The sequence below is a fragment of the Phyllostomus discolor genome, chromosome 15, assembly GCF_004126475.2.
Source record: "Phyllostomus discolor isolate MPI-MPIP mPhyDis1 chromosome 15, mPhyDis1.pri.v3, whole genome shotgun sequence".
Lineage (NCBI taxonomy): Eukaryota > Metazoa > Chordata > Mammalia > Chiroptera > Phyllostomidae > Phyllostomus > Phyllostomus discolor.
In genome coordinates, this window is record NC_040917.2 from 24,788,441 (window position 1) to 24,928,995 (window position 140,555).

Genomic DNA, 140,555 nt, shown 5'->3' on the forward strand with positions numbered 1-140,555 from the left:
TTCCCAGCCCTCCCCAGTGGTTCTCACGCAAACTAAATGTCGAGATCGACCGTGCTGTGAACTTGCTTCTCGTGAAGGAAAACTGCCCCACGGTGCAATTTAACAGCTTGGCAATCGCAGCCTCTAACCAGAATCTCCCGTCTTTCCAGAGAGTTCTCTCAATTACTCCAACTCCAACTGGTCTTTATAGAAGGAGGCCCCTGCTTTCGCTTCTTTCTCCTCGAGTGCAGTCTCCTGGCTTCATTTCCCTCTCTCTTTAGCCTAGATTTTTAGAATTATGATTAACAATAATGAACTTTCCCTGAGCTCCTGCTATGTGGCAGGTACTATTCTAAGTCTGGTGTTGTATTAATTTTTTTAACACCAAAAACTTCAGGTGGGGATTCATCTTACTCCTCATTGTTTCTTGCCCCAGTTTTCAACCACTTTCTTCCCGTGGGCTTGCTTTCCCTCCATCCAGCCGTACCCGGACCCAAGGTCCTCCCTCCAGGCTGCGCCCTGGCCCCGCTGTGCATGGCGGGAAGGGGTGGCGGTGTCAGTCCTGGGCCACCCGTCCTAGTGGGCCCTGGACCCCACGCCCCTGGAGCTGGCCCTCTCTTGCTCTTACCCGGGTTTGAGAATCCACTCGTTTCTCCCGGCCCCTTTATAAAAGGCCATCTGTGACCCACACCTTCTGACGCCACAGCAGGGACTAGGAACAGCTTTGTGGACTCTGGGGGAATCCGTTTGCTTTCTCTGTGCGGTGACAACCACATGACCGATCGCAGTAAAGATTTGCTTCGTCATCCTGGAAGCTTCCAGCCCAGTTCCAGCTCCGTGAGGCCCTGGTGGCTTGTGCATCTGCGGTCTTTTCCCTTTGACCTTAGCAGCCCCCCTACCCCCTTCCACCTTTTCCCTTGTCGGTCCAGATGCTTTAGCGTGTGAAACATTCTAAAATCTACACCAGTAAATGCGCAAACATAGGGAAGTACATAGGAGACTTTTAGTCTTTTCAGCCCCTGCCTTCCAGCCCAGCCCTGTGTCTCGGAGCCGGTGAGCTGAAGCTCTGGAGACCCAGACAGAGCCAGCGGCCTCCACCCGGACTTTGGGCAACACTCACACACAGGGGTTGCGGCTGAGCAATTTCAGAAGCATTGGGATCCCTCATTCTTCTAGGTATTTAGCGTGCTTGCTGTTTTTATAACTAATTTTTATCCAGGAGGGAGTTTATTCTGTGGGCCCCTCCCCGAATGGCCAGCCTCGTTGGAGCATCAGTGCACAGCGGGCATGCGGGAGGGGCCTCCCCTCTGTCCGGCTGGCTGCCCGTGACCGGGAGCAGGTCGAGCCCGGAGTTACATGCTCGCTTAAGGAAATGTTGCAGCCACACAGAAAGCTCCCCAAAGACAAAAGAAGTACACAATAATATTTCACAAAGAAGAAAAGTAAAGAGGCATTCAACTGACTCTCGAGATATCGAGCGCCCACTACGTACCAGGCCAGCTCTGGGCACTGAGGACCCAGGGATAAAAACCACAGGCAGCGTCTCTGCGACCTAGGAACCGGACTAAGGTTTTGCTCCACCCCAAATATCGTCCCGCTTTAGAAGGATGCAACCCATTAGAAAATTAGCTCACGGACGTAGACTTGCCTGTTTTAAAGACCGTATCCGGTGAGCACATCCGTGACAAGAAAATGCTGTCCCTAAATATGAATATTTGAGGGCACAACGCTTTTCGGGAAGCGTGACGTGCTTTGATGGCGCTCCCACGGAGCGGCTCCCTGCACTGGCCCATGCAGACATTTCAGAATGCCTTTGGTTATTTCGCATTTGCTCAGAGGCACACTGGGTAACTTACCGAAATAACTCTGTTTTAAAAAATAAATAAAGATTTAACTAGAGAGTACAGGACACTGTTTATTTTTCCCCCTCCCTTAAACTGAAGCTTTCTTTTCCAGTGATTTATGTAAGTAAAGGAATGTGTAGTTTTATAAACTCTTGAGAGCTGAGGGATCCGGCATGAGTATCAGTACCATCCCTGTGAACCAGCTGCAAAAAATGGGGAAGTGTCGTTCTAAAAATACATCAGATGGAAGATAAGGGGGAGGACGTGTTTCCTTTACTGGCAAGACGAAGAATGCTGAGCGTGATTCAGCCACTTTTATCTGGATCATAAGGTTCACTCCTTACAGCTCCGCTTCTCTGCCTCATTTTTCTAGTCTGACTTCCTCGTCTGCCCTCCTCGCCGTTGGCCGCGCGTATTCCCCAACAAAATAAATAATTAAACCATAGAGGAACTGTCAGAAGGGAACATTGTCTCAATGCAACATTCACATCTTGGTAATTAACATGGAAGTTAATGCATTTAGCAGATGTAACAACATTAGACTTGTAGATTTTAATTAAATCAACGGTTCGCGATAGCTGTAGGGAGCAGGCGTTCTCTCCAGGTGCCGGAGACACGTCGGAGGCGATTACAGATGCTGACTGAGGGGAAGGGACCCGGCTTCCCGTCTTACGGAGCCGGGACCTGGGGAGTCCTTTTGAGTGAGGAGTTGGCAGCAACTAGAAGCTGATAGAAGAGCTGATAGTAATGCTGAAGGGCCTGAATCTGCACATACTGACGGTTCCGGCATACTTCCCTTTCTGCGGAAGCCAGCTGAGATCATTCCAAGACAAGCCATGACAGTGCTGAGTGGTTTGAACCCGGGACTAAGGTGCCAGCTTTAATTCCGTCTGCAGGTTCCGGTGGAGAGCTGCCGTGCGACGTTACATGCAGGCGGCTCCGTCCAGATTTTATTTATTTATTTATTCATTTAATTTATTTTTTAAAAGATTTTATTTTATTTTATTTTTAGAGAGGGAAGGGAAGGAGAAAGAGAGAGAGAGAAACATCAATGTGTGGTTGCTGGAGGCCGTGGCCTGCAACCCAGGCATGTGCCCTGACTGGGAATCGAACCTGTGACCCTTTGGTTCGCAGCCCGTGCTCTATCCACTGAGCTACGCCAGCCAGGGCCTCAGTCTAGATTTCTTTTTTAAAAAAGAGTTTCTTTGAGTGGCAAACAGACAGACAGAACCCCTCAACAGCACAGTTTTGCTAAAATGATGAAAACGATGGTTGTTGATAGGTAGCCACATTTATTAGCCAACCAAAAGTGTACGTAATATTCAAATTCAGTGCCAATGATAGATACTTCACATGTGAAGACCAAGTTTGTCTAGTTCCAAATGGGGGTCATATTCCTTTAATATTTCCCGAAGTCTTTATGTCCACTAAGGCCCAATTAAGGCTACTAATTTTAACCAGTTCACTTAAGTTACTGAATATCTTCAATCCTAAGACATATGCTTTTTATTTACTAGAGTGTAAGTTTGTTGTCTGTCTTGCTAAAAGAGCACTTGGCAAAAATAGAAACTCAATAAGTATTAGTTGAATGAAAGACTAAATATAATACATTTAAAGATAAATTAGCATGCTAAAATTTGAATATCTTTAGAGCAATTTAAATTTGTAAACTAACATGAATTTACAATTAATATCTACATTTAATACTGATTCATAATTATATATTTTACATATTGTGTTCTCTATACCGTTAATATTGCTTTCTGGTTTTGTTCCCCAAAGCCATCTTCAAATCCATCATGCCTTACAAGGCGGTGGTGTGGACTCAAAATGTAGGAGGTTAAATGTCTCCATCAAATAATTATTCTCTTAAGAGTACACTGGACGCTGCAGGCGATAAATCACGCCCACATTCTAAGTAGCCCTGAGTGAAGAAATCCCCTGAATCTCCGGCGAGAGCTCACAGTGCAGAAGGCTCAGTCGGGATAAGCGTTACATACCAGGGACTTTAGCTGTTGGCCCCGCACCAGAGGAGCCACAGTCCCCAGACATCAGGGCTCCCTCGTCACTGTCAGATTCCTCGGGGTGGACGGCTCACAACGGGTCAGCCCGGCCCGGTCTGTCCATGCTTGGACAGCGGGCTGGGCCCCGCGGCAGAAAGTGGGGACAAAATAGAGACCATGTCGCCCTCTTTTCACACTCTCTTCTTGGCCTGGTTTCCAACCGCGAGGTAGACAGGCTGGTTTGCCGAGCTGGTGAAAGCTGGTAGCCCTGAGGTTTATGGGATATTATAAATCTGATGGAATGTCGAGAATTAAAACTCACCTTCCAATTGGCTACTCTAGGACTCTTTAAACGACTTTAAAACAAAAAAATGACTAGAACTACAACCCGGACAGAGTCTGTTGGCTAATGACCATTCAGCTTCTCACATTTCAACACATAAAACGTTGATTATGTAATATTTTCGTTATGAATTTTAAGCCTCTTTCCATAATAACGGTCACCCCCAGGTCAGGTATTTTCTGGTAATTAGTCACTAGCTGGGTGCGGAGTCCAAGTCTCGTAAAATATTGTTAAGATGATTTTATGTTTTTATAATTCGGAAAGGTCAGCCAGTCACGTTAGGTAGTCCTCTGTTTTGTTTTGGGTTTTTTTTTTTTTTTGAATGGTGAGTATGAACTCCCATCTCACTTGTCATTTTATGAAACATGGGCTCCTACTCTAATTAGAGGCAGAGAAACACGGTTATGAAAATATACATATTTGAGAACACGGTGAAGGTAATAAGACATCTCCTGGTCAGAGAATCAAATTCCAAGCAGAACCGTAGACCCATCGGGTGCAGACGCAGCAAAGCTCCCGGCCCCCCGCGTCCCGTCCGTCCCAAGTTTAAAAGAGCAAAAACAACAAACATATCAGCTGGGCAAAGAGTTTTCCACGACAGTTACCAGGTCTAGCAAATAAAAATATGAATGCGCAGTTACCCTGGAATTGTAGATGAACAAAGGACATTTTTTTTTAGTATAAGGATGACGTAAGACGTACCGAAATAGAAGGTCACTTCCGGCTCAGTGCTTGGCCTGAAACGACTTGGGGATTTTCAGGTTGAACCAGGGGGTCCTGTTCCCTGGTTCACAGGCCTCTCGGCGAGCGTGCGATGCAGCCAGCCTCGCCAGCTCTCGGCTTGCTTTCGTATTTACAGACTAGGACGGGGAGGGGGAGAGTTCATTTAACATTTTATCAGACGACTCTTCTGTGTCGGGCCATGTGACGCCTTTCACCAGACACGATGTCAAGGGCCATTCCTCACCTAGGAGGACCGAACTGCAGGCCAGGCATGCGCTGGAGACGGAGGGAGGGAGCACGGGGTCTCGGAGGCCCCTTCTCGTTACAGAGCCCGTGACCCTCCGCGCCGAGGCCACCACGCAACGCCGGGAGCGGACCCCAGCGCCTCACAGTTCCAAGGACTCCCACTGCTGATGCAGTCACATTGCTTCCCTTCAGAAGCTCACAGCTGCGTGTTTCAGTGGTTGGGAAGTTTCGGAAACCGTTCCTCCGTCCTTCGCAACTGTGTGATTTCACACGTCACGTCTGACACACTCACCCTGTCACACTTATCTTGTCAGCGGAGCTTGTTACCTTTTAGATGGGCAAGTCCAAGTCAGAAATAGCCATTTATCTGAGATTGAATTTATCTTTACGGGGGTGGGGGGTGCCCACACTCACGTGTATTTCCTCCTCGGTTCAAAGTTAATACCACGATGGGACCAGGTCATATATACTGTTCTACAGTCTTCTTTCCTCTAGCCTTTGACTGTGGGTGTTTTCATCACGGTGGTTCGATTACAGCATTTAAGAAAATCCCCCCACGTTGATCTGCCCATTCCCGCCCTCCCCTCCCTCTGTTCACGGTCCAGCCAGGCTGTTACCGGGGAGGCCGGGTGGGCAAGACCTTGCCCGACTTTTCGTAGCCACTCTCGGCCACTTTCAATGTATTTTCTCCCTAATTAGCCAAAGCCATGTTTTAAAAATACCAAATTTAGCTCTTCCAAGCGTTAGCTGCGTGATCTGAAGGCTCCATGGAAAGAAGCTTGAACTTTAGGGTAAATGAAAAGGAAAACCGGAGAAGGGTTTGGGGCTGGGAGAGTCCCCCCAGTGACCTGAAGATGTCACCAGTGTCTCTGACTGCTGCAGGGGCACGGTGGACGCAGAGGCTAACGAGGGGGCGCGGGCGGGGGGTTTGGACGGGAGGCGGCAGAGGCTGGGCCGAGGTGAGAGCAGCAGTAACAGCTGCGTGAATTCTCACGGTGTACGGTGGGGTTACTGGGCAAGACTGTCCGGTGGGTGGCGTGTGGGACGGGAGCGATGGAGAGTAACTGAGGATTGTGGACGGTGGGGGGATGCATTCAGGAGGCAGTTAGGAATTCCATCTTGTGTCTGGTAATTTGGGGATGCCTCCAGTCCGTTCCGCAGAGATTGAGGCAGGACTCGTGAGTGCCAGTGCGGAGCTCATCAGTATGAGGTGGCAGACGCCGCCATAAAAACAGAAGAGGGGAGGACACAGAGAATGGGCACAGGGGTGGCTCCAATGGGTGTCTCTGGAGGCCGAACAGCAGGGGGGCCTCATCTTCCCACACGGCGGTGGAGAGAGGACGCCGCTAGCTGCTGACGTCCATCCATCCGGGTGCTGGCCGCGAGCACTCGAATAGGCTTCCCGGGGCAAAGAGGAGCCATTGAAATGCACTATGAATGGAACAATGAGAGTTTCACTTCCGCTGTTTCCAAGGGAAATACTCAAAGCTTGTCACAGAACAGGTCTAATGACAAAAGTCCTTGGTGTTGCCCACTGGACATGAGAAGGACCTGCTTCTGCTTCCCGTCAGAGCACAATTTTGGGTGCACGACACTGGGAGACCGTTACCACACCCAACACACACAAACACACACACACACACACACAAAGGGACGCTCCAAAGGAGCCTGTTTCTCTTCCCGGCTGGGGAAGGTCATCAAGGAGATGTGCCCAGAGGGTGACCTGTGAGCTGGACCTGGGCCATCACAGGCTCCTCACCCCTCCCCTGCAGTCTGGAACCTGGCCGCCTGTTCCCGTCCCTGTCCCCAGCAGCCTCTCCGAGGACACAGCCTTGGGACAGAGACGTGGGGTTGGAACTGTCTGCACTGGGGACTTGACTGACCCCAGATAAGATGCCCTGGGGATGTGACTAAACCCACGTAAGTCCCCTATATAGAATTTTAAGATTCTGTCGGGCCAGCGTGGAGACCTGCTCATCTCGCAGCCACCCAAGATAAGCCTCATAAGTCCCCTTGCTCATTAGAGCTGCCACCTACCAATCTGCCAGCCAGCCACCTTCCTCTGGAGCCACTCCCTGCCCCTGGTGTGTGGGGGCCGACTTCAGGTCCCCTCTGGGAAGCGCCCCCAAGAGGTTGGGACCCAATATTTGCTTGTGTTGTTCGTGTACTAATTAGATTTTGAATAGATACAGCTGATTGGCAGAAACTAGGTCACGTGGTTCTGCTGTAGCTGCCGGGGACATGGGACTGGATTCGAATCTTCCAGGGGAGAGGAAGGCGTCACCACATCGCTGTTTTCCCAAACGCGACGGTCAAAACTGCGGCTAGGGCGAATGACGGCTGTCTCCTACATCGGTGGGACAACGCATGAGAGTACACGTGTATTATTTAAAGCTGCAAGAATGACTTGGAGAGTCTGCAATTATTGCTTTATCATTTATTTGTCCTGTTCTTACAACCCCATCCCTGCTCACGAGGACATTGTGTCTGCCCTGTTTTCAAAATACACACAGAGAACGGCTCCTTCTTAATGCCTATGCCCCGTCCGCGGCAGCCGGTGCCCCACGCCACCGAAATAGCTCCCCAGCTGGCCCCCCGGCTCCATTCTCTGTCCCTTCAGAGGGCTCCCAGCCCAGCAGCCAGAGAATTCCTTTCAGGGTGTAAGAACTGCCCTGGTATGTCCCTGCTCTCGACCGCGTGAGGACTTCACAAAGGGCTCTGCAGATGACTCAGAGCAGACATCCAGGGCTTCGGAGAGCTCGCCGGCCCTTCCAGACCTGCTGCTGTCCCCTCTGTGCTGGGGCCTCATCTCCGCGCGCCCCCGCCCTCACACTCTCCCCACTGTGGTCTGCTGTCACTCATCAGACACCAGTGACCGGCTCCTGGGCACCTGCCCCACCCGGAGCTTTGGCCGAGGCCTGTGCCCAGAGCTGTCCTCGCCGGGGCCCGCACAGCCGCCTCTCACACCCCGGAGGCCAGCCAGCCCCCCTGCGCCTTTCTGCGTGACCATGTGACTTTTCTGCCAGGGCTCCGACCACCTCCTAACGCACTACACATAATCTACTTAATTATGTTTATTTTCTGTCTCAGGAAAGGCAGTTTTGTCTCTTTTATTATCTAGGTGCCCGGATAAGCTCCTTGGAACAAGAAAGTAAGGAGCAATTAACTTGAATATCCCTTCGAACAAAGCACCTCGCTGAATTTTATTTTTATTATGACAAATTTCTTTCCTTTTTTTAAAAAGATTTTATTTATTTATTTTTAGAGAGGGAAGGGAGGGAGAGAGAGAGAGAGAGAGAGAAACATCAATGTGCGGTTGCTGGGAGTTATGGCCTGCAACCCAGGAATGTACCCTGGCTGAGAATTGAACCTGGGACACTTTGGTTCCCAGCCCGCGCTCAATCCACTGAGCTACGCCAGCCAGGGCTTATTATGACAAATTTCAAGTGAAGAACGAATATGCATGCACTCCCCTCTGAGCTCTCTCGGCTCTTCCTTCGCCTCACAGTTATTTTTAGGGTTCTGTGCTTTCATTTGCCTGATGTGAGCCCCAGGTCTGGGATCAGGTGCTGCGTGAGCTGATGGGTTCGCCGTTGAAATGCCGGCAGGTGACTCCGCAGATTCTTACCAGTCGAGGGGTAATGACCCGTGTTCTCCCGTGAAAGGAGTTTGACACATCGCCACTGGAAGGATGTTGTGGAGTTTTGATGGGCAAAATAATGGGTCGGAAGTGCGTTTCTAGGTGTTTCTATAACACATACTAGTTAAATCCTCAAGACAGCTTTTTTTTTTTTTTCCTGGCAACTCAAAAATAGGCCGAGCATCTGTAAGCCACGCACGTGTGTGTGTGGGAGAAATGCGCAAAACCGAAACTCAACCGATGACTCCGGAAATCTCCCTGTTGGGTGCCAATCCCTCCTTTCAATAGTAATAGCCATTAATGTCTGTCGTTTCCACTGAAATCTGCAATCCGATCTCCTACCTGTTCGGTGGAATGCCATCTTGATAAGACATGTGTGATAACGCTGTCCCCACTCCACCGCATCGCTTCCCACTGCTCTGGAGTGACTTTTGGGAGCATTTGTGTTGCCTGGTTATAACCCACCGCTCAGCGGAGATGGAGAGTAGCAGCTGAGTGGTTCGGGGGACGAGGAAGCCACATCACTCTTCAATCTGTCCTACTTGCCAAATTAATGAGCTGTGTTAGCTCCTGCCTCGGGGGAGACTGTCTGATGGGTTCTGATAAGGCTGTCACGGGGAAGAAGGGCTGAGGGATCGGGCTGCGGAAAAGACGCCAAGTTCTGTGAAGAAAGAAAAAGAGCCCAGCAGATTTTAATAAGGGCAAAATTAATTTAGCCCCTTGGACCATTTTGACTGACTGGAATTCTTGAAAATATTAAAAGGGAAATCTTCACACGCTGACCCTTTCAACGTGATTTACTCTCCCTCCTCAGGGAGGGTTCCGAGACGGCCTGGGTTTCGGCCACCTGCTCCCCGGGGAGCGGACTCCACGGGGAAGGGCGTTCCCAAGGGGAATGGTTCTCTAGACCCTCCGGTGACGGCTGAGTAGAAAAACTATTCACATAAAATCCCTGGGAATGATAACGTTTGACTCAAGGTTTTCCTAAACTCACATTAAGAACCAAAAATTTGGTGGGAGGCATGAGAAAGCACTGACTTCCTTCTCGTGGAATCCTTCATGCTTAATACTCATCCGGATGTGACCTGAACCTTTTGGAGGACTTCACGTCATTTCCATTTTTGTCCATGACAAAATGCCAACTTCATTATTTTAATTATTTTTATTGAGACAGATCTAAAATCTCCACAGAGCTCCAAAATGGCTTTTCTTTCTAAGTATTGAGTTTTCACAGATGAAACTACCCCAACCAGCCTGTTGTGCAAATAGAAATTCAGAGAAAGCTATGAAAATTGAAAAGAGCTATCGGAGTTCACGATAAAATTTTACTAGGTGTAGGTGAAAAACCAGCGAAGCTCAAATTTAATAGCTCACCTTCCCTGCAAATTCGGCATACCTCAGAAAACACTACAGCATTGAGGAGGGAAAGTCCCGTGCCCTGCAATTTCCAGAGCTTCGTGTCTCTCCTGGACTTTTGAGACTAAAGCAAGCTTAGATTCACGTTTATTCATTTTCCAAAACTCTACTCAGCGTCTTAATCAATGAGGATGAAAGATTTTTGTACTAATTCTTAAACTACCACATCCATTCTGGTTCCTTCAACAAAAAGGAGCTGAATCCGCTTATTTTTTAAAAAAGGCTTCTGTATAACAGGCCAAAAAATGGTTGAATAAGATTGTGGGAATCCCTATGTCCTCCAGCTGGAGTCTAAGATGCGAGTTAGTTTGCTCGGGCTGCTGTAACTCGATGCCCCAGGCTAGATGGACTCAGCCGCGGCGGTCCTGCAGGCTGGACCACCCGGGTCAAGCAGCCAGCAGGGCTGGCTTCCTCTGAGGGCCCTTTCCTCGGCTTGTGGGCGGCTGCCGCCATGCTGTGTCCTCACACAGCCCCTCCCTCCTCCGGTGTCTCTTTTTGTGGGTGCACATTTCCTCTGACAAGGACACCGTCGGGTTGGATTAGGGCCCATGCTCACAGACTTATTTGAGCGTAATCACCCTTGTACAGGCCCCATCTCCAAACAGTCACATTCTGAGGCCCTGGAGGTCAAAGCGTCAACATTTAAAAGGGGTGGACGGCGGTGGGGTCACAGTCCATCCCGTGACAGATGCCAAGTCAGCTCAGTGTCCCCGAAGGTAAGCAGTAGCTCTGCAAATACCTTTCTCTGTGCCCGCCCCTGTAAAACACCGACTCCCTCCCTGCTTGTGCCCCTTACACTGGAAAGCACACCAACGGAACTCAGGAAGTTGTGTGAGTAAATGTGTGCAAACATTGTAAACGGTCGTGTCAACATTTCCTGTGCAAACGAAGACCTTTCGTTGATCCTTGGACTGATGAAGTGGATGATGAGTGGGGGCGGGGGGCAGACGGAGAAACCCAGGGATGCCGACACGAGCATGGGCGCCCGGAGACGTGTGGGAAGCAGAGGATGCCCGAGATGGAGACTGCCCAATGCCCCCCCACCCTAGCGGTCAGGAGACTTCGTCCCGTGCAGCGAGTCCTCCGACGAGCCTCTTTAACGAGAGAGACTTCTGCTGGCGTTTTCTTTCTCCTACGCTGCGAAAGGATGAGCGTTTCCACTGACGGGAACCCTTGGGCGTGACAGCAGATTTTCCGGGGTTATCCTCACCTCCTTCCCGTTCTCCTCTTCCTCCCCCACCTCTTTCTGCTTCCTTTCCCCTCCCCTTCTCTTGCCATTTTCTTGGTGATTCCATAATTCAAAGCGTAGCCAGGGAACTGCAGAAGAAAACAGGACAGAGAGCTTGGAAAATTACGTCTTTTCCCCCAGTGTTTTGCTCTAAGCCCACATCTATGTCACTGAAACAAATCGATAAATTTGGGGATCGAGCAGAACTCTCGGCGAGGACTTTAAAGTGTGGGGGGCCCCCCTGACACACACTGGCAGTGGCCTGTGTGTCCAGCTGGTGACAACATAAAGTATAAAGTAGTTCTTTAACCACGTAAACCTTTGCTGGCATTTAAACTTTCATCACTCTACTACGGTATTTGGAGTCTCCCTGTTTAAAGTACTAGCAGTGTTATTCAGTTTTAAGAAAAAAAAAAGAAGAAAAGGAGGAGGAGAAGTTTCTGAAGAGTTTTTGCCCTGTGCGATCAGATCATTTCTGAAGCCGAAATTCCCCTTCCCTCTCTCCTGGCGTGCCCGGTGGGAGGGCTCCGAAAGGGGACTGTGTGAGCCTCCGCCCTGGAGAGAAGGATCGGGGGAGGACCGCGTTAGTAACACTGAGCCTGCCTGTCATTCCCCAGCCACAAATGTCATCTTGCTCCTTTGTCTAAAGCTAATGCCCTGCCGGCTTTGAATTTTCTGCTACACGGCCCGGGAAGTTTTCTTGAATTATTGATAAATCGGAATAATTCGGGGAAGCAGAAGGTGGAAGATGTGCTAGAATTAATCGTTGTTCTAATTCTTTCTTCAGGGATACAGCGTTTTAACATGTTCCGCAGAAGGAAGGCCTTATAATGAAACAGCACATCTGTGGAAGGTATATTTGTGTAGAAATATGCGGAGGATACTTAGAGGGGAAGGGTGGGCACATGGTTTAAAGTGCAATCTTCAACCTTGATTTAGAATTTGGAAAACTAATATTAGAACTCACTGTTGTAATAACTTTGATAGGATAATCGGATCGGATGCATTTAAGGGTAAAGCGTGACAACTCGAGGAACAAAGAGAAGGCGTTCATTGAAACCGGAGTGGAACGTTACCACACAGCCATCAGAGGGGCCAAAATTAAAACGACTGAAAATGTCCAATGCTGGCTTGGGTGTGCGGCACCTGGAACCCGTGCAGATTGCTGGGGAGAGACACAGAAGTATCGGCTTGCATTTAATGAGAAAATACAGCACACGCAACACAAACTTCGGGGGAGAGAAGTCAACTGGGGTAAGGGGACCGACTAAAAAGGGGTAATGAAAGGTGTATTTGGGTAACGCAGGCCAAAATTCATCAGTCTGTACAATGAATTTCATACATTTTACTGTACATAATCACATCTCCATATAGTACTATTAAATATTTCATGAATCTGTGCATAACTATTTTATAAAGTAAAAGTGCCACAACCCCCATGATTTAAAACTGGGGAAATCCAATATATCTATTTTCTTTTTCAGTATAATAACATGGGTCGTGTTTCATCTCACTCAGTACCCATAATGACGGCCCGGGTTAGGTATCATTAAGCCCATCGCAGCAGCGAGGAGTCTGAGATGAGGAGAGTGATCCAGATTCTGGCGAAGGAACGTGAGATGCACCTCAGCCTCACAGACGTTCAGTGTTTTTAAATAAAGTACCTGAGAGACAATGAAGCACCATACTTACAGAATGCCACAGAGTCTTAATGCGTGCGAGACCGTGCATGCATCTGGGGAAGGCAAGAAGAAAGGAAGGAGGGAGAAGGGAAGGAGGGAAGATTGTGGAAGGGGAGTGGGAAGGGAGAGAGGAATCAGATCAAGAAAGGCCGAAAAGAATAACTGCTATGCTTCCCGAAGCATTGGCATAATTCTAAGACTTTCTTGGTGGGAAACTTGCCTACTTTTTTCACACATGAAAACTTTATTCATTACCTCAACAGTAATTGGACTATTTCTAAGTTGATAACAATGCAGCCACTGGGTTGACATCTTTGTAAACCCAGATCTTCCAGCTCCTCCATGCATTCTTTTCTCCCAGGTGGAAGGGGGGGGACAGATGTAGCTGCACTAAGGTGGCTCCTTTTTATCCTTCAGATCCCACATTAAAAGTCACCTCCTCAGGGAAGCCTTCCAGGACTACCCAGTCTTAAGAGGGTCCCCTCCTCATATCCCCTCTCAGAGCATCTTGCCCCTTGCCCTCCGCAGACTGTCTCCCCACAGGGTGCTCGTTGAGTAGGCTTGATGTGAAACTCCTTTCAGAAGCACATGTACTTTGACAGAGGAATCAGAGAGCAAAAAACACGTAGGAACCGAAGGAGCGAAAGCCCACGTACTCATGACAGAATCCAGATTGGACAATGAATTCAGGGACGTGCTCTAACACTCTTAAACCTCAAACCTACAAAACCCATCAAACTAAAACTTTGGAGGTCACGCATGATGCTAACGCAGAGCGAGCCTGGGTCCCGAGGGAGACGAGGCGGAGCAAGAGTGCACTTGACCTCCACGCACTCCTGGACCTGGGCCGCTCGCTGGCCAGCGTGCAAGCTCGTTGTCGTTGATGCCAGCTGGGAGGTGAGCTTGCGTGATTCGGCTCCGCTGCTTGCTTTCGGGCAGGTCACGCTGAAACCAGGCCGGAGGGATGAGCTCAGTTCCCCTGAAACATTGTGCTGGGGGAGATCTGACAGATTAGGAAGGCTTTCCTGCTGTTAATTCTGGGCCTTATCGTCCTTCTGTGTCCCGAGTGCTACTGGAGGTCACCGTCTTCACGGGCCCGGGAGGTCACCCCAGGTGCGCACACCTCTTCCTACAGCAGCCAGTGATCTCCGTGAGTGTTCAACAGGTGGGGCTTGATTTTCGTCCCGTTTATGCGCACAGGACTGTAGAGGATCTGGAAGCAGGAAACCGCATAGAATATGAGAGGAAGAATGAAAATATTAGACCCTGAAAGGGGTGAAAGTAGGTTCCAGCCTTCAGGGGCTCAGCAATCCACAGCGAACACTCAGGTGATGGGATTGTTCTGACTTCCTGCGTATCCAGGTTTCCGGACAGAATGATCCCCGTAATATTGCCAGGGAGGCACTGGTGATAAAGGTTTGCTTTTGTAATGGTGACAGAAATGTATTTTAAAATTTTATACGGGAAATTAAAACTACCTAATGTTGACATGCCATGATTAATTTTCATGTTTATTTTTTCCCAATTACCTCTAATGTACCTTGTGATATTTCCACCAACGTCCTGTGTAAAACAGAAAACATGCTTAGATAGAAGTTAAGGATATAGACCTGATGAAGTGTTAATTTCACTTCGTTTACAACATAAACAAGTAATATTTAGTGATATTTTTATTATTTACTTGTCTTCAGAAAAAGGTGATAATTGTCTTTCCATTTGAGCAAGGAAAGGACAAATAAAAACAAGACAGAATTTTAAACAGCTGCAGACTTTGGTTGCCCCAAAAATACATTGTGTGTGTATATATTAATAACTTTAGAATAACTTCTGAGGTACTTACATTTATATAACTTTAAACATTACATCTCAAAAATAACAACTATTTAATGATAAAAATTATATAAAATAGTTATATTTTATATGAACAATTTGAAGATCCTACAGGTTAAATAAACCTACTAGGTACAGAGTGAGAAGTCCCACGATGACGCACACACAACCGTGACGATATTTGCCCAGTGAAGACAGTCTCTAGTCTCCGTGGGTGACATGCCACAGTGTGTCTCCCCCGTTCCTCCAGGGAGTGGGTCGTCCCATCCGTCGGTGGGGGAGCAGGGACTGGCCTTCCCCGGTCCTCGAACGGCCTATGAATCCACAGGATCCTGCCCTGGGGACGACTCTTCCGGACGGTGCCCTCATCGAGTGTCGGTCAGAGAGTGTCTTCTTCTTCTTGTTCTGCGTGGTTGTTTTCCGGTTCCTTGTGTCCCAAATCACTGACTTGATTCTCAGCTTCATCCGCTCTACTGTCGTTTCCCTGTAAATCGTTCTTTATTTCAATTAGTGAATCCTTTATCTCTGACTAGATCTTTCTTATGCTGTTGAGGTCCTCACTAAGTTCCTTGAGCATCCTTATACCCAGTGTTTTGAACTCTGCATCTGATAGATCGCTTATCTCCACCTCGTTTAGCTCTTTTTCTGGAGTTTCGGTCTGTTCTTTCATTTGGGCCACATTTCTTTGTCTTCTCGTTTTGGCAGCCTCCCTGTGTTTGTTTCTGTGTATTAGGTAGAGCTGCTTTGACTCCGTGTCTTGGTAGCGTGGCCTACTATAGTAGGTGTCCTGCAGGGACCAGTGGCGTAGCCACCCCTATCACCTAAGTGGGGTACTCGAGGTGCACCCTTTGTGAGGGCTGAGCACCCCCTCCTCTTGTAGTTGAGCCTTGGTTGCTGCTGGCAGGTCAGTGGGAGGGGTTTACCCAGGCCAGTCAGCTGCAAGGACTGGCTGTGACCACTGACCACCAACCTCCACCCTTGCAGAAGGATCAGCTGTGCAGGGGCAGTGTGGTGTGCTCTGATGTGGCCTGTAGCTGTTCCTGGGTGCTCTGGCCCTGAAGTCTTCTGGGTGGTGCAGGCCAGGGTCAGCCAAAACCCGTGTTTTGCCTGGGGCCACCCTGCCTGAGCTGTAATGCAAACTGAGATGGCTGCTACTTGTGCTGGGCTTGGAGATTCCCAGGTGAGGCCAAGCTGTGAGTCTAGGCTGCCAGTTCTGGGCCTGGGGCTCACTGAGGCCAGCTACTGCTGGTTTGAGAGGATTGAGGAGCCAAGACCAGCCACTTTTGCAGAAAAGCAGCTTGTGTGGGCCAATAAGTTGGGTGGGGTGGAGCCTCTGTGGATCTCTGGGTCGTTGGAGTCCCAGGTATGGCCCCAGCCTGCCGGCTCTATGGGGGGAGGGTTCAGCAAAGAGACAATGGCTTCTGCCTGCCCCGATGCCAGACACTTGGGTCTCTCCCTCTGCACCACCGGTGCCCTCCAAGCTGCCCTCCGGTGCTGGGGCTCAGAGGGAGCGAGTCTGAGTGGGTGAGTCCGTGTGTGGGTTCCCCAAGAGGAACCACTTAGCACTCCAGCAGCCTCCTCCCCCGACTCAATCCCTGCTGGTTCGGGAGTTGTGGGGACTTCTCTTCCTGGCACTGGGATCTGGGGCTGGGGCGTCTGGTGTGGGGCTGGGACTCCTTGCTCCTGAGACACCCCTCCCAGAGTTTTATCCGTGTGGGTGTGGGACCAGCCCGTCACATCTGCACCCCTCCTACCAGTCCAGATGGATGTGGTTTCTTTAATTCTATTCGACTCGATTTCTGATGTTCCTGAGTGATGGTTGTTCTATATTTTAGTTGTAATTTCCACGTGGTTGTGCGAAGAGGCAAGTCATGTCTGCCTATGTTGCCATCGTGACTGGAAGCCCTTTTATTTTTAAATCTCTTTGTTTAATCCTCATGAGAGGAAATGTTTGACTTTAGAGAGAAAGAAAAACATCGATGTGAGAGAGAAACAATGATAGGTTGCCTCCAAAACACCCCGCAACTGGGATCGAACCCACGACCTTTTGGCGTCCGGGATGACACTCTAACCAGCTGAGCCACCCAGCCAGGGCTGACCTGATTGTTTTCACTGAAAACTCCTCTGCCTGACCTGTTGATGCTGAAATGCATGGGGCCATTCAGGTGAAAACGCCGCTGTCGAATATTCTTCACGGGCGTTTTCAAAGCGTGAGAAAGATTTATCTCCTGGCAGGCGGCAGCGGCCACAGCCGGGGCCCAGCAGAGAGAGGTGGCCTCGCTTGGGTCGTCTGCCGTCCGCACTTTGACTTCCTCCTCTTGGCCGGGTTCCGTCCAGACATTTCAACAGCTTGACTAAGCCTCGTCACCGCGGAGCTGCCAGATTCGGTGGCTGCCAACATCCCCGGTAGCTTTTTAAACCCACGTGTTGCCAGCGCCGTGTTTGAGTCTGGTCTTCCCCTCCGTGGTTAGGATCTTTTTCAAAGGAGAATTATTTTTAATATTACCTCATCATCCTTCATCGGGAAAAAATGTTTCCAGCAAGCGTCTCTCCTTACAGAGAAGTTGCCTTCATGCGGAACCTGGGCTGGGTTGGCCTCTGGATAAAAAGTGGCTTTGACAATCAACACGACCGCTGACTCTTTAAATTTTTAATTGCGTGGGGCCCAGCACAGCTGTGTGAATTAACGCAATGTGACAACTCGGTGTAAACGGACAGGTTTTTAGCGCGATAATCAAGTAGCATTTACAGCGAAGCTGATCTGATGGTGAACGGCGTGTATCGCATTGCCTGGCAAGGAGGTAAAACACTAAATCGCTCCCGTGGAGAGAGCTGGAATGAATGCTGTTCTCAGATCCAGACGAGCTTTTTGGAGCGAGCGGGCGGGGAGATAAAACCAGGAAAGAGTGCGGGCCGGCCTCCACGGTCACGGTCCCTGGGGCCGGAGGAGTTTCCTTGGCCCGGCTTCTGTTTTTCCGTGAGCACTTGCCCCAGGCCGGGGGCCAGAGGCTGGGGACAGCATTCCCGTCTACCACGCCGGTGACAAAGACGTCACGGAGAGCAAGCTCAGCGGATTCAGCTCTGACAGTCTTCGCCGCTTTGAAAACACTGCCCTGCTACTTGGTTGGGACTTTGTGGTCTTTCAAGGTGAAGCACAGGACGTGTTCTAGATGCCGCTGTTAGGGTGCTTCCTGGACAAAGCCTGCGGCCACGAGGGCGCCGCGAGCTCCCTGGGAAATCCAGTCGCCTATCAGTTGGTGTTCAGCAAGTGGGTGTTCTCCTTGCACCAGGGAAATACCTGGTCCGGAGAGGAATCTGAAGGCTAGTGAACCTGGGCTGTTTTATTGATCATCTGTCTATCTGCGTTTGCCCAAAGAGAAATGCCGCATGGATCACCGTGAAATGTCTTCACCCTGGGAATACCTGGCTATCTTTCCTGCAGAGGTGCCTGCGAGCGACCCCAGGGGTGCTGCTCCTACGTGACCAGCTGATCTTGGTGTGGTGCCACCTCACAGACCATCTGGTGCAAATGCCAATGTCGCTGGCTCCTCCTCCCTGCCGCTCCCCCGTCCAGTCCCCTGGCCAAGTGTGTGGGCCGCGTCTGGAGTCCTTCTCCTCCCCTCTGCTGTCAGCACAGGGGTCCAGGTCATCAGCCTCTTGTACCCGCCCATCAGAATAGCCCACTGTTCCAGCCCTTTCTACCCTAGGCTACTCCCCACAGGACAGCTGTGCTCTCCCCAGCCCGAGTCCTACTCGGTCACTCCTGCTATGATTCACCGTTTCGTTAAGAATAACTTTTCAAAGCTACAAGGTCCTCCATTTGTTCCCTTTGTGTACCCCCCTCCCTCTTCTGAGGTCACCTGCTAGTGCTCACCCCTTGTTCCCTGGAGTTCAGCTACACTGACCTCTGTCCTCTGGGTCATTCCTCAAACAGGCCACACCTGCTCCCAGCAGGCTCCGTGCATTTGCCGTGAATGCTCCGCTGCTGGGCACACAGACAGCTCATTGTCTTCCTTCCTTTAGGTCTCTGCTCAGATGCAGGTGAACCTGCTCCAGATCACGTCCTGCCTCCCCACGTCTCCCTACCCTGCCTCGGGTTTGTGTGAATCACCACCTGACATAGCACCTATGTATAGGTTTCTTCTTCTTCTTCTTCTTATCTTCCTACTGCAGTGGGAGCCCCAGGAGAATAGGGCCTTTGTGCCTTGTCAATCCTCAGAACCGTGTCTAGCACCTTGGTTCATGCTTCTGGAGCGATTGGACTCAACCTCTCCTCTTGAGATCTTGAATCATTTTCCTTCTAAAAATAAACTTTCCATCTCTTCATTCCATAGCCTTAACATTTGAAGTATCTGAGCTATAATCTCGTCCGTGGCTCGAATCCCTTTGGTAGGCAAGTCAGACTAGTGACAAGACCTTGGGGCAGTGACAACGACCATATTTCGCCGGGTCTAACGAGCACCCACGTTTCTCTGCACATTATCCACAGGGTTATTATGCCCGCTATCATACGCATGGCACATTATCATTGTACCCATGTATGATGAGCATCCTTATTTTCCCTAGAAAACTTGGGCGAAAATGTGCGCCCTATGCACCACAAAATACTATGCGTACTATGTAATGCGTACTTCTTACAGGCGGGGCTCTTGGGCTCATTAAACACTTTGCGTTATCATCTCACGGAATCCTCGCCAGGGGCTCAGAGATAGGCGTCTGTTACTGTTGTGGTCTCCTCTCACGGCTGGAGGGACTGATACTTGAGACAGGTGAGATGACCTGCCACCGGGTCAGAGTTAAAGATCACTGAGCTGAGATTAGAAGTCCAGGTGTGGTTGCCTCCGGGCTGTTTCCCCTGCTAATGCCTGTCCAGTGGTAACTGAAGCCCGGAAGGGGCTGGAGGCAAAGCGTCGCCTTCGGCGGCTCCTGTGCTGGGCTTTGGGACACGAACGTGTGTGTATTATAGTGTATATTCTGCACAGCCCCCGCTAAGAGTGCAGGTACAAGCCGGGCCGTTCACCTCTCAGACCCGTCCCCAGAGCCATTGCCTACCCAGTTGGAACTTGAACTCAGGCTCTCTCAGCGCACAGGCGGTTGAAACCCCATAGTAAGAGAGGATGGATCCCCGCACTGTGACCCAGAAGAAAGGGGTCGTCACCCATTTGGTTCACCGCGTGCAAGTGGGGACATTTAAATATAGGTGGACAAAAAACTTGTCCAAAAGCAGGGAGACCCCCGCCCCTAGTGGGAGGCAAGCTGGCCCAAAGGCTGGGGCGGGGTGGGGAATAACGATGCTCCCCGCACCGCCAGGCCGGACGGCGGCGGCGGCAGCAGCAGCGACGTGCTGGGAGGAGGGCTGCTTGGCTCCAGGGTAAGACCGCTGGGCACCCTCTGCTCCGCAGGACGCCGTGGGGAAAGCTGCGGAGACCACCCTAGAGCCTGCCCTGGGGCTTGGGGGGGGGAGGGCGAGGGAGGAAGGGGGCGTGGCTTGCGGCGCGGTGGGCGTGCCCGGGGATGCCCCGCCCTCTCCTCGGGGATGCCGGGATGTTTACACTCCTGACAGCAGCGTCCACCCGAGCAGGAGCAGCAGTTGCGGGAGGATGGGCTGCTGCTAGGCTCGCGCTCGGGACGTGCGGGGCCGTGAGAGGGTGGGTGGCCGCGCCTGCGGCGTCTGCTGGGGCAGCGTGTCGCGAGGTGGCGTTCGGCTCAGGCCCCGCAGCCACAGTCCTCGGCCCTGCGGGCCTTTCCGCGGCGCTGCCTGGCCAGGTCGCCTGCCCGCCAGCCCCAGGCCCCTCGCGGGCAGCAGAACTGACGACTCCCGGCTTCCTGGTGAGTCGTTGTGGGTCGGGGGCGCGGGGCTGATGGGGACGCGAGTCCAGGCCGCGCTGGCGTCCTCAGCGCCTGCAGCCGGGAGGCCGGGCGGGGCGGGGCGCGCCGCGTTGAGCCGGGGGCTTGGTCCCGCTCGTGGACAGGCACCGGCGGAGGCTTTGCGCCTGGCACCAGTTCCGGCGCGGTGGCCGCGGTAACCAAGAAACTGCGCGCCCACGGTGGCGGCGGCGGCGGCGGCGGCAACAGGTCTTCAGTTTCAGGACCCGAGGAACTTGGGTGAAGTCCCGCCTCCCGCCGCTCGGCAGGTGCTGATTGGCTGCTCTGGTTATTTTCGCGTCGCTGATTGGTTAGGCCCAGCTGTCAGGATTCCGCCGCAGCCAGACTTGGCAGAGTGAAGTTCAGCGGCAGAGGGCAGCTGGTGGGATTCCCCAGCGGCTGGAGAAGCGCGGGATGACCGGCCTGTTGGACAGTGAGTTTCGTGGGACTCCGTTAGGGCGAGGAGTGCCAGAGACAGGGATGGCAAGGCCCTAGCCAGCGTGGGTGGTGACGGTGGCAGTGGGGGAGAAGGAAACTGAAAATAGAGGCCGAAGCCGGAGAGACGCAGGGGAGCCCGAAGGAGAGAGGAGAAAGCTGGGAGGATCTCGTTGCCCAGGACAGGGCCAGGAACAGAATGCAGCCCTGCGGATGCTGCAGCGAGGTCGCCCCTCTCCTGCGCTCTGTAGGCGTTGGGACACAAGGTATCCAACAAACCAATCGTGCCCTCACATTTCTGTCGTCCTTGTTGGGGACAAACACTAACGATGCACTATTTTACAGTAAGAGGTGCCCCCACCTTTGAGCAATGGTGGTCACGGAACCGAAAGTCAGAACGTGTTACAGAAATGATTTTCCCGCTCCTTTGAGACTAGTGATCCTCAGGGTGAAGTTGGGGGGGGGGGGTGGAAATCAGATGCCCCTCGTTTGTAGAGCATTTTGTACTCATCATGATTACAACCGCTGTTTCTAATTCCTCCTCCGAGGAATTCTGAGTTTCAAGAAATGTGCGCGCTCCGCGCAGGCGACAGAGGCGTGTCGTCGGGTTGTGCGGGACGTGCGTGGATCAATCCGTGCAGGTGCGGGTGGGTGGAAGAGCAGCACAGGGCTTTCACTCAGGATGCAGGACGCGGTGCGCTGGGGACGGACGCCCCGATAAACCTGGCAGCAGGGAATCGATAATGAGAGGCCAGTGGCCCTGTAATGCGTTGTTGTGGCAACTCCCAAAGAGTGGACGCTCGGCACTCATTCGTGGCCGCAGCAGTGGTGAAGGCCAGTGCACCGAAGACAGTTTACGTAAAACTTAGGTTCTTTCGTCTGCCGGGGAAGGCACCTTCTGCTGGCCTCGGGGAGATCCGGGCCACACTGGTTCACTGCCGAAACCGCAGCATCCTCTGGCCTGGCCCGGGAGCTGGCGGGGGTTGGGGAGAGGAGGTGGAGCTTAACAACTTTGCCTGCAGGAGGGATCCAAGTGCAGAAACGGTGGGGACGGTGGGAGACGGGCCTGCGATATGAAAGGGGAAGGACCCTGCTGTGTGCGTGCCGGAGGGTGGGGCTGGGGGCTGGCTGATTTCTCTCGCGGCTAGGGAAGCCCCGGCGGCCTGCCAGGTGCGGGCCAGAGATTTCGCCGCCGCAGCACTGACGGCCTCCGCAGCCAATGAGTGACGAGGACAGAGGGCTCCCGCTGGGGGGCGGTACTTCCGGCCCGGGCTGCGCCGGGACGGCGAGAGTTCCGCGGCAGGGGAGTCTGTGGGCGGCGGGGCGTTGTGCGGTGGGACGGGGGCCGCTGCAGGCCTGCAGAGTTTAACGTGCGCACCAGGGCGAGGACCTCTCGCGTCCTCTCGCCCCTGCAGCACGATCCGTCCCGCAGCTTGGCCGCCCCGCCCGGTGCTCGGGAAGCCAGGCTGGCCAGCCAATACACGTGGCCCAGGGGACCGGCCTAGTTTTCCCCTCGAGTCGTCCCGCAGGGTCAGACCCAGAATCGCTAGGCGCCTCCCCAGGGACCTGGGCGTCTTCCCACGGTTCAAGTGACCCGAGCGCAGACAGATGCGTTCTGTGATCGGAGTCCCTGTCCTGCTGACGCGGGTCCCTGGTGGACGCGGCGGGGAGCGGCCGGGCGGAGTCCTCCGCCTGCGCAGCGGAGGTCGGCGTCGCAGGCGCCGGGACCCGGGTGCGGTGCGCCTGGTGCTCCTGCTGCCCCCCCTCCGTAGGCAGATTGGGGCTCTGATTTATGCCAAACAGTGCACTCTTCTTAATTATCGTGTATTTAGTTTTCCCCACTTAAATATGTGGGTTGAGATAACATTAGAGATGTTTACAGTGTATCTAGAAGTAAACACCGTTTTCCTAGGAACCGGATCTGATGTTCAAAATATATCTATGTGGTATTAGTAATGTGACCACTGCCATTCAGCGCATCTGAAGAGTGACTATTTCATGCAGTTTCGGAAAAGAAGCTGCTTAACTAGATAATACGTTCCAAGATTCCTTTCAGGTATTGTTTCCTTTGATTTAAAAAAAAATAGGTTTTGGTATTTTAAAAATGTGCAGTGTTGCTGTGGTTGCAGGAAGAAGCACCCTGTCCACATTCCTGGTGTCTTAGAATTAAAATATTTGTCCCTTCCAGTATTTACTCAAGGTTAACACGGTAGGCATTTTAATGTGCTGTATATAAAACATGATAGCAAACTTATTCTGATGCTTGAGAGTGTCTTGGAAATGACATGTATGATTACTGTTTGCTCTGAATTACTTTATCAACAATTCCTCTGCATTTCTATAAATATATAACAGGAGTTTCAATGAATGTTTCTTCATACTTCTAAATGTTTCAGTTTAATTCCTTCTCCCTTATTTTTATAGGTCATGGGTAAATAACATCATATAATTGGAATCAAATATATTTATGTGCAGATAGTTGAGTTTTTAAACTTACACATACACATAGGACCATCCATTCAGAGTTATGAAACTTCTAAATTGCTGACTCCTTTTTTGGTGATTAATAGTTGGATTATTCTTATGTGTTATATATCTTCAAGTATTTTTTTTATTCCAAAGAGAATACTTAGAGGCTGTTTTTCATGGTTTTTAGTAGCAGTGGGAAGAGGAGGACAGGTGGTCATGAAGCATACCTAAATTTGGAGCAGGGTCACTACTTTTTGTAACCTTTGTCAGAACAGCTCTGTTATACTACACAGTTTTTATGATGAGCTTCTATAATAAGATATTTGTAATAGTTACATACAGAGACAGAGTAGTGTAATAAGGTATTTGTAATAGTTATATACAGAGACAATCAGAGTAGTGTAATAAGGTATTTGTGATAGTTATATACAGAGACAATCCGAGTAGTGTAATAAGGTATTTGTGATAGTTACATACAGAGACAATCCGAGTAGTGTATAAATGAACAGAACTTATTTAATTGGTCTATAAGATTTAGAAATGTATGTGCTTTCTGTTACTTGATGGAGATAGACCTTTCCACAATTCTTGCCATTGGGCTTCTGTCGATAATCAGAAGTCTCGTAGGGCGAGCTTTTCACTGCAGGTTGCTTTTGTGTGGGAGGAGGTTTCCACATTTCTCTCCCAAGGGTCGGGCGACAAATAATTCTGGCCTGTGAGCCGAGTGGTTTCTGTCCTGGCTGCTGCCTTGTGGCCTCGGGCAATAGGCAAACGGACTGGTGTCGCTGTGTTCGGGTGAGACTCTCCTTACACAGCGAAGCTGGAGGGCCGGCCCTGGTCTGGAGCACGGCACCGGAGATCTGAGCGCGGCTCCAGGTCTCGGCGCTGGGACTGGTGAGGGTCCCTCGCAGTGTGGTGCCGTGTGGCCTGTTCTGTCCCTTAGGCCCTCACGACCGTCTCTCCACCTTCTCCCGTCACCTCGGAAGAGCATGCAGTCACTCGTCCCCACGCTTTGTGTTTCATCTCAGAGACTTTGTCAGTGCAGGAACCTCCTCCAGCCTCCTCCACCTTGTGCGGGTTTCCCGCCGTTCTTTGCCGCTGGGGAGTCGACCGCACACTCGTCCTTCCACGCGGGATGCAGGTGCACCTCCCCGACTCCTGCCGCACCGCACCAGGGTGGAGTCCGGGGTCAGAGGTCTCTTTTCCCAGGGCCGACTGAGAGCGCCCGACACACGCGTGTGTCGTTAGTGGTCGTCACTGTCAGCCTTCTGCCACGACCATTTATTTCAGAGGGAATGTCTGGCCTGAGCAAGGGCTGGGTAGATTTTTTCTTTTTTCATAAAAGCGACTTAGCCTTTCTTGAAAGGCCCTTTTCCCACTGAAACAGAAAAAGAATACCGGGAAGGGCTGCTCTGGGTGGGGAGGGCCCTGGGTCGGGGTGCGCACCCCTCCTCTGGTGGCTCTCTGACCCCGTGGCCGCAGCCCCGCCCTCTCCACCTGTCCCGTGTTGGCCGCCTCCCTGCTCTGCTCAGACCGCGTTCCTCGGCTCAGGTGAGGTCGCTCTGAGGGCGAGACGGAAGCATCTCCGTGTGCGAGTGCGGCGGGAGGCTCCAGGAGTGTCGGTTTCCTGCCACCTGTTTCTCTATTCTTAGGCCCAGGGGACGCTTCTCGCCGTGACCCTCCCCACGGCCCTCGGCCAGGACCCGGCGCTGTCCGCAGGGGCTCCTTTCCCTTCCTCCGCTTCCCCTTTGCTCTGCGGGTCCCAAGTTCATGAGTTACTGGTTCCCACGGCTGAGTTAGTGTTTCCGTGATTTTTTCGGTGGGCTTACAGGGAGAGGCAGTCATCCTGGTTCCTCGGGCAGAAGAAAAACCACAGAGGTTTGGCGGGGCAGGGGGATATTTTAGACCACAAACAATGGGAGTTGCAAAAGGACCCTTCAGTACTGATGACAAAATGGCAAGATTAAAGCTATTCTTTCTAGTGTGCTTGTGATCCTGTTCATTGTTAAAATATTTTCCTCAGCCTCATATTTACCTGGAAAATTGCTCTTATGTTTGTTATGGTTGTAGCCATATGATATTTACTATATTATGATTGGGAGAAAGAAATAGACGTGCTTATTAAAAATTATTATACTTCTGAAATGTAAGGCGTTGCGAATCTTCCACCGCCCCTCCCTTTATTTTTGAGAGAGAGAGAGGGAAGGGAGGGCAGGAGAGGGGAGAGAAACGTCAGTGTGATGGAGGAACATGGGCCAGCTGCCTCTTGTGTGCACCTGGACCAGGACTGAACCCGCAGCCTCGGCACGTGCCCTGACTGGGAACCGGTGACCTTTCACTTTGTGGGGTGACGCCCAGCCGAGTCACACCGGTCAGGGCCTCCATCGCCTGCCACGCCCAACTGCTGGCCCCTGTTTTAGAGTGACGACGTGCTAGGTTTGCACACTGCCGCGGAGACACCCAGAGCCGGACGGCAGGTCGTCCGTCGGAGGCAGATAGCACGTCCCGGTTCCGAACGGTCGATTTCTGGGCGTGAACTGTCGTTCACCAAATACAGGCAGGTTGCAAGGTGTTTATTATACACGGAGAGCGCTCACTGATGGATGGGCCTCATGGGAAGGAATTCATGTTCTCGGTAGGAGGCCTTGAGTTCTCGTCCAGTCCCCCTGAATCAGCAGACCCTCGCCCCGTTCACCGTGCACGCTCACGGCAGCCCTGCTGACCGCGTGACGGCGCCGCACCCCCGACTGCGCACGTTAGGGCCGAGGGTCCAGCCAGCAGACCCTGGAGGGCCTGGTAGTCCAGCGTTGACGCATCTCCGGTGCTGACGCATCTCTGTCACCCCTGAAGTGAGTCACGGCGGTGTGCTGCCACACCCTCGCCATGAAATGGGACCGGAGCAGGGGCAGGAGGGACGGTGGTGGGGGCCGGTCCTGGGAAGGACCCCTCAGTAGAGGCGGTGGAGAGGACGGGAAAGGCCAGAACGGCCGTGGGTGGCCACGGGCTCGTCCGGTCAGTTCTTCATAAACGCACGCTTCGTGACGTCAGATACCTTGAAACGCAGGGGCCAGCTGTCGCGCCATTTCTCTCTTGGGTCCGTGGAGTGTGACTCACGTGCCCCGTGGCGTCTGGCACGTGAGCCTGAGTGTGTGGCACGCCCACTGCCCAGCTTCTCTAATTTCTCCTCCTCCTGGATTCAGAGAGGGCAGCTGGCTGTTTTCTGTGCCTCGGTAGCCACGCCTCCCTCTTGAAATTCAGAGTTGGTTCTCGTTTATGATCTGTGTTCCCTGCCTCAGTGAGGCTTTGAACTAATGAAGCAGAATGATCAGCACCTAATGAAATCCTGAACCATTTATTCCACGAGTCCCTGAAATAGTTTATTGCTTGTACAGTGAAAGTAATTTTTGCAAGATTCGTAGAGCTGCTCACGAACATGTGGGTGAGCTGTCTGCCTCTGTCAGGGTGGGCTGTGTCTGCAAAGCGAGTGTCTTGTTCTCGTGTCCCCCCCAGTACCGCCCGCAGAATACCGTGTCGGGGACTCCGGTCTGGTGGGTTCGGGCGCCGGGACCCTGCGCCAGGACGGTCTCCACCCGCAGACCTGGAGAGCCGCCGGTCTGCCACGGGACCCACACGCCCAATGAGGGGCGCAGGTGCTGCCCGGGCCCCTGAAAAGCGCCACGTGGCCTGTGAAACTGCGCGTGGTGTGACTTAGAGCATTCTGGGTTTATTTGTGGTGTCCATTCCTGCCCCCCAGCCTTTCTGGCCGGGTGTGCAGCGTTCCCACTCGCTCCGGCCCTGGGTCGGCCCCCTCGCCGCTTGTCAGCAGTGCCGCGTGCCGGCTGTGCGTCCTCCAGGGCGCTGCTGCGGGCCCGTTGAAATGCCTTTGATGGGGAAGCGTGAGTGGTTTGTGAGCAGAGCCCACTGCGAGCGTGTGAGGGCCAAGAGCACGGCTGACTGTTGGCTCAGTTGCCTCCTAACCAAACGCCCTGCAGCAGCCCCCTTACAGCGCGGGCTCTGCCGGGGCCCCCTTACAGTGCGGGCTCTCGCAGCCGCTGGGAAAGCTCACCGCTTCCCGCGCCCCAGGGGGCCGGCAGCCCATGTCCCCGAGGTGAGCCAGCAGCCCCCTGGCTCCGGGCCTGGGGGCACCCAGCTTTTCTGTCTCGTGTACCTGGCGGCGCGGACGGGGTTCAGTCACGTCGCAATGCGTGACTGGTTGCTCCTGTGTGACCTTCCTGTGTCCATCGATGACAAGCCGGCCCCCGAGGCCCTCCTAACTGCCCCCTCGCCGGCAGGCACGGGCCTGTGCGTGGGAGTTAGGCTCGTCTTCTGGGAGGCTTGCCTGGTGGTTTCAGAACTACTTTCTGCCAGTGGGTTGTTTTTTTTTTGTTTGTTTGTTTGTTTGTTTTATGTTTTCATTCATCTGGAGTTTTATGACTATATGCCCACCTGAAGAAGCACTTGGAAAAGAAGGTTGTACAGTCCTGGACGAATCTTAGGTTTATTTTGGTGTCTTTTCGAGTGTCAACCACAAGGTCTGTGACTTAGAGTGAACCCCGCGGAACTCAGCTCAGAGGGGCGTGTCTGGTTGGCTCGGGGGCTTTGCTGGCGGGCCGACAGGCATCGTGGGCCTGGGGGGTGCACTGGGAGGGTGGGCTGGGGGCGTGGAGTCAGGGAACTCGGGGGCCCCAGTCTCACAGGTGGGCCCCTGGCAAGGCCGGGTTCGTGCTCGCCTTGGGCTGTGGCCCCCCGAGGGGCAGTGTTCCCGCAGGAATAAGACACACAGGCCCGTTTTCTTCCATGTGAACTCGGTGGGGCGTTCGCGTGGGCCGCCCCGAAGATGGCTCAGGCAGCCGCTCGGCCTCGGAGGCAGGCCCGGTTGCTCGCTCTGGACCGGGAAGGCACGTGAGCCTGAGCACAGGGGCGTGGGGCACCGACCTCCGGGGATGCCCAGCAGCTGCGAGGAGAGCCATGCTGCCTGCGCCCCCTCCCCGCCCCCTCGCTCTCCCGTTGGGCCCTGCCCACCGCGGGTTGAAGAAAGAGGTTTGGGGGCCGCCGGTAGTAGCGGGAAGCGAGTGAGCAGTCTGAACAGAGACCTGGCCTTGTGCTTCTGGAGGCAGCTCTGTTCCGAGGGGCTGCGGAACTCGGGGTGACAGAAGTGGCCCCCACTGCCCCGTCCTGCCTGGCTCAGCCGTTTCCCGTGGCTCCGCTTTCGTCCCGACCCTGACCCGCCTGTCCAGATCCATTCCTCTGTCCTCCCCTGTGTTTCAGGGACGCCCGGCCAGTTGCCATGGTGTTTGATGAATGTTGTGCCCTTTCTGGTTCCCCGGGTTCGTCTTGGTGCTTTCCCCACCGCTTGTCATGCCTGTGGTTCCCGCACCTCCGCCGTTCAGTCTCAGCGCGTCACAGTCATCTTCGTCCTTCAAGGCCCTGCTCAGACACTGCCCAGCAAGTGTAAGGCAGTTTTTCTCCGGCTCCCCGGGGCCTCCCGGACGGCCCAGCCGCCCGCAGCTGCGCCTGCCTGAATCAGCCCCCCGTCCCGGGACGGGAGCCTCCGGAAGGTGTGAATCACGTCCCGCGCATCTCGGGTTTCCTCGGAGGCCGGTCCCGTCAGAACTGGCTATTCCAGGGCTGGCAGGTGACCGCCTCCCCGAGACGACAAGGGGGCAGGAGGCCGAGAGACAGTGTCTGGGACAGGGACAGTTGATGGAGCAGCTGGCCCGGGCAAGTCTGGGGTGAACGCCAGGCGCAGGCCCCTGCCCGGCCTGGGGATGGATGTGGTGTGAGCGAGGCCTCCCGTGGGACAGTGGTGAAGGTCTGGTCTGTAGGCGGCCACTGTTGGGACACTCCGGAACCTGGCGGCGGGGGGTGGGCATGGTGCCTGCACTGCAGGCTCTGAGAGATCTCAGAGTTCGGCAACAGGGGGACCAGGGCTGGGGAAGAAGGGGTGGCAGCCGGGGGCCCGGGGAGGAGGGCGGGGTCCGTGGAGAGGCGAGTGGGGTGATTAGTTCCAGGCTCGACCCGCAGGAACACGGAGCTGAGTTCTTGGAATTCCGACGGGAGGATGGCGGAGGCTGGGCCATCAGATAAGGCTGGTGTGAAGCCGACTGACTCAGCTCCCCCGTGAGCAGCCTCTCCGTCTCCTTCCCCGGTCAGGTCCGTGGCCTGGCTCCCCACGGGGGGGTGGGGGCGGCAGCCTCTCTGCCCCCCGAAGTGCTCGCTGTCCATGTTTGCCAGATGACCTCCACTCAGACACTCCAACGTCCCCCCCGTGAGAAAACACAGACTGAGCTTCGTGAGGAAATGACTAGCTTGGTGCTGAAATTACTCCCTTTCTTTAAGTACTTTTTATGGACTGTGCTACTACAGTTTCCCCAATTTCCCCCTCTGTATTCCCCCCAATTATCCCCTTCTGAACAAAAAGCACTTCGTCGTGAGTTGAGGGAAGACCGCCGTTTGGTCCGCGCCATTGGAGGCGGACTCGGAGTCCGGGGCTTCGCTCCCGGACGGAGGAACTTGACGTAGCTTCTTTTCCTAGTCCTGATGGCCGGGAGCTGGGGAGACAAGTCCCAGAGTCCGTCATGATCGTTAGAGACAAACTGCTCGCAAAGGGCCTGTGCCCGGCAGACCCTGGACGCGGCGTCTGCTCGCGGGCCGACGAGGAGGCTCCCGGGAGCCGCCCCTGGGCTCAGAGGGTCCTGGAACAACGTCGCAGCAGATTTCCGTGACCTGGCTCTGTTTCTGCGTCTGGGAGGCCGCAGTCGCTGTCCGCTAGGTCTCCGGTGTTTTCTGCGTCTCCACGATGCGGTGGCCTCCCCTGGTGAGCGTGCCTGGGCAAGGCCGTCGTTCCAGTGCACGCGCGCCTGTGTGTGCGAGGGGCAGGGTGTGTGGTCGGCCTGTGCTGGTGGGGCTCGGTCACCCGGGGCGAGCGACGCGGGTTCGGCGGGTGTGTGCTCGGCCGCGGCCTCGGCAAGCTGCGGGTCCTGCCCCCCGATGCTGGGTTGGCTCTGGGGCGTCAGGGGTGTGACGGCCGGTGACCTTAGTTTGTCCGGAGGCAGATTTCAAAACAGGAAATGTGTCCGTGATCTACCTGACAAGCAGGTGCATTGAAAACTCTTTTCTAAAAAAATACTTTATTTATTTATTTTTAGAGAGGGGGAGGGAGGGAGAAAGAGGGAGAGAAACATCCACGTGTGGCTGCCTGTTGAGCTCTCCCAGCTGGGGACCTGGCCCGCAACCCAGGCCTGTGCCCTGACCAGGAATCGAACTGTCGGTCTTTCGGTTTGCAGGAAGATGCTCCGTCCACTAACACTACACCATCCAGGGCGAAAGCTACTTTTACGAAAAGCTGGGACAGTTGTGGGTGACTAGGAGTCAGTCAGTGGCTTTTACATACTTGCTTTTCCCCTCCATTCTTAATTTTCTCATGATTTGAGTTTACACGGGAAATCTGCACAGCGAACAAGAGACCAGGCAGGCTCAGAGGTCAGTTACCACTGCCCTTCTTTGTTCGGGGGTTGGGGGGTGGAAGGAGGGAGAAGGCGGCGACTTCAGCAGAGTTCGGGTGCCCGCTGGAGTCGCCATGTTAGCCGTCACGTATGTCCTCCTCACCGAGTTACCCGCTAAGTAGACCGTCGGACGACCAGCCCAGATCCGAAGGCCACCGGGGCGGGGGCCCAGCCCAAGGGTCAGAGAAGGCTCACTGGCCGGGACGGCAGGGGGTGCGGTCGGGCGCTGCCCCACCCCGGAGCGCGGAGCCTCAGCTCCTGGTCCAGTTTGCAGCAGCGTCCGGAGGGGCCTTGGGTGGGCGGGAGGCCCTCTCCTGCTGCTGGTGCTTTGCTGTGCGGCGTGTACGGACGGACAGGACGTGGGCTGGGCTGGGAGGCTCAGCGGCGGTCAGCGCGGAGTGGCCCTGGCAGAGCAGGTGCGCACGGCACATGAACGGGCCGCTTCCCACACGGACGAAATGCTAAGTCGTGTGTCCGTTCAGCCCGTTAGATTTTTTTTCTTGATTTTATTTAAATGAGAGGTGTCTTTTTCTGATGATTTTTTTGGGGGGTTTGCAAGTACTTGTTACAGACCAGAGGCTGTTAAACAAATGACCTCACGGTAAATAATTCACGCTGATGAAAGCACCTCCGAGCACCAGCCCGTGCTCCGCAGGGCCTCGTCAGCGTCGCCGCGACAGAGCCCGCCGTGAATTATTCAGCACGTGGGGTCCAGGAGGATGTTTTTACAATCAGGTTCGGGAGACGGCCCCGGCTGTTTGTCTCAGGTCTTTGTCCACGGCCACCGTTGCCGTGGGCGGTTCCAGGTCGGCCGGTCGCCCCGATTCTCCCAGTTGGACGAGGGAACTCGTGGCCTGGCCTTTGGAGGAAGCGTGAATGGTTCACGCAGGCCGGAGCGTGCGGTGTGTGAGGGAGATGGAGAAAAGCGTGTTCCGTCCCTTACAGGGCCATTCGTTCGAGGGTGCTGTGACGCGATTCTCGTTGGCGGTAGGTGGTTTGGCGAGTGTGATAGGTGGTTTGGCGAGTGTGATAGGTGGTTTGGCGAGTGCGTGGAGGTGGAAGGAAATCCCGGGGGTCACGAAGAGCAGCTGCTGGGTCCCAGCAGCAGCGAGAACCCAGAGGGTCCGGGACAAGGACGTGGGATTAGCGGTCGGTGACTTCTGTGGCCGCGAGGGCGTGAAAGGGACCGTGACCGAGGAGTTGTCTGGGATGCCCGGGAGGCGCTGCCCTTCACTCACGAGGGGCCGCAGGGTCGCTAGGAGCAGACCCTCCCAGTTCTCACCCCCTTTTCTCCCCTTCCCACGACCTGGCTGAGAAGACGGCTGACGGGACCCGTTGTGGTGGCTGTGTCACCACACGCGCAGAGCAAACTGCCACACTGTGTGTCACACTGTGCGCCTTGACGGTGCCCCGCGGAGCGCGTCGGGTGTTCCTGAGTGAAATGGGGGAAGGCGGTTATCCTGCCCGAAGTCCGTCTGGGTGGGACGAGGCTCCTGGACGGATGGACTCTGGCGGTGGCCGGAGCGGCTCTGCAGGGAGTCCGGCCCGGGGCCTGGCCCTGTGTGTGTGGCCAGGCCTCGGGCTGTGGCTTCTCGGGGCGGGAGGGGGCATTGTTCTCGCGCGGATTTCTGCAGTCTTCTCACCTCCGGGAAGACGCTGCAGTTACACGGGCCGTGGCACACGCACGTGTGCGTGTGTGTGTGTGTGTATGTGTGTGTGGTGTCGCGTGGAGAGAGGCCGCACCTGATGCTGCTCCGGAGGCGTCAGAAAGCCCGGGCTTTGCTCTTTTCCCTGGTGCCGTCCTGGGGAAGTCCTGCGGCTTCTCGTCCGCGTCCTCTCTCCTGTGACGTGGGAGCGATTTCCCACTCACCCTGCCGCGGTGGTTTGGGCAGACACCTGGGGACACTTTCTAAGATGTTGGTGAAGCATACCCGTATCGTTTTCCTGGAAGCGCTCAGGCAAACATCAGCTTTGGAAACCCTAAGAGTCACAGCAGCAGGGACACCTGCAGGCCTCCCGCCTTTTCCTCTGGGGCCCACCGTGTGACGTTCAGCGCACGGTTGGAACGGACACAGCGCTGGGACGTCTTTGCGTCTCCGAGGCAAAGTGAGCCAGCGATGCGGCCGTTCGTAATCCATTCGTCATCAGCTTCCGTGTCGCTGTCCTTCCGTGGAAGTGGTGTGTTCAGGGGGTGCGCTGCGGCCCACGGCTGTAGCCACAGAGCCCGGTGAAAACACGAGGAGTGAGGCCGGCCGGGGTGAGGTTTCCTCATCGCCGTCCGCTGGAGGACACGGCTTCTCCCCCGGTGCCGGGAAGGCGGTGGGCTCCTGACTGCGCCGTGTGCTGGGCGGCGGGGAGTCCGGGCTGAGGTCGTCACTCTCACTGCTACTTAGCACAGCTCCTCCCTTTAGATATAGCTCACACACACACACACACACACACACACACATATGTATGTATATATATGTGCATGCTGATAGTTATGACCCTGTAACGACCTCTGATAATTATCATCTAGGAACATCGTCAAGTGGTGTGTGGCCTTTGCTCATTGAAGAGTCGCACGGGAACCCACCTAGAGTGTTTTTGATCAGAGGACATTAGTTTGTTTTCTTGAGAAAACAAATGTTCAGGCTTATTAAGTAAATTAATGCTTGCCTCGTCATTTACTAAAAATAAAAGTGTGAATAAGCGATGGGCGGAGACTCACACGTTTTCCAGGGCTGAGTTGCGGTGGGGAGGCTGAGAGACAGTCCAGGAGCCGGCGTGCCTCTGTCCCCGGCTGGCCCCCTCAGTGACGCCCCAGACACGTCTGTCTGGGAGGGCGGGCCGGGCAGCTGAGGGCGTCGCCCGGGCCATCGCCTCCTTTGTGGAGTGTCCCCGCCGCCCTGGAGCGCAGGGTAGCTCCCGTGCCACTGGGATGAGAGGAGTCACGTAAGCTGGAATCGCAGGGCACCGCGCCGTCTTTAACTAGTAAAGAAGACAGACCCAGGAGCGTGTACTTGGTTTTGGGGGAGGTCGGCCGTGTGCTTGGTGTGTCATGCCAGTCAGTGACGGAGCGTGTCCTTAGCCACGCGAGGAAGGCCGTCCGTGTCTCCAGAGTGTCCGTGTCACCACAGGCTCGGCGTCGGAGGGGGGCCGCTGTGGCAGGTGAAATTGGGATCCCCGAAGCCCGAAAATGGGCCAGTTTGGGGAAAATGGTAGGACACGAGGCTCTGACTCACCCTCTTTCTGCCGCCAAAGTGCTGCCTGGAAGAGGAGAAGCCGGCCCTGTCACCCCCATCCGAGAAGCGGCCGTCGGGGCGGCGCTGGCTGGCCTGAGCCCCGAGACGGTGCCGGTTTCCTGCGGCTGCTTCGCTGCAGCTGCGTCCAGAGGCCTCTTCAGTCGGTGGCGGTGGGTGGGCTCTCCCGTGGGAGGAGGGGTGGGGTGCACTGCTGCCCGTCTCTGTCCTCAGGCCTGGCCCACCTCAGAGGAGGACCTCGGTGCATCTTGGGGACGAGCAGGGGCCGCGCCTGCAGGCTGGGGCGCGTGGGCTTTGTCCTGCAGACGGGGAGAACGAGAGGAGCGGGTCCCACCGAGAGGAACGACGCGGCGGAAGGCACTGGAGGGCGGCGGGCTGGGTGGCAGCGACCCGACGGCTCTCTGGCCGGCCTTCCGGACGCCACACTCTGCCACGGTTCTGGGTCACGGCGCAGAGAGTGGACGGCGATGACCCGGACACCTGCGTGGTCACCCGGCGGAGCTGAGGCTCAGACACCTGCCGCGTGTCTTCGGTCTGGAGCGGCCCCCGGAGCTCCTTTCAGCCCCTGGTTTTAGGTCCGCAGCGGCAAAGCGGGGCTGGGGGGTGGGGGGGGCTTCACCTCCCCGTTCGCTCAGCCAAGTCCAAGCAGGACACGGCCGTCCGGCTGGCGTCAGGTCACCCTGTCCACCGTTCATCCTCCTTTGGGTGTTTATCACTTCTGGTTGACAGTTCTCTCCAGGGGACGACTGTGTACAGGTTTTCAGCCTGGGAACACACATCTCGTGGCCCATTTACAGGCCTCTCCAAACATCCAGATCAAGGTTAAGGGCTTTTGTGATGAAGGCACAGTCTACGTTTCAAAATGTGTATTCTTTTGGGTCCAACCAGTTACAACAATTTAATTCAGTTTAATACAGAGTGGGAATGGGCAAGAGAGGGTGTACAGGCCTGACCCGGGCCTGGAAACTGCTTCTCAGGTCCCAGGTCTCCCCTGGACCACGACGCGATGGACATGGCTGAGGTCAAGGCTGGCACACTCCGGCCTGGGGGCCACGTGCGGCCACGGCCTGTTGGTGGAAAGGAAGCTTTATGGGGACGCAGGCTCCACCTTTCCTATCCCGGGCGCGGCCGCCGAGCCGCTGCAGAGGCGTGTGGCCGTGATGGACCCAGTGGCCGTGATGGACCGCGTGGCCGTGGTGGACCGCGTGGCCGAGGAGCCCGAAATGCCTGCCGTGGGCCCCGGACAGAGGAGTCGCGGCTGCTGCCTCGCCCACGGAGCACGGGCCCCGTCAGCGTTCTGAGGTGCCAGCCGGCGCCCAGACCGCCGTCTCTCCTCTCCTGTTGTCCTTGCTCCACCTTTAAATAGCTTTCCACTCCTCTTTCTTCTTTCCGGAGCGCCGCCCTGTCGAGAGTCCCCTGGGGGGGTGGCACAGGCAACACCCGGGGCTCCTGAGCAGGGGCCTGTGGGTGCCCAGGGAGCAGTGGGGGCGGGGCACCAAGCCAGAAACACTGGAGGGCCCCACGCAAGCTCTGGTTCAAAGGTCGCACCTGTGAAGGTCGGTCGGAGGCGCCACCTCGGGGTCCGAGCCGTGGGAATGGGGAGCCCTCTGTTCAGCAGGCGTACCAGGGGGCCCCCCTAACGGAGAACGCTTCGGTCGAGGTTAGCAGCAGGCTGCCACTGCACATGTGAGGACAGGCTGTGACAGTCATTCACCCGGGGCCACCACCTGCTGACTCCTTTTGGCGGCACCTAAAAAGTCAGAGGTACTTTGGCCACGTCTGCGTCCAAGCCAGAAATAACCCAGACGCGGCCTCGGCAGCGCCCGAGCCCCCGGGTGTTGCCCTGGCTTAGGACTGAGCCGTCCACGCATCCATCAACGCGGCCGAGCGGCCGAGCCGCCGGAGGTGTTGTCAGGGCCTGGAAGGGGCCGCGGCCCAGGGGGCTGCCCGGATCCCACGCTGGGGACGCCTGCCAGTCAGGAGCCAGCACCTGGCCGCTGTCCGTCCCACGCAGAGATGCATTCCTGGGGGAGGTGTTATTTCTGGGCCCGGAGCAGGTGGCAGCGGGGCCCCGCCGGGCTCCGCCGGCTGCCACCGCGCCGGCCCCAGCGCCCCTGTCCTCAAGGACTCCGGGGTCAGGGGTGGGATGGCTGGGAAAAAGAAAGAAAGAAACACAAATTTGTGGGGAAAGGCCTTCCCGCCACTTCTCTTTTTAAGACTAGAATTGACATGCTTGAGTTACAAGTGCTTTTAGAGTAAAAAGAACTATTTAATATGAAGTTTTTTTAATCAGTTCTCACAGGACATTTATAACCATTAGTTCCCACTGCCAATACTTCCTAAAGTCAGTTGATGTTTGTGGTTGGAATTGTTTTATAAAATCAAAGGGCGTTGAAATAGAGCAGCCATTTTCAAGCTTTCTCGTCTCTTGGCACACATAAATTAATTTCTAAAATTCCGAGACACACCCAAGAATGTACCTTTTGCCGATCTGACAAGAGGAGTAGGTATCATTTTGGTTCATTCACACCAGATGGCTGTTGTTGTGCTGGCTGCTGGCACTTTTCGTCTGACCGCCTAAGGAGAAAGAAGACGGTGCCCCCGGCTCAGTAGTCAGGCGTTGCACGTCCTGAAAATTCCTGGGGCCCCCGGTGGAAAATCGCTGAGACGGGTGGGTGGTCCGTCTCATCCGCTCCGAGTCAGGAGCTGTGATGGGATGTGGGGTCGGAACGTCCAGTTCCTGCCCCCTCCCCCAGGGCTGCCGCTGCCAGGAGCCCGGGGCTTGGGTCTCCTGGAGCATCGGTTACCTGTGCAGCCGGTTGGTTTCTGGAAGAAGGTTTCGTAAAACGAAGAGGAGAAAAAAGAACTCCTCAGCCTTTAGAAGAAGGGGTGTACTTTGAGTGCATTTCCCACTCACCTGGATCTGCTCCCGGTGTCTGCCCCCGACCCCGGGAGGAGGCGGGTCCTCACACTCCCCGGAGCGGCCGAGCCACCGAGTGGCGGACCAGCAGGCGGCGACTCTGTTGCTTCAGTGTCCGGGAGGCGCACGAGTTTCTGTGTGAGGGGCCGCTGCGTCTCCCGTGCGGGTCTACAGTGTGGGTTTAGCAGAAAGGGGGGCGTGGGGTTTTGGGGACTCAGCCAGGGCCATATACCACTGTCTTAGTTTACAAGTACAGTATAGGCTTTTGCGTTTGCAAAAACAAACAAACAAAATTCCCTAGATAGTATTTTTAGAGATTTCCATTCTTTTGGCATCTTTTTTTTTTTTGGCTTTAATAACATGTCCTGCTGGCTTTCACAGTTTAAATTAAAATATGTAACTTTAGTCTCAGAATTAAAAAATAGGGCAGATGCAAAATATTTGGTAACAGAAAGTCTGCGTTAAGTAAACGCGCCGGGCACCGATTGCAGTAGGGACCGGTTTCAGCGGGTCCACAGGTATGGGGGCCCATTAGCCGGCTGATGTGTGCTCACGCGGGGTTCGGGTCTCTGCCCCCTCGATCCGCCTAAGGACCCTGTTTCACGTGCTGCAGACACAAAGCCGTTGCACCCAAGACTCTCAGCAGATGGATGTTCATGGCGGAGGAAGGGACATCGAAGCAACAGGTGTTAGCAAGGACCGTAATGGAACCATTAGCCTGATCACCCTTTTGTAGTTGCTCTGCAGAGAGGTGCGCACAACCGCGGGGATGCTGAGGGCTGGCGGGGGGCTCTGCTTTCCGTGCGGGGTCCTCCTTTCTCGGGGTTGCCTGAACGAGGGGGGGGGTCCCAGTTTCTGAGAACACGCCTGCAGTACAGCGGCAGCTCCCACAGGGGTTAGTCCAAAGGGTGTTGGGAGCTTTCCTGCATTTCGGTGTCTTGGAAAAAAGTTCCATGTACGTTATCCCAGGTCAGCGAAGCTTCTACTGAACAGTTTAAAGGTTCCTTTGGTTCTCCGTGCTGTGCTTCTCCCAACATTCCGTTCCTGTGACTAGTCGCCAGCCGTGCTCCTTCTGTGGGAACAGAGGTAGGAGCTCGTGAACGTTGGTCTAATACTGGGCTTGATTGCCCAGTGAAAGCGGCGCATTCCCATTCTTCCCGCACCCGACGAGCCATCTTTGTCAGACCCCAGTAGCCCACGGATCGCCAGGGGCAGGCGATGTCTGCGTCCATGCACCGTCGTCTCATCAGGAATGCTCTCCCTCCCTCCTCCTCCTCACGTGACGGCTTGACGAGGACACAGACCCGGGAGGCACACCGGGCGTTGGGTCTCGTGGGGACAATGAGTGCATGAGGGAGGAGGCCCCCGGAGACCTCAGGAGGGGGCGCGGCGTGCTGGCCTCCTTGCCACGCCGCCGGCACTGGCCCGTCTCCCGCGCACCTTGGCTTAGTGGACGCCAGTGCTCCTCAGCAACCCCACTCCCAGGCCTGAGCCCAGTGACGTGAGAACTCGCCACCGTGTGTGTGTGTGTGTGTGTGTGTGTGTGAGAATGTCAGGGGGGCCGGGTTCGTCCCTGCCCCACCTGGGAAACTGGTGCATCCACACTCCACACAGTGGGTGCGGGGATGCCCCAGGGCCGGGCTCCTCCATGTTCGCCGTGTGGGCAAGAACAGCCCACAGGTGTTTTCTTCCAAGGGGCTTCGTGTTGGGAGGCGAGAGACGCCTGTGCAGCTTGATGTTCTGGCTGGGGGGGGGGGTCTGTGGGGTTCTCTGCTGCGGGGTCGTCTCTTCCCTTGTCATTAATAAATAAGTTGTGTGTGTGGGGGGGGGAGATATTTTCAGGTGCTCTGAACAACTTGGTCCCCTAGTGAACATCCTTCCGTGAGTCTTACCCGGATCAGGTGTTTCCCCGGAGACTGGCAAAGAGCGGATGTTTAACTCCGTCACATTTTTTCTTTACAAGATGACACTGTCTTGTAAGGAAGAGTTTCTCCCTTTTCCTCTCCTTACTGATTTATATCTTTATGACTCACGGGTTTTATTTTATTCAGTGGATCACAGTGTTACTCTTAAATTGTTGCGCACGTGGCGGGTGGGACCCCGTTCCCGCCGGCTGCGGCCCTCGGACGCATGCGTACTGCGCCCCCCGCCCCCCGCCGCTGGGGGGCAGCTCGCGTCCTCGCCCAGCCCCCGCCCGAAGGGCCCGGCCCCGCCAGCGGGGCGCTCGGACGCCCCAGAAGCATGAGTCGCTCTCTCCGGAGACCTGATAGCGAGCTGCGCCGCCCTGAAACGTGACTCACGAGCACGGACGTGCGTGCACGGACTGCCGGTGCCAGCGCCTCCGCTCGCTCCCCTCGGCCCGTCTGATGTGGAAATCCTCCGCGCTCAGCGATGGGAAGGAAGCGCCGCGGGACTCAGTCCGTCCGTTAAAGGGAGGCCGGAGGGTGAGGCCAGAAGCAGTCCTGCTGAAGGGCGAGCTCGGGGCCAAGACAAACGCTTAGTTCTGGCCTTGGGTGTGGAGCCTGCCAAGTATCAGCCACCTTCAGGTTTCCGTGGTGGCCTTTGCAGCTTTCAGGGGCTGCACTTTCTTTCGGAGGAGAGCACCGTGCTGTTACGATGCGGTCAGCCCTCTCTATTGCTTTTCATACGGTGTCGCTGTCTTGATCAGTAAAATACAACAATTTTTTCCATGGACTTTAGATATTGTATATAACTCGAGATTTTGCAAGTAACCTTGATGATTGAAGGGCAACCCCATTTCGAGGAAAGGAAACTATTGAGTAAGTGTGAACCACTGGACTCCAACTCTTCAGAACTCTAAGAACACCACGAAAAGAACTCCTAAAACTGTTCGTCTGAAACCTCTCTCCAGACTGGTGTGTGCACAGCTTCGTATTTAAGATTCCGTGTGGGCCAAGAATCTGTAGAGAAACTGTGCAGCACGAGGGAAGCATTAGAGTACGTGTGTGCAAGCAGACGGTCCTTCCAGACGAAGAGAATCTCTGTATACCCTCCGTCCGTTAAGTCGGGCTTACTCTGAGCTGTCAGTGAGAAGCTGCATCCGAAAGGTTGTGAGATCGACCTTTATGTCTCCGGGCAAGAAATTTCTGTTGTAGCAGGAGGGAAAGAATGCTTTAGCGAAGCATTCTTTGATTTTAACTGTTCTTTTAACATGTTTTCTATCTAATAGTAATGTGTGTGTGTGTGCATATATGTGTACATACGTGTGTATATATATTCTACACTTTAAAAAAAATAGGGTCACATAAAATGCACCAAATAGTTTTCTTTCAAATATATATTTAAGCCTCATCTTTTTTACTCTATTATACGTTTTAGTACTCTTTTATAATTGATAAAGAATCAGATTAGTGTTTTGAAATGTATGTTGGTTTATTTTAAGTCAATTTCTGTAGAAATTTTAAAGTTTGGTATCACAGAGGATACTGGACAAAGTGAACAAATTTTCTTAATTTGATTAATATGTTGGCTATGGTGAATCCATTAGCTGGTGGTTCAAATAATTAGGAAAAAGTATGCAGCATGATTTAACTTGGTTATAATGATCTGAGCTTTAGAGATTTTATAAATAAAGTATGGGAACCAGGAAAGGTGACAGGTGTGTACAGGTGTGGCGGTGTAATGCTGCTTCAGTGCTCAGAGTAAGATGGTCATCTGCCACAGTGTCAGGGGACTGTAGTGTTTGTTATGTAATTTATAATATATACGGAATACTGTGTTTTAACTCATAAATCTTTACCAGGACCATATGAATATTAAAAATGTAGCCCACTGGTATAGTTTCTTAAAACTAACTTTTTCATTGAGTTAGCTTTTATGTCTGAAATTCAGATTCCTCATTACATAGTGTCTTTTTTTTTTTTTGCAAATTATGTGGCTGTACCCAAGAATAAGGGAAGATTATTTTATTTCACCGCGTGCTGAACTGGTGAATATACGTCAAAACATGGGGCGCTCTTGAATAGTTCGGGGGGTGCGCCTCAGAGCACCGTGCCAAACGCACCCAGAAGCTCCCGCTAAGGAGGAGCCGGCGGGCGGGGGGCACGAGGCCCCTCCCGCAGGGGTCCCGCGGCAGGTGTCGGCCGCCGCGTACACACGAGGGGCCGGGTCATTCTCCTCCTGCTGCTGGCCCCGCCTGACACCCGCCGGGTTCCACCCTTCACTCCCCCCAGTTCCGTCACCACTGCCCACACCTGCTCAGTCACCAGTGCTGGCAGACAGCCTGGCCAGCCAGAACCCGGGTGTCCGTCCCCTCGTCCCCGGCCCGGTCACGTTTCCCTCGCTCCGCAGGTGTGCGTGGGCACCGCTGCGTGCTGGGCGGACTTCGGGCCTGAACACGCAGGGTCGTGGGTCACGCACAGAAGCCCAGGGCGGGAGCCCGTGGACCTCAGGGTGGGGAGAGGGTTCTTCCGCGCCACGCAGAGGCGTCCGGACCACATTAAAATGATGAAGGTCTCGTCCTCGGTCAGTGGGAGCCACCGCTGAGAGGGTTGTAGAGGGACACGGGTGGAAGGAAACACGTGTGACACGGAGGACCCACGTCCGGGGTGGTTCTGTCACGCTGTGAGGAGAGTGACAGAGTGACAGTGCGTTCTCGCTTCCCCGTCAGCCAGTCCCATCGGAGCGGGGGCCAGTGTTGGCCCTCCGGGGCCCAGCTGTGCAGAGCTCAGACCCACCGGGCAGGAGGACGGCGTGGGAGCGGTGGGGGGGGGGGCGGGGCTGTGCTGCCTCTGCAGCCCAGTGTCTGCGTCCTGCGTGGGGCCTGTCGCTCGGCTGGCCTCCAGCCCGTGTTTGGGGAACAGACGGAGTGGAGTGGATGCTGCGTTACAGGCAGGGCGTGCACAGACGAGCAGACACCCTCCCGTGCGGCCTGGCCCGCCAAGTCCAGCCCTGGCCGTCACGGTGCGCGTCTGGCTCGGACACGCAGAGCCACAGGCCCCCGGCTGCGGCAGGCCGTGCTCCCCGCATCGTGGGCGGGGCGGGGAAGCCTCCCGGTCTGTCAGGCTGCCCTGGGCAGAGAGGAGCTCCCCTCGCCCCCCAGGACTGGGCTGAGCGGGCACCTTGCTCCGGAGGCCCGGTGCCAGGGTTAGCTGGGTGGAGCTCGGGGCCAGCCGGCAGCAGTCAGGACAGAGGGGCCGGCCCAGCGGGGGCTCTCTCTTCGAGGTATTACTGTGAGCTGGTGACGCTGCCGCCACCTAAATCTCCACGTTGTGTTTCTGCAGGTCTGTGAAGTGCCCGTGGCCTCGGACGATGGATGAGCAGCCGCAAGGCATGCCGGGGCCGCCCGTCCCGCAGTTCCAGCCGCAGGTGAGGTGTTCCCGCGGGGCCCACGCAAGCGCATGTCTCTGTGTTCGCCACGTGACGTCCCTGCTCCGTCAGGGGACACGGTGGCCTGTCTGCTTCTCGCGGGTGCCCAGGTTTCAGTGGGAGTGGTTACACCTTCAGAGAGTATTTCAGAGTGCGGTGTTCTGCACAGGAGTGGAAGCAAAGCTGCAGCTTTAGCTTTCAACCTCAGTGGCGTGACCTTGAAACATTTTGAGGGCTGGCATCAGCCTCAGGGAGAGGAACCGGCAGAGGCGGCGGGCCCAGGCTGTGGGGGTGCCCGTGGAATGTGTGCCCGTCTCCGCTTCGGCGGGGGACCCTGCATCGTCCCCAGATGCCTTCTGTCAGTGCCACCTCTCGCGCTCTGGCCGGTGCGGTGCTTCCCCTGCCGGGCCGCTGTGTGGTCTTCTGTGGCACAGAGGAGGTAAGAGCGTTTCAGTGAAAAATGTGCACGCGCTCTTGAAGCTCACGACGTGGGTGTGCGCCCTCCACCCGGCGCAGCTGGGGTTCAGTGGCGTCCCGAGTGGGCGCCCTGGTGCAGCAGTTCCCCCCACAAAGTCTGTGTTGCTCACCGGGTCATTCTGGGGTTGTGTGAGGGTTGCTAGGTCTTTCAAACGAGCTCTGTGCTCACACAGGTTTGGAGGACGTGGGAGAAGCCCCCGCCAGCCCTTCCTCGGATCCTCTGCCGCACCCACCCACGTGCTGGCCTCTCCCGCGAGAGGGAGAGGGGGAAGCGGGGGAGGCCGGGTGCAGAGTCCTCCACCCCGTCCCGACCAGGGGACCCCCTCTCTCTGCTCGTACAAGGCTATCTACTGACGTCTCCAGGACTCGTGTCTGTGGGGTGTGGACCGCCCGCCCACTCACCCGCTGACAGCGGCCTTGGCTCTGTAACTGGCCTCTGCGACAGCCCCACCCCTGCCTTCTCCGATTTCAGGAACCCTGCTGGTCCTCCAGAGGACACAGCCTCCGTCCTGAATGCCTTCTCTCCGTGAAGGCCCCCCCGCCCCCCGCCATTTTCACACGCACTATCTTTCTCGGAAGCCTGAGAGCATGGGCCTCACGTGTCTCTCCTGGCATTTCCAGGACCGTGGTGTCCTTTCCTGGGACTGCTCACCTGCCCTGCTGGCTGGGGAGGAGCCCTGTGCACTGAGGCGGGGGCCCTATGGAGTGCTGCGCCCACCACGTGGAGCAGGGCCCCGCCAGAACTCTCCCCGAGCCAGCTGCCCCCGGGCAGACGAGCAGGGCACGGCTCGCCCGCACGGACTGAGTCCCACCCAGCTTCCTGCGGTCCCCGCCCGGCCCTCAGCACTCACTCGGAGACGGGACCCTGCAGCAGCTCCGGGGAGGGCCAGCATCCGAGGTCAGGATGCTCCTTCGGGTTCTCGAGTCTGGGCTTTCTGTCCTGAGTTATGGTCATGAATTACCAAAATTGCAGGACGCAGCGCCTGCTAGACACAAACAGGGCTCAGGGCCAGTCTTACACACAGACACAAGCACTCTCATTTCCTGTTATAACATTGCTCCCAGCAAGGACAGCAAAAGAAACACCTCTGAAAACGAGGTCACTGGTGTTACAATTCTGAGATTCACAGTTTGGAGCAGCCGGAGCTGCCAAGGAAAAAAGCCAGGCCCTTTCATGTTCACCCCCCGCCAGCGAGCCGGTGGGGCCGTGGGGCGTGTCCACCTGGCTGGCCTCCCTTCTCACGCTGCCCCTCCTCCCGCCCCTGCTGCTGCTGCTCCTGTGCGTGGACCTGGCGCCGGCCACTGGGGGCGGTGTGGGGCGGGGGCAGCTCCCGGCCTCCACACTGGGGGTACGATCCACACGGGGGTGCGAGGTGGTGAGAGAGAGAGGCGGCCTGATGGGGTGCAGAGGCCCCCGAGCTCACAAAGTCTCCCCGACGAAAGTGGCTGCCTTCCGTGGCGCTGTTTTCACGGGCTGAGGGGGCAGCCCTGCCCTTCCTTTGTTTTGCTCCACGCCCCTGGCCGCTCACAGTGTGATGCGGCCACGCACGGCCAGCCGGTGACTCGGGCCACGCTGCGACGCTGGCGTCGGCGTGGCCACCCACCGAACACCAAGGGCGTCGCGGCCTGCGGGCCGCGGACCGACCAGGAGGGGCGATGCGCATGCTCGGCGCGTCCCCCTCTCCCTCGTTCTGGGACGAGTGCTCCGCCCCGTGGCGCCCGCCACGTGGTGCATCCTCAGCGCAGCGGGAGTTCGGGGTCCAGCGTGCGGGGCCGCGGGATGTGCGTGCCTTTATTATTGGCGATTATTATCGGCGTTATTTTTGCGTTGCTGCCGCTTCTTGGGCCGAGGGGTAATTTTTCCCCGTCGGCTTTTCTTCCCTCCCTCCCCTCCCCCTCCTGCTTTCCTTGGGGTCCTTCCCCTGAGGCCTCGAGGGCGACAGGACGTTTTGGATGTTTCTCCTGCGTGTCCTCATCGCTTTAGGACCCTCGTGTACGGGCTCGTGGGTTTAGTTCAGTTTTTTAAAACATGCAAACCGTAAAAAGATGGTGGCAGAGAAATAGTAAAAATATTTACTCCTGACTGAGGCCGATTCCGGGCAGTGGAAGTTTCCAGCAAACGTCACGTGGTGTTTGCTTTACAGTCGCTGAGTGGCCGGGGCTGTGGAGTGCTCGCGTTCTTCCCGTCGAGTGAAACGGGACGGGGGAGGGTTGTGGCCAGGGCGGTTCTGAGACTCCCTGGGAGGGCGCGATCGGAGGGAGGAGCCATGGCCGGGCTTGAGCTCTGATGGTTATTGGGATCTGAAGGTGTCGAGGGTAACACCTCGGCTGCCGGAGACAGAGGGAGGCAGCCGGACCCCGGGGCAGAAACAGGGCCACTCCTGCCCCTCCCCCCCTCCCCCCCACCCGAAGGTGCAAGGACCCCGCCGTCTCAGAGACCCCCAGCCCGGGAGTGAGGTGGGTGGCCGCTTCCTTCAGCCCCAGTGACAGCTGGCCGGTCCCACACCCCGGGGAGGGAGCCCGGAGGGACGGTGTGGGTGGCCCTGCAGCAAGGTCGGGCTGTCGCCTCCCAGGGGCCTGCGCTGAGGGGTGAGACTCTGGACGTGAGAACGCTGTGACCTCCCCCCTCGCTAGCTGGTTTTGCAGAACTGCTTTCTCCATGAAACGAGGCTCGCCCTTCGGCTCATTGCTTCTGATAAACTGAGTTTGCCCAGTGCTTGTCTCAGAGCATCGACGCAGGGCTTCCGTTCTGGGGTCTCCACGGACACTCGGACGTGACGCTCCCCTTTGAACAGTTCGCTTCGGCGAGTGAGCGGCGGCAGTTGTGGGGACGGAGGGTCCACGCTGTGGTTTAACTTGTGAGCACCACCGTTGCCCCGCCCTTCCCCCACCCTGCCCCGCCCCGCCCCGCCCACATGGTTTTCCCCCGAACCCCCAGACCTCTCTCCCCCTTCCCGACCCTTGCCGCTTCCTGTTTCACTCTAAGCCTGGAAGCAATCAGGAAAGGACTTCCCAGACGCCCCCCATGGGTGTGCAGCTCCCCTAATCTGTCCTTGTTTCTCACCCGATGAACGAGCCACACTATGGTCACGGGCCAGCCCTCTCCGCCCCTGCCCCTCTGCGCTCCCTCCACTGTGCGTGCCCGCCTGCCGCCAGAGGCGGTGCCGTCACTGCTGCCATGGTCAGGGCACACGCAAGCCAGTCAGCCGGCAGGCCTCCTGCCCCCTGCAGACCCGCCCCTCTGCCGCCTGCATTGCAGAGTGCCCGGAAGACGTGTCTGTCCTTCGTCCCCTCCCCCCCCCCCCGACTCCACCCTCACTGAGATGCACCCCAGTGGTGCCTCCTCCCACCCGCCCCACCCTGTCCAACCCCGGTGCGCCCAGCGCCCGGTCCCCGGGGTCAGTTCCGAGGCAGCTGCGTGGAGGGATGCTCAGAGCCTGCACTCCACGCTCAGACCGGGTCCGACGGCCCGGCGAGTATGGCCCCGCGCACACACGTGGGTGGGGTGCCTGGCTGAAGCCTGCGGGCCTCGCCCTCCTCTCTGACTCGGAGGAGAGCAGCGTCTCCACCCCCAGAGCCGACCGGGAGCTTTTAGCGGCTGCCGGGTGCAGCGTGCTCGCCCTGCGGAGGGTGGTGGCGACCGAGGTTGCCCGCCGGCAGGGTTGTGGCCACTGTCTCCCACCCACTGCCGGCTGCCGGCCCCACACCGGCCGCAGCCTCCGTGTCTACCCGGAGCCCCTTGTCCTGCGGCCTTGTCTCCCGGCGAGGGGCTGCGCTGACCGCCCAGCATGCCGGCCAGACCCTGCGGCTGGGCGCGCTGTCCCCTGCCCTCGCTCCTCACACCCCCTCCGCCCGCCGGCCTCCAGCACTGCCACACACAGGCCACGTGGTCCTGGCGCCTAGTCCAGCCCCGAGTCCACTCCCGTTCCACTCGTCCCCCGCACTCGTGCGAGCGTGGCCCAGGCGCCGATGTCGTACATGTGTGCGATCACGGCACACGGGATCCCACCCCCAGCCCCCCGCTGGCCTCCCTGTGCTGGTCCCCTGCCACACCGAACCACGCTTCCCTCCGGGCCGCCTTCTCCAGCTCCTCCTTCCCCTGGCCCTTCAGGGTCAGCGTGACTGTCGCCTGCTCAGCCGCCTCGCCCTTCAGTGCCCGGGAAATGGCCCTCCGCCCGCCTTCCTGCAGAGCTGGGAGATATGCAGAGTGAAGGACGGCGGCCACTGCGGTGTGTTCGCGTGTTGTCCGTGTTCATGTGATGTGTGTGTGTGTTTAACGCCCCCCCCACCCCTGTTAATGTTTGTGGACTGAAGGAATGCTCTCCGGAGAACTTTTGCCTCTATTTCTCCGTCTCACTCTGTTTCTCAGTAAGGGGCTTTTCTCCCGTATCTGATGCACCGGGTACAGCTGGGGGTGCTGGTGGGAGAGACGGCATCTTTGCCATTAATTGACAGCTCGCGACAAGCTGGGAAAGGTAATCAGTGTTTTCGGTCATGTGATCGGGATACAGTCGTTATGATGCTGAGCAGTACAACTAATGATGATTAAATGATACAAATACCAGGGACTCACACATGTTTAACTAGATAATTGGTTGTTCTTGGTCACTCGTTTTTCTTGTGCGACAGTGGGTTTCCTGTTCTGCTTGTTAAAAGTCAGTTAACAGTGATTAACGGCACGATGCTCAAGCTGGAGTAGATCTCCAACACTCCGTACCGTTAGGAGGAGGCTACTTCCGAGACGTCCCAAGCAGTTTTCGGGAGACAGTGTTCCACGTGGGAAGAAGCGTGAACCATTAGACCGTGTTAACACACATGGCGTTTTTGCGCGTGTTGCTTTGCTCGTGGTTTACCGTGAGGTTTTTAAAACGTACCAGACGACAGAGTTGTGTTTGATATTTTCAAAAGTACATTCTAGTTTGTGTAGTTTGGAGAGGAGCAGTGTCTTTTAAGATCATAGGATGAGCTTTCTGGACAGATAAACTCAAAGGATATGTTGAGATTTTATTACTTTTAAATTTCGGAGAGACTCAAAAACACTAATATAAAGTATAGAGTAATTTATTCGTTTGCATAATTGGCCACATGGAAGTCCTCAGGAAGGGAGGACTGCGGTAACGATGAAAACCCGGTTAATGACGGAGTATCACAATTAACACGGGCTTGCGTATCGGACCACTGATAACAATGCCTCTAGGAATTACCGGGACATAATTTCCTCTCTGAGGAGTCTGTGGAGTCCATGATGTGACTCTTTAATTTCCCCAGAGAGAGTCATCATCCTGATGTTATCCTGAATCATCTCACTGCCTAGTAAATGTCCTTGGATTCAGGTTTAGAGCAAATTAATTAATTTGGCCCAGCGAGTTGTTGTGTAAAGAGCCTGCCCCTGCGAGAAGAGCCGGTGGCGTGGAAGAATGAATTTTATTTTAGAGAGAAAGTTGTCCTTGCACAGGGCGTGTTGAACACGGCCCACAGGGAGAGGGGAGGCCGCCCCGGGCCCTTAGAGGGGCCCAGTGCGGGGGGACGTGGGCGCACTCGGAGCGCCAGGGGCTCCGCAGGGAAGAGCCCGGGGCACTCGGGTTGTGACGCAAAGCAGCGTCCGCGCTGGGGGTTGATTTCCCAGTCGTCCTGTGTGATTTCCTGCATTTATTTGGCTTCTGAGATTCCAGGATGCCTTCCTGGCATGACCTGTTAGTGTGTAGATTCAGATCTCCGCAGAGACTGAACATAGTAATTTACCACCAAATGGAGTGTGCACGCTCCCCAAACCGGATTGGATGCTACGCCCTTTGCGTACTTCACGAAGCAAAGCCGAACCGAACCCCAGCGCACAGGCGCATGGCGTCCCTGCTCATCAGTCGCGTTGGAGACCCCGCCCCCAGGCGGACGTGTCTGCAACGGCACCGCGGGCTGCGCCGGCCCCGCTCGGCGGCCACGGTGGACGCTGCGTGCTGCCCCAGCCGGCGTCCCGGGGAGCCGGCGCTCTCACACTCCCCGGGCTGCTGGGCGTCTGGGTGACGTCCTCTCGTCTGCCTGTGACCTTCAGCTCTGGGCGTGTGCCAGCTGGACACCCCAGCCGCCACTCAGCCTGGGTTTCCCTTCAGTGCCCCTCCTCCCCAGTGATTGCTCCCGGGACTTTGGGCAGAGTAGCGGTAGCTGGAGGCACTGCACCGCCACCCCAGGGGACCCTGCTTTAGGGACCCGGCTGTGTCTTCACTCCTGGGTCGGGGAGCCGCGCCCCCTGGAAACGGGGGTCCCAGTTGGAGGCGGAGCCCACTGGCCCGGGGGAAGTGGAGCAGTGGACGGAGGAGATCTCCAGCGTGGCCGGGGAAGGAGGCACCGGACGAGGAAGTTGAGGCCTCGACTCAAGAATTCTCGCCCGGACACTCGCGGACACCCAGCAGCCCGTGCACACAGGAGCCCGGTGGGAGAGCGAGCCGGGGGCCGGGCGGCGGTGTGGCCCGGGGAGACAGAGTCCAGCGGGTGCTCGCTGCAAACACGCCCGGGCCTGGCTCTGTGCTCGGTGCTCCGCCCGCCCACCTCGACTCCAGTCCCCAGGAGGCGTGTCCCAGGTCCGCAGACGGGACACAAGGCCGGGCTGCGCAGCCTGGGAGGGGCCTGGGCGTCAGACCTGGGCGGCAACTCCCGAGCTGTGCCTTCCCTGCTGGGCCGCACGGGGGCGCTGTGGATTCTTTCTCGGAGCCCGGCCTCGGGCGGGCCTGGCGGAGCCAGACCGACCGGAGCACATGCTCCACGTGTCCCGTGTCGCCGTGTCGTGCTCACAGGGACGGGGGCGTTAGTGCAGTCTCTATGGACACCGGGGCTTGAAGGGGGTTCTGTTCCGCCTGCTGGGCGCTGCTGGACGCAGAGGCAGTGGCCTTTCTTTGCAGGCCTGACGCTGTCCCCACCCCTCCGCCTGCTCCCCCCAGACTCCGGGGGGAGCCGCCAGCAGTCACGCTCTGCAGTCACGCTCTGCAGGGCCTGTCGTGTGTGAGGGCGCCCGTCTGCACTCGTGACCCCAGCGTGTGCGTCGTCCTCTTCTCGGCAGGCTGCCTGCCCTCAGGCTGCTCTGTGCAAAGACCGAGTCTCTGTTTCTGCCTCTGAGAGACTGTGGAGGGGGCGAAACACATGCGTGTAAACGGATGATGACACCCAGTGAGACCCGGGCCCGGCCTGGACCCGCGTCTGTGCAGCTGTGCGGAGAGCCACGTGGCGGCTGCCGGTCGCTGTGTGCGCAGGGCAGGAGCTGGGGGAGCTGCCCCTGGGGCTGCACGAGGTCCCTCAGCAGGGCCCGCAGTGGCTCTGGAAGGTGAGCGCAGGGTGGCCGGGCGTGAAGAGCCGGGCTGTTCGGGTCTGCAGGGACTTGGATAGCGCAGGGCGAGGCCACTGCGGTGCGTGGGGTCAATGGGGAGACAGAAGGAGTGGCTGGTGGGCGGGGCCCCGGGCCAGGTGCACAGGCGACTCAGAAGCCCCCCGTCACTGGGCGGTCATCCTTGTCTTCATTGTGTGAGGAACGGAGCCGCAGGCTTGCCTTTTGTAAACGCTGAGGATCCTTCAGACGACTCATAAACTCAGAAGCTGCCTTGTGCCGCTCGGAGCAGCAGCCGGTCACTGTGGGGCTGGGGTGGCTGAGGCCCGGCGTGCACACCGGATCGGGAAGACGGACAAGGCACTTCCAGGGTCTTTTTGGCTTGTGACTCGCTCTGATTTGAATCGCATCATTTGCTGAGTTATTTTATCCCCAGCATAACTAACTCCACTGTGAAACTAAGGATATGTGAGGGGGGTTGGACGTCATGCCACAAAGAGAGCGTGGCTCTCCCTACAAACAGTTCTGCACGTGGGTGGGCATTCGCGGACGGCCCCACCCTTCCGTCTGAGCACCTAACCCGGTGCTCCCTGCGGTGGCACGGAGCCCGCCAGGGTGCGGGCGTCACCGAGGCCGGCGCTGTGCCTGCCTGCCTGACGTCTGACGGAGTCCCCGCGGGGCCCGTCCCGCGCACGCTGGCTTCTGCAGAAACTGCCGCGCGGCAGGGAGACCGGGGGCGGCGGGGGACATGCAGCTAGGATCCTTCTCATGTCAGTGCTGTGCGTCCTCCCCGGGTGACAGGACACGGGAGCAGATGAGACGGGCTGTCAGTCAGCCGCCCCCCCTCCGGAGCGAGGCCGGGGGGGGGAGGTGCTGCAAATGGGCTGTGAAGTTCCCGTTCGCTGCCCACTGTTCAACAGATTGCGCCTAATGAAGTGTCTAGGCTCAGGCCACGTCGGCCTAATCCTCCGTGGCAGTTCGTCCCTCCGCCGCCAAAAATACCGCCCTCTGGCCCTGGCTCCCCACGCCGGCCGCCAGGCGCAGGGAGGTGCCCGGTCTCGACAAACCCAGACAGCGTGTGATCTGACATGCAAATGTAGGTCATTGCATATGTAAATGCGCGATTACAGGCCTGCATGCCAGAACACATTAGCGAGCCTCTGCTCCCAGCGTGTGGCTGTCACACGGCCTTAGCGGTGCGCGCCGATGTTTGTCAGTCACCGTGCCGACAGGAGATGGCATTCCCGGTCCCGTTTCCAGCGTGGGGACCTGGGGACGGGCTCCCGACGACGAAGCTGTATCTATCTCCCTGTTGAGACTGGTGACGCGTCGTCACCTGGAGAAACCGTGGTGGTCTGTGTTGATCGGGGGAGGAAGGAGGCCGACTTCTCAGGCGCTGGAGACTCTTTGGAACCAGGAAGGTTTCCCAGAGAGTCGGAGGGCGGCAGGAGCCCATCAGTGGCTGCCAGGGCCTGGTGGGCGCAGAGGGTCTTAGGCCATGAACACGTTCCGTGGAATGTACTGCAGTGGGCACATGTCACTCGCTCTGCCTTTGTCCAGAGCGCAAAGGTGCGGCACCAGGAGCAAACCGCGAGGTCGGCCGTGGACCCTGCGAGGGGGCAGCGGCCAGCGCAGGCTCTGAGCTGCGGCAAACGTACCCTCTGGTGGCGGACACTGGCGCTGGGGGCTGGGCGTGTGGGCGGAGCCCAGGGGCCCCTGGGGGACCTCTGTCCCTGCCTCTCAGCTGGGCTGCGGGCCCACGACTGCTTTGAAAACGTAAAGTATTTTCACAGAAACTGCCGCCGCTGTGGGGGTGAGCCCCTGCCCTGCCTCCGGGAGGGCCCTTCTCGCCCGAGTCCCAGGCCACCGGGAAGCTCCAGGCTTCCGTGTGCTCCTGGCAGGTCGGGCTGAGCGGGGACACGTGTTAGTTGACTCGGTTTCAGCTCAGAGATGCTTGGAGCAGGACGAGGGTCGTCGGGGAAGGGCTAGACCGCACGGGGCGTGTCTATGTTCTCTGAACGAAGGACCGCTGGTAGAGAGAGCTCCCGTCCAAGACGCCGGAATCTTCCTCCTCCTGCCTCTTCCTGTGCTCCTTCCTTGGGAGGCTTAGCCCTTTCTGTGTGACACAGTGTATATTTCTGTATTTGGCCTATCGGTTATTTTTGCTCTTCATCAGGACCGCGTGTGTGGCCCCGCCTGTGCCTTCGGGGTGGGGACAGAGGCTGGCTGGGGAGGGAGTCGGGGCTCCTGAGTCCCGCCACCGCAGGGCTCACCCGCTTGTGGGAAAGCTGCCCTCGATTGTGCACCCCGCGTGACTGAAAACTTCTCTGACTTTTCTAATTGCAGAAGGCCTTACGACCGGATATGGGCTATAATACACTAGCCAACTTTCGGATAGAAAAGAAAATTGGTCGCGGGCAATTTAGTGAAGTTTATAGAGCATCCTGTCTCTTGGATGGAGTACCAGTAGCTTTAAAAAAAGTGCAGGTAAGACGATTTCACTTTTACAAATCCTTGCAACCTCCTGCTGCGTGAACGGTTGACAGTCAACAGAGATCTCTGTCCTGGCTGACGGGGCCGTGACTGTCTTACCCTGGGAATCCTGGGGAAGAGCAACGAGTGTGCGCTGTACGGGCAGGCTGGCGTGGGGCTGGTGCACGGCCCACTGGACGTTCCCGTTCCGCTGCTGCCACTGCTGCCTTGGGGCTCCCAGACGCGGTGGTTCTGTGCCCCTGACTCGGCGGAGACCACGGTGATCCCCGGACGGCATCCGCAGCGCTGGGTTTCCCGGGGCGACTCGGGGCATCGGCACGCCCCTGGGGGGTGAGGCATGCAGCCTGGTGCCACGCGCTGGCTGGAGCTGGGCAGCTCTGGGCACCTCGATGGGCGAGGAGACCCCTGGAAGGGACCGCCTGCGTTGATGAAGGGACATCGAGGTCAGGGTGGGGCGGGAGCTGAATGCGAGGGCACGCCAGCCACGGACCGAAGAAACCCCAGTGGACAAAGTGGACGGAGGAGAAGCCTGCTGTCCCGCCTGGAACCCCTGTGCTGCGTGGCGGCCTTCTGGAACCAGCCCCGCTCCAGGCCGGACACTCTGGGCCGGAGGCTCTGGGCCAGACTGGGGTCTTCCCGGCTCCTCTCACCGCACCCCGCCCGGACCCGGACCCGCCCCACCCTGCCACCTGCCTGGGGCTCACTGGCTCTCATGGTCCCGGAGAGTCTGATGTCTCTCGCCCTCGTGTCTGCAGCACTGGTCTTTCTGCCTCCGAGGGCCCTCAGCCGCCCCTAGTGTCGCCCACCTCTCCCAGATGAGGTGCTGCTGCCCACACATACCCGTGGGCGCCCTGCTTTGCTCGGTGACCTGCTCTGTCTCCTCGGCAGGCACCTGTGGGACCTGCGTCCTTCTCTCAAAGCTGATGCTGGTGTCCCCGGTGGACGCTAAACGTTCCCAGGCCCCAGCCACTGCCCGAGTGCACCTGTGCCCGGTGACAATGCTCGCCGCTCCCCCTACTGCTGTGGTCTCCCCTTCCTGTGCCCTCCAGGGACTGCCCCTCATCCCACTGCCTTTGGGGTGTTCGTCCCTCGAGGTGGTCATTTCGGACCAGTTGTGTCTCCTGTGCCCCCGTGCCCTCTCCCAGCTCCTGCTGTCCCTAAGCAGGAGTCCCCGACCCGGTGCAAGGCCCGCCTGGGCCTCCCCGGGCTCCCAGCTCCCATAAATCCGGACCACGGAGAGATGTCCTGCAGTCCTTCCGAGAGGCTTTTCAGCACGGAGGGGCCCTCGGAGCAGAGCCCCCTGCCGCACTGGCCCGTGGGGTCAGAGGGCACCATGCACACGAGGGTTTTCTGTGTGTGTGGAGTCCCGAGGGAGGCCATGGCGCCCAGGTCCAGACCGCCACCGAGGAACCTGCCGTGTCCGCAGGGAGGAGCGGGGCCTGGCGGCCGGTGCGTGGTTCAGACGTGTGGGTGCGCCGCGGGAGCCCGGCCTTGGGGCAGTGTGGGGAGCGGGCGGGTGCAAGGCGGCAGCCCCAGGGGCAAGCACGTGGGGTGGGAGAGGCGCGGCCCAAGGCTGAGGTCAGAAGGGGGCGTCTGAGGACCGCCACTAGACTCCTCTGGGGACGGGCCGCCTGGCTGTGGTTCCCTTTGTGTGAGGTTCACGTGAAGCGAGACGCACGGGCGTCTTCGGACTCTCTGGGGGGTGTTCCCAAGTACTTTGCTGCAGGTCCCTCTTCCAGCCGACTGACACCGGCCTCCCGAGGCCCCCCCACGCCTCTCACAGCTGCCCGCTGTCGCCCTTTCAGCCCCGTCCTCGGCGGTTGGGGCCGAATCTGAGGTGACGACGGAAGAAGACTTGTACGTGGTTTGGAGCATGCTCGTCGGCCAGTGCTCGTCGGCCAGTGCTTGTGTAGAGACTGCTCTTCCTAAGGACAAAATGAACCTCAAAACCGAAAGAAGCTTTGGTAGAGCCGAGAGAGATGGCTTCTGAAGACGAGCTCGTAAATATTTTATGAAAAATATTTTTGCAAAATCCAGATTCTTTTTTCCCTGTATGTGTTGCCCTTTTTTTTTTTTTTGCTTATGAAATGAGACAGCTTTGACTTTATATCTAGGGACTATTTAATCTAAAGGTTCAGTTTTTATTTTGCCTCGACTTGCTGGCTAAGCAAAAAAGAAAGGTAGGGTACTTCCGAAGTTCCAGTTAAATGAACTCATACGTGTGTTTGGTTCAGAACTCAGTTTCGCCTTCAGTGTCCCAGCAGCGCTGGTTCCTCTCGGTGTCCGTGGCCCGACTTCTGGCCAAACGCTGACTTGCGATCCTAAAGCAGGCTCAGTTGAGCCCCAGAGCCGCGCAGTGTGGCCGGCCTGGGCGTTAGGGCCTCCGAGACCTCACACACATCTCACACACGCCCATGGGCTTTTGCTCCGGAGTATTTTTTCCAGCGGGAAGGCTTGATTCCTGGGAGGTTAGACCTGCCCACGTCTCCAGGCTTGTGACTTCTCAGTGTCATCACTGGGACCAGAACCACCCCTTCCGTGTGTGCTGGGAAACAGGAGGTTTCCAGGAATTCCTCCAAGGCCTACGACGAGGTTTAGAATTCTGTGCTTCCCCGCCCGCGGTGCTCGGAAGCCGCCTCCGCCCCGGGCGGCGCCTGGTTCCCGGGAACGGCGTCGCTGCCCCTGATTTGGCAAGATCAGCGACTCCTCTTGCCACCCGGATGTCGCTCGAGCGTAGGCAGTCTGGGCGTGTGTGCGTTTTCCCTGTGGCTCACACCCAGCCCACATGCTGTGTTTCCGTCAGTACTTGTTACTGTTGCCAGCGTGTTCTGTAGTGGCAGCGTTCCCTGGCCTCACCTGGAGAATTTAGGGAAACGAGCGGCTTGTCTCGGTGGAATGGCCGAATGCCGGGCTCACTGCTTCCGGCGGTGAGGTTCTGGCTTGACTTACCCCGTGAGAACGCGCTGCGAGGCGTCCCACACGCCGCTGCCTCGGGGAATCCCGTGGGAAGGCCCGCCCCCACCTGGCTGGGCTGCGCCTGCGTGGTCTCCGCGCACCTGTCCGCACCTGCCGCCACCGCGGGGCTGCGCGCTCGCTTCTTTGCCGGTTTCCCCGCCGCGTCTCGGCGCGAGCTGGGGGTCAGCCCGGTTCTGCGAAGGGTGCGAGTGCGAACACGGGCACGAGCAGGCGGCCCCTGTTGGGTTCATCACTCGCGGGCAGAGCGCAGCCCCGCCGACCCAGGGGGGCCGGGCGCGGAGGCGTGTCCTCCCGCGTCCTCCTCGCCGTCCCGGCTGCAGTGCGGGCGGCTGTCTGGGCTGCGCCTGCCGTGCGCGTCCGCGGCACCTCGGAGAGGGCCTCCTCCGCCCCACCGGTACTCGCGGGGGCTCGATGGCCGCAGAACGGTTTCTCACCGTTGTTCCACATGAGCTTCCCGACGGCGGCTCGCCGCTCACCGTCCTTTCGTTCCTCCTCTTCTCCTCGCCTTTTCGTTCCGTTCTGAAGTCACAGCGGCCAGCAAGGCCACGGCGGCCGGGGGTGAGCGTCGGCGCAGACGGAGGAAAGAGAAGCCCGGTCCCAGTCTGTGGACTTCAGCGGGGGAGACCTCCAGGCCGCCAGGTCTCCCGTCTCTCTGCGAGCCTCTCCTTCCCGAATCCTAACACTCGGCAGTGCTCTGCTGCCTCCCACCAGACGTGAAAAGCAGGCCTGATGTTTGACGTTCTCACTGGAAACAGCCCCGTAAAAGGCAGTGGGCGGTGGTGGAGACAGGAACAGTGTTTGCTGCGTGACGCCGGGGGAGGAAGCACGCACGGTTTCGCCAACAGCTGCTGTTCCCACCGCGTGGAAGACGCGAGTTTGGACGGGAAACGGAGGGAAGCGAGCCAACGCCAAAACCGCTCGGGAGGGAGCGTACGGGCTCCCTCGTGCTCCCATGTTCTGTGTATTTTCACCAGTGTTCGTGGAGTGAGGGAACAGGGGCACCGTGTGTGCGTGAGGACCTGAGGAAGGCGAGCGTGCAGACGCCGCCTCTCGCAGCCCTGCCTGGGCCCCGCCGTCTGCCGGGGCTTTCCCGGGGCTGCTGGCGGCTCAGCCTCGCGTCACCCCTCCCTCCGTGGGATCCCTTTCCTGGGTTCCGAACCTGCCTGGCGCACACGCATGTGCTCTGCAGAGCTCCGTGGCTGGCTGTGTGCGCAGGACTTTCTGCAACCGGGCGGGTGGAGAAAGCACCAGCCCTGGGCCGGACCGACCGCGGTTCGGTCCCGGTTCTGTGGCGGGCGGCGTTCTGGCCCCAAGGGTCTGTCCTCCTCTCTGAGCCCAGTCCTCACCGCGGCCCCCGGGTCGGACTCGGAGAGCCCAGCCGCGCACCATGCGGCTGTCGCCATGGGAGGACTGCATGGAGCTGATGACTACACATGTCACTCAAGTCGTTTTATTAGGTGCCTAGGGTTTTGATCAGCTTGTAGTGTTGACTCATTCAGACTTTAATGTTCAGGATGTTGCTTTGTGTTCATTGTGATTTTCTATTCTGAGAACATTGAGAGGTTTCTGTTGTTATCAGAGGCACTAACTCTGCCTTGATGGTGTCATCTATTGTGTTTTCACATTAGACCAGTGTGTCTCAGCCTTTTCTCCATCGTTACTCCCCAGGGGGTCTTTCCAGGCACTTGCTCCTGCTTGTCCCGCCCCATGAAGTGTCTGTCACCCCACAGACACGTCTGCTTAGGTGTCGTCCTGTGTCTGTCTGCCTCGTCCTCAGAAAGGGGAGGGCTGTGTCACCGTCGCCGCCGTCTCCAAAGGGCCCGCTTCTGCCCCCGCGGACAGGCGGTGCCCGGCAGGAACTCAGGCACGAGATGCGGCAGACAACGCACTTGAATCCCACGGGTCGATGGTGCAGAGCTGCGGCCGCAGCTGGGTGACCTGGAGAATGGGCTCTGGCCGCTCCGCTGGGTCGCTGTGAGACCTTCTCTCAGTTTCCTCACCTTTCCAAACCTACTTCTCTTCGTCTGTGAAGCAGGAACGCTAATATCCCCCCGGGGATTAAATGAGAATTAAACGGGGTAGTCCACTTAGCATGTGATAGTTGTTCGAGTGTCTATTAATTGTTGTTCTTCCCATTTGAACTTAAGACCTGAAACATGGAGCTGTTCTCTTTTCCCACGTTCACCACCGATTGCCCGCGGAGGGCGGACTGGAGGCCCTAGTTAGTGGCCACGTCAGATCCCAGGCCCACAGGCCGCCGCAGCTCCCGCAAGGCGATCGGAAGGGAAACTGTTTAGCGTGTACACAGGTGGATGTAAATGTCATGACGGGTGCGCACGGCAGCCGGAGCCGTAGGCCATCGCTCCGCCGGGTAACTCTTTGTTCTCTTTGCAGATATTCGATCTGATGGACGCCAAAGCCCGTGCCGACTGCATCAAGGAGATCGACCTCCTGAAGGTAGGCGCCAGCCCGCCGTCGGCTCTGTGGGACGTAGCTGCATGTGTGATGAGGGGCACTTGTTAAAGTGGTGCGCTCACAAGCAACAGGGCTTTTGATACGACTGTGCCACTCTGACCGCAAGTACCTGTCCAAGTTTGGACCTCAGCCTGTTGAGAGATACAGTCCCCTTTGGGGATCACTATAGAATAATGTAATCGGAACATTTGGTAGGATTGGCCCCCCCCCCACACACACACATTTCAAACTGGGAACAGATAGAATGGGCATGAAACATGCAGGAATTGTTCTCTTGACCATCCCAGGCAGATGCCAAAGGCTGAGTGGTAACACACGTGCACGTTGGTTTTAACTCAAGGTGTGAGGCACTGAGAAGGTGGGCTGGTCCCAGGGGCCCCGTGTTTTTCACGATGTTTCTGTGTCTCTCTCCGGGTTTAGAAAGGGGGAGGTAGGAGCGTGTCAGAACGAGCTTTTTGGTGTGTCACCCACTCACAGAACATGACCAAAGTGTCAGCCCCGTCCTGCCTTTGTTCTGGGGACATGCCTGTCGAGGGTGCTGTGACTTGCATTTTTAACTTTGGAGGTGACCTGGTGTTCTGTGTGCCACCCGTGTTTGTTTGGGCCTCGAATGAATGAGTCAGACCGGTCCAGAACGATACAAGTGAGATGGAGGCGACCTGTGCTTCCAGACTCTTCTGTCGGTTGGAGTCACTTCCTAGGACATGAGTAACTACCTAACAATACGTGTAAACCTCGTGGGGGGGCCTGCGAGTGGAAAGGGGAGCAGGAACTCAGGGGCACTCTCTTCTGGAATAACTTTCGAATCACTTTCTTTGAGAAACTGTTTGTCCTGTGTTAACTTGGTTAAAGATTGAAAAAAAAAGATCGTACAAAAAGATCCTAATTGCATATGAAGTGGTTCATATATTTCTATGTGGTGAAATTTTTCTTAGTGCGGTTTTGTGAACCAACCCCATGGATAAGTTCAGTATATTCACGTTCTCTGGTGTAAAAGCAGCATTTGGGTGCAATATCACAGGTGCTGGTTGTTACAGTTGTTATTTTGTTGGTTGTAACTTTTAACCACTGGATGCAGTTATACTCGGGTCAGCTCTGACACCGAAATGGAAGGGAAAAGGAAAACTGTGTCTACCGTTCAGTGACCCGGAAGGACAGCTCTCGCTTTGAAGGACATGCTGTGATTTTTAGCAATTGAGGACTTGGTTATGGCGTTCATTCATATGCATATACGGATATGTTTGTTGGGCATAGCAACACTTAAAAGATTTTAAGTGCATGAGTTACTATAGGCCTTCTAATAAAGGATATGAAAATAAAATTGATACCTAGTTTTACTTTCAGAACTTAGAAGAGTTGTTTTAAAACTCACAAGATGAAAGAAAAATGCACTGTCCTGTTGATTTCTATAGCTGAAAAGTGAAACCAGTAACTAAACTTATTCTTAAGTTATGAAACTCTTGAGAATTTACAATGAGAAAACTTTCTGATAGCCTTTTTTTTTCTCCGTAGCAACTCAACCATCCAAATGTAATTAAATATTATGCATCGTTCATCGAAGATAACGAGTTAAACATCGTGTTGGAGTTAGCAGATGCTGGCGATCTGTCCAGGATGATAAAGGTAAGGTCTAAAATGAAACGGAAAAACGAGCTGCGGGCGCACTGCTTCCAACAGGACTGTCCGCGGGGCACCCAGGCCGGCGGACTCTCTGAATGGACGCCCCGTCGCGGTTCCCCGCCCCGGCACCAGGCGGTCAGTGGCAGGCGGGGGCGGGAACCGCCGCGATGATGGCGCTGCCGTGCCTGGCGAAGTCCACGCCGCGCGCCCCGGATGCGCGGACGCTCCGAAACCGGCTTGGAAACCGACCGAGAGACTTGCCTTCTGCGCGCCGACGCCGGCCCTCGGCAGCCGGGCTTCTCCGGGCCACCGGCCTGTTCCTCTGTCCCCGGACTCGGGCAGGGCGGGGCCGGGAGAGACCGCCCAGCAGCCCCGCCGTTCCTGGGGGCGTGTCCTCGGAGACCAACGTGTTTGGGTCTTGCATATCAAACCCTGATGCGACCACTTCACAGTTACTTTTTTTTCCCCTCGACAATCATGTAAGTTGGGTTTCAGCTGAGCCCCAAGTCATAGAAACCCTCAGGTGACAGCAGCCGAAACACGGCTCGTCCTCCAGCAGCGTGCTCCTGGGCGCCTCGTTTTCCGGAAGTCGGAATAGTAATAGGAGCTGCTTTCTAACTGATTAATGACCTGAAGCTCATTGAGAGCTTGGACGGGGCCTCACAGGGAGATGTGTGTGAGTGGGAGTTACTGCTGTGCTGTTGCTCCTGCGTGTATTTCTTTGTGACACAAAGTTCTGGGGCCGATACGGCCCCTCTGATCTGTCGGATTCTCAGACACCGAGCCTGTTCACAGCGGAGCAAGCCACTGTCCCAGTGCAAAGGGACAGAGGGCCCCTGCTGGCTGTGTCTTCAGGCCCATGGCTGGAGGCTGCTGCTCAGGGCTGGTAGCTTTACCCCGCCGGCGAGAACTTGGTCCCGGGCATGTAGCTAGCTGCAAGGGAGGCTGAGATGCGTCACCTGCATTTGGCTGGAAGATGAGCTGAACAGTGGGGAAGTCACAGAAAACCAGCCAAGTGACTCAACGAAGGCATTGATTTGGAGCTTCCCGGAGCAAGGAAGGCAGCCACTGTCACTAGCACCTGGGCGGAGTCACGGGCAGGCAGAGGAGTGGGGCCCCTTGGCGGTGGAACAGAGGAGGCTGCGGGTGCACCCCAGTGTCTGCTGTCCCTCGGAGCGGAAGCTGGGCTTCTCCTGGGGTTGGATGTGCTGGAGACACACATTCCGCTTTCTCCGGTCGGCCCCGAGTTGGAAGCCGGGACGAAAATGAGAAGAACGGTCAGTTACTGAAAAAGTCCTGGCCACACGGGGCTGATTGTTGTCGAAGGTATTGGTTTGCTTCCCAGGCCGTCCCTGCAGCCCGCCGTCTGACTCCCCCCGGCTGGACGCAGCAGGCCGGCGTCCGGCTGTTTGCTGGGGGTGGCAGGCCGGCCCGCCCTGCTCAGGTTGCTGGTGGTGGCGGCTCAGAGCTGTTTTGTACGTGGTCTGGCCATTGTCTGCTGGCACGTTCGGTCTCTCGGCAGGACCCAGGGCACGAGGGACAGTCTCTGCCACGTGGAACCGTCCTGCGGGGCACTTAGAAACGGCGCTGAGCGCCGCCTGCGCACCAGCCGGTTAGCGGGGGGGCGGGTGGGGGGGGAGTTCCGGGGGGCGGATCCGACACTCACTGCGAGAACTCGAGTGCCGTCGCTGGTTGGCAAAGGAGCTGGCGCTGGAACCTGGGTCTGGCTCGTGCCAAACTCTCGTGTTTTCCTTTCGTGGCCCTGAAAGACTTGCATCACAGGACGCCTTTGAAGATCAGATGAGAACCTGCCACGTGCCTCCCGTTCCAAAGCCTCCCGGGGTTCCTGAGCCGGGTGCCGGCCGCCTCCCCAGCAGCGGCGGGGCCCTCCTCTCCCGGGGAGCTCGGAGCATGCCGCTCAGCACTCTGCCGTCGCATCCCTCGTGCCAGGCGCAGTGTCCTCGCCTGCAGGGCGGAGACGGCCTCGAGCTGCTTCGTGAACGGTGGCAGCGCCGCAGAGAAGGAAGCTAGTTTCTCGTTATCACAGAATGCCATCGGGCTGAGTGTGAGGTCCCACGGGGAGTGTGACTCACTTCTGCGACCGGTTGTCTGACTTTCCGTTCTAGGGACTTCCCACCACGGGCGCAGCCAGCCAGCCACCGACAAAATGTCTTTGCGGGTTAATGGCCATTTTAAAAAAACATCCACACACACACCAAACTACGGTCCTAATTTTTAAAAGAAATGCAAATACACAAAGGTGAGGTGTCAGCAAGCAGCTATGAGACACACAGGAGAGACGACTAAAACTAAACTGTGTGTGCCGAGCCCGTCAGAAACAAGAGCTAATCTCGGGGGAAGGAAGGGGGCACACCCTGCCGGACCCTCAGAGAAGCAGCAGACGGCCTTGGCTGCGCGCCTTGCCCCCCCGCCGACTGGTGACTGGGGGCTTACACTGTCGCGCAGCCCTGCTCTGGTCCAGACCGGTTTTCTTCCTTCGCTGCCCCTGCTCCACACGCACAGGTGAGACCTTGCTCCTGGGAACTGTGGGGGATGCACCTGTCCCTTTGCCACCCGAGCAAACGAGCACCTGGCTGGTTGCCTCGCGGGAACCTCGCCTCCGCCCTCAGCAGAGGCCCCGCTCAGGCCAGCGGGAGAGGAGAGGGCTGTGCCCGTGGTCTCCCATCCACAGTGGTGGCGAGCCCAGCTCCTTCTTTGAGCAGGTCTCGCCCTCCGTCGATGTCATGGGGGGGGGGAGTTTTCAGCAGCCGACCCCGACCCCGGGGGCGACAGTGAGACGGGCTCAGAACTGCAGGATTCTGGGCGTGGTGACAAGGAGGGCCCGGCCCACGTGGCATCGGTGACCACGCTCTTCAACGACCCCGGGGGCCTCTGACCAAGCTTTGAAGGGACCTACCGTGTAAAAGACTAGTTGGGAAACTTCTAAGATAAAAGACTTGATTCTCACGTTCCGAGCTTCCAGAGCACCCTGATGTGCGTCGGTGGAATTCCGAAGCGGCTCCCCCGGAGAGGATCGCAAGACCCTTCTTCCGGCTCCCTCGGGGGCCGTATGGTTCCATCCTGTGGAGGGTCCGAGTTTCATGCTGAATGCTGAGTCCGTGTTTCATGCTGAGTGCCATCTGTTTGCCGAGGCAGTGGCAAGGCCTCTGGGCAGGTGTCACGGTCCTCCCTCGTGAGAGCGCCTGGAGATAGCCCCTCGAGAGAGCCTCGGCCCCCCCCTGCCTCCTGCACGCCAGCACCCCCTCTCCCCCCAGGTTCTGGGGCGGCTGGGCCTCCTGCGTGCAGGGGTCTGCCCTGAGGCCCCCCCCACCCCCACCCTCGGGCTGCCTGTGGGTGACACAGTCTGGTCTGCGTCACTTAGTTCTCCACACGGACGTCACCCTCTCAGGCCAAGCCTCATGACCCCCAGGGTCACGCAGCCAGGCGGCAGGATCGTCGAGTCCCTGTCTGATGGTGCCTGGACGTCACTCCTGACTCGCAGCTCCGCCGAGGCCGGGGACCTCGTCCGCTCTGCTGGCCCGTTTCCAGGGCGGGGCCGGGCTGATGGCCTCCCGCGCGCCGAGGGGCTGGTGTGTGTGTGCGAGTGCACGGTTTTACGCCTGGCACACTTCTCGGCCCCAGGGCCCCACGGCGGTCCCCGCCCCGAGCTCGCGGGAGCCGCAGAGATGCGGAGAGAGCACCACCATCTGAGACGAGGGCCCTCCCCTCCCTGGGCAGCCCTGGGCACTTCCGTCCCTGCTCTCCGGTGTGAGTGCTGCGAGCTGGCCTCCGTAAAGTGGACGCCAGGAGGAGGCACTCACAGGAGCCTCTCCTCTGAAGGATCGTGCCGGGACCTGAGGCCGCGGCAGGGCAGCGGCAGGTGCCGGAGTCGTGAGGACGTGATCCGTTCGTTCCTCTGCAGCGAGGCGCGCTGTAGATCGTCACAGCGGCACGGCCCCGCCTCCCGTCTCCGGCCTGACTGGGGAGAAGACAGAAGCGCAGCCGCACGCAGCTCCTCGTCGGGTTTCCAGCAGCAGACCTGCGGACAGCCTCGCATCAGAGCTCTTTCCAGTGAATAATTAATCGGTTTAGAGCCGGCTGACAAACATAATTAAGCGATGTACGGTTGAAACGCTCGGTATTTCTCTAATTAGTGACGGGGAGAACCCGCGGCTGTGGTCGGAGGAAATCGCTCCCAGGTGGGCCTTGACAGGCAAGGAAGCCCGGGACCTGTCGTCGGGTGCTTCGTCATCACCGGCGGTCCGGGCTCTGCAGGGGGCAGCCTCGCGCCAGACGGGCTTCGGTGCGCCCGCGCAGTCGCGGTGTGCGTGCGCCCCGCTCTCCGCAGACGCCCCCTTTGGGTCGGGCCGGGCTGATGCCTGCCCCGCTCTGTGGGGTTCCTCCCCGGGGCCGTCGGCTCCGCCCTGGCCACGTGGAGGGGGCGTCTGGTGACGGGGACCTGGCGAGGAGGCAGGAAGAGGCCAGGCTCAGACACGCGTGAGCTGGGGTTGGCTTCGGCCTGCCCGCACCAGCCTCCCTCCTGGGAGACCCGGAATCGGCTGGTTCGGGACCTCATTCCGTCGGCGGCGGCGTCCTTTCTGGCCACGCACGGTGACGCAGTGCGAGGGCGCTCGTCCTCCCTGCTCACACCAGCGCACACCCCACGGGAGGGGGCTTCACACCCAGACGGGGGGGGGGGGGGGGGGCGGGTTTCGGGGTGAGGTGTGAGGATTCTCCTTTCCATAAGCTTTGATAAATTGGCTAAAAGAGCAACATGTTGTAACTTACACATCTCGTTCGTCTTCTTGGTGGGGGGTTTCTTACACCTGCAGACAGAGTTTTATTTGCGCTTACGCAGCCTTAGAGGCTGTGCTGGGAATCAAACGTCTCTTGCCCTCCTGACCCTCGGGCTCCGTAGAGCCCCGAGCTCTTCCCAGCAGAGCGCCACCTGTCCACTCTGTGACTGCAGCTCACCTGACACCCCGCTCCCCCTCCCAGCCCCTGGCGCGGAGCGTGGGAAGTTCCCGTGTCTGCTGGCTCCGCTCCGAAGCTGGAGGCGGCCGACCGGCGGCGCTCTCGCTCTCCGTAAGCCCCGCGCTGTGCATGTGGGGTCCCCGTATGTGACGCGCGCGCCCCCCTTGTGAGAGCCCACACGGACCGATGTCTGTGTGCAGGTGTGTCACAGGGAGCACGCAGTGTTGCTGACAGAGGTCGCACAGGGCTTCTCTGCTCCTAAAGCAGCTGGGCGGTGAATCGGCGGTGAAGCGGCGCGGAGCGTAAGGATTTCGGTGACTCGCGGCTGACACACTCTGGTGACCATGGTGACCGTGGTCGCTCCGCGAGCGTCACGGGAAGGCGGCACACAGGTTTGCGGCCGCGCTTACCTGGGGGAAGCGGGAGACAGTTCCCCGGGAGCTGTCGGCCCCGTGCGTTTGAGGCCGGTGCTGGCCCGCTGCGGGCCCAGACCGAGGGGCGCGCCCGGGCGGGGGGCTGGCGGCGGAGACGGTGAAGGTTGGGGCGCTCTGGCTTCCCTCCCGCGTGGGTCTCTGCCGACGTCTCGCTGCTCTTCTTCTCGGTGCTGCCCCGCCGCGGTCTCCTGGTCAGGGGTGTCGAAGTGTCTTCCCGGCGGCCCCTGCGGTCGGGTGTAACCGGACGAGAGGACACGAGGTCCCGGACTCCGTGCACACGGCTCCGGTGCTCGGATGCGGGAGGGGAAGGTCTTCGGCGTGTCCACGCGCCGGCTCTCCCGGTTTTAGGGACACGGAAGCTTTTCAGCACTATCGGTGCGGCAGCCGGCGGTGCCCCCCTTGCAGTAACGGATGGGCCCGATATGCTCTTCAACGACTTTAAAACATACTTTGTTTCCTTGGTAATAACGTCCCGGTGTTCAAAAGACAGCGTTTTTAGGGGGAGAACTTTGTGGCGTTATAGGAACTTATTCTCTTTGTTGGCTAAATAATTGAAGGTTCTGTTTTTCGAAGGCTTCATCGCCCAGAAAAGTCTTCACCTGTTCCACATTTTCTGTCGTAAGACGAAATATATTTTCAGTTTCTGGTAATAACCTGTACGATCAGAGAACAGAGAGATTCCGTTGATAAATCTATTATGAACTATAATGCGGAGGCAGCTGAGCGCTCAGCGGGTTTTCCGAACTTACAAGGCTCGGGTGGAAATATTTCATCGCAGCACCTGATAAAACCAGACGCCCGCGATGAGTGTGTTCCACAGCCTCACGGCTGCCAGCCCCGCTCTGCCTCGAACCTGCCAGAGCGAGCTGAGACGCACGAATCTCACCTGGAGTCCCGACAGGGAGAATTCTCACACGCTGCAAATTGGGATCGCTTACCAAAATTCTGATTGGGACGGAACTGCTTTACATGGTTATCTAATTCCCGAAATGGTGTGGAGCACATATTGGTGCCTTTTAGGGTGGTGAGAATGCGTGCTTCCGTAGAAAGAGGAGTATTCAATCAATATCGCACTAGGAGCTGTCAGTTTCGCTTCCAGAAACACCCTGTCTCCTCCGCCACCCAGCCTCTGCGCACTGAGTCCTTTGACGTGACCCCCGCAGACTGTCGTCTTCAAAATGCGCTGTGATGACAGAGGGGTGTTTGTCTGGGAAAGGAACACCCCTTCTGCTGGTGGGTGTCTGACCTGAGTCCAAATTTACGACAAAGACCTCTGACTCACCTGTCTTCTCACGAGGAGGCCATGTATCGTGTTAACCGGGCCTGTGGGGGTCTCGAAGGTCTAACCATCGTTGTCATTATTGCTTCCTTTGTTCCTGTTACCCGGAGATTTGAAGGATAGGGCATTCCTGTAAAACACCACAAGTTTTGAGTGAGACAATGTGCTTTAGTTGCAGCGGGGGCTGTGGAGCCTTAGAGCCTCGCTCAGAGGTGGCGACGGCGGCACCACCTTGGCGTCTCCAGAGTCTCCGCCTCAGGCCGCAGGGAGGCCGAGGCCCGGCCAGGGCACGGCGGGTTCAAGGCCAGTCCCGCAGCCCGCCCCCGCCCAGCCTCACAGTCGGCTCGGCCGTACCAGGTGGCCGTGGCTGGTGTCAGTGGCACGTCTAACACAGGTGTGACAGCACTCCCAAGCAGGAATCTTGCCTCACACCGCATGAAAGGCCCGTCGTCACATCTGTCCTCGGGCCCGACACAGGGAAGGGGTGGACACCGGCGGCCGCCTGGTCCCTGGTCTCGTGATGTCCCTGGTCTCACTGCCTCGTGATCACGTCTCTCATCTGCTTCGGCGCACCTGGCGCCCCAGGCGCACGCTCGCCGCCTTTGCGCTTCTGTTTGGACTGCAGCGGCACATTCCTGATGGGTGCGGCGCGATGGGCCAGGTGTGCTCCTCGGCTGGTGTGGGGTTCAGGACGCAAGAGCCGGGGGCCCGGGCCCGTCCAGGGGACGTATATTATGAGTAAATTCTAAACTGTAGAATTAGAGTAAATACAGAAAGTGGACTTTCTCGCACTGCTGGTTGGCAGTTCGCCCCCGGCGCGGCGGCCCCTCCCCCTCGCTGCCGAGGGCGCTCTGCGTGTGCACAGCCACCTGTGGCTTTTCCCACCCGTGAGGTCGGTCCCATTTCATCTGTTCGGAGCCGACTGCAAGTTTGACTCACCACGTGCAACAGAAATACGTACGAAGATTTTTTACCTAAATCCTTTAAACGCTTAATAAGTTAAGTGATATTTCAGGTCACCAAGGAGACTTTGCTATTGATTTAGAAGGAGTTCTGTAGTGAAACCTCTGTCAGCAGAAGAATTGTCTTTTAAGGAGCACACATACCTCCAGGTTTCTGGCGTGTTGTATTCTGGCGTTTCCCCCCGTGGAATTCGACGTCCTCCTTTTAGGAGAAGAGACCACCTTACGTAGATGGTAACGTTTTGCAGTAGTCGGACATGGCAGAGACAGTGATCTTTGGCCTGTGCTCACTTTCCGTACAAGTGGGAGTAGTTGAGGCTGTGAAGTCTGGTAAAAGTCCTGGGATCATTGTTCCCTGGAGGGCCAGTGACTCTTTGGTTGGTTTTAGGGAGATAAAGTAGGTGTTTTTCTGACTGACCCCTTTTTGCACGTCAGAGTCTGGTCCTAAGGAGTTGTAGTGCTTATACGTCTGTTTCCCGTTTTTCACCAGCACTTTAAGAAGCAGAAGCGGCTGATCCCGGAGAGGACCGTCTGGAAGTACTTCGTGCAGCTGTGCAGCGCGCTGGAGCACATGCACTCCCGCCGGGTCATGCACAGAGGTGAGCGCGGGCGCGCTCCCGCGCGGCGCGGCAGCGCGCCCCCTCCCGTGGCCTGCCTCCGCGTCACAGGTTTACTGGGATGATGCGCCCATGAGTCCAGCCCTCCTTGGTTTCCGATAAGAATGAGAACTGGTTATTTTTTTTTGCTCGACTCTTCTGAGCGTCTTAGGGATTTGGGAGGTAAAGAAAGAAAAACAGATGCAGGAAAACATAAGGAAGTTTGGGGTTTTTTTTAAGCTAAATAAACTGTATATTATGGCTGCTTAGATCTTTAATTCTCAGCATCAGCCTTCAATATACTCGTGGTTATTGTCGAATTGTTGGGCATAATGTGAAGGTTACCTCACTGAGAAACTGACTTTGATTTGGGGGCACGGAAAATGTTATCTAATTTACTTACTATTTATTTGAGCATTTAAGATTTCTAAGGCTGTCTACATAAATTATATGTCTATAGAGTTATGATTTTTCTGTTTCATGCAAATATATAAAACATTAATACTTAGTAAGATATTTTATTTGAAATTGATGTGAAAAAGACACAAATTTATTTTGTTCTTTGAGTTCCCCCAGAGTTTCCCTGGAAACGGGAAACAAAAATGTGAAAGGAACTAAGTCGTGGTGTTCACTGCGCTGCGTTAATGATTGTTGGTCTCTCAGAGGACGGAGAGCGCAGAAATACCGAGAGAGATAAAAATCACGCGAAGTAACGTAATTGCTTCGAAATTCAATCAGACTTATTTTCAGGGTGTGCTTTATTTTAAATTCCACCGTGAAAAGTGGTTTTCAGTCCTTGAGAACAGCCACACTGACCTCCCCTTTCCCCGACGGCTCCCCCGCGCGCGCAGACATCAAGCCGGCGAACGTGTTCATCACGGCCACGGGCGTGGTGAAGCTCGGGGACCTGGGCCTGGGCCGCTTCTTCAGCTCCAAGACCACCGCGGCGCACTCTTTGGGTAAGGGGGCCGGTGCGGTGGGGGCTCCTCGGGGGCAGGAGGGAGCGGGAGGGAGCTACCCCCTCCCGCGGGCACAGTGCGCGCGTCCCACCAATCACGTGCCAGTGTGCACACTCCGGGTCCCTGCGCGAATCCCTGCGCGAATCCCTGCATGGAAAGCCGCTGGAGCATCGGGCGTCAGGGGGCACTGTGACTCCACCGGCACGTGTCCGGGAAAATGCTGGCGAGCAGAGCTGGTCCTCACTCTCACCGCAGGTCTGCCTTGCCTTTGCGCGGGGTGACGCTAGAGAAAGGTCAGGCAGGGCCCTCTGCGAGCAAGGGCTGTGGGTCAAGTAAGGGTAGAGACCCACACATGACTCAGGTTTGCTGACGGCTGACTCCGGTTTGAACTTCCAAAGCATCGCAACCCTCATCTGTTACTGGCGTGTGTTTGTGAGAGTGAGTGTGGAAGACTGCTTTTAAGAGCTGGTTCCAAAACGTAACGGAAGCCGTGACCACCTACACTAATTAACTTACATTTGTAAGCAAATAATCTTGCTTACAGAAAATATGGTAGGACAGTAGATGGTATTGCATGTTTTTTTTACATTTTATTTTACTGAGGATAACCTCTTTAGGGCATGATTTATCCGTAGAGCAGGTCTAAATTTTAGTGAAACTACAAATAAACCAAATCCGTATGTAGTTTATAAAAAAGTTATGAATAAGTTTGCTTTAAATGAAGTTTATCCTGGAACCAAATTTTATTTAACTTTGTAAAGATATTTTTAGGAATTTGGTTCCAAAAGGTAAGGAGCGTCTTGTAATAATTATGCATTTGTACTCTGTTTAAAAAATGACAGTTAGTTCAAACACCAAATAAAGGGTACTGTTTTCACTGATCTTGATTCATTAATAGGAACACACGCTTCCAAAATGTTTTATATGTATCAGTCCTTAGGAGACTGGCGAGTCTTTGAGGCTTTGAATTGTCTGTGTACTTTGCATCTGTTATGTCTGTTATTTGATTCCATGGCCACAAATCAACACACAGTAAAACCTGTTCTCTCATGTTCTCTGTGGTGAGTAAAATTCAGCACAGAATGTCATTCTGTGTAGGTGGCCATGTTCCCAGTTTTCAACAGCGATTTTTTTAAAAGTGTGTCAACATAGAATAGAATAATTTCCGAATGTGTCCCTCGGCTCCCCCCTCCCCCACCCAGATTCGCTGAGTCACCCTCTCTCCACTTCCCGGCCCCTCCCCCTCAGTCCACAGTTGCGTCATGTGTGGGGCGGGGGAACAGCCCTGTGGGTTCCAGGACTCTGTGCTTCAGTCAATGGGGCAGCACGAGAGTCCTGCAAACGCTCAGCGATGTTTCCCGTGCGGGTTGTAGCCCGCTGACCAGTTGTGAAATCCATTTTGCACGCTGCCGCCGGCATTAGTTTCAGGGAAATAAAATATGACGGAGCAGACGCTCTCAGAAGACACTGCAGGTGCGACAGCAAACGCGGTCCCTGAAACCTTTGCTCAGGGGCGGCCTGTCTTCCCATGGGGTCTCAGTGTTTCTGGGGGTCATGGTCGAGGAATCTGAGAGCCACCTACCGAGACAAGAAGCCTGATGCAAGGGACAGGTGTGTTCTCATCATAGAATTTGAAGACGGAGACACACACATAGCACCTGTTACATTTAGAAGGTTGACCGACGACATGAGAGAAAGGGCAAAGTTCAGTACGGCAGGTACCACCCTTCGATGAGCCTCCCCAGCCACAGCCGTTCCGGCAGGGCAGGGGTGTCGCAGGTGGTTTTGGTGGTCGTCTCCCTGGGAACCGGTGATGCTGGGCTTCTCCTCGGGGCCTGTTGGCGTCTGCACATCCTCTGGAAAAATGTCTGTTCCCGTCCCCTGCCCCTTTTTTTAATGTGATTGTTTTTTCCTAAATTTATTTTTATGAGTTCTTTGTCTGTTTTGGATAATAACCCTTTATCAGATAAAGCATTTGTAAATATCTTTTCCCTTTCAGTAGATTACCTTTTCTTTTTGTTGACAGTTTCCTTTCCTGTGCAAAATCTTTTCTGTTTGACATAGTCCCATTTGTTTATTTTTGCTTTTGTTGCCCTTGCTGGAGGAAACAGATCCATAAAATATTGCTAAGACCAATGTCAAAAAGCTTATGGCCTATGTTTTTGTCTAGGAGTTTTTCGGTTTCAGGTCTTGCAGTCAAGTCTTTCATCCATCTATTTTAAATCTGATATTTAGTTATTAGTATATAGAAGTACAATAAATGTCTGTATATTAACTTCATACCCTGCAAATTTAATGAATTTGTGCATTAGTTCCAGTAACTTTTTGGTGGAATCATTGCAGTTTTCTATATACAGTATTATGTCTTCTGCAATAAGTAACAGTCTTCCTTCTTCCTTTCCAATTTGGACGTCTTTTATTATATATTTTTTTCTTGTCTGATTGCTGTGGCTAGGACTTCTAATACTATGAATAAAAGTGGCACACGTGGGCATCCTTGTCTTGTCTCTGATCTCAGAGGGAGAGCCGCAGCTTCTTACGGTTGTCATCTTAGCTGTGGGATTGTGACACATGACGGCCTCTGTTGTGCTGAGGTGTTTTCCCTTATGCCCACTTTGTTGAGAGTTTTTGCCATAAATCGGTATTGTTTTTTCAAATGATTTTTTTTGCATATCACAATGATTACTTGATTTTTATCTTTTGTTTTGCTTATGTGGTATATCAAGTTGATTAATTTGTGGCTATTAAGACATCCTTGCAGCCCTGGAATAAATCCCACTTTGTCATAGTTATGATTTTTTAAGTGTATTTTTGAATTTGATGAATTTAACATCTTGTTGAAGATTTGTGCAGCTGTGTTTCTTCCAGGATTGGGGTCTGTGTGGATGGATGGATGCCTTTTCATGCCTTTGGTTTTGGTGTCTGGGTAACGCTGGCCCAATAGAGTGAGTTTGGAAGTACACATTTATCTTTAATCTTTTAGGATAATTTGGAGGACACCAAAACCCTCTTTAAATGTGCAGTAGAATTCACCTGTGAAGCCACCTGGACTTGCTCTCTTGGTTGCTGGGAGGTTTTTGATTGCCGACTCGATTTTGTTACTGGTGGTCGGTCTGTTCAGATTTGCTGCTCCTTCGTGAGCTGGTCTTGAAAGATTGTGTGTTTCTAGGAATTGGGTTATTTCTGTTCCATTGTCCTGTTTGTTGGTGATAATTGTTCACAGTCTTTCCCTCATGACTTCATGTTTCTGCGGTATCGGTTGTAACTTCCCCTGTTTCGTTTCTGGTTTTACTCATTTTGGCCTTTTCTGTTTCTCTCTCACACGTCCGGCTCAAGGTTCATCCGTTTTGCTTTTCTTTCCAAAGAACCAGCTTCTGTCTTCGTTGGTGATTTCTGCTTTTTGTCTCAATTTACTTTCTCTAGATCTTTATAATTTCCTTTCTTCTCCTAACTTGGGCTTCTTTACTCTTCTCTTCGCAGTTGCTCTAGATGTGAAGTTAGAGTGTTTATTTGAGATTACTCTTCTGTCTTGGGCTAGGCCGTAGCACCCCAAACCCCCTCTCACTGCTTTTGCTGCTTACTACAGATTTTGGGATGTTGAGCTTTTATTTGCATTTGTCTCAAGGTGTATTTTGATTTCCTCTTTGATATCTTTGTTGATTGATCTATTGGTTGTTAATAGCATATTGCCGAGTCTCCGATTGTTATTCCCAGGTTTCTCCTTGTCATTCTAGTTTTAATCATTTTGTTCAGTAAAGATGCTTGCTATGATTTCTGTCCTTGGAAAGTCATTGAGAATTGGTGTGTGTCCTAGCACGCGGTCTGTCCTGGAGAACGTTCTACGTGCACTTGAAAGGAATGTGTGCTCCGATGCTTTTGGATGGAATGTTCCATGTGTATCGGTCATGTCCGTCTGGCCTGCTGTGTTGTGTAAGGCCGCCGTTTCCTTATTGATCTTCTGTCTGAGTGATCCGTCCGCTGGTGTAAGTGGGTGTTCAAGTCCCCACTGCTCCTGTACTGCTGTCCGTTTTCTCCTTTCCTTCTGTTAATATTTGCTTTCTGTCTGTGTATCTGTGGGGTTCAGCAATACTTACCAATGCTACACCCTCTTGTTGGGTTAACCCCTTTAGTGCATTGTAAAGTACATTTATTTGTTAAGGAAGAAAATACCACACTTAGCAAAATATAAATTTTATAAACCGCTCCTTTTCTATCATTCCTGTTAGTTTATTATTAGTTTGTTTTTTTTTTATTAAATAAGAAAGTTTATTTAATTCTTAAGGGGCTTGTCCTCTTAGTACCAATCCTGCTTCTGAGAGGCCTACTCCATCACGGACTGAAGTAGAGAAGGAGAAAAAAGTGAATTAAAAAAACCTCATTAGAAAAATTAGTCTGCTACACGGTCTGACCCCGTACCCTCCGGCGTGGCCTGCAGACGCCCACGGTGGGTCTGAGTAGCTGGGGGCGGGGCGGGGCGGGGCGTCACCCGCTGTTACTGCGGATCTGCTTTCCCCGATGCCACACTCGCCACCAACAACGATGCGCTTGCTGTCGGGCCGCCGCCTCCGGTGCAAGGGGAAGCCGGGCGGGAGCGGGAGAGTGGGGGCGTTCCAGCGTGGTGGGCGTTCTGCCGGCCCCCGCAGTGCCCCCGGGAGCGGAGACGTGGAGCGTTTTCTCTGCGCACGCACCTTTGGGATCGCAGTTATCGTCTGTGCTTCCACGCGCTGAAAACAGAACTGACTTTTAAAGGCAACGACAATGCCCTGGGCCGGCCCCTGTGCTCACGAATGCCGGAACCCCCTCGGAGGCGGGGGGGGGCGGGGGGGCGGGTTCTGTGGTCCTTGTCATTGCCGCGGTCCGCGAAGGGGTAACCGCTCTCCGCCGTTCCCGGCGCGGCACGCTGTCCCCTGGCTCGGTGACGGGACAGCCGAGGGAGCGCACGGCCCCCTCCGACCGGTGTCAGGGTTCTCCCACTGGAGCCTCCCGAGGGTGCAGCTCACGCTGCCCACACGTGTCCCAGTGCGAGCCGTCCTCTGATGTCACCTCGGAAAGTGAGTGCGCTTGAGCAGGCGTCCTTGCGGCTGCACTTGGCGTGCCCGCTGCCACCTGTGCCCACGCGGCGGCTTCCCCACGCCCGCCCACGTCTCTGTGTGGCGCATCCTTCGGCCTGCAGCGAGGTCTGGAGCCGCCGAGGACGCGCGTGCTCAGTCCGCACTGCGGGCCGCTCTCCACAGTGTCTCCAAGTCTCACCCTCTCGGGAATTGCACAGTTGCTCTGGGAAGAAGCTGGTCTCCGATGGTGACCTCTCGGCCGTCACAGTGTTTGTCTAAGGCGCAGGAACTGCAGCGGCCAGCCACCTGCGCCCTGTCCTGAACCCGGGAGCCTGGCAATGGCCTTTCCTAGTCCAGCTCCCCGCGGCCCTGTGGGCGCGCAGAGGGGCGTCCCTGTGCACACCGAGTGTCCCTGTCCACAGCCCTCGCTGCCCACGCAGACCCCGGGGGAAGGTGCTGGAACCCCAGAGCCAGAGAGCCCCCCTCGGTTTCACCCAGGAACGGGGCAGACTCTCCATGCCCAGCAGTTTCGCAGTTTCTTGACGTTTCTGACCCAGACGGGAAGTGCCGAATGTATGTGTCTGTCCTCAAAGCACGTGCTGCCATTCGGGAACTTACTGCTTCAAGGTCGTCTCGTTTGTGCCGCTCCCGAAGAGCCCGCATTCGGTGTAAGCTTCCGCTGCCCCCGTTCGCCTGCTCCCTTCCCTCGCCGTCCTCGCCCGACATCCGACCGCGACGCGGGGCTTTAGGGGAAGTGGATTCCTGCCCAGATCACATTCCCTGTGAATAGCGGTTCGTGACACTGTCGCCTTGAACATGGTGTCGTTTCCACACTCAGTCATGAGGCTGTCACTTCATTCTAAATTTGGAAAACTGACTCCCGCCTCTGCATTGGGGGCTTGGCTCGTGAGGGGAGCCGGGTCTGTCCTGGCTGCCTCTCCCCAGACGCCACAGCCCCGCCTGGTGAGCCACGGTCTTCCCAGGGTCTGCAGGAAATGCCTGGGTGTTGCTGGAAAGGAACAGAAAGAGGGGAATCTCCTTCCCTCCATGGTAGCCGTGTGTTTGGGTAGCTCCTGCTTCAGGCGACTTAGATCCTCGAATACTGTTCTCAAACCTTGATTTTCTATTTGGCAAAAAAAACCACCTTGGGCTCATAATAATGGTGCAATAGGCCTCTGAGGTTGAAATTTAATATATTCACGTTGAAAGCCATAAATAGTTTTACCCTTCAAAATAGAATGTATATGCCTTTGTTTATTTTTAAGTGTTTAGTAAATATTTATTAACATTTACTGTTAGCTTTATCTTGGATGCGCATAGGGAAAAGGTAATGACACATCAAAACAAACAAACAAACCCCCAAATTATCTAGAGTATCCTGTCTCTAAAAAGGTCTCAGTGGTGGCAACCACTGACATTTTTTCAGAGATTTCAGTAACCTCTCACGTGTATTATTTTGGAACCCTTGGCTGTCCGAACCTCTGTTACATTCTGTCTAAAGCAGGAGTGAGTGAAGCAGGGAAGGTTAATGGTTACACAGTTTCTCATATGAGAGCGGCCACGTGTTCTGAGAGATGTTTCTGTAAAAGTTAACGAGTGTGACTCATTTGTGCATACTGTACCTGTACGCACACCGTTGTTATATGCCAATATTTAAATGAAGGATTACATTATCGAGCTTGGTTGGGGCATGCAAGCCTGTACTTTTTTAAAGGAGGGAAATGAAGTCCCTGTGAACCACGCACCCAGGTTTTCTTGTTGGAATCCCTCCTCCCCGCTCACTCCTGTTCCCTGGATCCTCCTCGGACAGGTGATGAGGCGGAGACCATCGAAACCGAGCGCGCCCCGCCCCTGTTGGTGCCGAGCGGGGGTCCGGGTGCGGTGTGAGGGTCAGGGCGTGGAGAGGAAACGCAAAACTTTCGCGTGTTCTCAGAAACAGGGTTCTGGGTGTAATGAATGACCTCGCTGACATTTTTAGCCCAGAATTTTGAGTGTACTGTCCCGCCCCGACCGCGCCTTCACGCCTGTGCCTCTCCTGTCTCCTCGGCAGTGGGAACGCCGTACTACATGTCTCCCGAGAGAATCCACGAGAACGGCTACAACTTCAAGTCGGACATCTGGTCCCTCGGCTGTCTCCTGTACGAGGTAGGTCCTGCCCGCCGCAGAGCGCCCGCGCCAGAGCGGTTCTCCGGACCATGCCGCGCCGCCCCTGTTCTTACAGTGGGTGTGTGGGCTGATTTTCCTGGGCGTGGCCGGTCGCTAGTGTTTTAATCATCCTGAAGAGTTAATGCTCTCCCTCAGTCACTGCTTTTATGGTAGAATTTAATAAACTACATGTTCTTGCGTATTTACTTTCTCTAATGTATTTTTCATTGTTTCTCTTTTGATGAGAATTTTATTTGTAAATTTTTTTAATGTTCACATGCTGTTTTCCAGCACATCTTACCTATGAAAACATGCACCTGAACATCTGTGAACAAACGTGCTGACCCCCGTGCACTGCAAGAGGTGCAGTGGACCGGGTTTAAACCGTGAAGTTCGGGAAAGGTCTCTGTTGCCACCTTTTCTTCCTCTCAGGTGGAGCAGTTGGGCTTTAAGCGTAGCCGGTTGTCACTTTGCCGCTTCTAGGTTGTCACTTTGTTTCACTTCCCGGAGTAACAGTTTGTGCGGCTCCTGCTCGGCGGAGTACTCCCTCCGGCTCTGCTGCCGCGGAGGTGGCGGAGGGGCGCGGGGTCACGGGGGCGGGTCCTGCGGCAGACACTGCGGCGCGGTGCCCGGGTGGCCCCGCCCTTGCGCAGACTGTCCGCATCTGGGGGCTTCTTAAGCCGGTGACTCTGTCGTCTCATTGAAGGGCGACTCTCCTAGGGTTATAGGCTTTGAGTTAAAGGCGTTCATTTAAAACTAGCCTGCATTCGAGGAGCCCTTTTAGTAAAGTGAAGTGAAGGGAAATAATCCGTGGAGTCATCTTCCTGCTTTAATGCGCACAAAGGAAGTGCAAGTGGATACATGGAAGCCAGTGCATTTCCCGCTCTGGGCCGTGTTGCTGGGTCTCCTGAAGGGAACACACCGTGAGGTCCCCTTTCCCCAGGGCTCACATGAGCTTGGGGGTGGACCCTGAGAAAGCGTTGTGTTTAGTTTTTTTTAATGCGTGCCATGGTCTTTAATTATTAGTTTACTGATTGCAGTTCCATGTTTCCAAATCTTAAGAGACTATTTATTTTGAGGCTGTTTATTTTGTTCTTCCTGCTACAGTGACTAATGATTATTTAAAAAGAAAGGATTTTTAAACGTGCTTAAATTATACCTGTAGGATCATTTTTACTATGAAAAATCATGAGTTGGTGATATAACAAATACGTTTGTGTGTGCACGTGAGATTATAAGAGATTCACGCTCACTATATTCTGTCAGTAATTTTGCACAGTGTTGAAAAGGGCTGAATTGATCGTGTTAAGTTACTAGAATGTTTAAAAGGCACTATACATTTTAAAACACTTTATTCCTGTTCAGTCATCTCAGATGCCTTTGGGCCGTAGTCCGGTATCACCAAAGCGACGTTTTCTTTCCAAACACCTACAGCCGCATGAATTCCTCTCGCGGGATTAACTTTAGCCATGGAGCGGTTTGGTGGACGCTGTAAGTGTCTTTGGAGAAGTTTGCATAATGCTTTGAGGGCCAGCGGGCTCCCACGTCAAAACTGCAGTGACCCTTCGTGTCCGGATGTGCCTGCCCGCGGCCGGCCGGGCTCCCCCCCACCCCCGCACTGAAGGTGGCCACCAGAGCGGGCACTGCCTCTTTGGACCCTCCCGCGGCCACGAGTTTCTGCATTATGTGTGGTTCTGAATCCAGGAATTTATCACGTTAGCATTAGAGTTCATTTTGGTGCATTTTTCTCAGTTCCCGCATGCAGGTCTTTGGAAGAACTAGAATTTTTCCAAAGGTTTAATTTGCGTTTACGTTGTGTCTGCGTCCATTTGGGCTTTAATGATACCGTGTTACTAGAAACGCCCGGTCGCTGAGCTTTAAAACACCGGCCCTGAGAGCACCCGGGTGCTCCCCACCGTCCCGCTGAGAATTTACAATGAAGGCGTCGGAAGCCTGTTTTTGAAAATGTATTGGAAACTCGGAAAATTAGACTTTCAAATGTTCCTGAAACCTCAAAAAAAAAAAAAAAAAACAACCCCAGCAGTGCCGTTGTAATTGATATGCAACAAAGTAGACTTTACTAATTAAACGGAGACGCGGTGCCTTCGCGACACGGCCCTTTACACGGGAAAGCCGGTTCTACACGCCCTCATTGCTCGGCTCGGCGGCCGCACCCGTGCAGGGCTGCAGGTTGGTGGCTTGCAGCTCAAAGAGAGAGAGAGCTGCCACCAGCCCCGCAGACAGACAGCGGCCCCCGTCCCTCCGACGCCCCCGGAATACTAATCAGCGCCGCCGGACCCTGGAGGTCAGGGAGCAAGTCAATCATCCCGCGGTCCTCTCCGCGCGGAGGATCAAATTAGCCTGAAAAATTCAGCTGCCGGGCGCGCGGCCGAGCAGCTGTCAGGGCAGCGCCGAGCTGCACTAATGAACCAGATGAATAGTGCAAAAGCTGGAAAATAAAAACAGGACAGTTGACATTTTTCATCTGTCAAAGCAGGAGATGCATGAAAATAGACCGTTCCCGTTTAACTCCTTAGGGGACAGGCTGGGTTTCGGTGTGGGTTTTTTTTTTTTTTTTTTAGCACTGCAGGATTGAGACAGGAGTCCTGTGATGGGCCCCGGGCCCCGGGCCGCGGGCGGTGAGCCGGGGGCAGGCACTCGGGGTGCTCGGCCTCGGGGACAGGGCAGTTGACACCCCGCCCCCCCCATTCCAGCGAAGTCTAGTTTGTCACTACGTGTCCTTGCATTTTGGACAGAAAACCCAAAATGTGATTATGATCGGAGGTCCTCCCTGAGGAATGTCCTCTCCGAGGGAGTGTCTTCCGCGTTTGGGGACACTCGGGTGTCCGCTCTCTCCTCTTCCCATGGGGCAGCTCCTCCCGAGGCGGCTTTCCGTGGGGCCGTGGGCGGCCGGGGCAGGCGGGCCCGCCTGCCCGGCTGCGGCTCCAAAGGGGTTAAGCCGCGGGCCGCCCGCGGACAGATGAGAGCCATTTTCAGCTGTCCTGTCCCCGCTGACGCCCACTGAGTAGCGCAGCATGGGCCGGCGTGTTTCACACACTCGCTGCCTGTCTGGGGAGTGTACACACCGCCCTCCCCCAATCAAACTTATTAGCACGCGTGGAGAAGGGTGACTGGCTGCGGGGCGCCCGCCGCTCCGCGGACACCCCGCGCCGCGGCTCGGGGGGTGGGCAGGTGGGGGGAGGGGGCTGCGAGCGGGGCGCGCACATATCCGATCGATTCTTAGTTTGTAGCCCTGCTCGCCGCGGCCCTTGCTTGCACTCCAAGTGTCAGGTTGGAACCCTGTCTGGAATCACATTGAAATTCCATGTCTTTTTTAAAGTTGTTCATTCTTCGAGCCATTTTTTTTTTCCCTGCATCAGAAGTCTCATTTGGATGCCTTGAGGTAGCGTCTGACTCGCGGCGCTTTTGAGCACGTTTAGTGCGTGTTGGAGACGTTATCAAAAGAGGGAAAAAGCTCGAAGTCATTGTAACCTGCTTGAGATCAGCTACTAGTTCCGACGGGGAGGGTTTGTCTTCCTGCCGCAGCTGTTAGGCGGGAGGAAAAAACCCTGTGTGTGCTCTTCCCCGGACCCCTGCTAGATGATACTTCCGCTTTCACCTCGGTTTGGGTTTTGTTATTCCTTGGCCATCACCTGTTCGGTGTAAACCACCCGTGTCTGTTTGGTCATGAGATAACACTCGTGGCTTTCGTGGCGTTGCAGGTGCAGAGGATTTTAAATTACTTTACGCTGTTTTTCCTCAATACTGTTTTATGTTGCATGTGTTTATACATAAAGACTGCTCATCACTTCTCCCTTTTAGGGAATTTTAAATGTTGAAAAAAAGCCACCAAACACTGAAGTGAGATTTTTAGAAGTTATTAAAGAATGACCAGAAAGGGGGGTGTTCGTAAAAATCGAGAGTTGATGGTGTCAAAAATCAAGAGCGGCCGGCTCACTTGCTGGGAGGCGTTTGTGGTTCTTTGCTGCGCGCGTGACCTCTCGATGCGGCCGCCTCCGGAGCCACCCTCTCACCGCGCCGTGTCGTTGGGGTGTCTTGCAGATGGCGGCGCTGCAGAGCCCCTTCTACGGCGACAAGATGAACCTGTACTCGCTGTGCAAGAAGATCGAGCAGTGCGACTACCCCCCGCTCCCGTCGGACCACTACTCGGAGGAGGTGAGTCGTGCCGGTCCGCGCGCCCCCGGCGGCCCCGGCCTGCAGTGCGCCGTGTGGAGAAGTACCGTGCCCCGGAATGCACGTGGCTGCGAGGCCAGGCGGCGGGCGTGGCCGTCTTCTCTGTCGCCGCTCCCTGGGAGACGCGTGGTTCCAGTCCACTCTGCGGTGAGTGTACGGAGTGGACACCGCCCTGCCATGGAGCGGACTCGGCGCCTCCTGGGGCGACCGGACACGCCCGGGCGGAGTCGGGCCCGGGCGGCTCAGGCCCAGGCTGTGCCGTGCAGGGCCGGCGGGCCCCGCCAGGGGCAGCTCCTCCCGCTCCCCGCTCCCCGTCTCGGGACGGCAGGCAGGGCGGCCAGGACTTTCTCTTCTGGCAGAGCTCTCCGGTTCGTGTTTTTCAGAAATCTGAACGGGCGTCTTGGCCGCCTGTCCCCAGCCTTGCGCTCTCAGCCCGACCCTCCCTCCCCTGGCCATGCCCATCGTGTCTCCGCCGTGCGCATGGGTTCCCCGGGACCCGTGCGGAGGTCCTCACTGCAGACGTGCTGAGCAGCGGCTGGGGCGGGGGGGACATTTCAGAAGACTCCCCGTCCTAAGGTCTGAGTCTGCATCCTCGCTTGCTTTGGAGACCCCTTGAGACAAACTGTTTTGGCTCCACCCAGAACCCCCCATTTTAGCCTAATACTTCCTGACGTCACCAGTTCCGTCCTGACTCTACCAGTTCCGTCCTGACGTCACCAGTTCCGTCCTGACTCTACCAGTTCCGCCCTGACGTCACCAGTTCCGTCCTGACTCTACCAGTTCCGTCCTGACTTCACCAGTTCCGTCCTGACTTCACCAGTTCCGTCCTGACTTCACCAGTTCTGTCCTGACTCTACCAGTTCCGTCCCGGCGTCACCAGTTCCGTCCTGACTCTACCAGTTCCGTCCCGGCGTCACCAGTTCCGTCCTGACTCTACCAGTTCCGTCCCGGCGTCACCAGTTCCGTCCTAACTCCACTGGTTCCGTCCTGACTTCACCAGTTCTGTCCTGACGTCACCAGTTAGGTCCTCATTTTACCAGTTCCGCCCTGACGTCACCAGTTGGGAGGAGCGAGCGAGCAGCACGTCCCTGGCCAGCTCGGGCTCACAGAACCCCTTTCGGGAAGCCTGCCGGTGTCCCCCGGAGAAGTCACCGCAGGGGGTCAGTGGGCCTCACCTTCTCACGCCACAGGGTTCGGTGTTGCCGGCGGAGAATGGGGAGGGGCGGAGGGAAAACGTAGAGCAGCTACCACGCTCCCTTACTGGGCAGCCCGGCGTCCCTCTTTCTGTTTTGAAAGGAGTAGCCCTCGGTTTTAGTCGTCCGTGAGGAAAACGGAGTCGGCGTAACTTGGACAGTAAATATCTCTGAAGACTTTTTACCACGGACAGCGTTTGGGGCCCTGGAATGTTACACGTGCCCGCCTTTCTGGTGGTCTTGCGGCTGCTGATCAGTGATGCCTGCTTCTCATTTCACGGGGGCGCTGTGTGCGGGGAGTCAGGGTGCACCCTCGCCGGGCAGGGGCGACCATTTGGAAAGGCCGTCTGTATCTGATGCTCGGGCCATTCCGCTAGCCATTTAATTACTATTTCGGGCATGGCATATAAATACGGCGTTTCACAAAAGCAGCCTCCGAGCCCTCGGCCTGGAACGCAGGAGGGCATGCACGGGCCCGCGGAGCGATCGCAGGGTGTCAGGGCCCCCGCTTTGTTGTGTCACTCATGCCGTCTTCCCCCTTCCACGGGGCGCATGAATATTTCACAGAGCCGCGGCGTCGGCCCCTATTCTTCCTGACTAATTTTCAGACTGTCTGCATTTGCATTTCACATGGTGGCTGATTAGGAGATGCCGAGCGCGCGGCGAGGCCTCAGCAGGCGGTTTCCATGGTGACCTTCGGCGGGATTTTAATGACGCCGCGCTCGCGGCCGGTGGAGGCGCGCCTGCCCGCGGGGTCCCTCCCCCGCAGCAGCTGGTGTGAAGTCGGTGCTGTGGCCCGCAGCCCAGGGGCAGGTATCAAAGCCGGGCCCGGGCGGAAGGTCTCGGGGTTGGGAAAGCAAAACAGCTTCCACTTTCATTCCAGCCCGTGGCGTGGCCGGTTCGAAGAGGAGATACCAAGCAAAACGTGCTGTCTGGTGTCCTTTCCAAAAACCCAGAAAGAGCAAGATTCCTCCCGTGGGTAGAGTCTGTTGTGCTGGGTGAGACGGGAAGCCGCGGCGTCCGTCCGGGTGACGCTGGAAACGAGTCTCACCGGAGCGAGGAGGGGCGGGCGGGCGTGCGGCCCGGCGCTGCTTCAGCCTGCTCGGTTACGGTTACGCGGAGCGTTCTCAGATCGAGAGCTTTGAAGTGCAGATGTACTAATAAATATTTTCTCTCCCTAAGTAGGGACGCTGCGAAGTAATTACACAGAATTCATGAAACAGAAAAAACTCAGACAGACTCGGTGCTGCCGTTCCCCGCTGCGGTCTTCGGCATTCCTTTGTAGAGCAGGCTTTTAGCTCGGCTCGTTGCAGACTCCACACTGAATTTAATTTTTTAGCGTGGCAAAGTATAGGAAACAGTGAAGAGGGGAGTATAAAGTTTTTAAACCGAACTTCTGATCAGAGGACTGGGTCACTGGGTGTCAGCGTTGCAGCCGGACCGGGGCCAGGCCCTGTGACCCTCCACCCCCAGCCCGCCCCTGCAGACCCGCGGGGACCGCCAGCGGGTTGTGTCGCCCTGTCTTCACGGATGCGGCTCCCTCTCCCGAAGTCCCCCTCCCGGTGCCTTAACCTCCACTGCCGGCACTTTTCCCTCCCTGAGACGATGCCACTGCCTGTGCTTTCCATCCGGCGGCTGCAGGAGGGGAGCAGGAGCGGAGGGTCCCCTCCGCCGCCCCGGGCCCCGGGAGGTGCCCCCGCGCCGGAGAGCCCCGGCTCACTCTGGTCCCCACGGGTGGAGAAGTACCGCGCTGTCTCTGTCCCGGGCTCCGTGTGAACACCAGAGAAATAATCTGACTTTTCATTGAACTAAACCGATTTCGGGTGTCTGCAGGTCGATTCACAGTATAAATCCGCGAGCGTTCGGAGAAAACCGGAATGCTGAATTGTCGTCAGCTCCGGAACGCACCGTTTCCTTTAGTCCAGGAGGGGGCGCTCCTGTTGGAGAGACGGGGTAGGGCCTCACGCCCACCTTCCCGGGGGCAAATAGGGACCTGGGGCTGCGGAGCGGTCCGGACCCGGCCTCTGCGTGCTGTAATCGGGGCTGGGGGGACCGTGACGGGGCAGGACGGGGCACGGAAGGGCGGGTGGGGGCTGGTCTTACCTCTCAGGCTGCGCGCGCACATCTGCCAGCGAGACAGAGCAACGAGAATGTTCGAGTTTGCCGGGAAGGGAAAGATCGGGACATCCCGATCCTTTCCTTTAAGGAAAGGAAAACACTACATGAAAGCTTTGCAAATGATGACCGACTTTCCACCGGACATGTGTGAGTCATTTCTATTGGAATTCAGAATATGCCCGAAGAAGCCTTTTAACAAAGCTAAAAGGTCAGCAAGAACACGCAACCCTCATGTTAGCTCATTAAAGAGTAACTTTGGGTAAATAAAAAAAAACAAGAGGAGAAGTATCAAGTATGACTTCGTTTGCATATTTTGAAGTTAGACTCAATTCATAAAGCTTTTTATTCGTCTGAGCAGTCTAAATGGCTCTGCCTTACAGTTGCCGGAGTCTCTGATTTTAGTAAAACTGGAGCAATCCCGGGGGTTGCTGCCACCGACCGGCGTTATATCTGAGTTGCTGCTGGAAGGCCGCTCCTCTTCCCCCGTCCCGGGACCACTTACAGGGGCGACCCCCGCACCGGGCACGGCCTGTGCTGGGAGGGGATGTCGCTCACCGATGTTTCGAGGTGCTGGCCGCTCGGTGACCAGTGCTCAGGGTGGGAGAACACTCGACTTAGAGACGTGGAAGGGGATGTACACTAATGCAGCAGGCAGCACATAACCGTGCCGCTTCTAGAATCATCTCAGGGTCGTGTGTTTCCTCAGACACGTGGGCAGCGTTCGGCTCTCCCCTAAAACGGTTTAGCAAGTGTCCTGTTCTCACTGTCTGTGATGCCGGTCGGCCCCGCACTTCAAGTTGCCACATAAGATTTGGTGTTCCGGCTTCGAGTGTCCCGTCTGTTGAAAAAGGACAGTCCAGCAGGCCCTTGGTCCAGTTGTGCTTCTGTGGTGACACTGGGGACTTGCTCCTTGAAGACAGGAGACCGGCGCCAGGCACTGCGCCCCGTGTCCCGTGGGGCCCTGTGGAACCACGTGACTCCCGTGGGCTTGCCCCCGGTTTCCGAGGGACGCGGGCGGGTCCTCGGCGGTGACACAGACATTACGTCCCTCACATCCCCGTGAGGTTGCTTCCCTCCCCTCCCCCCTCCCCCTTGTCCCCCAGCCCATCACCGGGACACTGTGGTGTACAGGCTGGAGACGCGAGTCACTCTGTGTAAATAAACACCCACAGCGCCAGAATACGGTGTGCCTGCGTGCCCTAGACCCCCTGTGGGTGCCAACACGTGTCCTTGGCTGGGTGGAGACGGGGCAGGTCTGGGGGGCCGGCGCAGTAATTGGTCTTGGAGGGAGGAAGACGGGGGTGAGGAAGACCAGCACCCACGCCGCGGTCTTCGTTGTCCCGTGGGGAGCCGTGTCAGTGACCTGCAGCTGTAATGCACAAGGAGCCCGCCGTCATCGCCTGCACGTGATTGGGTTACCGCCCCGACAGTGACTGTCAACACGCTCTTGTTTGTCACGTTTTTGGGGCCCACCTCTGTGCTTTGATATTTCTTTAAAAATACACAGGTCACAATATATTAGTGTTTTCCACTTTATTGACAACAAATAGTCGTTAATTTCCACATGCCTCGTGATTTTGTAATGCTTTGGACATGTTATAAATAATTCATCTTATTTTTACTTTGTATGCTCTTATTTAAGTGTTTCTGTGTCACCTTTTAAATTTCCTTCCAGCATCTGAATTAGGCAGCTTTTTCTTCTCTGGTTTTGTAAAGGCCTTTTGCCTATTCAGACCCTCAGCAGCCTGGTCTCCGCCTCCTTGTCCTGGCTCAGGGCCAGACCCTGCTCCCCACCACACTCACGGCGAGGGGGAGGGGGTGCACCTCGCCATTCCACTGGGCGGTGCGCAGACCACCCCACAGGTTTGTCCGCACTCCAGTTTCCTCCAGAGGGTGGAAGTTCATGACTGTGAAGAGACCATAGTGATTCGATAATGTAGAGCATGCTACTGTACTGGCCAGAAAGAGTTAATGCAAATTTGCAAAAGATCTAAATTATTCCTAAAGACGTACTTATAAGGTGAAAAAAAAAATCTGGCTCCTGATTGTGGAAAATACCTCTTGTGAAACAATGAAATTTGCTGCGGTGACCCTAGTTAATTAGATTGTGCGGGTTTCACAGTCCCTCGAGCCAGGGCTGTGTGGGCGCTGGGTGCCCGCCACCCGGAGTCAGGCCGCCTGCCGCCGCCGTGCATTTGGCCCCCTGCAGCTGTGCCTCCCCGGCCCCCTGCCCTCTGGTGACTGCCTCGCTGTGGTCTGTGTCTGTGAGGTTGTGTCTGTTCTCGCTTTTTGTTCGTCTGGCCGTTTCGGTTGTACAGCCCACCCGTGAGTGAAGTCAGGTGGTTCTCGTGAGTGAAGTCAGGTGGTTCTCGACTCTCCCTGTCTGACTGACTTCGCTTAGCACGATGCCCTCCAGGCGCGTCCGCGTTGTCGGAATGGGTGCATTTCCTCTGGCCACGCATGCTCGCCAACGAATACGCCCCTTACAACGTTCCAGCGACTGCGTGGTCTCCGGCAGCAGTCGCGCGTACTTCTGGGCGCGTGACTATTCGGCCAGGGCATGCCCTTCCCCCGGGGGTGGGAGCCCCCCCTGGGAGTGGGAGCCGCCCCGGGCCGTGCACGCCCAGTAAGCGCCGGCGCTCTGTGTCCGCAGCTCCGGCAGCTGGTGAACATGTGCATCAACCCGGACCCGGAGAAGCGGCCGGACGTCACCTACGTGTACGACGTCGCCAAGAGGATGCACGCCTGCACCTCGAGCAGCTGAGCGCCGCGGGGAGCGACGCCGAGACCACCGAAGTGTTTCCGTGCAGGCCGCGCCCCCGCCTCTGTCCGGGTGCCGGCGCCGATGCGCCGGAGCTCGCGTGCTTCGAATCCTTAACCAGTTTTCATCCAAGCTTCATTCTGTACCCGTGTAAGTCGCCTTCCTGCAAACCCCAAGTGACTTTGGAGAGAGCGGATTGCATGCTGGGAGAGCGAGAGGAGCGCGGTGGCTCTCGGGGTATCCAGGTCCGGGCGCCGACATGGGGTGCGCGCTGGTGGATTGTGTTTGGATATACTCTGGGGCCGGCCGCTGGCGGCGCTCGGCGGGAGAGACCCCGGGGGAGACCCACCTGCACGGCCTCCCGGCTGGGAACCGCGGGCCTCCCAGCCCCCCTCGGGCAGTTGACAGGAACACGGTTGTGAACTTGGGTGACTATTTTATTTTTGAAAGTTGAAGTATGTGTTTTAGTTCTTAGCATCGTAGCATTTAAATAATTCTTAAGGTAAACGTCAACATGAACTGTTTGAGGAACATTTAAAATCCTTAGCTTATACATTGAAAATGCAACTCTTAAATGTGAAAACGTTGGGGGACAAAATGTGAGTCAGACACTGAAGAGTTTTTCACGTTTCATTTCGTCTTCGTATCTTTGATGCGCTCTCTGCATGGACACGGTATAAGTGAATCCGCATAAAAAGTGGTTAAGGATTTGTTTGGCTGTCGTGGCGGTAATTTTGAAAGTTGCACATTGCCCAAGGCTTTTCTGTGTTTTTATTATTGTTTGTACATTTGGAAAATATCCTTTAAATGATCTTGCAGTACTATATTTCCATTTCTTTACAAATTTAAGTGCCCCACTCAGAGTTGTACACTATAGTTTAAGCATATGTTTTCATTCGTAGGTTTTAGTGAAGTTCTGATTGGTCCCCTTCAGAAAATTATTTTTTCTATTCCGCAAGCTACTCTCTTATTTATATTGTATGTGCATTTTATCCGTGGATATTTCAGATTCTCTGACAACATAATACCCTTAAAACGTCTTTGGTATTTGAACACTCTTCCTGGATTGGAAACATTTTTTCTAAACTTTTGAGAACGGGGACCGCCCGGTGGTGCGCCTGCGCGTTGTCCGGTTGGAGAGGGAGGGAGGGAGGGAGGGAGGGTGTGCGTGGCGCGGCCTGCGCCGGCGAGCGCTGGATCGGCTTCAGTCCTGCCGTCAAGGTTGCGATTCTGGATTTTGTGTGAAGAAATGGAACTGGCCGTTCCCACAGGCAGAGTTTTGGGGAGACTGACGGTTCTGCTGGGAAGCGTTGGAGCAGAGTGCTGAGTTCAGGCATGAAGGTGACACAGGTGGTGACCGTGTGCTGAGGACATGGAAGTGGGCGGAGCCCCATGAATGGGGGGCGGAGTTGTCTTTTCTCCGCGTGCCCTCAGGTGCGGGGGTCCCCAGTTCCTTCCAGCGCTGTGAGGCCAGGGGCCAGGTGGCCCGCCCGATGAAGGACGCCGTGCCACCTGGGGAGGATGAGCCGGCCAGCGTGGGGACCTCGCCTTCCGACGACACCCGCCTCTGGCCCGCATCACCACCGGGCTCGTTTCTTCCGTGTAAGTATTTTTCTTGCAATAATTTGAATACATTCAAGTCATTTATAAACTTTGCAAATGTATAGAGGGCAAAAAAAGTATAAACTCTCCCTTTCCCCAAATGTAATCAGTCTTGGTATTTCTATTGGTCATGTGCCTCGAGGGCGATTTATCCCGGGAGGACCCCCTGCTGGCTCCCTCAGCCTGCAGGGTGCTGTCCCAGGCCCTGGGGGCTGACACAAGTCACACGCACACGGACCACCCGTAGCTTTGTTTCCAGAGCCAGGGCGACAGTCATTTCTCTGGGGCCCACCGTGCCTTGTGCGTTTTCACGTCGCGTGGTTGACGGAGACAAATGCCCTTCACTCGGGACAGATGTCCCCTCTTTCCTGCGATGCCTACAGATGCTGTGGGTCTGCATCACGGGTGAGGGCCCCGCCCCTCGAGGCGCCGTGGGAGCGAAGGCTCCGGCCCTCCGTGTCAGTGACCCTGCCGGCAGGGAGGGGGGCCGCGCTGCGTGGTCAGGGGAACCGGTCCTGTCCGCCGCGTGGGCAGACTTCTCGTTTCAGCCCTTCTCCCTTCTTTTCAATCTAAGTGCTCTTATTCTTTCCTGAAGGAACCACTGTGTAAGAAACTAACTTTAATTTTGAATGGGATCATTTCAAAGAATTATGGAGATGATTAGACGTGCTAATTTTTATAATCACATGTAAAATGTTGCCTTTATATATTTCTGTTTATAAGTGAATTTTTGTGTGGATTAAGTGAGACGTCTGGATTGATTTGAGAAATAGTGGAATGAAAGGTACACTTGATTCTACACCTTATCTGGGCACCGGTACCAGTCCCCCAGGGGTGGATGCAGGGGGGGGGACGTTGTCCTGTAAGCTAAGGTCCGGGGTGGTGCGGGGAGGGCGCCCCGAATGAGTCCGGTGCCCCGTGGTGCTCAGTGGCCGTGAGCTCCGAGAGACCCCGCAGCAGCGTCCGGAAGGCCTCCCCGCTCCGCCCGGCGGCCTGGCACAGGACGCCTCCCCCGCGTCAGTGCGCTTCAGGCGTTGCTGTTCACATTGACACGATATTTATTTTAACCGGAACTTACTCCTACTAAATGTTTCTCCCCTCGAGATGAATGTATTACGTCTGTAACCCGCACATGCATACCTGTCCCACGCCTCAGATTTCAATAGTACTGTAACGTGGTCTTTTGTGAGATTCTTTTATTTTGTTATGCTTTAGATACACATGCTAAGCAAACTCTGATGTTAGCTTTGAAACTTGTATAATATCCTAATAAAATACAAAGTTAAAAAATAAGCACAATAAAATGTTGATGTGTCTGTGATTTTTTTCCCCTGAAGTCCACCGTTCTTCATTCACTGGACACCCCGCTCTCAGAAACAGTTCTTGTTTGTGACCGCGACTCCGTTATCCGGGAGGCGCCGGAGAGCCGGAGCTGCCCAGGCCGGCAGTGAGTCCTGCCTCGCCCCAGCGTGGGTCCTCCGGTCCGCATCAACAACCCAGGGGACCGGGCGCTGGCCCACGGCCCCTGCGCTCTCCCACGCGGTGCTCTCCGTCTCTGGCTGTGAAGCGTTCTCTGGAGTTTTAAAAAGTCCAAGACTTAGGCAACATGTGAATCCCCATCACTGCAGTGTGCTGCTAACCTCCTTGCAGACCTGCCGGAAGTGCTTTTCACAGATCCCACGAGGGTTCTCATCACGCCCACACACACTCGCTGGGGCAGAAAGAGCTCCATGGACTCCGCCCCCTGGGTGGGCGGGGCTGGCCGGGCTGCGGGGCGTGCCCTGCTCCGTGGCGGGGGAGGGGGGGCCCTTCCCCAAGGATCTGGTGGCAAAGGGCTAGTCTCAGCCACAAGATGACGCTGGGATAGTTATAAACCTTATTTCAAAAGTATGTGAGTTAGGAAAGTCCGCACGGCATATATGCTGACGTGCATTAGTAATGGGCGCGGCTGCAGGTCCCACCAACCTGAGGCAACGACTTTAAAATCCAGCGATGACCTCACTGAGGAAGAACGCCGTGACACAGAAATCCCAAACCTTCGCCGAGTTGTTGCAGCATCTGTTTTCCAAGACGTGAATTCTGGCCCCGGCTGGTGTAGCGCAGTGGCTTGAGTGCAGGCCCGCGAATCAAATGGTCACGGGTTCGATTCCCAGTCGGGGCACGTGCCTGGGTTGCAGGCCAGGTCCCCAGTAGGGGGCGCATGAGAGGCAACCACGCATGGATGTCTCCCTCTCTGCATCCCTTCCCCTCTCTGAAAATAAATAAATAAAATCTTTTTTTTTTTTAAAGAGAAAGATAAAGTCTCTTTCCTGCCATCACTTTGCATTTCTGGATTCATGTGTGTATAGATGTGCTTGTTCCTGATGTGGTTTTCAATCCACGCACACGGACGTTTTGCCCAAGACTGTGCGTCCCGGCCCTGCGCAGGGGGACGCTCAGCAAACACTGTGCGCTGGTGGGCGGGTTGCTCCCGGGAGCCCCTCCCACCTGCCGCCGCCGGGACCCCTCCCCCGGGACCCCTCCCCCGGGACCCCTCCCTGCTCGCTTCAGTTTCTCCCCCACTCGCTGCTTCTCGCCACCCGCAGGTCATCGGAAGCCCACTTTTCCTGCGGAACTGGAGCCCCTACCTCTTCTGGTTACCACCTGAGTCTCCCCACCGGCCGCCAGTCCTGTCTGGGCCCCAGTTTGCCACCTGCTCCCGTCTCCCGCAGAAATGGCCACTCGGGGCACCCACCGCTTTCCTTCCAGGGCAGGTGCCGGGGACCTCCCCTGCACGAAGCCGGCCGTCTCAGCAAGGGCCGGAGTGAGGAAAGAAAGCGTTGAGAGCCCGGGCTCGGGGGGCACGGGGTCCCCACCGCAGGAGTCTGCCCTGCGTGCCCGCTCTGCCCCTCACGTGCAGTCCGCTGTCCGCCGGGAGGCCGTGGCTTGGCTGCTCAGGGGCAGGTAGTTCCGAGTTGATGCAGTTCTCCACGGAGAGGCCGCTGTGGGGGGGGGGGTGCGGGTATGGGGGGGCCGTGCCCAGGACATGGGAGGGCCTGGGCGCTGCTCGGAACCCACGTTGCCAGGGTTGCCTGCCTGAGGCGGGCTGCAGGTCCCCTGGGCCCCACAGAAGCACGTGACGCTTTTTCGTAAACGAATGGATGGACGAGTGAAGCCCTGGAAGCTTCTGACAGCCGGTCTGGCTGGTTAATGACACCTCGGGAATGTCCGTGGTGGGTTAACGTTTATGGTGTTCTCTATCGAGTACGCATGCTCTTACACCCTGGCCAGCCTGAGGTGGAAGCTCGGACACCTCAGTCATCAGCAGGACGACCTGCTCCCTTTCCTAGACCTGTGTGTGTGTGTGTGTGTGTGTGTGTGCATGTGTGTGTGTGTGTGTGAAGCCACAGGCTGTGTCCACAAAGCGTTTTTGAATGACAGCGAAGTCAGCTGAGTGCTCGGGAGACAGTTCTCCGTTTCAGTGGTCGTGGGAGTGCTAGGTCCAGAAGAAACAAAACTCATTTTCTAGCGTGAACCTAACAGGAAGCCGACGCTAGCCTTGGGCAGCTGCTCCTGACACGGCTGCTCGGGCACGCTCGCCCGGGGCACTCTGTCTCTCCCCACCCGAGTCGCTGTTGTCCTTCCGTGTCTGTCCTGCCCATAGTTAGTGTCCGCTCACCGTGCACAGTTCTCAGCCCCCCGAGAGCAGGGCCGCTGTCGTGACCCCGTTGCACCCTCAGTGCTCGGCGGGGCACCCGGGGCGTGGTGACAGGAAGTGCCCCTGGGTAAGCGCTCGCTGCACGAACGCGCTGCCTGCGTGAGTTTGTCCCCGTGGGTGTGCGCTCAGTGTCCCCGGGAGGGTGAGGGCGCCGCCCCCACGGAGCAGGAGACAGGGTCCCCCCAGGGTCCCCGGGAGTCGGGTTTCTTTCCAGTTCTGCTCCAAGTCTCACGCTGTCACCTGTCAGCTCCAGGGACTCATCCGAGGAGACCCAGACACGCGCTAAGGAGCTGAGACCCAGGTGAGTGCAGACCGCTGCTCCATCCGTCCCTGTCCCCCGCTCGGCTGGCTGTGGTTCGCTGGCGAGGGCCCTCTGCAGGAGCAGGGGGGCGGGCGGGCTGCCCCGGGGGTGTGCTGGGGCTCGATGGAGGAGTGGCCCAGAGGTGCCCGGGGGGCGGGCAGATGAAGGAGAAAGCCCAGGAAGGGGCTCCTCCCACACCCGGGCACCCTCCGTCCCTGGTGCTCAGAGGGACAGAAGGTGGTGCGTGGCTCCACTCGAGTTGTCCTCACTGGGGCGCTCCGTGTGCCTGGCCCGCTGCTGGACACGCCCCTCTGTTTGCTTCTGTCCGTTGTCGTAACGACTCCAACATGGGAGTTGTTCACAGGACCCCCATTTTAGACAAGATTAGGCAGGTGAACCTCCAAAGGGTGACTTGCTGAGGGTCACAGCCTGGAAATGGGATGAAAGTAATTATTTTTGTGGGAAACGAATGGGTGAGACAAACGTGAGGACGACGAGAAAACCCGGGGACCGCGGAGAGAACGCTGAGGCGCTGACCAAGTCCGGGGAGGCGGCTCAGACCGTGGGGGCAGTGCGAGCCTCCGCTCTTCTGCTCGTCACCGCACGGGTGTTGTTTCCAGGCCCGAGGCCCGTGTTGGGGACGAATGCCAGGCACCTGGGGAAGGATGGGTTCGCCCCAAGGCGGAGAAACGAGCACGACGCCCTTGTCACCCGATCTGAGGGGAGCCGTGGTGTAGCAGTCCGAAACAGGCTGCACGCCGCACACAGGGTCCGCACTCCTCACTGCGGGCCGTGCTGTGTTCGTAGCCCAGAGAGAGTGTGCCACCGCTTAAACCCTAGTGACACCGGGGAACAGAGCTTTGAAAGGATAGGATGGCCTCATCGTTTAGCAGCTGGTACCAAGGATGTTCAAGGAAATTCGAGAAAATTCCAGCTCGAGGTCCCCTCCATTTCCCCTTTAACCCTCAGGTGTGTGCAGGATGCAGCTTTGGGAGGCGCCCTTCCGAGTCTCCCCCATAATAGTGAGGAATCGCGGGATCCGGCCAGTGTAAATCACATTTGGGGCTTTTCCTGCTTCTGTGGATTTCACAGAAAAGCACAGATGGATACAATTGTCCCTGGACCGGGGGCAGCTTTGGGGCGGGTGCCAGCGCCCCAGGACCACAAAGCCGGGAGTCCGGTGGACCAGCCCGCTGAGCACAACCTCTTGCCCGCACACCTGGCGCCGTGCGCCGTGCACCCGAAGCGCTCTCCTGGGTAAGGATGTAAAGCTGGCTGTTGGGCACAAAACCCCATTGATGTCTTTGTGCCACCACGTGGAGCAATTATTTTGTCTTCCAGTGGGTCGCACGGCCTCCGCGCAGACACCGGCCCTGCGCACTGCGGCGGCCGCGCAGCCTCATTAACGAGAGCCCCGCTGGCCCCGAGCATCGATCCGGCGGCGGGGCTCAGGTGCGCGCGTCCGCAGTGGGTCCTGCTCGGCCCTCCCTGCGCTTCTCTCTGGGGACAGCCAATCACAGGAAAGGCCCCGCGCACTCCGCGTGTGGAGAGGCTGAGGGCAGTGTGACTTCAATTACCAGCCTGTTCCCGAGCTTGGAAAGCCGGATGGCACTTGCGTAAGGGCGGAAGGAACGGGCAGCCTGTGTGCGTGTGCGCGCGCCCATGTCCATGGCCACGTATTCACGTGCACACACCTGCATGAGTGTGTGTGTGTGTGTGCGCGTGTGTGTGTGCGCGCGCGCGCGCACGTTATACTCTGAGGTCCATTCTTTCCGTAGCTGAAGCCAAGAATTCACAGGGTGACTTAGAAATGAGGACTTCGGGGGTATTCCCTCCCTGGAAGGGGGAGCAGTCGCCTTAGAAACGCCCGGTGCGGTGTCTCCCGTCAGGGACGTAAAATGATCAGGTTTAAAACTGACCCACCTCGTTACACGAAGCTGCTCCCCTTTTATGTGTGTGGCGGCGAAGGGGGAGGAAAAAACTAGAAGTTTTTCTTCTAGTAAAACTTCCAGTAAAAGCCATTCCCCCCAAGCGTTCGCTCCCGGGAGACTCGGAAAGGACGCATCTGGGCCCGGGCCTCACCGCGGTAGGTCCGGGGCGCAGGGTTTGGGAAGGGGCGGCTCCGCCCGCTCACCCCAGCCGTCCACCCTCTGGCTCCTTCCCGCTGAGCAGACCTGCTCCCCTCCGGCTGGGGGTTCCCCTTCGGGCCTTCCAAGTGCCGGCTGTGAATCCCCCTGTGCCGCCCCTGGGCGCAGCGGAGCGGACTCCTCGCGCGTCTTTAGAGACGGAACTCATTCCAGGTTTTGTGTGAGGGCACTTTTCATTTTCAGGATACGTTTCTCCACTTGCCAAGACTGTGAAGGGTCTCTAACACTACTCCTCTTCAAACGCCCAGCACCCGTCCCAGTCCCAAACCCTTCCCTTCAGCGTTGGAAATAAACCCCAAAGCGGATGTGGTTCCGGAAGGAATGGAAATGGTATTGAACTCCACAGTTCCTCCCCGAATCCCTTTTTCCGGTCCACAAAGGTTCACGCTGTCCTCTCCTGGGCACGGAGCATCTGTCCGTAAACTTACAAAAATGAAACCTGAATTGTATGTGTGTTGTTTGTTTTTATTTTGTTTGTATTTTCATACTGTTGTTCAGTCACAGTTGTCCCCACTCCCCCCGAGCTGCTGCTCTGCCCCGGCTGCGTGTCCCACAGTTTCCTGGCGTCGCGCCCCCGGAGCCCCGGGTGATTCGGGCAGCCAACTCTTTTAGGACAAGAGGTTAAACTTCGCAGCATTCTAAGTCTGTCTGCATCTACTGTTTGCAGCTTTTTAAAACCCTCATCCTAGATAATGCTTGTAACGTGGAATGATTTTCTGTACATGGAGACCGTTAGGATTTTCTCGTGTTTAAGTGTCGTCTGTGGCAGTCTGTGAGATGGTTTGGAAGCCCGACCAGCAGAATGACAGGGTTTTGCTAGACACGGCCAGTGGTTTCAGAGTCGCACTTCGATTCCGGCTGCGAGGCTGTGTGCCCGTGTGACCGACGCAGCACCCGACTGTGCTCTGTGAGCGGCACCGCGTGACAAGGCTGGCCCCGAGGAGGACCCTCCCACGAGGAGGACCCCCGCAGACCCACAGGGCCCTGTGGATGGACGCCGTTTCCGTCACTGAGTCAGCGATGGGACGCACGGCTGTGGGTTACTGCAAGGAGCTTTCGTGCCTCCAGAGATTTTCCCGTTTTCTTCGTTGCACAAATCACTCATCATCACTCGGGCTGGTGTTTCTCAGTGGAGGAGACTTCGCCCCGAGAGGACACTGGCCGTGTCTGGGGACACTTGTGACTGTCCGAGCCTGGAGTCGGGCTGAGTGGGGAGCAGCTGTGCTGTCACCGGGCAGGTCGAGGCCGGAGATGCTGCTAAACCTTCCGGGGCGCAGGGCGGCCCTCCCCGGGCTCTGCGCCCCCTGTGCCAGGGGCATGGAGGCTGAGAAACCCTCACGAGGCCAGAGAGACAGTGGGAGTCGGACCAGGCTGCACACCCCATGCGGGCGATGCCTGTAGAGATGCTCAGTGAGAGCTCCCTCCACGAAGGGGTGTGGAACGGGCATCCTCGAAGAAAATGGTCCTTCGAGGCCCTGGCTGGCGTAGCTCCGTGGATTGAGCGCGGGCTGCGAACCAAAGTGTCGCAGGTTCGATTCCCAGTCAGGCACATGCCTGGGTTGCAGGCCATGGCCCCTAGCAACCGCACATTCATGTTTCTCTCTCTCTCTCTTTCTCCCTCCCTTCCCTCTCTAAAAATAAATAAATAAAATCTTTTAAAAAATCACTAAAAAAAATGGTCCTCCCCCTGTTAAGGTCAGAGAGCAGGCCCGCTTCTCCAAGTCCACCATCCAGAAACACCCTGCCCCTCCCTAACTCATCCCCGCACAAGTGAGGATGCGTTTCTTCGAGGAGACACGGTGTGGCTGAGAATACTAATCTCCAGCTGGAAAAAAGAGTTAAATGAAACATAGTCGCCTCCATGTTTGTCTTCCCAGCTCGGCGGAAGCACAGGCCGTTTGCATCTTGATGGACCTGCTCTGAGACCCGAGTCACCCGTGTCCCCGGGGGCTCAGGCCCCCGCCTGCCGCAGCCCCTGGCAGCGACCCCCCCTCCTCCTCGGCTAGCTCGCGCTCTCGCTGGGCTGGCTCGCTCCTGCGGCTGGAAAGAGGAAGGTCTCCCCCGCCGTGTCGCCTGAAGCCCCGGTGGGCCGCACGTCCCCCTGGTCCTGGCAGGGGCCACACGGAGCCCCGGATGCCCCTTCTCGCGGTGTCCCTTGGTTGATGCTAAGCGATGAATACCTAGGCAGGAGCCAGGGTTCCAATTTCCTGGGAGGAGGAGTCGTGTGTTCTAGAATAATGTTCAGTTTCGAAAAGGAATACGCTAATGGCCAAGGCTCCGCGGCATCGCCCCGCAGTGCGGGCTGAAACACGGGGGGGAAGCCTGCGGTCTCAGCGGCCGCCACTGAAACGGAGGGGCAGATGTTACGATTTTCCGACCAGAAAGGGAAGTGAGACTCGGGCTCACAGCATAACCTGCGGGGAAGAAAAGGTTCGCTGTCCAAGAAGTAACTGCCCTTTGCCTCTGGTGGCCGCCGGCTGGCAGGGTACTCAGCAGCCGTCAAAAAAGGAAGGTTTCTCCGGTCGAATAACCTGATAACATGGGACAACAGAAAGCACTGCTGGCGGGCTCCCTGCCCGGGTCCGGAGGGGAGCCGTGGGGATGCCTGGGGGCCTGGAGCCCCGGGCGGGGGTGGGGAGCAGCGATCCCCGGCCGTCTGCCTCACCCACGTCCCGGCAGCCCACGTCAGCCCACCCTGACACCCCGCCCATGTGGCCAAGCCACCCTGCTCTCGGCCAAGGGGGTCGCGCAGGAACGGCGCAGCTCTGCGAGGGGAAACCCTGTGCCCCCGGCTCCGCCCCCAGCTGCAGGAGCCGGCCCGGGGAAGGGGGTTGGGAAGTGACCGTCGACCGGGCTGCCGTAACCACCAGAGGAGGGACTGGATGCGTTTCCTAACGCTCTGAGGGCTGAGAAGCCGCAGAGGGCGCCGGGCGGGGCACCAGCACGGAGCCCCAGGGGACGCACCGCAAGCAGACCCCACCGGACAGGGCAGCTCACAGCCCCCGCCGCCCCGAGCCCCCGGGCCTCCGCCTGTGTGTTTCCGAACACGGAGAAGGCGAGCAGACAGGCGTCCCCCGCCTTGTGGCCTCGCTGCGGGGTGGGGGGAGGTTGGGATGGACCCCGGTTCTCCTGCGATTCCTCCCCCCAGCTACGCCTGAGGTGCCACACGACCTGCGACCCAGGTCAGCCCGTCCTTGTCACATGGTGCCAGCGGGGGCTCTGAGGAACCCTTGGGGAGATGAGATCGTGGTTCCCCAAAGTCTCCGCTTTTCCGAGGCACGGACAGTTTTGCAGCGGACAAGCTCACGGCTGTAAACCCTTCACCTTCACAAACGGAGTCCGATTGTTTGGGGCGCTGTCGGCGGGTGACAGGACGGGCAGCAGGGTCCACTCTCGGGGCCCAGCCACGCGGTTCATTAAGCGGCTCCCAGAAACGGCCGGCCTCCGGAACGCGGGGCCATAAATCGCGCCTTTCAGGAGCCTCAATTACGGCCTGCGCGTCCACTCCGAGAGGCCCGCGGAGCTGAAACGCAATATTTCATTTCTGACACTTAATCTATGAGGGCGTCCTTGGAGATCTATTAGGCCTTTAAAATAATTTACGCACGTTGTCTCGCTGTGCCACGCCGGAGGTGCCCGTGGAATGCTGTGGGTTTAGCAACAGGCTCAGCGGGAAGTTGGAGTGAAACCCCCGTGGTTGGGAGCCCTGGAGCAGCGGGACAGGCCCCCGGAAGGGCGAGCCCCTCCTTCTCCTGGTGGTGCAGAGCCCCCCCCCCCCCCGCCCCACTCACCCCCCACAGGTTCCCCGCAGGGCGGGAAGGGCGCACCTTGGGTCCCGAGTCGCACAGGTGGGGCTTGGCTCTGTCCCCGCTCCCCGGGGCGTTGTAGCTGGACTCACCCCTCTGAGTCTCGGCTCCTTTGTCTCTAAAACGGGGTAAAAAATACCTGTTTCACACTTTGGCCGTGAGGCCCACACGCGCCACATGCCCAGTCCCCGTTATATCACAGGTGAAGCTAGAAACTTGATTGTTTTCGAGAAAAGTCGTGCAGATGACAGCTCGCTCGCTGATTCCTTCCCGTGGGTTATTTTGGGGGCCACCTCCGCGCCAAGTCCCTGCGTTGGTCTCGGGACAGTCCGTGAGCCGCCGTAGGGGGAAGGGCACGGAAGCGGGCACGGAAGCGGGCACATCACAGCCGCTGCTGAGGTAGGTGACTGTACCGTTCAGGTCGGGGAGGTGACAGTTACCGTCGTCCGCAGAGCAGCAAGGGATGACTCAGACGAGACTTCAAAGTCGTCACGTGGGGCCGGCCGCCCACCATCCGAGCCTCCTGGCACAGCCAGCCGGTGCTCACCGCCTGCCTGAGCCCCGGTTGCAGGGTGAGTCACCGCGGGGGAGGGGAGGGGCGGGTTCAGGTCAGCGGTGGGGCTGACTCCGGGGCAGTCACGGTGCCGTCTGCCCTCGGACCCTGAGCGGCCACCGGGGTTCTGGGCTGCGTGGGGCCTCTTAAAAGAGCACAAAATAAAATTGCAAAATGAGATAAGAAAGGACACAATCCAAGTGAAAAACCACAATGAATTTGGACAATGCAGAAGGTGGTGAAGACCACAAACACGATAGATCTCAGAAAACAGCCTGTGCGTTTGCCACTAGCTGCTCCCCCTCGTGTGCAGCATTGGCTTTTCCTGTCCCCCCCCTTTTTTTTGGCTCTTACTACTGTTAACGTCTTCAGGTGACAATTTCAAAGTTTCATTTTCTGTAGAAAATACTCAGTTCAATAACTGTTTTTGAAATAGTTCCTCATCTTTAAAAGTTATTGATAGTCAAGTTTTCCTCTGTCTCATGAATTATTTTTTAGTGATGTGGAGGAAATTTTAGAGTAGCTGTCTATCTATTTTTCTTCAAATTTGAGCTACAATACTTGGAAGAAAACTCCGATGTCTAGCTTCCGGTTTCAAACACTGCGGACTCTGCCCCCTTGCGCTGCCCGCGCCCTCTCCACGGCGGGCGCTGAGGGGCGTGGCGGGCCACCGCCACCTGTGTCGCTTTGTGTCTTCATTTCACAGTGTCAGAGGATGTGGCTCCCGCTGCAGGGGCCGGGGGGAGGCATGGCTCTGGAAGTTATTTCTAAACCGGGGGAGGGGGCCGGCGGTGCTCTATACACAGAAGTGACTGCAGCCCGCGTGAATCTGTCCCCCTGACCCCGAACTAAATGTGTCCCCCGCTCCACTTCCTCTCAGCTGTGTCCCAGTGCCGCTCGACCCGAGGGGACGCGTGGCCCAAGGAGACTGCAGTGGACAGAGGCGGTGATCTCAAGGCCTTTCGGGTGCGGTCCCTTCCTTTGTAGATGTGACAAGAAACAAAAAACCCAAAAACCACGATGACGCCGGTCGAGTGTCCCACCCCCGTTCAGACAATGGGAGCTGGTTTCCTGGGCGTCACGGAAGAGGTGCTTCTGGTGACACGCATCCCGGGACTGGCTGTCCCCAGGGTCGCAGGGGGACCCAACCAGCCTCCCGACTTTGCAGCCCTGGAGCTCAGACCCTGGCTGTCCACTTCCCTGCCCCGTCCCCGCCCCCTGGGACAGCTTGCAGGCCCCTGCTGTGTGGGCGGTGCTCTCGGGCCGCACTCCTGCGAGACTGGGACGCCGTCCTCATCGTCCCCTCGACACACGGAGCACCCACCTCACCCGCCTCACCCACCTTAAGGTGTGCGGCAGCCACCCAGCTGCCCCACCCCTCCCCCTCCCCCATCTCCCTCTGACGCTCCCCTGTCTCAAGCAGGTTCCGCGGCCAGATGAACAAAACCGTGTCCAGGAACCGTCAGCCACCAGAGGAGGTGCACCTCCTCCTCTCCCTGGCCCCCAGCCGTCCCTGGCGTCGCTCCCTGGTGCTCTGGGGAGAGGGGACCCAGCCCCGTCCGCCTCGGACACTCCGCCCACCGAGCCTCACAGGCCTCTGTCCCCCTTCTCTCCTCGGTGGCCCTGGCGGCCGGCAGAGACCAGGTGGGACCGCAGCACAGAGGTGGCGGCTGCGGCGGGCCCAGACCGGAGTCTCCTGGAGCCCCTGGGAGTGGTGTCTGTCGCCTGGAGTGATGCTGGTCTCAGAACATGTCCTGCCTTCAGCGTCTGCTTGCGATCTCAGGGCAAGAGGAGAGGATACTCGGTGCGTGGGAGTCTGGCCCTCCGGCCCCAGAAGCACCTGAGGGGGGAGAGGGCAGACCCACCGCTGTCCCTCATTCGCGCTGCTTTCGTCCAGGGGCAGGTCCCTCTGCGTCCCTCTCCTGTCCCTCGCCTGCCTCCCCTTCTCTCAGCGTGTGTGCGCCCACTACATCTGGGGGGCCCCTCCAGTTGTGAACCAGGAGCCTGCAGCATCACGGGGTCCGGCTGATGCTCAGCAAACACAGTGGGTGCCGTCCCGACTGACACCTTTCAAAGAACCCCCCCTCCCCGGCCGGAGCTGGCCCGGGGTCTCGGCGGCCTCAACAAGGGGCTCCACACTGGATCGGCCTCCAAGTCCATCTCGGAGCCTTTCTGAACACCCCCTGCCCCCCCACCCTGTTTCATCCTGGCCCCTCCCCCGTCTGCCGCACGGACTTGCCCCTCCACTGCCTCTCCCGCTGCCGAACATCCAGGAGCCACGCAAGCCCGAGGTTCTCCTACCTCAGGATGACTTAATTCACTGGGTAGCAGTCTTTGGAGGGAGAAGGCGCTTATTCGTAACAACAAAGTCAGCCGATTCCGTGAAATCTCACATCTGGCTAACTTGGTTGCTTTCAAATCTAAAACTCAAGGAAAGCAAATAAAATCACCCTCTGGAAAACGTCAGCACGTGCTCGCACACACACACACACACACACACACCAAACACAGCCTAAAAGGACAGTAACAAAAATGCACGCTGTGTGCACAATGAGACTATAACAAGGGGAGGGGAGCATTGTTCAGGAAGATGTGTGTATTTTTGATGGTTAAGGGTTCTGTGTGGTGTAGCACCCGAAAAGAGTAGGGAGAGAAGAGAGAATTCCCCCCCCAAAAGTCGATCTCATCGACTGGCAAACAGAATCAGTGGCAAATAGACTCTTTAAGCTTTTAAAGTTTTCTTTCAGTCACAGATGAAAATTAAGTGCACACTGTCTAGTTTGTGCCATTCTCAGATTTTTTAAGACCCCAGGAAAATGACCCAACAAGAGGATGCTCTCCTGTCAGCCGTGTGTAATGTGGAAGATGATGATGCTTCTCAGTATGCCAGGAGCCTCCCTGGTCCCATCAGCCGAGAGCTCCAGGCCAGCAAAGGCTCTGTCAAATAGGTGGATGTTTTCTGCAGCTAAAATACGGGAGCCCCTCGCAGTAACCTTGCGGTTAACAGAACCACCGAGCTGGCACGTCGGTGGGCGGGGTTTCCCTGGAGGCTGGCGTCTGACCCCTCGCATCCTGCAACATCACTCCAGCCCTGTTCCCGGGAGGTGGTGTCCTGGAAGCTCTCCACTGTCCGGGCCTCAGCGCCCCAGGCTCCCTGCTGACGCCCGCCTCCGAGCTTAACTCCCGCCCACCCAGGGCGGACGCCAGGGCCTCCGCAACACCGACACCGGCTTGTATCAGACCACCCACCGTGCACTTGACCATGGACCAGCCTGGGTTCCCGCACCACACGTCTGCTGATGCTGGTCCTGTAGCGTGCAGACAGCGGGCACACGTTCATACAGGAGTGGAAAGAAAGACTCAAGTTTCCAGCTAAAGCAATAGCAGGTCCACACCGATATCCCAGTTACACTATTGTCTCAGATAACTTTAATATTCAGGGAGAGTCTGGGTTCAGAGTTGCCGACCATTCGAGTTGAACAGATGAGCTCTTTTCTGAGAGTTGTGTTAACTTGATCCAAAAAAAACCAAAATGCTCCCTCCCCAGGGACACAACAAGGTTCTCCCTCGAGAAACACCACATTGCCTCCTGGACGTGTCCGCTTCTCCTCCAGCTTGTTCTGGGGCGAGAGTGGCCCCCGCTCCAGGGAGCTTTGCCCGTCGCCTGGCTCGGAGGGTTACATTTGCATCTGAGTGTTAGGTGAGAGTTCTGTCATCGCTGGTGCCGCTCAGCATGACCACGGGCCCAGCGAACACCCGAGTGCAAACCAGAAAAACATACCTGTCCTCGTCCATCAGCCGTGGGTATCACCTACTGATGGATTTAGAGCAAGACTCTTGACTGCCACCTGCTGGAAGAGATATCGTACCATGAAATAGGCCAACGCTCAACTAAAGCGCACAGTGGCTTGCTGAGGGGGCCTGGGGTGACCCTCGAGAGCCCACAAGTTTTTTCAGTTTAGATTTTCACCAAGTTTAAATTTTCTTTTTAAAAATAGACCACTGCAACGTGAGGAACTTCACAAAGGCGAGGCCTTTGTCCAGGGAGCTGGTCCCAGCGCAGGGAGCAGGTGTGTTGGTGCGGCTTTGTGTCTGCATCCTCACCGGGAAGTTTAGATTTCCTTTTATTGCTTTCGGATTAAAAAGTATGTCTCAGGTTCGTATAGAAATACCTATTTAAAAGGTGCTTGGTCTTAAACATGAGAGCAACAAAATGTCAATGTATTTGGCAAGTTACAAGCCCATCTCTTTTCCCCCTTTTTCTTAATGTATCTTGAATGTATTGTGGTGACACTGGTTAATAGAATTATCCAGGTTTCAGGGGTACAATTCGATACCACATCATCTGTACGTTGTACTGTGTGTCCGCCACCCCAAGTCACGTCTCCTTCTGTCCCCATTTATCCCCCAGTTACCCTCCCCCCCCCCCCTCTGGTCGCCACCACACCGCTGTCTGTCTGTGAGTCTTTCCCTCTGCTTAGACCCTTCCCCTTTTCCACCAGCCCCCAGCCCCTCCCCTCTGACAGCTGTCCGTCTGTCCTCCATGTCTGTGCATCTGCGTCTACATTGTTTGTTAGTCCATTTCGTTCATTAGATCCCGCACATGAGTGGGATCACGTGGTATTTGTCTTTCTCTGACTGGTCATTTCACTTCACATAATACTCTCCAGGCCCATCCACGCTGTCACAAAAGGTAAGGCGTTCTTCCCTTTTCGTGGCCGAGTAGTACTCCACCGTGGGAATGTACCACGGCTTCTTCATTCCCTCATCTCCTGCCGGGCCCCTGGGCTGCTTCCCGACCCTGGTGAGGGTGAACGACACTGCCATGTACTTAGAGGGGCACATGTTCTTGGAGTTAGTGTTTCGGGTTCTTCGGATGAGTCCCAGGAGTGGAGTCGCTGGGTCCTAAGGCAGCTCCACCTTGAAGTCGTCGAGGAAACCGCCAAACAAAAGGATCGGAAGCTGCCCGTTTTGAGCAGACAGCAAAGAAGACACCTCGTGCTCTGCCACTTTCCGGTTCTTCATCCCCAAGAGGACAGATGCCGCAGCGGTGTCCTGGGCTGTGACTAGACACGGTCTGTCATCACAGGACTCGGTGACACCCCGGGCACCCATGGGGCATTTCACGAAAGCCCGCGAGTCAGTGCAAGTGGCCTCCCCGGCTGCTCACCCGCCGATCGCTTCCAGGGAGGACGGCAGGGGAGCTCCCGGCTGCGGTGGGAAATCCTCCCCAGCTCCCCCTTACCCTTCCCTGAGACAGGGGCTTTACTCTGGAGCTTTGCGTGCCCCGGGGAGCACGCTTGAGAAGGAAGTCTCCTGTCCCCCTCCCACAGGGAGCCGTCGCCCCTCCGACGAAGCTCTCCGGGGCTTGAAAGCGGGCCCGCTGCAGGGGCAAGTTAGGTTACCGCCGATGGCGTACGTGCACCCTCGGGGAAGTGGAGCAGGTGACTCCTACTAATGGGTAAGTGTTCACACTTGGGTGCAAGTTTATTTAAAGTGGATTTTTGCCTGAAAAATTCACTAAGGCTGAGACGAGAGGAGTTGAGGAGTTACGGTACATACGGACCTTTTCACGGGGAAGCTTCCTGTTCCCCTCATTTCTGCCTCCTCCCAATCACACGGACGATTTTTACTCTTACGTTTCACGGTCGCGCCCAGAGCACGCGCTCCGCCCTTTCGCCACACTCAGTGGTGGCCGAGCTCACTCCATGTCTCCCCTCCCTCCCTCGGGCAAGTCGAAACAGGCTTCCTGACTTAAGCGTCTTTTATTCTCTGCAGCTGACACTGACATCAGCAGACGAAAAAAGAAGTTTGGGGGGTAACGTTTATTTGTTTCCAAAAATGCGTAGATGTCAGCAACAGTGGTCAACAAAACTGCCCCATTTATCACAGTCACGTAATGATGGAAAGCTGCGAGCATCCCGATATGGTGAAACAGGAAGTACCGATTACTGTCGGGCACATTTAAAAATATTTTAGTGTCGCAGGTTCGATTCCCAGTCAGGGCACATGCCTAGGTTGCAGGCCACAGCCCCCAGCAACTGCACATTGATGTTTCTCTCTCTCTTTCTCCCTCCCTTCCCTCTCTAAAAATAAATAAATAAAATCTTTTAAAAATATTTTGAGTGTTTACTTTCCAGGGAGTGCAGGCTGTGTTCTGCTTCTTTGGCGGGTTGTGAGCCGGGGGCGTTTAGAGGACGACCCCGAAGTGAGGGGTTTGAGGGGCGGATGTGTGCTCAGCTCGGTTGCCTCCACGTTTCCCCAGCCTTTGCGCCCAACCCCGGGCCCAGAGCCTGGCTGTCAGGAATTGCAGAAGCCTGGGACAGATCCGTGGCGCACGCAGAACGAGAAGCGCCCCCCACCCTCCTTCTACGGTGAAGTCACGTCAGGCACGCGGGACCCGGACGGACCAGGGGGGCGTGATTTATGTCCTTACATCACGTTTGGGGTCTGGTTCTTGTTACTCTGCGGGTGAGAGCGGACCGCGGTGGTCTGACCGAAGTCAGTAACACGTCGGCAAAGACCTGAGCAGGTGGGTTTCTTTTCACTGGGCCCGTGGGGGTGGACAGTTCCCACCCCGAGGATGCCGGCCACAACACCTGTGCTGAGACAGGGACATGCCCCCTGTAGGCATGGAAACGACCCACCATTGGCACGAACTATCCACCGTTCAAAGCCTCCATTTCCTGGCAGAGTTGAGAGGATTCGGGGAGATGGAGCCCCGAAAGTCCCTAGCACGTGCCGGGCACATCACAGAGTTTCCAGACTCACGGGCCACAATGCCCTTTTAACAACAAGAACACAAATAATGTGCTTCGCGCGTAAGCCCTGTGCAGATACGCTCCCTGATTTCTCGTGAGCACTGCACTGACCACCGGGTGGTGGCAACGCTACTTTTTCCTCACCCAAGATTGTGAATGATTCTTGTTTTGTTTGCTTTTGAAAAGGCGCTAATTCCCTTTCCGACCTCTAAGTCGTTTCCATAACACCACAGGCAGACCAGCGCTAGCCAGACCCTTGGAACGGGAGCCTTTATTGAGTGCCGCCCACGCCCTCGGAGAAGTAATTTGTGCTTCTAATTCCTTGCTGATTAATTGTATACGGAGGCTTCGGAAAAACGCGTAGACCCGTGTTTCGCTCCGGTGTGAAATAGCTGTGGTCAAACACAAACCCATCGTGGGCGTGCACGCGCGGGGGCTCCCGGTTTCCTTCGGCTCAGAAGCCTTAACAAGAGGCTGAAACTGCCACGACTCCCCTCCCTCTACGCCCCGCACAGCGCCCCCTACAGGAGAGCCCCAGAGCGGCAGCCGGCGTGGAGGGCCCCGGTTCTGTGCGCTCCGCCTCCGGAGCGCGCGCTTCCCGTCCCTGACCTGAGTCCTCGCGTCTTCGTGCCCCAGTCTTACGGGAGCGAAAGTGGGGGCTCGGAGAGTCTGCAGGACTTGAGCCCGTCTCTGGGACGTCCAAGTGCCGGAACCGGAGTCCGCCTCCCGGCCGTGCGTCCCCCGGTGGCACCCCCTTCTGGAGAGGGCGCCCTGCTGGTCTTCTGGTCTTCTAGCGCAGATGGGGGGGGGGGGGGGCGCACCTGAACTCAGGGGCGGCTCTGCCCCGCGGGGAAGGGTGCGCGGGGGAGGGGGGGGTCCCAGAGGGCCGACACTCCTCCACAGCCCATTTGGCTGCGCGTATTCGATAGGTTCCCCGTTGAACATCACGCAGCGATACGAGGTACAGTTGCTTGAAAAAACGGAGTCTCTGAGTGATCGATGTGGTCCAGTCAAAGGGGGGTGGCGTGAGGGAATGAGAGGGGACAGCGGCCCCGGGGCGATGCGGGACTCGGAAGGCCTTCCCGCACCCCAAACGTTCCAGCGAAGGCGGACTTCCCACTCGCTCGGCGTTAACGTGGAGAGGGGAGCCGCCGCACCCCATTCTCCGCCATCCCATCCTCCCTGAGTTGGTTCCTGGGGAAATCGCGGGCAAGGAGCGCTCTCCCCGCTGCGCCTTTTTCCTGCGCTAAGATAAGGATTAAGAAACCCCGCGGCCCAGTCAGAAGCCCATTTTGTAGTCTCTTTGTACCGGTAAAATTCCTCCTGGCACTGAACTCCCACGGTCTAAACCACTATAACATTTTACTAGTTTGCAAAAGATGAAAATGGTACCAGATGTTAAAGTCAAGGAGCACGTTAACAACTTCTGTTTTCAAGTGGGCAGGCTTCCACCTTGAAAAGAAAGGAAAAGAGACTCCGCCAGCCTGCCACTGTGTTTAAAAAAAAAAAAAAAAAAACAGTCGAGTCATGTCTGACTTGAATTTTGTAATTATTCGGTCTCACGGGATGGAGCGCTTGAATAATGGGGTGTGTGCTAATGGCCTGAATTCCCTGGAGGCCTTATAAATGCCTCTTTTGAACCCCCAAGTCTTGGGTGTCCGGGACCAAGTAATTAAACCACTTTCTCCCACTGGCATTCTGGCCACGGGCAGGCCGGGCCTCGCGGGAAGCCGCACCACGGTCCATGGGGTCCCTAGCTTTTGCTCGGCGGTGACCCCGTGTTGCCCACCCTGGCCTGGCTCCTCGGCATAAAAGGTTTATTGAAACGAAATCATTTCGGGACCACCGCCTCCCCGACTCGCTCCTTGGGGCTGGCGGTTTTCACCCTCCTCTGCCAGGCTCCCGGGGAGGGCCAGGGGGGCAGTAGCAGCCACTGGGAAAGTGCGGGAGGAGGATGGGCGAGAGGAAGACCCGTCCTCACTGAGCACAGGCCTGCGTTTTTCTCCGCCTTTTGACGGGTCGCCCTGGATACTCGGGGAACCGTGCCCATGGCCTTTGTCACTTGCATCCCAGGAGGATTTTTCTGTGTCGCCTCTTAGGTTCTTCAAAGGATGCCAAAGGACCAAAGGAAAGGTCCTTGGTTCCGTCCTAGCCATAGAAAGCTGCTCCTTTGATGTCCAAGGGTAGCAAGGAACTCTCCTTTTGATTAAGGGACACTCGGGTGGTTGATGAACCTGACAATGGACGGAATGGGGGGAGGACGCCCCTCCCCCTGCAGAAGCGAGGCAGCAGCAAAGACGGAGCTGAGTGCTGGAGGAACGGCCGTTGCCTCAAATCAACACAGGCGGGGGGCGCCCCTCCCTGTGGGCATGAGTGTTCCTTCTCTGCTGTGTCTCTGGGATGTGCTGGGGCTTTCAGGCCTCACCCCGGCCCTTGCGGACAGGAAGGGGCTCGTGGTTAGAGCTGATTGCCGCACGTACACAGCAACCGGCCCAGTTGGGGGCGTCGCTTCCATGCAGGACGCAGGATGCAGCATGGTGCTCTCATTGTGAACCCTGGAAGCTTCGGTTTCGGGGACTCATTTCGCTCACGGCGTCCAAGCACCGGCTCTGAACACTGGCGGCCGTCTTGTCCCTGGGGGTCCGACGGAATAATTGTACCATGGGCGACACTGTCAGTGCCCTGTGCGGGAATGCAGAGAAACCACCTCTACTTTGCAGCAATGGTTGCAGAGCGCTTTCTCACAGGAGGGCAGAACAATGCAGTTCAGTTACAGACACTCCCGTCAACATGCGTCGGGCCGCTGTGACTCAACAGGAGGAAACGTGCCCTTCAGCCCGGAAGCGCTCTGCGGAGGTCTGGGGTCCGCCCTGCAGCGCAGGGGCCAACGCCGCATGTGTGCATCGATCGCTGGTTTCGTGACTTCCCACTCCAGCGGGGGGCTCCGGAGGGGACTGTGTTTGCAGACCCAGCGTGTCTCTCCTGCACGCTGGGCTTCCTCCTGGACGAACTGTGTCCCTCTCCCTCCCTCTCGTCTTCCTTCTCTAGAGAAGGCCGGGCCCCTGCCCCAGCCCCCGTTACGTCCTGGACGGCGCGGCCGCTGTGGGATTTAAAAGCTAAAGGGGAGACGTGGCGAAGCTACAACGTCATACACGCACGTGTCATTACAGACGGGACGGTGACAAACACGATGTCCCCGTAGGAATTTGATCCTCCCGTTAGCTTTTTTCTGTCCGTCCCAGGAACCACTGCCTGGCGAAGCCTGCCAGCGGGAAACCCAGCGGTTCCAGACCCTTCCGTCTCCGGAACCCCCAGACTGCAGCCGGTGGGGTCCCGGTGCCTCTTAGCGGGTGCGGGTCAGGCCTCTGCTCATGCCCCTGCCCCCGCCGCTACGGGGCCCTTTCCTTCGCCTGCGCTCCAACAACTGTAACGCTGGTGTTTCGCTCCAGCACAGCCTTCCCACTTCTTCTCCGGGATCTGATGCGTACTGAGTGCCCCCCGCTGGGCAGAAATCCTCTTTTTAGCCCAGAGCCCTGGGCACGCCCTCCACCTCCCGGGCCCATAAACCCCCCGGGGTGGGCGGGGCGGTCAGAGCCTCCGGCACAAATGCCAGACTCTCAGGTTTCCTTTTTCTTCTTTTTGTTTCTGTCCACTCGTTCGCTCACTTGTTCGTTCACTCACCTTTGCCTCCTCCCGCACCGTCCTTAGGCCGCTAGTGAGCGTCGGACGTACCTGCGGCTCCAGGGTGGTGGCGGGCGAAGGGTGAGCCGCTGTTGTCCGGGACTAAGGGAGCAGAGGCGACCCCAGAACCCCCATTTTCTGCCACCATGAGGGCCTTCCCAGACTTGCCTCCCTTCTTCAAAACGCGTCATGGTGAGCTTCGTTATTTCACAGAGGGGTCACCGCATCGTACAGTTTTCTCCTGTGACCCTCCGTCCACCACCACCCTGAGTGTGTGTGACAGGTGGGCCACGTGCCGGGACACCTCCTGGGGGGGGGGTTCCCCGATGCCGTGTGCGTGTGGGCCCCCACGGGCAGACCCGTGTGTCTGAGTCAGGGACGAGACTCGGGCCACAACTCCCCCCTCCCCCCCCCGCGGTGTCCGTGGAAGAGGTGAGCTCATCTCCCTGCGTCCCGCAGGCTCGCCACCCAAAGGACACAGTGCGTCTCCCTTGGTCCACCTCAGCAGGTTTCCTAGTCTCCTCAGCTGACAGTGACAGGGACTGACGACTCTGGGAGTGAAAGTCTTCTCGGGGTTTTGGGAAACGACGAGGGTAGGAAGGGCAGGGTTCCATGGGGAGTGCACACAGCATGGGCGGCACCCCACCTGCGCCCGCCTCTCCCAGCGCCAGTGGCTCTGGGGGTGGGGGCCCCCCGAGGACGGGTCCTCGGACCAGGGACGCTCTCTCTGTCCTGTGGACGGCTCCCTCGGGTCAGCACTGCGTTCGAGGGCCATTCCTCTTTGACCGTGACAGGGCGGTTACATGGGAGACCGCGGCCAGTTCCCGGCATAAGTAATAAGGACCGAGACAGTCATTTCTCCCCAAGTGCAAGTCTGACAGCTGAGCTGTGTCTGACTAACATCGAGCATCCGTATCGACCGGCCGAGGTCAATAGTTGGGCCTAGTTACGCTCTGTATTGACTTCTTACGGTTGCTAAATGAGGAGGGAAAAAAAGGCCAAATGGCCAAGGTGGTTTTTTCTTTTTTAAGACTAATTTAATTGTATATAGCAACTGAAGGCCCTCTGTTGAAAATGTGGTCTTGGGTTTATGCTGCTCTCGTGAATTAACTGTGCAAAGATCGGCGTGTTTTCGGAGAAATTAGGATGAAAGAGTTGTTTCCATACGACTATAAATCACAGCCTGAAGTGTTTTTCACCGTCCGGGAGATAGCGCGGTTTCACGGAACGTGCCTTTGGCGTCAGACCCACAGAGATTTGGGGCTGAGCTTTGTCCCCCCCATTCACTGCGGGATGGCATCCTCAATCCAAGTGCCCTAAGCTAGTCGGCTCTCATGTCCTTAATTAAGAATAATATAGCAAGGAGTCCTTTAATCCAATTAGGTCTGGTCATGAATTAGCGAAAAAAAATAGGTGGGGAAACATAAAAATGACATCGGTGCAACACAGAATTTTTGATTTTTCATAAAATGTGTGTAAGCACATTCATCCAGCCACCGGCTGCTGCCTGGCCAGGGTGGCTGCATAGGTTTTGCGGACTGGCGTTCACACCTCGCCCCATCACACCAGTCAGGTATTGTTTAGACTCCTGGTTTTCATCTCTGCCAACCGGGAACAATGAAGAGGCTGCCCTAAGAAACTCAATAAAGTGGCCTTTGACACGTTTTGTAATTGTCTTTATTTCTTCCATTTGTCACCTAATTTAATACTAATTTATTTTAGCAGCTGGCATTTTCAAGTCTTCCCTAGAAACAGCAAGCCTCTTTTGGTTCTTATATTTTGGTATTTTTATCAGGTTGCATAAGGGCAGTGGCAGGACCACGGGCAGTGGCGGGACCACGGGCAGTGGCGGGGCCACGGGCAGTGGCGGGGCCACGGGCAGTCGGCAGATGTGTGAGCAGCGCAGTCGGTTCTGCGTCCCGGGCTGAGAGCGGAGACACTTTGAGTCAGTGTGGCTCTCCAGCCACAAAGACGACTTTAAAGTTCCTAGAAGCCACCTGAGGAAGGAAAAAGGAAAAATTAATTTCAGTAATATCTTTATGTCAATATACCGCTTCACCATGCAATCGGTATAAAATAACCGAAACGTTCGCCCTCTTTTCCATAAGGAGTCTCCCCCCACTGCGGGGCCTGCAGCCTGCACCAGCACCATGTGTCCATTCGGACTAGCCACCCACCGGCGTCCGGGAGCCCCGCATGGCCAGTGTCCACCCCACCACAGAGCACAGCCCGAGACACAAGTGGCCGGTGTGTCCTGGGTGGTGGTCCTTATTGGTGTGAGGGGGATGGACAGTCCCCGAGCAGGGACGTGTGTCTCAGGGCGGCTCATCTCTTCCCTTGGGGACACGTGCTCCCCTTGTCCCCCCGCCCCCACTGGACTTTTGTCCTGTAGACTTACATGTCTGTAACGTTGGGTTCCTTTCTTTCTCGCTGCCTTGCCCAGTGACCACAAACCGGGTGGCGTTCACCGCAGAAATGTGCTCGTGTCCGGAGGCCAGACACCTGGGCTGAGTCTTGTGGGGCTGAACCCAGGCATCAGCAGGGCTGCTCCCCTCGGGAGGGGTCCCCGGGGAGGAGCCCGTCCCTTTGCCCTGGGCACTCGGGGTGGCTGTGGCATGAGGGAGGGGTCAGGGTGCCCCTGGCAAAGGCCACAGCGGGAGGGGGCAGGTGGCCAAGGCGGACGCAGCCCGAACCTAGGGGTCTGCCGGGTGAGGGGGTGGAGAACCTCGCTGCTGAGGTTGGGACCTCAGGACAGAGACCCTTGGAGTGACAGCCCCCCCCCCAGCGTTTCAGGCAGAACACGCGCCAGCGTAACCGTCTGACCCACGACGACAGGAAGCGGCGAACCAGTCAGCACACCTGCTCCGCTGTGTGTTCTGCTGCTGTTGCTGACGTTTTTGCGTTTTCCCCACGAGTTTCTGACCGTGTGGGTGATGAAGCTCTATAAGGCTCCCCGCAGCAAGCAGACAAAACGAACTTCCAGGGGACCGGAGCGTCTTTGTGACACCGTGTGGCATGTCACGGCCTTGCCTGCACGCCCGGACCCGTCGTGGAGGTGACGGGCGGTGGCGCTGGAAAGGCGGGCGCCCTCGTTAGCAGAGACTCCTGGCTGACGGAACCCTGGGGGACACACCACTGTTCTTTCGTTTCTCCATTTGGTGACATTTCCTTCCGATCTCCACACCCAGGGCTGCCCCTAGAATCAAGAGAAAGTCTTAGAATCCACCTCTCAGTGCAAAGCCCAGCAAATGCATGGATGAACCCAGAAAGGAAATGTCCGGGAGCCCATTGTGAGTTGCTTCGAGCCACTGACAGCTGATTGGACTGAGTCTCCTCCCCCCGGGACTGTGTTCAGGGAGCGCATGACGCTGGCTTTTCAAGTCCTCCTTAAAGGGGTCTCTGGGAAGGCTGGGTCCCTCAGAAAGCGTCAGAGAGGTAAAGGGGATGAGATCAAAGCAGGAGAGGAGGGAAAACATTGTGATAAAAGGCTCATACGGTGGGGACGGTCCCTTGGGCTCCAGGGTGGGAGGGGAATGAGCCAGAGAGATGCCGAAGGCCGTGCACAACAAAGCCTGTGGAGGAAGGACTGGCTTCTGGAGGAGGAAGAGGAGGAAGAGGAGGAGGAGGAGGAGGAGGAGGCGGCTGCAGGACCGACGAGGAGGGCCTGTGTCCAGTCTGAGCCCTCACACGGACTAGACGATGCGGTAAAATGACGAGTTTCCACCGAGCATGTAGTGCGCACGGACTTGGGCATCGGCCGGACTGCCCAGACGGGCCGGGGACACGGCACTGAACGCCAGCCCCGGAGCTGACCTCCTGAGACACCTGAGCTGGGTCCCCGTGCGTTTGTCCCCTCTCGGGCTCCTTCCCTCCCGCGGAAACGGGCAGCTGCACAAATGCGGGAATCTAAAACCCGGTTTGGGAAAAGCGGGGGAGACTTTGTGAATGCCGTCCACTTCCGGTGATGGGGTTGGGTCCGGAGGCCGTGCTGCGCGGTGGCCGTGTTCCGGGTGACGAGGGAAGGGACCCCAACTGCACGTCCACCGTGACTGCGAGCCAGGAAACAAGCAGGAACAGCGGACAGGGTGGAGGCGGGGCCGGTCTTCCTCTGTGTTGTTTCATGGTAAGGTGTCCAGTTGTGTGACGGTCACGCACACCCACGCTCCGGGGCTCGGATACAGACGCGGCAGCGGCCTTGTCCAGGTGGCCGGGCCCGCCCTCCGCACCCGACTGGGGAGCATCGGGGTCACAGAGTTCTCGCACTCTCCCGGTTTCTCAGAGGGAGCCCCTGCCCCCACGCAGGAGAGCGGGATCCTCCGGGGAGGAAAGGAAAGGGGGGACAGAGCCCCCCTCCCACGGCTTCATCCCACTTGTCGGAACCCACGCCACCCAGGCCCCGTCACCCCAGTTTCTGTGCGCAGTTAGTTACAGCTCGGACCCCACCCAGGGGATCTGTCCGGAATGATGTATTGAGTTGGTCCGGGAAGGTGTGATCCCCAGTTATCTTCCTTGCCGAGGGGGCCTTCGGTCAGCTTAAGAACTGCTTTTCCTGTTTGGAGACACGAACCACAGATGCCGCCTCCCGGGAGGGGCAGTGCCGCGAATCGCCAGGCCCTCCGTGGGAATGACCCCTCCCCCGGCCGGCGGGGGCAGCCCGCTGCTGGCCGTGCTCACCCTGCATCTCCCGCCCGGACCGCCCCCGGGCCCGCCCCCTGGCCAGACGGCCTTCCCTCTGTCTCCGGTTCTCTGGCTCCGATCACACGTGTAAGCCACCCTCCAAAACCGGTTGCCCGGAGCCAATTTCCTTTCAAACTGAGGTCACAGTCGATGCGGGGTCACCACGGACCCTCACGGAGTGAAGTAGGGTGCAGCGGGGTCGAAGCAGGTGTGTCATGGGGGGAGAGGGGGCGTTTTGCTGTGGGAGTCTTTTATTGTGATTGTCACGTGTGTGTTCGAGCTGGGCCGCGCCTGGAGAGCGCGTCCCTCTGTGCGCGGTGGCCGGAGTTCCCAAGGTCACGGGCCTGCCTGCAGCTCACCTTGGTCGGCCCTTCCCAGCGGCTCCCTCCGTCCCCTCCGCTCCCCCTCCTCCTAAACAGATGCCCCAACTGCCCGATGCCCCCCCCCCGCCGCCCCCAACGGCTCACTGAACACGTTCTAGGTCTCTCTCGGGGCCTCTGCTCAGGGCCCCGCCACGTTTCTCTGCCTGAGGTACCTCCAAGACCCGGTTCCCCTATCAGCTGCTCTGAGTCCCCTCCCGGCAGAATCCGTCACTTCTGGTTGCATTCTGGATCTCTCTCTCTCTCTCTCTCTCTCTCTCTCCCCCCCCCCCCCCCCACCGCCGCACCTCCCCCCAGCCCCAGCACTTCTCACGTCCTCCTGGATTTACCGGGTCACGGTTGTGCAACGACAAACTCCTGGGAGAACAGCAGAATGTGATGTCAGGCCCTCCACAGTCACTGATCGGAGTGGGAGCACAGATGAAAGCATCACCGTCGTGACGGCTGGGAGAGACGTCCGGACTTCACCCTGACGGGTTCGGAGGAGCCTTGACGTCAGGAACGCCGGCGAGGAGGCCCGCTGGGAGGGAGTTTCCCGCCGTCTAATTAATGGTGGTTGACAAATCCGCGGAGGAGAAAGACGCGAGGTTGACAGCCAGCTCCGAGGGTGAACATATTTTACATAAACCACTCATTTTCTTCCATCCAAGTCCAGGGTCCTTGGCACTTTGCAGCATTTTCACGGAGCAGTAATAAAAATGTCTGTGGCAGAAAATAATTGGTAATAATTACCGACGGCCTGGAACTGCCCGGGCTCTCCGAGATTTGTCAGCATCTCCCTCGGCGAGTTTACTCTGGCCTAGACACTATGTTTTAAGGTCCAAGTGTTATTTTGTTTGCTTTTCTTTCTGACTTTTATAGTTTTTTGGTGTAAAACAAATTCTTATTTTACGACGGTAAAGGACACCCGGTTACTTTCTCACGAGAAAGGAAGCTCACGTCGAGTTGGCCCTGCCAGGGGCTTGCGCGGAGTCACCGAGACCCTGTGCTCCGTGACGCCGGTCACCGGGACCCTGCGTTTAGGGGTTTTCCCTGCTGTCACCAGAGCGAGTTTGCCCTCCTGTCCCGTGCCTGTGGACGAGCACTGGCCCTGCGGCTGGTCTAATCCAAGTGGAATGATGCAGAACCAGACGCGTCCCAGAGGGGATTAGGATTAATAAGGACAAACATCTTGCGTTCGCGTGTTATTTTAAGAAAAGCCTGGCACAAACTGGAATACAGACACCGCCGTTTGCTCTGCCTCAGTCATTTGAAGAGAGAGAGAGAGAGAAACAACAACCTCAGATCTTTGGTAGAAAAATAGATCTTTTTCTTGACGTTATAAAATGTTTATAAAAATAAAACTGCACTTTTTCCTTTAACTTTTGTTTGCATTTTTCCTTCACTGTGGATTCTCTCTTCCCCTCCCTGTGACTGCGGCTCTTCGATTTCCCTCACTCTTTTTTCTGCTCTTTCCGGCTGATTTCCAGTTCGCTGTCTTCCTCCCCGTACCCGTTTCGTCTGCCCTGCTTTTTGCTCCCCCCTCCCCCTGCCTGGGTTGTTTAAGCATGCCGTAAACTCACTCATTCCACTCCCCAAGGCAAAAACAGCTATCTGCACAACACTTTGTCAGCATAACACGTTTACAGAATGCATATTTATGAACCTTTGAGCTTTTATTGTTCCACAGGGCAAATAAAAAACATGAAAAGTAGCAATATAGTGTTTCAAAGGTCCCTCAAGGAAAACAAAACTCGCTGGAAATAAATTTGGAAAAAGGTTCTTCTGTAAAAACAGAACCTCGGATTTGTACATGCGGAAGGTGGGAGAGGAGAACCTGTTTTTTTGCTCTTCCTCCTAAATTAAGACTTAGGAAATTTTAAACTTTTTAAGAGGTCTAGCCTCTTAAAGTTTGGGAAAGAAAATAATTTTAAAAGAGGATTGGACATAAATGTTTATAATCCAGAGAATCTTAAAACAGCATGTTGCATTTGGCCGTAATAATAATAATAAAAGAAAGGAGGCGAGGAGCGGACTTAACTGGAAAAGCCCATCTGAGCCCCAAATTGCAGCCTGGCCTCGCACACGGAGGCTTGTGCTAAATTAGCCGGATTAAAGAGCGTGGGAGTCGAAATGCACATTTTAGAAAATGTCTTTTGAGAGTCTTATTTTAATTGATCTTCGCAGAGTAATTAAGTTCACATTGTGTTCCCCGACTCCCCCGAATGAGTAGATGATTAATATTTAATGTCTGGTCACATCTGTCACCGTGTCCAGGCAGAGGGGGGTAAACTGCTGAAGACGAGACGCTTTGAGGGGAGACTCAGAAAGGATTCTGAGGGGCGCCTCTGAGCCCCAAAGGTTGGTTCGGATGCCAAGGAGTGGGGTGGGGTCTTTTTAGGGGCACCCCATCTACTGATGCTGGACCTCAGCTTCTCAAGCCACTGCACAGCGTGTACCCGAGGTCTGTCCCCAAAAAGCATCACAATAGAAGCTGCCACGCCCGGGGTCCTGGCGCGTGGACAGTTCGGAGGGGAAGGCACTCTCTAGAACGCCACCCCGAAGCCAACCTTGAACCGCTGGGCGCTAGGTCTCCCCAGGGGGCCGTGCCCACCTTAGGGACTGAGGCCCACGCAGAGGGCAAACTGAAACTAAGTCACACATTCCACTCGAAGCAGGAAAAACTGTGGCCGCCTTGAACTGAGAACCTTTGTGGCATTTAATGTCCACTGAAGAGTGTTTGCTAGGGAGTGCTCCAGCCCCCCCGGGCCGTCTTGCTGCGGTCCGCTTCAGGTTTAAGTCCGCAGGAACGGTCAGAGATTTTTCTTTTTCTGCGTTACAAGAGAGCAGGAGAGAAGCCCTCTTCCCCAGCCTCGTTCCACACGGGTCTTCAACGGTCATTTCCTTGTCTCCGCCTCTCTCCCATGAACTCGTTGCCTTCCGGAAAAGGAAAAAACCCTGTGATGACCGTATGCCAGTCCTTACAGCATCTCAGCCGAGCCAAGGTTGGGAGGAGATTTGTTGTTCATTCTTAATTCCCCGGGGAGGAAAAGCCCCCTTTTTCCTCTGTCGCTTTATCAGTAAGAACATCGGGTCTTGGCGATGGAGGGCGAGCGTTCCATCAGACACCCACTGGGAGGAGAACGGTAGGAACCAAGAACACGGGATCGTCCACTGCTTCATCCATCACCCCATCACTTGCGTCTGCCCGTGGGCCCAGGACGTACTCCGTGGGCAATGAGTGTGGCTTATATTAATGTATTTAATGCGGTCTTGATGAATTGCCCTCCCTACTCACCGCTTAGTGAACTCTTACCGCATGCATTGTGTTTGTTCTGCTGGGGTGTTCGGCAACTCTCCCTGTGTCCTCCCTGCCTGTCCAGAACAAAGGCATTGATTTCTATGTCTTAGACATGAAGGAATGTTGCATTCCCTTCTCTCTCTCTCTCTGTTAACTGCTACTCCCCCTCTTCTACCTCCACGGCACCCATGTTAGGTCTAGGTGCGACATTGATAACCCTATCCCCTACCTCCCATGCTCAGCCACCCTGCAGGAAGACCCATCGTGTCCCCACCACCTCCTACTCAGAGGGAGGAGGAGATTTTGAAGGGTAGTCACTAAGTGACACTGGTTAGCACTAAGGAGCACTTAATAGTCTGTCTCTCTGTGGTGCCGCTCTCTGGGCGGGTACAATACTAGGAGATGGTGCTCAGGACAGAGAAGAAAGCTGCCATGACCTTCAGGACTGGGGCGGCTTGGGGGTGCCCCTCCTGGTCCTTAGTTATCCTGGTCCTTAGTTATCTATGCATACCCTGGTTCAAGTACAGTCTCTTAGGAAGACATGGAGTCCTACCTGTGTCTGTGGCCTCACTACCAAGCTGCTTCCCGTGTGCACCATCTTCGCCGTCCAGACCCGGCGACTCTGTCCCCTGAGCTCTGACTCTTCTGCTGCCTCCCCGCCTTGGTGCATGCCGGTGCGCCCAGTGAAGCCCTGCCCCTCTCGCTCAAGCCGGCTCTCGGTCTCTCTAGGAACCTCATCTCACAGCGCGGCCCTGCCGAGGCCGGGGGGCAGCCCCTGCTCTCTGTGTTCCTGTCGCTCCTTAACCTTTGCTGTCGCCACAGAACCGCCGGTGTCTCGAAGGAAATGGCCGCATGCTGTTCGCGGTTGCATCCCTGGGGTCCGGCACAGCACCCGCCACACAGAAGGCTCACACTGGTGTGTGCCGGGTGACTGGACAGATGGACGGCAGGAAGGAGGGACCCGTGACGGACTAAGGACTCAGTGGGACGTTGTCACGGTGGGGGGGGGGGAGTGGGAGATTCGGGATGGTAACGTGCGAGACAGGCAGAGTCGGGCGTGTCGCCTTCACTCCCTACACGTGTGTCTCACTCTTTTTTTAGACATCACGCATACTGTCACCATCTCTTTGTAGGGCGCCTCTCCCCTTTTTACTTATGGATGCGGCTAAGCTCGACCTCTGAGATCCCGTGGGGTCGGCATGGTGGAGGGGGTACTGGGCAGCGCTGAGGCCGGTTTTCCCAGAGGCACCACCATGCACCGTGTTCTCCAAAGCTCACTGGCGCAGTGGGAGGTGATCCCACCTGCTCGGCAGCCCCCCCTTCCAGAAGCAGAGCCGGGTCCCCGCCCCGGAGCTGGGCGGGCAGCTCGGTTTGCATCCACTCGGGCGTGTGGTGGGAGTGGGGCTGTGCCCGTTCTGCGTCTGGGTGTTTGGGGCACCTGGCGCCCCCAGGGGTTGTCCTGGACCCAAGGGAGGGATCGTGTGGACAGAGGGAGATGGCCAGCGTAGTCCCACCCTCCTAACCGAGGCGACAGACATGTGACGGAAGCCACCTTGGGTTTCCAACCGTAGTCAGGGAGTGACCCTGACCACACGTGGCCTCAGGTCAGGTCAGAAGCGGCAGCCCCCACCGGAGCCCAGTCTAGACGGCGGAACGAGGGTGAGATAAACGGCTGTGGTCTGGACTGCTGGGTTTTGCGGCGGTTCCTTGTGCAAAAACTGATAATGGGGACATTCCAGTGCTCACTGGCGACGACCTCACCTTCAAACGATGGCCGCAGCGGTGCGTTCTGTGGCGCAGGGCCTACCAACCCAGAACGCATCCACCGTGATTAGAGAGTCACCACGGCCGGGCTCGCTGCGTGGTTTCCCCCTCCTGCCCCCGGGCGGCCTCCCCTTTCCCGCCCGGCAGCTCAGCGGTTCCCTCTCAGGCGCCTGCGGGGGCTTCGAGAGCAACGATTTTCTGGAATTTATAGCTTCGCCGTGAGACTGGGACCTAGGCTGAACCCTGGTGTCTAAAGTGTCAGGAGGGGGTGTGTTTTTATGTGCGCCGTGTAATCGGCTCAGGGAAGGGTGTGCTCACCTTCTGTCTTTCCCAGCGCGTGTGTTCTCTGCGGAGCGGCGCTTGTGTCTGAAGACACGCGAGGACACCTCCGTGTTATCGAGCGACGGAGCTGTTTGCCACTTGACTTGCTCCTTACAGCCCAGCTCCTGCCACCAGGAAGGGTACGTTGGACATTTTGATGAAGAGGCAGGTTACCATTGATAGGCCCTTCCAACGTGAGGGTGCAACTCCTTCTAAGGAACTGGGCGGAGCGTGGGTTCAGAACCCAAGCCCATACCCGTTCTGGGGCGATAACAAAGTTTGAGTCGATAAACGGTTTTGTGATGAACACTGTGCAGAGGGAGCTGGGCGGGGAGGTCCTCCGACAATGGGGGGGGTGGCAGGCGCTTCCCTGTGGATTCCAAGCGTAGCGGGCGGGCTTCCCCGGGGCCACGCCATCCCTCCGTGGTAAAATCTGCTTCTACGCACGTGGCGCGGTGACGTGGTAAATGGTACCATTCCCGCCCCTCGATGGCCAGCGCTCACGGGTTTCCTCTTGGCTGGAGGAGGGATTCCCGTACTCCAGGGCTCGGCGAAGGGGTCAAACCCCCAGCTGTCTCTTTTCCGTCCTTAAGACGTCTGGTTGGGAACTGGGGCGGCTGGCCTACAGCATGTGCACTCTACTTATGGTTGGGAGTGGCAAATTCACCCGGAATCAGTGCAGTTCATCCCTAAGCTACAGCTCAGACGACCAGAACTTGACCTTGGGAAGCCCCCTTTCACTGAATGGCACTTCGGCACCAATAACATTGACTTTCATTGAGAATGTTGAAAACATAGGACATTGTGGCCAATGTCCCTTGGTGTGCACTTGACGAAGACTTGAGGAAGACGGTTTTCTTCGTCCTTGGAGAATCTGTCCTCCCGAGGGCTAACTGGGCAGATTCTAGTCACTGCTGCTTGGTGTGTGTTCTTGCCTGCATCTCACGCCTCCCCTGCCCTGGTCCTCCACGCAGCCTTAGGAGTTAGAGTCGGAGCCAGAGATGGTATTCACGGCTGCGTGGCCAATAAACCGGAAACACAGTGTGTTTTCTCTCAGTTTTCCCATTGCTTTAAGGTGTTCGCCTTTTCCCGCACCAAGTTCGTGTATCATGAGCCAGAGGGACGTTTCAGGGCACAGCAGGCCCGCGTCCCTCGCAGAATGGTCCCTCGTGCACAGCGTTCTTTGGTCAGCAGCTGGGCCCGAGTGAGTTTAGGGTGAAAAGAACTCGGGACCCAGGGGTGTGTTTGACCCAGCGGCAACAGCAGCCTGTATGGACTGTCTGCCGTGTGGTGCAAGAGAGACCTGTGGTGAGCTTGGTGCTTCGTGTCTGCTCTTCGTGGAACCAGGTGGGTTTTGTTTCATACACAAAAGCGAGGGGACCCACCTTGTGGATTTTCATTCTTGTGAGATTTGGCCTTCGTGGCTCAGGAAAATAAACTTTTGATCTGATTTTTAAAAAGATAAATTAAAAGACCCCAAACTGATTTTTTTGGGTCAGTTCTTGCAAAATGTGGTAACCCTCTGTAACTATAAGTTGAAAGGGGAATGTGTTTTTTGAAGGAATTCCCCCCCCCCATATTAAGATAAGTGACTATTTCTCCACAAAGAAATCTTTGGGCTGGTATTCTAAAATCTACTATTACAAAAATAAATGGATAATCCAATCCTCGATGCTTAAAAGAAATTCTGTAACTTTAGAAGGAGGTAAAGAAAGTGACTGACTACATTAATGTGATTAGAATATAATTCTAAAAGTAAGACTCCAGCCTACAATTAATTTAAATGCTTTAGGCTGACCTGATATGTTTATGCTTTTGAGAAGAGGTTGGTTTTTGCTTTCTCACCTTGTGATTTATGCGAGATTGGGTGAGTCTTTTGCTAGGAAAGTTAGTTGATGTAATGTTTACCAAATTCTCATTAGCCTCAAACCTAACTGGCATCTCCTGTGTGTTTTCAGGATATTTAATATGAGGTTTTAGCCACAGTTTTATTGGACTGTCTACAGTTTGATTATATATTGGCAGGAAAAGCCAGACATTTTTTGGTCTGAGAACCTGAAGCTTATTTGAAGAAACCCCTAATTAGGTAATAACATGGAGAGGTTGAAGTCACCCCCACTGTTCAAGTAAATAATGCAGCGTGCATGTTTAGTAAGGATGGAAAGGCTAATTACATGTCTATTCCAGAAGCAATGTTTTATTTAAAATTAACATATTTGAGCACCTTTGAGAAACCATCTTTCGTTAAATCAACTTCAAGTGTTGAAAAATAAAGATGAATTTCAACTTAAATAACAAGCATCCAGTAAGGACCGTGTCACTCTATAAATATTGAAATTAATTCTTCCGCAAATGGAAGGCTGTGATTTAATCTGTTGGAAATAGCTCTCTTTCTCTAATGCGTAGCAAGATCCCCGAATATTTTCAGCCTTTCATTGTTATGAAATTAATTCTTTAGTTTTAGACGTAGATTCCATTAAAGAGCTAAACTGCTTTCACCACAGTCTTAACACATTTTATTTAATATGTTTACATGGAAATGCATTTATGCCTTTCCATCAACATGTGCCTGAATTATGATCAATTTAATTTTAAAAATTTTCTGTGGTTATACAAGCAGGGTTTTTTCTTTTATTACCGGTGCGATTGGCTTACTTCAGGGTGATTCCTAAATGTCGGTAAGCATGACTTTTCACCCAGCTGTTTCAAGATCACGGCTCGTGCCGAATATCCAGAAATGTGGGTTAATGAGCTCGTCTCTCCGGATGACAGCTCTTTGGCACTCCCTGTCCGTCCGTCCGTCCACCCACCCACCCGTTTGCCCCTTCCTCCCACGGGATCTCCACTGTGCCCGCTGCGTGCGGGGACTCCGTCAGGCTGCAGACGCACCCCTGCTCACGCGGCCACACTTCCTCTCTCTCGGCCCCTTTGTTCAGACACAAACCGGTAGTCACACCAGTGGCTCCTCGCTCTCCTTGGGACAGGAGGGGCCGCGTGCTCTGAAAACACTTAGTGGGAAGGGATGAACAGCCTGCGGAAGACGTGGGGTGGGGCCAGTCCCTCGTCCACTTCCGTTCCTCGGCCACTCTGTTCCCTCGGCCAGGGACGCTCTTCCACCAGCCCGTCACCTCATTCTCTGGGCCAGGCTCTCTAGGGGGCACCCCAACCCCAAGCCGCTCTCTCACCATCCCAACGCCTAGGATGCCACCATGGGGGGTGGGGAACCAAGGGCATCTTGTATTGGCCTTTGTTATAAAACTACGGCACGGTCCCTCGAAGAAATCAAACACAAAACCGTGAGACAAAACCCACGAAAGTCCCCTCCGCCACGCCTCCCTCGGGCCCACACACGTCTCCAGAACCGATCACGACTACGAAGGGGAGTGTCCCTCCTGTGCTGTTCCCTGCGCGTTTGGGTCAGCAGTCGGACTTCCGCAGCGATGCACGCGGTCCCTGCTGACGCGCATTGCGTGTCCGTGATGTTTACAGCGACAGAAAGCGTTCGACTGCTGGCCCAGCGTATGTGGAAAATCAAAGGGGCAGAGAATGTTCTTTACATCACTCCATCCCACCGTGTTTTCTGGAGACAGACACTCGGGTGGCCTTGGTTTTTCCGTACAACTTGGGGACCCCGGAAGGAAGCACGGGGAGCGTCCCGGTTGTCACGTGGGCTCCCCGGAAGGGCAGGCGGGGCCCTGCAGCCGTGGGGAGCGACTTCCCTGCAGACGTGCCTGAACCCGACGTCCCTGCAGGCAGGTCCCAGCCCTCCCCGCCTCCGCTCTTCATCCCGCCCTTGCCTCTGCCGGCCCCACACAGGCCGCAGCCCCACTTAGCGAAGGGGCCGGGCCCACCTCTCCAGCCCCAAACCCCTCACTCCTGCCCAGCACGTGTGTCTCCTAAGCTGCCCCCCCAGGCTCATGTCCCCACACCGGACTCTGGCTCCGGGGCAGGGGAGGACCCTAAAAGAGATGGTGGCCCCGACGCACTGCAGTGCTTCACAAAGGCCCCTGCCGCCTGCGCCCTCCACTTTCACTGGCCTGGACCCACGGCTCCGTTCCCGGCCCTTCACTCCCACCCACGGGGGACGGGGACAGGCGCGTCCTTGCAGCCGGACCCTGCTGGGCCCAGATGCAGCCCAGGCCGGCCAGGGCCCCCAGCTGCGGCGGCGCCGGCCCAGGGAGCGGCCCTGTCTGAGGGGCGCGCGCTGCCCCCAGCCATCGCGTCTTATTAATGCTTCGGTGTCGCATAAAGCTTCATTCATTATTCATAATACTGCAGTCAGAGGGCACGGGGGCCCTGATAAATTCTCGCCTAAGTGACAACGGCTGACAGGGCGGAGGGTTTTATGGCCCGTCTCCTGCCGCCGCAGCAAGGTGCACCGGGCAAAGGTCCAGAAAGATCCCCCGCTAATGACCGGCGTGATGTACGAGCAGCTGCTGATTTCCTGACACCGGCTCCTCCCGGCCCCCACCTGCCGGCCGGCCGGCCGCCGGGCTCGGAAACGCAGGGCCTGCGCCCGGCCTGCTGCGTGCCGGGCACCGTAGGCTCGCTGGGGCGCGGGGACCGGGGCGGGAGGAAGGGGCCCCCCCAAGTCCTGCAGCCAGCAGGGGTGACGTTGGGGCTTCTCAGCGCCGCCCACTCCACTGGGCAGCGGGGGGCTGGATGCTGCCGGTCTCGGAGACCCCGCTGGCTGGGTGGGTGGATAAACGCCCACCATCGGCTCTTAAAGAACATGGTTGCCATCTCCCCGAAGCGGACAAACTTGGCAATATTCTGTTTGGTTCTGAAGCCGTGTTTGCTACCCCAGGGTGTGAGAGAAAATCTATTATTATCATCGGCTGTTGCTCCAACCAGAGGTACTTGCTTAAAAGCACGGCTTCCGCCCCACCTGGCGGACCCTGGGTGGGCGGGCCCGGGTGCCACTGCGGGGGTCGCCCCCGGTTCTGTGCAGACAGAGGGCCAACCACGGTGATGTTCTTCGTTCACGCTTCTCGGTTTTTAATTTTCACATTACGTGTGTGCGTGTGTTCGGTTCTCTCCCTGAATTTAAAGCTCCTGGACATGTTTCCGGACTCACAGAAGCCATGAAGGAGAGCGAACTGTGGAGAGTAAGGGCCCCAGGAAGCGACTCCTCGATTTTGGCTGGTAGAGACGCGGGTGTATTGCTGATACGCTGACACGGCGTGGTTGCTAAAGGGGACCGTCCATGGGGACAGGCTGTCTCCACTCACCAGACTTCTCTAGGAAGGAAGCTTTCCGAGTACCCCTGGCCTTTCGCTCTGCCCGCGCGCTCCCTCCTCCCTGGAGAAGAGTGAGTTGATCTGCAAATTTGGGAGGGGCAGCCAGCACCGTCCCTCAGCCCCGCCTGCCTCTCTCCTTCCGGAGCCGCCTTCCTCAGCTGCAGCTGCTGGTCTATCCGGTCCGGTCTTCCAGGCAGACCCTTTGTGGGGGGCAGACCCCACACCTGGGAGAGGCAAGCCTGGGGTCCCCGAGGAGCTAAGCCGCATCTTCTGAGTTAGTTTCCATCCCCCGAAAGCTGATGTCTTCATTAGCTTTGTTAAAGTGCATGACAAAATGCACTACACTGTTGGCCTACCACCCAACTTAGGAAACTGGGGAAGTGGTAATAGTATTCTTGGTTCTCCTGAAGACCCCGATAGCACGCGTATGAATGACGGCCATTTACAGGGAACTGGTGACGCAGGACAGGCCACGGGGGACACCATTCTGTCCACTCAGCCGATAATCTCGAGGCGCCACCACAGACGCATCTCCCTGACGATGGGCAGGTGGCCGCACTGGGGTGCGGATGCCCCCTGAGCTAAGGTAACTCGGCAGGAAGCGACTGAACCTCAAAGGAGAGTTCTGACCTGCGGGCTAACACCTGCCCCCCGGGCCTGTGCAGCATTCTGAGCACCGCGGCCACTCCTACTCGCCTAAAATCCTCGCTCACGAGACGCAGTCTTCGTTATATTCTTGATCCCGCTTGAGTCTCGAAGGCTTGACTGGGAGTTGTGTTTAGGCCGCACCCCGTGGGGGACTAGGAGCCGATGTGAATGACACCACGGGGCTGTGAGACCCACAGGACTCGAGGGCCAGGGAGTAGCTGCCCCTCCCACACCGCGGTTAGTCAGCATCCTGCTGGGCGCACGGAAAACCTCTTAAAAGTGAAATTTAAAAATGGTTTTCATTTTAGAGATCAAATGTATAATGGGTCAAAATATATATATATATATATTTCCTCTTCTCTTTTTCTTGGCTTAAGATGGCACCCTCTAAATAAACAGCCACTATCTATCCTTCCCTCTCGCCTACTCCAGCCTTGAAGGAGTAGACCCTGTCTCCTCCCTGTGGAACCTGAGACGGCCTTGCGACCGTCTGTGGCCGTAGGGTGTGGCAGGAGCAAGGCTGTGGCAGGTCCGGGCTCGCCTCGAAGCAGACCGGTAGCTTTCGGCGTCTCGTTCTCAGAGAGGAACGAGGAGAGAGTGGAGAGGCCACTAGACCGGGAGGGAGCCCAGGCCACCCTGTGGGGACGGCCCGTGGGCAGCTCCGCAGCACGGGAGGAAAGCCACCTTGGATCTTCCAGCCCAGCCCGTGGATCAGCCCAGTGCAACCGCGTAAGTGGCTCCAGCGGACCATGTGACAAGGAGCAGAAGAGCTTTGTAAATGCGCCCAGGCGACCCACCAGGCCCCGAGCTCCTTCGGTGGTCATTACTGTTTTAACCAGCTGAGCTGTGGGGTGGCTTTTCCCCGGGGGGAGGTAAAGCGCCTCCTAGTGGATGCCCTGCTCTGGTTCAAAACCCAACTCCGACTCCTTCCGCCACACGAGCCTTTTCCTTGGCAGCCGCCCGGAAGGAACACCTCCCGACGTGCCACTGGACCCCCCGTTAATGTGCCTTCCGCGACTCTACCTGCTACACAGTTAGCTCCTCTTCGGTGCGTTCAAGTTCCAAACCACTCGCTGGTTTGGACGCCTGCTAAAGGCGAGCACATCCTGTCCTTCCTCTTCATGCAATTTTGAAACCTGGACTAGGAGTTTGCGCGCTGTGGGTGTTCAACACATACATAGGCCTGGTCATTTGTAAATGGGAGGACTTCACAGTTTGTGCATCTGAAAAGGATATCATTGACTTTCCCATCACCACTATGGATAAGCGATCAGAGGACACGCATCTCGACCCTCTCATTTCTCCCCCTGGTACCCTAAGGTTTCAGACATTATTCACACAAGCGATTAAAACTGCTTGGGACCGTACTCGGATCTTAGTCCCAGTACTCACTAGTCCTTCACTGTGGTACAGGACTTTTTCCTGAGACTTCGGTTTTTTACACTGAAAAACAGGCAAAGCCGACCCCAGAGAGCAAGGGTGCAGTGTGAGGGCGCATGCATTCCTGACGAGGCTGTTCCACTGCCGTGTTTGGAAACATCCGATGCACAGTGACACCCTACGGTGACACACGACAGTGTGTCACCAATCCCCTCGAGTGGATGCTCTGCGGGTTAGTGCTGTGCACGGAATTCCGGGGGCTCTGGCCCGTGGGTGGAGGCAGGAGACGCCGCGCCGCCGGTACTCTGCGTTTTAATTCCCCCAAGAATTTTTATACACTCCGTGCCCCTGCAGGGCCTGTGTAGACACATTAAACAGGGATAATTCTCCTTCTCATTCTGTCCCCTCCTCTCTTTATTAGGCCAATGAACCTATTTTAATAAGCAACACCGTGTTCCCTTTCATCTCGGGCCCCAGGCGCTCGGGGCTGGGAATGCTTGTTTTCAGCTGTGGGTCCGAGGTCCTCCGGCCTGGCGGCAGCCCCTCCACTGCCGGAGGAAGTGGGTCTTATCTGGGGAAAGCGTACCTTTTCACAAAGGAAGACGGGGGGCGGGGGGAAAGGCCCCAACTTCTGGAAGTCGTGGTTAAAGAGGGTTTGGTAAGAACCTTTCCTGGGGGTTTCCAGACAGAAGGGGGCGCCCTGTCTTGGAGGGAGCCCCGTGCCCAGAAGTGTCTGGGTGAGACAGGGAAGCCTTTGAATTGAAGCTAAACTTCCCCAAACTCACGGTTTAACAATTAGAATCGAACGCTCCAATCAAGCAAACACACACTTGAGTGGCAAGTGGGCCGCTTGCAGACATGGGCCCCGAGAGAGTGCTGCTCCGGCGGTCCCCACCCTTGGTGACGGTCCACGGTGGCGGGCCACGCTGTGACACGTAGCCCGGCCTCGTCACGAGCTCCCGTGGTTGCGGTCTTCCTCTCCTTGTCCCGTGTCGGTCTCACCACCCAGCTCCCGCAGCTCACCGTTGGTGGCAGAAGACAGTCTCCCACGGGCCGTGGGAGGACACAGACTCCTGCTTCAAAGCCCAGGACGCAGAAGGACAGAAACAGTGGGAACAGTTTTCTCTGAGAGGCGCGGGGCCTGCCTGCTGGTGTCCAGGGCGCTGGCTTCCGGCCCCTTTGCCGAGTCAGCTGCAACCTCGGGGCGCAAATCCAAGCCGAGTCCTTTCACAGGGATGGGGTCCCTTTCTCAGCAAATTCTCCTTTTCCCGCTGCTGGCCTTGGCCCAGCTGGGAGGTTCAAAGCTCAGTCGCAGAAGTGTCAGAGCTGATGGACAGGAGGAGAAACCGTGAAAGTGAAAGACGGCTGCATTTGCACCCTGGTGCCCGGCTCAGGTCCCGGAGAGCCATTAGCTGTGCGAAGCGCAGGCCGCAGCCTCCGCTGCCCCGGCCCTCCGCGTCCCAGCACCCTTGGGTGCTATCCAACAAGAGCACCACTGGCAGAAGAGCCTGGCGGTGAGACCTGGCAGCCGAGGTTTCGAGGAAACCGAACCTGCCCCCACCTTGCTCTGTCGGTGCACAGCAGACTTGAGACCCATCCCGACCGGCACATGAAAGGGGTGAGCTTGTCGTCTGCAGGGGGGGCGGCCTTTTCCTCTTCTCGGCCACTCGGGCTGGGAGGCCCGGGTGTGACGGAGGGCTGTCCCTCGCAGCGGGGTGGGGGGAAGGGACAGGGGAGCCTGCTAGAGCGTCAGGGACACAGTTGACTTTTTTAACGCAGATTTTGCCAAGGTGAGGAGGCTGCGACCCAGAGAAAGAAGAACACAACGGCAAGGAGCTCTGGGACTGGAAGGATGTCCCCGTGGGGGTCTCTGAGAAGATGACGAGGGGGCGTGCGAGATCCTTTCTCCCTCCAGCCCCATCCCTCTCCCCTCTCCCCCCCCCTCCCTCCCTCCCACCCAATGCACATTTCCTGACTCTGCTGCACACCCGGCTCAGTGCCGTGTGCCCGGTCCGGTCCGTACACACAGGGAGAGAGAGGAGAGACCGCCCTTGCCCTCACGGAGCCCTCATTTTACTTGGGGAGACATTCTACAGAAAACGTTCACCTGCACGTATGAAACCGTCCCCGTGCCGAGTGCCGCGAAGAAGAGGTGCACTGCCCCTCCCCCCCCGCCCCGCACCTGCCTGTGCGGGACCCAGTGTGTCGGAAACTCCCCATCACGCCCCCAGGTGGGAGTCAGCCGGGGAGACCAGTGCGCAGGGTGAACCGCAGCGGGGGAGGGGGGGCTCCCGGACACCCCAGTCTAGTTCCCCGGGGAAGCTGGACATGCTTTCCGCCTCGGCTGCCAGCCCGAGTCTCAGTCCGCTTCAGGACAGACGGCGCTAGAAACGATTCAGGCCACGCCTTCCCGAGACAGCGGAGTTGGTCGCCAACGGTTATCTGCTGAACGGAACCGGTGGTGAGGAACAGACGTACATTATGGAGGTTAAAAATGGTCGTGAATGATGCCAGAACGGCCGTTTGGGACACCTGGTTTATTCCTCCGATCTCGAGGCTCTTCCGAGTGTCTAGCTAAACAGACACAGTTTCAAAAGGCTGCTCGTGGCTTTAGGGAGGCTGTGAGCGCTCCTGTACGTGTCTTCGAAATGTTCAGTCATTCCCTCTGTGTGAACGGGTGGCGATACTTACTTCTGCTGTTCATTTTGTTCGCGTTGTATAGTCACAGGTAGAATTAGAGCAGCACTTTAATTAATCAAATTCCATTAGCATAAAATCTGCAATGTTTCCCGTATGCCCGACTCAAATGCACTTGTCTACACCGGTGTAGGTTTAATTAATTAACCTGTAACTCCCTAAGTTGGCAAAGCTTATTTAAGTTTAAAGGTAAATAAGCTTAAGCGATGTATCTCCTTTTTTAAAAGTTAAACAGTTAATGTCGATGATTCTCTCCTACGTATGGACTTAGAATTTAATACTGAAGTAATCAGATTCGGTCTTTTATTGCTGTTGCAGTGAAAGCATTGAAAAGTAGGGGGATTTTATTTTCCATTTCATTTATATCTTTTTGAACATTCTGTAGTGCACGGTTAGAAGCAATTTAAATGTTTAAGGACAATGTGCTTGTCCCAAGGAACGCCGGGCAGGAAGGAACGGTTACTCACACCCCCCCACTGTTCTGTGCTTTTCTACCTGGCGCTCAGGTTCAGTCGTTCTCCCGTTAGGGTTTTATTGCCACGAATGAGGCAGGAAGAAGAAGCTGCACTGAGTGGTCATGGCTGTCCTCCGAGGGGGCGTTGAGAGAGTTCTCGCTGTCCTCAGCCCAGCGTGGCGGGAACGGGTGACTCTGTTTCCTACTGTCATTGGAATCCTGTGTCACCGCCGTAGTCAAAGCCTCTTTATTAATGAGCGCTGTACCTTGGGCATCGTCCCCCCCCCCCCATTCCGTGTTCTCCCTGCTTCTCCCTCTCTGCCTTGCACCTCCCTCCGTGGAGACGGGAAAGCGTTGGTAAGGAAGAGAGAAGTTCTGCTCATTAAGCAACCTCAAGAAAAAAAAATCTGGAGAGAAATAAAAAGTGTTCGTTATGGTGCAGACAAGAGAACTTCCTTCCTCCTTGGGTAAATAAAAACCGAATCCCATAACCGCGTATTGTGTTTCACATTTAAAGCTTTGAGTAATTTACAAACAAAAGGACTCATTTCCCTCATTTTTAATGGCCACGGGATTGGGTGAAAAAACGTGTTTCTCGTCTCCGTGATGTTCTTATAACATGTCCACTCTCGGGGACCGGACGTGTCCCGTGGGTTCAGTGAGCCGTGCCCGTAGCTACAGTGTGCTCGGAAAAGCGCTCGGAGTAGGCAGCGCAGTTTCCATCCCGCTGCTCTAGAGAGGACTGTGCGGCGGAAAGAAAATAGTTGCTTTCTCTCGAGGCCGGAAACGCTGTTCGGCTTGGGCTGCGCTTCGGCGGTGGCCTGGATAATGAAGTGGAGATACGCGGGTCACCGTCGCCGCCGTGGAACCCCAGTGGAAATGCCACCACGTGGTGTGGGGACGCATGCACGACAGAGACCGCGGGTTTGCACGAGTCACTCGCCTGCCTCCAGCAGGCGTCAGGACCTTCCCGGGACAGTGTGCATATTTTTTCCTGCGGTTTTCTCTCCGAGTCCCTTGTGGGGACGCAGCCTGAAGGGAGTGCGTGGCGGTGACTGAGTGAATGTCATGAGAGCCTGGGAGCAGCCGCTCGTTCCCACAGCCCAGCCGCAGGCCGGCCCGGTGCCTGCAAAGACGGCGGGTTGGGCTGGTGGTCTCGCGTCTTTGGGCCCTCGGACGAGCTTATTAGCAACACGGGAACTCCGAGGGGTGTGCGCCGGGTGTCTCTCTCCCAACTGCAAATTTTGGAAAAGAGAAAAGGGACGTGCTGAACGCCACCTCCAATGCTTGCGACAGAGTCACGTCTGTGAAGAGTGCCTTTGTGCCTCCACTTCTCCAGAAGGACCCCACTCCCCACCCCCTGGCGGCTCTGACCCTGTGCCCCTGACTTCCTGTGTGTCCCCTCCCCGCCCCCGCCCACTGCCTGAGTCGTGGCAACCGGCACAGGCCAGTGTTGTCGGGCTTCTCCCAAGGCGAAGGCAAACAGCAAAGCAGGGACAAAGCCTGCCACAGGAGCCGCATCTCCCGCTAAAATCAGAGCTGCTACCCTCAGGAACAGCAAAGTGCCGTGGCTAGTGGGCTCTGGCTGGTCGGCAGACGGGCTGAAGGAATACAGACTACATGATAGTGTCGTCACCTAAATCCACAGCTTGTTGAACACCGAAACAGACAGAGCGTGGATGGACAGATTTCTCTCACGCTGGGGAGTCTCCTGACATCACTAAAACTCCACCCACTTAGTCTGGTTAACCCTCTGATGGAGGACGTGAATGCAGACAGAAGACCTGTTACAGTGCACCGAGCAGCTGACACGTGCCGGCCCTCTTCTGGGCGCCTGGCATCCGATACCTCGTCTGATCTGGATCACCCCTGAGAGTTCGATCTTTTTCAGCCGAATTATTGATCCTTCCCTTGGTAAGAGAGGCCACTCCCTGGACAGAGCGGAGCATCTGTACCGACTCAGAGGGGAAGGAAAATGGGGACATGTGCTGAGATGTTGCACCTGGTTCAAGGTTGGTCTTTGTGGGCGGAGCTGTGTAGGGGCCGGGGTGTAGTAGCTTGTAACTGGTAGTCATAGCCAGACAAGGGTGTCGAGGCAAGGGTTTAAAGAGTTTGGGAGTATATGGTACAACCACCGTGGAAAACAGTGTGGAACTTCCTCAGAAAACTAAAAATGGGTCTGCCTTTTGACCCAGCAATTCCACCGCTGGGATTATACCCTAAGAACCCCGAAACACCAATCCAAAAGAACCTATGCACCCCGATGTTCATAGCAGCACAATTTACAATAGCTAGATGCTGGAAGCAACCTAGGTGCCCATCAGTAAATGGATGGATCAAAAAACTCTGGTACATTTACACAATGGAATGTTACCCAGCAGAAAGAAAGAAGGAGCTCCGACCCTTTGCGACAGCGTGGATGGAGCTGGAGAGCATTATGCTAAGCGAAACAAGCCAGGCAGTGAAAGACAGATACCATATGATCTCACCTTTAACAGGAACCTAAACAACAAAACAAAGAAACAAGCAAAATATAACCAAAGACACTGAAATAGGGGACAGGCTGACAGTGACCGCAGGGGAGAGAAGAGGGAATTTCAGGGGAGAAGGGGAAGGGTTTACAGGAACAAGTATAAGGACACATGGACAAAAACTAGGGGGAGGGTGGTAATGGGAGGGAAGTGGGAAGGGTTGGGTGGGTGGGCTGGGATGGGAGTAAAACATAGAAAATTGTACTTGAACAACAATTATAATAAAATTTAAAAAAGAATTTGGGAGTATAAACTGTCACTTGATGCTTTCTAGGGAAAAGTGGGTGAATCTTTTAGGAAGCTTGCGAAACAGGCAATGACATTATTTGCAACTTCGCTTTCCGAGCGAACAATTCCCGGAGCGGTCACATGACATCCGTGCGGGCAGTGGGGCGGTCGAGTCCTGTTCATACAGACGGTTGCTGTGTAGACAGTCTTTACGCTCAAGCTCAGCTCCCTGTGCTGTATTAAATGGAGGAATGAAGTTATTGTTATAAATGTCCTAGTGTCGATTGAAAGCTGTAAAGGGAATTGTACCCAGTCGCGTGCAAAGTACAGGAGGCCACACAAGTGGAGACTAGAGGTCCCGACTTAGCACCTCCCCGTTAGCTGAGGTTGGAGAGGGAGAAGCCGCAGCAAAGTCTCGGTGCTCCGTCTGACTGTGACGCAGAGCGTCAGCCGGGGGTGACGGTCCCGGAGAGGCCCATAGGCTTGGGACTTGATCAGGGGAGGTGTGCCAACGGCACAACGTGACTCCTCTTAATGGAAAACGATGATTTGTTTTCAGAAGCATTTACTCTTTAAGGGACATATTCGAATCAAAGGTTAGGCAGGTAGAACAGCAACTTCAGTGTGAATGACTTGTTTTCTGGTCCTTGATGCAGAGCGACAGAGGTAACCCTTTGCGGTCTCCCCGTGTCTGACGTTTGGGGAAAATGGAAACCCTGCGTCCCGCCTCCATCTTCAGCCCGGTAAACCCTGACACCGTTAGCAAGTTCGTGGCTGTTTTTAATTTTGCTGCTTGCTTCTGCGCATCACAGGCGACAGAGTCATCTTTTCTCACTTTGGGGGACTGGCAGGACAGCAGGCTGTCTTTCGTTTGTAACAGCTTTCCCGGAAAGATGAACTTGTCCTTCAAACGTCTCTTCTTCCGGGGACGCAATCCTTTCCTAGGGTTTTGCTTTATTATTTTTTAACGGTCTCTTTAGTCTTGAAGGAGGTTAATTATTCACTGTTGAAACAAAGATCTCTACCTAAACCCTGTGCTGGCAATACGGTTCAAACAGAAACCAATTCTCTTGTGAATTTTCCTCAAACGTGTTCACTTTGGAGGACTTTAGTTACACAGCTCACTAAAACATTACTGCTGATAATATTCATGTTTTCCCTTGTTTATTACTTGATTTTCACACTGACCTAGAAAGTCAGAAGAGTTAGATTATGTAAAAATAGAAATACTTAAGGTAGTGTTTTATTTAATCCGTGATGTTTTCTATAACCACCCATACAGATATTTTCAGAATGCCCTTTTTCTCTCTGATATATTTTATCTTCTAGGACAGCAAATTCAACCTGGAAGTTGACAGGTGCTTTTTTAAAAAAATCTACCTTAAAAAAATTAAAACCTGTGTGGTTTATTGTATTTACTGTAGACCACATACATTTGAGGTTTGGGGGAAACAAATCTTTTCCAAAGAGCTCAACGCTTTCATAGGTGATATTTTTAGTAGGCTTTGTGAGCAAGAAGGTTGTTTTTCTTTTTTTTGATAACCTGCAAGTCTATAGACTGCTGGCAACTGCATGGAAATCTTGACTCTTTTAAGACCTGGCACATAAAGTTCTGGGAAAGATGGCGGTTTCTCAGCCACCGCCCTTGGAAACTAGGAGCCCAGGTGCCTGTGAAACGTAACTCCCGAGGGGCAGGAAGACACTGTTTTTGCAGAATTCGGCCTGAAAGACAATGTGGGCTTTATGCTCACCTTACTCTGGCCTGAACCAATGGCACTTGAATACCATTTACTCAGATGTCCTTGGAAGGGAGTTGTTCTGACATTTTTTTAAAGATTTTATTTATTTATTGTCAGAGAAGGAAGGGAGGGAGAAAGAGAGAGAGAGAGAGAGAGAGAAACATCAATGTGCGGTTGCTGGGGGTCATGGCCTGCAACCCAGGCATGCACCCTGACTGGGAATCGAACCTGCGACACTTTGGTTCACAGCCCAAGCTCAATCCACTGAGCGATGCCAGCCAGGGCTGTTCTGACATTTTAACCTTCCCCCCTTTTTCTCTCCCTCTCTATCTGTTTCTCCATTTCCTTCGCTGCTTCTTTCTCCTTTTTTTTTTGTTCTTTTTAAGGGAACCTGGTACTATTCTTTATAGCTTCGGGTCCTTTACGGTTGCAGGCAATTTACTTTATTAAAAACATTGGTTATTAAATCAGAAGAAACATTTGATTTAATCCCAAAAGGATATAGAAACCAGCATTTGCTTTTGAAACATTATTTTGAGTCTATCTGTATCTGTGCCTGTTTGTCTATCTGTCCATCCATCTGTCCATCCATCTCTGAATATTTTAACTCCCGCACCACCCTCGGGTAGGAGAGGTCCCTACACAGGGCTTTCCTCCAATGTTGGGGCTTTGCCCAAGGTTTTCTCCATGGCAACTGTGACTGACAGTCTCACCCGTTCCCGAGCACCCGAGGTGCAGCAGCGACTGCTCCCCTCTCCTCCCCCCGGGGAGGACCTGGTTTGATTCTGTCGAAGCTCGATTTGTACTGGCTTTTGCCTCCTATGTCCCCATCCGGCTCTTCCTACTGTCCCCCTTGGCGTCTATATAGCAAAGGCAAGTGTCTTTCTAAATAGGAAAGCACTTGGGATGTTCTCAACGTGCTATCGTGAAACACCCTGGAAAGGGGCACCTGAGCCGTAGGGAAGCTTTTGCGGAGTGGGGCTCCGCACAGGGGGCGAGGGGGAGCATTCTAGAAATCACCACTCACTGGCTTTCAAGCATATACTTTCATGTTGTAATAGAAATACTGTCATAATTATGATTCTTTCCAAAGAGCTTATGTTCTTTAGGAGTCTCTTTGAAATGTAAATACAGTTTTTTCCCAACCTTTTCTCCTATAATAATTAGTGTTAGGCCCAGCTTCCCCCCCTCCATTCCTTCTGCTTCCACTTTGACTTTCTTTCGGGAGGTCCTTGAGGGTCGCAGCCAGCACAGAACCACGTGGCCGCTCTGTCTGATGGCGGTTTGATGGTTTCTAGGCGTGGATTCACCCGTCCCATAGTGTCCCATCCTTAGCCAGCACGGCGGGGCTGGCCGACCTCCGTAGACGTGCAGGAGAAATGATCACAGCCGGTAAAACTGTAACAAGGAAGGGTTTTAGTGGGAAAAAAATCTCCTTAAATAACAACGTAATGGATTATTTCCCACACGGAATGGAAGCGGCGTGGTCTTCCATATTTTCACGTGGTGGGTTTTCTGACCTAATTGTCTCAGCTGAACGGAGACAAAGGACGAGCCTTACTTCTCTAAACCAAACGGGGCCCTATATGCGGCAAACAAAACCCTATTTTGCTAGAGGAAGCGGCAGGAAAGCAGGACAGCACAGCCGGCCCTGTCTCAGACCCCGAAGTTTGCCCACAGCCTTCACACGTCGGAAGGAAACCCTGTCGGCCCGCTGAGCGTTATTTCATCCCTCACACATTCTAAAGAGGCTGGCTCTCAAGTGGATCCCACAGGACACCAAGTCTTTGTCGCCGGAGCGTTCTGAGATGCACAAACCTGGTTAAAACAACTGTGCCCCCCACTACCCCCCGCCCCGATCTGCCCTTTAAACTCCCACCCCCTGTGGTTTCCCACTGCCTGCGCGGCCCCCAGAAACGAGCGTGCTCCGCTGAACCAATTTGATGGGGGCAACGGTCCACAGGACTTGTTTCCGAGCACAAGTAATGTGTAGAGTGGCGGAGTGGCAGCATCATGAGCTGACCTGGAAGCGCGGTGAAGCCGCTGGAGAGGAACTCGGCGTGAAGGTCTGTGATCGGAAACCCAGTGCCCAGTCCCGTTCTGCTTTGAAACGTTGTGACAGATACAGGCCGATGAAAACGGGAAAAACAAGGAAAAACAGGACAAACATATGTGCTTAGGGATATTGCGTTATTTTTCAAACACACTATTTTTTGGCACGTGTTCTGAAATGTAAAAGTCCGCTTTCTCTTAAGAGACCTCTTGCTAATTGTAATTTTTAAATTTACTTAAAAAATACGGTGTTCAGCGATGTGGAGAGAGCTAAAGTAGCCAGCATCTTAGAGGCTCAGGAAGGCACCCCCTTTCCCCCCACAACAAGGCCAGTTTTCTGGTGGAGGGATGGAAAATTCGGGTGAATATCAAAGCAGAAGCACATCCCGGTTTTGATAAATGCCGAGGAGTGACGTCGCCGTGTCCTCTCAGGGCACGCATTCAACATCTTCGATAAGTGGCCTTGAAGGGAGCCCCGGTCTCTGGGCCGGTGGCCAGTGACCCGAGGCAGCTCCGGGCGGGTCTGTGTGGCAGCTGCCGAGAGGCCTGGGGGTGGGGCTGGCCTTGGAGGTGTCTGTGCACGAGGGAGTCTTCAACCTGCAGTTTCCGTTCCGCTCTCGCCCTGAAACCATGAGTGGGCGTCAGCGAACCCTCGGTCCCCAGTCTTCATCCTTGTGAGGAGCCGGTGTCACCTCCGATCTCTGGGATCCTAGGGAGTCTTCGGGACAAAGTCTGGGAGACTCTGACTGCAGACCTCCCAGGCAGCAACGGTCTCAAAGCCATGGCAACCACCGCGGTGGCAGGCCACCCTCCCCACTCTCTCCCGGGGAGGGGACAGACGGTCGTGAAGAGCGCCGATGTGAAACCAGGAGACCAGGCTCGCTCCGCCCACGGCCCAGAGTGACGCCCGTCCCGCCTGGCTCCCACGGCAGTACACGTGTCATCAGGGGATTCGGGCCGCAGCCAGCAGGAAACCACGGCCCGGGGAGCTGAGACGATGACCCTGTGCGTCTTCATGCCTGGAATGGAGGAGCATAGTCCCAAACATCCAATGACTTAATGTTCATTCCTAAAAACACTTCGAAAGGGTCAGGGGCTCGGCCAGTATTTCAAATGCACTTTGTATTATAGGCCGTCGGTTGTGGATGGGCCTGCTTCAAAGTGGGCACCATTCTCCGTCCCAGCCAGCATCCCCGCGGACCTGGTCTCCTGCCGAGGGAGCTGATCGGTAACGGACACGGAGGCGGGAGCCAGCAGAGGCGGCGGGCCAGCGAGCCACAGCTGCCCCCCTCGTGGGTGCACAGACAGCACCCTCCACCCCACAGCGCTTTACAGCGAGCTGCCCCCAACCCTGTTCAGTGAGAAAGGTTCCTGCTCTTGCAGCAGAAACCTACTGGGGGTAGGAGCATCTCAGAAAAGTAAGGAAACTTTTGAGACCTGAGGCCATAATCTCTCTTCGTAGTTTCACATTAAAATCAACAGCGATCCGCAAGGGAAATCGGGGCCAGGTTTATGAAAGTGGGGGAGGGGAGTCTGTTCCCCAGAAAATGCTTGTGGGGAGTCTGGAAGTTGAGGAATCACGCTTGTTGCGAGAGCACGTGCGTTCCAACACGTGGAGGAACTGAGACGGCTCGGGGGACCGCGGACCGGGCGCTGTCGGGCACAGCAGCGTTTGGGGACTGAAGTCTGTTCCTGTGTTCAGCCCACGCCTTAGAGGAAAACCTCCTCATGTTTGGAATGCGAACTAAAGAAAAGTGTGATTACAACATAGACAACTGATGTTATCATTCTGTCTTTCGGCAAATTCTTCTCGTAGCAGGAGTTATTCTGAGATGGTCGTTGGAGAACTCCCTGGGACGCGGTCCCCACCCCCGCCGGCTCCCGGAGCCGCGGGGAGCCTGGGAGACTCCTCCGCCTGGGCCCCTCCGCGGGGCGGTGAGCGCTTTGCTGGTCTTCCGTCGGCCAGAAATAACAGCTCAGAGCGTTTTTACAACGACCCTGCTTTGGGGTAAAAATAGGAAAGGGAGAGAGGCCTGTGAAAAGAAAGTATTTTTCCAGGATGAACCAAAAGAGAATAGAGCGGTTCATTTGGGGGACAATTAAAATCAGCTTTGATTATCCACATTATGTACTTACCTATTTTTGAATAGGATAATTATTCTGACTTACCCTTGAAACATTACAGAATTTTGGCCCATTTTTTTCTTTTCTCTGAGTGCGGGGTGCCGAGCTGCAGTGGCGGTAGCTAAACCACCGTCCTGGCCTACTTCCAGCGCGCACTCCCGGGGGGAGGGTGGCTCACTGCCTGCTGACGCCAATTGTCAAGGTCAGAGCCAATATTTGTTTACTCGTGGGCTCCTTCCGATATTTCCTGGGATTGAAATAGGTTATTGACACCTTTTAATTTTGCCATGGCACTTATTATCATCAGCAATCGACCATGAGCAAATAGGTGTTACTGGGCATTAAGTGCACGGGTTAGTGCAAGGTTCTCATCCTAATACCGTCTCCCTGTCACAAAGGCCCTCGTGTTAATAAAGGCGACGTCAGTTTTCCAGGTTCGGAGGGAGATGATGGTGGCGATGATCTAAACGGACTTCCGGAGCACGGGCTCTTTGAAAGCCTCTCTGTGTTCTGCTTTAGGGTGTCGGTTCTTGGGGGGCAGGATGGGGGCACATGGCACTTGTCCTCACTCTCCTGCTTTCGCTCTGTCCCTTGGGAAACGGCCCCAGGGTGCCCAGCACGCGGCACACGACCGACCTCTGTCCCTTCCCGCACGGCGACCCCGGCGCACAGCAGACAGCCCGAATGCGAGGCTTTTTCTTCGTGGCTTTCTCATTTGTGTTGCGGAAGCCGCGCTGGGCGCGTGCGGTCACACCCCCTGCCGGGGCGCGCGGCTCTCCATGGTTACGCGGCACCCAGGGGCCGGCCCCGAGGAATGCTAACTAACGACGAGGCACCCGGACTGAGCTGGCGAGGCTGTGAAGGGCGGTCCCTCCCGCAGGACGGGCCTGCGTGGGAGCCGGGGAGCCGCCTGACAAAGGGAGCGAAGGAGGGGCGGGGGGAGCCGTCCCATCTGCTGTCGCGTGCTCCCAGCTCTCCGGGCATTCTCTGCGGGTAACCTGGAGACGACGTTCACACCGAAGAATGATTTCTTGTGCAGCCAGAAGAGAAGGAGCGTGGCACGCGCAGGGCCGTGGCCTCGGGGCGGCGGAGGCATCCGAGCCGGGTAACCGCGCCCAGGCTCGGAGGCCGGCGCACACGGCTGACGCCTGGCGCGGGGACAGCAGGTGTGTGTGGGGGGGGGGGGAGGAGGAGGGGGAGGAGTCCTTTATTCCAATGGAGCTGCCGTTGGAACCGGAGAGCTGACCTCGCAGGAATGCTGCGCGGTCACGTTCGGGAGAATAAGGGAGTTCTTGGCGTTGCCGTGTTCCCCGGACACAGACGCTGGCATTCAGACAATGTAACACGGGACGGGAGGCTCCGTGGGTGACACCTGAGACCGCCATTGATAATGAAAGATAAAAACTGCGGGACTTGTGTCTCGAACAGGTTTCATCTTCTCTTCGGCTTAGTTTTAAATGTGGGTGCAGCATGTAAATGGTTGTAAATAAATAAGATAATAAATAAACGTAACAGGCCAGCAAAATCAGTATGACGGACTGAAGTAGTTCCTCACTGCAAGCTCTCCAACCTCAGATTTTTTTATACGCTAAGGGCAGGGTTGCGCGTGGCCGTGAAGTTGCAGCGGCTGGAGCTGCAGAGAGCTGGGGTAAGGGACCGCGGGCGGGCGGGACGGCAGGGCTCAGACAGGCGGTCCCAGCCCCAGACCACGCGGTGGGTGAGGGCTGCGCTGGGGAGACCAGCCGGTTCCCTGACTGCGGTCGGGCCTGTGGAGC

At 56.1% G+C, this 140,555-nt stretch overlaps 1 protein-coding gene across 4 annotated transcripts; it reads left to right on the forward strand.

Annotated features, from left to right (window-relative positions):
* Positions 1-20,455: 20,455 nt before the first annotated feature.
* NEK7 (NIMA related kinase 7) lies at positions 20,456-86,994 on the forward strand. 4 transcript variants are annotated; one of them, XM_028531235.2, is made up of 10 exons: positions 20,456-20,763; positions 42,614-42,698; positions 52,834-52,974; positions 58,351-58,413; positions 59,944-60,054; positions 68,191-68,299; positions 69,148-69,255; positions 76,357-76,451; positions 80,514-80,627; positions 86,610-86,994. In XM_028531235.2, exons 2-10 carry the CDS (start codon positions 42,642-42,644, stop codon positions 86,718-86,720), a joined length of 909 nt encoding a protein of 302 aa, XP_028387036.1. In that variant the 5' UTR covers positions 20,456-20,763; positions 42,614-42,641; the 3' UTR covers positions 86,721-86,994. The 4 variants fall into 4 exon arrangements, with proteins under 4 accessions (XP_028387036.1, XP_035872108.1, XP_035872109.1 ...); XM_036016214.1 differs by lacking the exon at positions 20,456-20,763 and adding an exon at positions 21,214-21,232; XM_036016215.1 differs by lacking the exon at positions 52,834-52,974.
* The last annotated feature ends 53,561 nt before the right edge of the window (positions 86,995-140,555 follow it).

Bases quoted from the DNA above. Each gene is read 5' to 3' on its own strand.
- NEK7 (XM_028531235.2), top strand. From the start codon at position 42,642: ATGGATGAGCAGCCGCAAGGCATGCCGGGGCCGCCCGTCCCGCAGTTC. The intron at 52,975-58,350 runs GTAAGACGATTT...TTCTCTTTGCAG, and splicing joins TAGCTTTAAAAAAAGTGCAG to ATATTCGATCTGATGGACGC. The intron at 68,300-69,147 runs GTGAGCGCGGGC...CCGCGCGCGCAG, and splicing joins CCGCCGGGTCATGCACAGAG to ACATCAAGCCGGCGAACGTG.